Raw genomic sequence first — 144179 nt, 5'->3', positions numbered from 1 at the left:
AGAGTGAAGGGTGTCAGGAAGAGAAGATAAGAAGTTGTGAGCATTCTTGCTCTATTTATTGGGAAATTGTCTGTTCATCGACACAGGTGGTAAGAGAATTCATGCATATATGACATTTTTTTTATCAATCTGGTTGTAGTCGATGACTTGGGGGGTAGTTACACTGGCACGCTTGTATGCATGCATTTCTCAAGTGAAGGCAGGAGAATTTTGACTGGAATAATGGTGTTTTTAGAGGTAAGATGAGTTGTTTATGTGGTCGTTATGATGTGTGTTTATATGAGTAGGTTGAAACTCATGTTGCATAACTTATTATTTTTTTATGTTTGGATATGGTAGCACATTGACATCAAAAGGCCATGCTGATGTGATCTACAATTTAGGTTTATATGTATAGTAATGTGGGGTGAATCCACTGAGGAAGAGGAGGATGTGAAAGGAAGCCATCACCACAGGAAGAGGCAACCACAACGTGTGGATCATGGCATGGTATGAAAGGATGTATGCATGTGCTTCCATTTTTTTTGCATAGTATAAGTGAGTACATGTATTGTAAGAAAATCTTCAGTGTGTATTTGCTGCTATTTATTAAAAATTGTACATAATTGTTATTATTGCATTCCATAGGTTATATGGAGTCCCTATAGAGAAATGAAAATATAGAGCTGGATGTGGTTGCTCTTGCAAGACAACTCACCGCCGGATGTAGTTACTCTTGCAAGACAGCTTATCGAGGACATATAGATGCACAACATAAATGATGTTGAGAGAGAAATGGCAAGAGGGGTAGTGCTGCAGTTTGGGAAGGGTTAGCACCCAAATCCGCCTACTTAAGCGAGACAATTACCTGCAATGTAAAGGATCAGAGTAAGGATTATATGATATAGTTTGCATTGCAATTGCAGATTTGGTATGACAGTGGAGATGGCATTGCCTAGTACCATCAACCCGGTATCACGCCAGGGTACAGTTACACACTAGTTCCAACGTGTAGATGGAGACTGATAGGGTAATGCATAGTATACAATGTGATTGATCATTGAAAATTTTGTTGCGATATGACACTCATAGGCTATTTGTACAAATGATAGGAGACAAAGCAACCGAGGGCTTACTTGGGAGCTGCAGAAGATAAACTTAAAGTTGCAAGAGAGGAGGTTATAGTTCTAAAAGTGGAGTTGGCAGCTGTGATCATCCATCCATCTGCAGGTATGAGTGAAAAAGCGCAACTAATTTTGCATATGGAGGAACTCCTACCGGGCCAGAAATAGCTCGTAGATGCAAAGGACATCGAGATCCATGAACTGCGGGCACCCATGCACTGCAGCATCTCCAAGAGTCCCAGCCCATCAATGACATGGCACCATTTGATCCCTGATTTGTACATAAAACTGCAAATTGTAAACTTTTGTATAAGAGAAGGTTGATTGTAAATGTTGGCGTATATGATAATGTTACCATTTTTTGTAACAAGTTGACTTGGAATGTTAATATGATTGTGTACAGGTTATGAATATATTTTTGTTGACGGAGTATGTAAATGTAGTTGTAATTGGTTTTACTTGTAACCGTTGTTGTAATAGATGATTCTAGCTTATAATATATGTTGTTTAGATTGATTCTGAATTTGATTTGTAACAGGCTATGAATGATTTTTGTTGATGAAGTATGTAAATGTGATTGTAACAGGTTGACTTGTAACAAATGATTCTAGTTTACAATAGTTGTTTAGATCGACTATGAATTTGATTCCTAAGAGGTTGTAGATGTTTCTTTGTTGATGATGTAAATATGGTTGTAGCATGTTCATTTGTAATAGTTGCTATAAATTGAGGTGGTTCACAATTATTTTTCGCGAGCCTGAGAAGGTTCACAAACCTGAGGACGTTCGCAACTATTTTGTTCCAAGGACTTGTGGTTGTTCGCATTATAAAGTTGCGGACCAAATATTTTTTTGGCAAACCTCCAAAAAGTGACAAACAGGACCTGACTAAGTCTGCATCTAAAAGTGAAACATCTGCAAGTTCTCAAAAAAATAGTTACGGTCTTAGGAAGTTCCATCTAATTTTTCGCTAAAGGAGGTTAGCAACTATTTTGTTCTGAAGACTTGTGGACGTTCACATCATAAAGTCGTGAACCAATGATTTGCGAACTTCCTCAGGTTCGTGACAAAATGATAGCAAAACCCCTCAGGTTCACGACAAAACAATTGTGAACCTCCTTCAGTTCACGTCAAGAAGCGACAAACAAGACCGGACTAGGTCTGCAGCAAAAAGTAAAACAGCTGCAAGTTCTCGGAAAATTAGTTGCGGGTCAGAAAAGGTTCGCATCTAATTTTTCGTGAACCTGAGGATGTCAAAACTATTTTGTTCTAAGGACTTGTGGACATTTGCATCATAAAGTCGCAGACCAATTATTTTATCGCAAAGCTCATCAAGTTCGCAAAAAAATAATTGCGAACCTACTTAGGTTAGCGACAATAAGTGACAAACAGGACCTAACTAGATTTGCGGCAAAAAGTGAAACATTTGTAGGTTCTTGGAAAATTAGTTGCAAGTTTGGGGAAGTTCACATCTAATTTTTTGCGAACCTGAGGTTTGCAACTATTTTGTTCCGACTTATGGAGATTCACATCATAAAGTTGCAAACCTCAAGTTCGCAACAAAATGATGGAAAATCCCCCTAGGTTATTGTAAAAATAGTTGCAGGTTTGAGGAGGTTCACGTCTAATCTTTCGTGAACCCGAGGATGTTTGCAACTAGTTTGTTCTAAGGACTTGTGGACTTTTTGCATCATAAAGTCGCGGACCAATGATTTTTGAACCCCCTCAGGTTTGTGACAAAATAATTGTGAACTGCTGTCGGTTAGCGATAAGTGAAACAGGGCCTGGCAATCCAAAATTCGGAATGCAACTGCCCAATCTCTCTCTCTCTCTCTCTCTCTCTCTCATATCAGACCTCAACTCCGGATTCTAAATCCAGTTAAGAATTGTAGAACAGATCTGACATCACATTACGTCTAAAGATCATAGGTAATTAAATGCAACAAAGACTCAATCATCAGAATGAATTGGAAAGGGAAGGTCACCCTCGCACTAGATCATCTCAAAGTTTGCATGGAGTAGACCCAGTCGTACAACTGGATGACATCTGAATACGCCCAAAGAACATGATCATTTGCTTTCAACTAAATTAACTTGAGGGGTACATCTCAGATTGTATGAGATAAACCATCCTCGGGTGTGATTCTCCTTTTTCTGAGAAGTGTAGCAACTCAAGTGAGCCAAATCTGCTCTAGTTCTACAAGGTAACAGTTACACAGGACATTTACAAAGCCTGCAATGAAGATTAAGATCTTTCTGGCGATGATTGATCTTATTCACTTTGCAGTTTCTGGGAAGTGCAATTTAACAAGCGTTGGGAGAACTGACAGTTCAACTTTACTCTGACCCAAAAAAATGCTCCTCAATTTATCATCACAGTTAACCAAGTTTCTATTGCTCTGATCCTGCACAACCAGAAAACCCTGCTGTTAAGGAGAAACTGCAGAACAGAGAAAAAAATTCCATGAATGTTTTCAAAAGGTAAAGGCATGCACTAGGAAAGAAGCATAAATTGCTAAATTCATGTGAACACAAAGAACCATGTAGAATCTGTAAGGTGAAATTGGCACCAGAATATAAGAACCGTGATTGCGTTATTCAAATTGAGTCTGATAAATGGAGTTCTACAGAATATTAGACAAGTATAGGAAAAAATGAGAAAGAAATCTATCACATAAAACAAAAAGATATGATGTGGGTTTAGAAGAAAATTGCTGTTGAGAGCTCAGCAACTGATTGTGAACCGTATAGAATCTGCAAGGTGAGACAATCACCAGAATAATAGAACTATGACTGCATTACTCAAATTTAGCTTGGTACACGGACTACACAAAAAAACAGAAAAATATGAGATGCAATGCAGGAGAAAATTACTGTTTGAGAGCATAATAAATGATTGTTCAATGTGCTGCATTCCTTGCCGAATGGATAAAGATGAACTTGTTAAACCTGATTACAAGCCATCACCTAGTTGATATCATCCAGTCACTTACCCCACCTTTTGCTCTTAAGCAATCTCTTGCATCTCAGACTCTCAAACAAAATGCATGAAAATAACGAGATTACATAATGGGATCAGCCTTGACAGGTACACGAGTCTCACCTGATTCAGAAGATCACAAAATCATATGTCCATCCATAGAGATGAATGAATAAAATTGACACTATAATTTTTTTGGCAGGGGTGTGTTTCAAGACAATCTTTTTGGCTGATCAGAAGACCATAATTGATTCTCTTTAGAAACAAAAAAACTGCCACACTATATACGAGGGTTCAACTCTCCAAAATTCAACAAGCATTATTGAAAGCTTTTTAAAGAAAGCAGATTCACACACATTAGCATTTCCACTCAAAAGGCTCTTTGTCAATATAAATAGCCCAAATCATTCCTGCAAATCAAGATTAACCTCCTGGACTGAAGCAGAAGTGATGCAGTGCTGAGGCGATGTTCTCACGATAACGGGTGCCCTCGCTGTCGCTCCTTGATACAGCCACAGGAGACAGACCACAACGTAACAGGCCTGGCGCTGTTATAGTTCTTCCACGCACGATCAGGCGTGCGGCAGTAAATAACACAAACGAACAGCACTTGATGCAGCGAACAGGGGAAATCGCAATGGTCACACGAAGAGGGGCTGACGCTGATGGCTTCGTGCGATGCACAGTCGTGCAGCGTGAATAACGTAGAAACACGTGAAACAATGACAAAAAAAAATAAGAAACTGGGAACAAGGAACCCAGCACTACGTATCTGAAGGAAGAATCCACTAATAATGCCCACAGAATGGGTTTGCCAACAGGGAGTAATGAATAAAAACAACAAAAGATCACTAGGTCTGAGTAACGTGTTATTAAAAGACTGACATTGCTGACAGGAAAAGAGAAACTGCTGCAACAAAACAAAGAGTAAAATGTAAAACAAAGAACATTAACGTAAAAGCTGCTGTAGAAAACTGTGTAAACTGAACATGACAGAGGAATAATAAAAAAAATGCTGAAAAGGAAAAAAAAAGGAACTGTTGTTGAAAGAAAAGGGAAAGCTGCTGCTGCAATTCTCAAAGTATATCTTTCACGCAACCCTAGAATAGGGTATTTAAAAGGTTGTTAACGGATCTGGATCTCAGGTCCAATCCTTGGACCCGAGACAAACCCGATGCTGCTGACGTGCTGAAACGCTGTCAAGCTGGAACATTGTTGACGTGCGTGTGCATGCTTCAGATGAGTCTCTATCGTCCCATTGGTGTTGGCCTGGGTCATTCTGTAGAGACCGAACCCGGTTCTGCTCTGCATCAAGAAGGATGCCCCATAAGCTCCTTGTTTCCCCTGTTGTTTGATCACTGCACAAAGTTGCTACAAAATTATCCTCCCAAGCTCTGACTTTCATTCTACCACTCTCTTCATCCCACTTGCATCCCCCTTCTCTCATCTCTGTTGGGAATACTTATCCAAGATCCTTTAGAAACTCCCCATATTCCTGTCAAGACGTTTGCTTGCTCACTCGCACGTGCACACACACACACGGACATATATTTGCTGAAGTCATTTGTACATACATTTTAGTAAAAACTACTTTTATTCTCATATTTTTTCGAATTTTTTGAGGATCTAACCTTACAGATGTGATCTACATCATTTGTTGGTAAAAAATAGGTTTTGGATCATGTCTTTGCCACATGTAAGCAGGTTTTTCAAGAGCTTCAAAAATCAACAGCCAACAATGTACTAAAATTTCATGACAAGAAAAAACATATTTTTACATTGAAAAAATTATGATCTAAGGTGCAATTCCTAGCAAGCAAACCATGATGAACACATCTATGAGGTTAGATAGAGTGCACAACCTGCAACTATGATTTTTCAACTACATTGTACACATAGTAGACTACACCAAACATATATATATATATATATATATATATGTGTGTGTGTGTGTGTGTGTACATTGTTGTCATGAAATTTTATATATTGAGAGAGAGAGAGAGAGAGTCTAAAGGCATACAGTTTCCTACAACCCAATTAGGACAATGACATGGTTCTCGACAGACCATTGAAATCATTCTATATGATGAGAGAGACTGGTGACGGTCTTGAACTATATGCATGTGTATGATATTCTAAAACAACAAATATATCAGCGCTATTAAAAACACGACTCAAGGAGCAAAAGGCGCACCTTGCCTCAAGGCAAGGGGCCTTGTGCCTTGAGGTGCATGAAAATAGCGTGTTAGCCCCAAAGATTATGCCTTGTACGCCTTAAGGAGTATGCCTCAGGGCAAAGCGTGCCTCATCATGAGGCACACACTATGTTTAGCGTGGGTCAAATGGGAGTCAAAGTCCCAATTTGACCAAATAAAGGGAAAAAAGAGGGAGGTGCCTTCCTCTCTTTGCCCTTTATTGCTCTCTCTCTCCCTCTCCCTCTCCCTCTCCCTCTCGCCCTCTCGTCTCTCTCTCTCTCTCTCTCTCTCTCTCTCTCTCTCTCTCTCTCTCTTGCTTTTGCGTGTTTGCCGATCCTTTCAATGTGTGCATGCTCGGTCTATTACGTGTGCATGCAAAAATGTATGTGATGATACTTTTAATGTAGTGTTTGGTGAAGATAAATGGATCTTAGTGTTTTAAATTAGGGTTTTTTGTGTATTTGTTAATATTCTTGCTTTATTTTGTGTGTTTGTTAATTTTTTGGCATTCTATTGCGTATATACATGCAAAAATGTGTTTGTTAACCCTTTTGATATAGTGTTTGGTGAAGATAAATGGATTTTAGGGTTTTAAATTAGGGGCTTTTGTGTGTTTGTTACTATTCTTGCATTATTTTGTGTTTGTTAATTTTTTGGCATTCTATTGTATGTATACATGCAAAATTGTGTTGGCTGACCTTTTTGATATACTGTTAGGTGAAAATAAAGTTTTTTTTTAAGTTCAAAAATTTTTATTGAGGCTTTTGTGTTTTTAAAGTTTTTTTTTAGATATAAAAGCCTGAAAGCATGTTTGTGTGTTACTGTGTAATTATATATATTCTGTCAATTAATATGTATTTCAGTATATTATATATATTGCAATATAATATGTATTTTCAGGCTTTCAGCATCTACTTTTTTCTGTGAGACCTGATTTTTTTATTTTTAATTTATTTTTTGTTATCTACGTCCTTATTTGTGTTTTTATATGTAATTGTAATTTATTGTTCATTTGTTTGTCATCATAACTCTAAATTGTAATTGATTATTTTTTTAGTATTTTCTTATATGCAATTTTCGCAATTGAACAATGGGAATTGAAGAGACGTAGGATGGGATCATGAAACAAAAGTTTCAAATCCCACTAAAGATCCCAAATTCATTAGACATGTGCAAATATTGTTAAAAAGAGACTACAAGTGGCATAAGACTAAAACATCACTTAGTTAGCACAAAACATGGTGTAAGCACATGCCATAATGCTCCAGCTGAAATCATGACGTTTTTTCATAATCATCTAAGGGGTCAGAAGAAAAAGAGGAGAAGCAAAGCAAGTTAGAGATCAGGAGAAGTGTTTATTTTGGTTCGGCAACATCAACAGTTGAAAGTGTGAATGTGAGTAGAACAAATACTATGGCAAAAACATGCACCAATTTGTGAGCAAATAAGCACGACAAACCACAATTAATACGACATTTAAAAGGTACGAGAGAAAAGACATGTCATGCCATTGGAAGGTTTTTTTATGCCAATGCACTATCATTCAATCTTTGCAACAGTCCATATTTTGGTCCAATGGTATAAAGTATTGCAAATTATGGGCGAGGGTTCATCTTTTTACCACGAAATAAGAACGTGGATTTTGAAGGTTGAGGTAGAATCTACACATGAAATATTAAGAGTTCAAAAAATAATGGCCCAAAGTTGGTTGAATTTCAAACTTATTTGAGACGAAATGAAATTTGTCACCAAAGATCTTGTCCTAACACACCGCAACAAAATGGTCTTGCGGAAAGAAAACATAGGCACATTATGAAAACAACTAGAACTCTTCTCATTTCTAAAAATATTCCAAAATCTTTCTGGGTCAAAGCCGCTTTAACTTCAACATACCTTATTAATAGAATTCCTTCGTCATTTCTAAAAAATGTCTCCCCTTTCGAAAAGCTTTATAACATGTCTCAGGATTTCAAAAGGTTAAGAGTTTTTTGTTGTAAATGTTATGTACTTACACACAAAAATGACAAGCTTTCTCCAAAATCTATTGAATGTGTTTTCTTAGGATATGGTGAAAAACAAAAAGGATATTGATGCTTTGATCTAACAAATAATAAACTTTATATCTCTAAAAATGTTACTTTCCTTGAAGAAGAAGATGGTTTTGCAAATCTTGAGCCAAAAGAAAACAATGATTATGAATTTTTGTTTGATTTACTACCCCAACAAGATGAACCAAATTCAATTGAAAATATTGGACCTATTAATGAAATTGAAAATCAAAATGATCAAGTTTCTGACAATGAAAGAAATGAATCTCATGAAAGTGTAGATGAACATATGACAAACAACACTCAAGTTTATACTAGGAGAAGTGAAAACTCTCATCCATGGGCTTTTAATAAATTTTCTCAAAATATGTCTTTGGAAGAATCATCTCAAAGAAGGTCCAAATCGTATTTCTAAAGCACCAAATAGGTTTGTGTCTTATGAGTCTTTTTCGCTACATTTTATAACCTGTTTATTAGTCATTCACTCCTTTTATGAACCATCTCACTATAAATGATACTAAACAATATGCACATTGGAATGAAACAATGAAACATGAACTAAATGCTCTAAAGAAAGCTCAAACTTGGCAAGTTGTGGATCCTCCTCAGGGAAAGAAATACAAATGATGTAGATGGGTTTTTAAGGTAAAAACGAAAAGTGATGGATCGTTAGAAAGAAATAAAGTCAGATTGGTAGCTAAAGGGTATGCTCAAAAGTATGGGGTAGATTATGATGAGACATTCACCCTAGTTGCTCGAATGACAAGTGTCTGAACTCTTATTGTGATTGCTTCTATCAAAATATGGCATATTTATCAACTTGATGTTAATAATGCCTTTTTGAATGAAGATCTTAGTGAAAAGGTTTATATGGATCCTCCTCCGGGTATGAGTTTAAATTGAAAGGTTTTGAAACTAAAGAAAGCTTTGTATGGTCTTAAACAAGACCCCAAGGCTTGGTATGACAGGTTCAGTAATGTATTGATTAATTTGGGCTTGTTTCATGTTATACTGACACTGCTCTGTTTGTTAAGAAAAGAGGTGATTCTATTGTAATTCTACTTCTTTATGTTGATGATATAATCATCACTGAAAGTGACAAAGAAGGAGTAAATGTCATTAAATCTATGTTAAAGAAAACTTTTGATACGTCTGACATGGGTTTTCTGAGGTATTTTCTAGGTATTGAGGTGGCCTATTCACAGTGAGGATATATTATATCTCAAATGAAGCTGGCAGCAGATATTTGTGCTAAGTTAGGGATTTCAGATGATAAGAAAGTAAAGACTCCTAAAATTATAAATGCCAAATTAAGGCTTGAAGATGGTGTTCTACTTGATGATCTAACTCCTTATCGACAATTAATTGGATCACTTATTTATCTATCACCCGACCAGATATCGCGCAAGAAGTTCATTCAGTAAGCCAGTTTCAGCATGCCCCTACGACAGTTCATATGGCAGCTGTCATGAGAATCGTGCGATATATCAAGAATACCATCTCAAAAGGTCTTTTCCTATCCTCCTCTTCTTCTTTTGATCTAACTGCTTATACTGATGTAGATTAGGGAGGTAATCCCAATGATCGTATCTCAATACTGGTTTTTGCATTTTCTTAAGTGATTCGCTTATTTCATGAAGGTGCAAGAAGCAACAAAAAGTATCATTGTCATCAACAAAAGTTGAATATCGTGCCACGTCGACTACAACTATGGAGATTGTATGGCTTAGAAGTCTCATTTGTGATATGGGAATCGTCATTTCAACTCCTTCCAAGATGTATTGTGACAACAAAAGTGTGATCTACATTACAAACAATCATACATTCCATGAGCGCACCAAGTATATTGAAATGGATTGTCACTATGTTCGAGATGAATACCTCAAAGGGACTATTACATTGCCTTATATTACATCATAATATCAGCTAGCCGACTTCTTCACCAAAGCTCTTTCAACTCCTCCTTTTATGTTTCTTCTTAGCAAACTTTCGGCCTTTTCCCCGTAAAGTTTAAGGAGGGTGTTAATATATATATATATATATATATATATATATATATATATATATATATATATTATTCTGTGTATTTATACCAAAATACCCAATAAGGGTATTTTGGTCATTTTACATGTATTTTACTTTTTTAGGATCTTTTCTTCCTTTTTTATTTTTTACTTTTTTTTTCTTTTGGACCATTGGGGGCCCCACTTAGTGGGATGTTGGGGCTCCCCAACGTTCAATAAGGGGAGCCCCAATGGCCCCCCTTTATGCTTTTCCTCTTGTATAAATAGGGGTTTCCTCCTCTCTTATTTATAAGGAGTTCTCTCCTCTATTACCTCTTTGAATAATATTCTTTTGCCTTTCGGCTTTCATCCCATTGTGGGTTTTGAGTGATTTGCACATTAAGTGCTTGTGTTATTATTTGGTTCATTATTGAACCATTTTGTATTTCCGCATATCTCATTACACCCCCAAACGTTTCCCTCACTCAACGTGGGAAAAGGGTGAGGATAAACCTCACCCCCCACGACCAGTGATTGGAGTATCCTTGCCTACCATGCACGGTGTACCCTCCTGCACCCCCCCCCTTGATATACAGAGAGAGAGAGAGAGAGTCTGAAAAAAAAAAGAGAGAAAGTTGTAGAGAGTGAGAGAGAGAGAGAGAGAGAAAATACCTTGAGAGTGTCGAAAAGGAGGGAGGCAGTCGTCGGAGCTCCACCGAGAGGAACTGTCATAGGTACGCCTTTCTCTTCCCATACTGTGTCGTTTTGGAAGGTCGACGGCCATGGATGCCGGCATCGTTGCAGAGAGAGAGAGAGAGAGGCCCGACAACCTCTGCAGCAGAGGGGGAAGGAGGTCGGGAAGGGGTTGTGCCCCTTCCGCCCTATACCCAGCCTTGTCGAATCTTGGGTCAGTCTCGGTGCAACCCAGACCAAAGAAGAAGAAGAAGAAAAACCTCGGTCTCGACCGATTGAATCGGTCCGGACTGAACCAGACCGACTCAGTCGGACCGAACCGGTCTGGGTGTGAACCCAAACCGAGTCGGCTCTGACCAAGACCGACTCAGTCCGGTTCAGTCTAGTCTGAGTTTGGTCAACGGTTTCGAACTCAACTCAGTCCTGAGGCACATATATAGGGACTGACCGCTCAACAATCTGTCTATTTCTTTCTTTTGCAGTCTCTTCCATGGAACTCCTTCTGACTCCTAAGGGTGGTAATCGTTTGGGCCTGCTCTTAGTGTGTATCTGTCATATGCAAGTCATGCATCGGTTCCTTACCCCTAGGGTTGACCAAAGACTGGCTAGGTAATGTCCCCTCGCTTTGCCTGCTTAGCACCTCGGCAAGTTGTTTCATCATTGTTTCTAACTTTGCAATGGACTGGGTATGGGAATTCAGGTTTGCCTTGATGTCCGCAAAAGCCTGAAGCATTTTATCCTCAAAGGTGGGCTTGAGGAAAACTAGATCTCTGAAAGTTCAACTAGTAGCCACCTGGTCTGGGTTGGTTTTGGGAAGGGACAGGGTTGTGGATTTCTCCACGAGAAGTTGGTATGGTTTCGTCAACCTGGGTTATAGATATTTGAAAATGGGTTGAGTGCGTGCTTGGTGAAACCTTGCGTCACCTGAACTTGCTCTTGCACAGATTCAGGTTACTGTGACGCCACGGGACAATCAAAGACATGGTGTGTTGGGCTAGCACATAGCGTGCACACCTGCATGGTTAAAAATGGCATATTTATCAATTAGATGTTAAGAATGCATTCCTAAATGGTGAATTAAATGAAGAGGTTTACATGGATCCTCCACCGGGAATAATTCTCAAACTTAAAAAGGCATTATATGGTTTAAAGCAAGCCCCAAAGGCTTGGCATGATAGATTTAGCAATGCAATGACAAGTTTGAATTTTCGTTCATGCTATACAGACACTGCTTTGTTTGTGAAAAGTGCAGGGCCTTCAGTAGTTATTCTACTACTTTATGTTGATGATATGATCATCACTAGAAGTGACGAGCAAGGAATTAATGATATTAAGAAAGTTTTAAAAGAAAATTTTGACATAACTGACCTTGGTTTTTTAAGATATTTTTTAGGAATTAAAGTAGCGTACTCTCCTCGGGGGTACATTCTCTCTCAAATGAAACTTGTTGTTGACATTTGTTCCAAGTCTTGTATCTCCGATGATAAGAAGACAGAAACCCCTGAAGTTATCAATGCAAAGTTAAAGTTGGAAGATAGAACACACCTCGAGGATCATACTCCCTACCACCAACTTGTTGGGTCTCTGACCTACTTATCCGTCACTAGGCCTGACATACCTCATGTCGTGAACTCAGTCGGTCAGTTTCAACATGCACCTACAACTGTGCATATGAGTGCAGTGTTAGAAAGTATGTGAAAATGAATTGCAAGAATGCATAATGCATTCATAAGGTCCAACATTGGACAAACACAACCCCACAATAGAAAATAACAAAATGGTCCACTAAGAGACACCACAATAAGCCTACAAAGAAGCATAAGTTATATATGCTTTATTGAATGAGGGCCTAAAAGGCCATACCTTACATGGGAGAATACCCCTCTATTTATACACAAAGGAGTGAGAGAAAGAGTGAAAAAAGAGTGAGAGAGAGAGAGAACATTGGGAGGCCCAAAAGGGGACTCGTTGGGACCCCAACGGTCACATTTGTGACCGTTGGGGGTCCAACAACTTCTTTGGTTGGGACCCCCAATGCAATGCATTAAATGCATTTTACAATAAATGAAAAATAAAAAGAAAAAAGAAAATGTAAAATAAAATACATGTAAAAAGACTAAAATGCCCCTAATGGGCAGAATTACAAAAATACCCTTTATCGGGTATGATGAGATAAATACATATATATGTGTATATGATTACATATATTTTAACACCCCCCGCCAAACTTTGTGTGGGGATAACGAGAAGTTTGAAGATACAAAAGGAAGGTTTCAGTCTTCAAAAAAATCTTCAATGAAAGTCATCATCATTATAGCACATGAAAGAACTTTGCATCTGTCAGCCTTTAACTGTCTTTAATGATCATCCCCAAGCTCCTTTCACGATGTATCATAGATGCTTCATTCATCCCATCTTGAAGATCCTCTGAAACAAGCCAAAAGAACTCCAAGTAAAAAGTACCTTTGTATCTTAATCAAATAAGATATATCAAAAAATGGATAATAGACCATATTGATTAAGAAGGATAATGATTCAAAAGATAATTTATGCATTTTGATTGAGTATTTATGCAAAACATGAATTAACCTTAAACATTGATAAAACACACTAAGTTCTCGAAGAAAGATAAATGCACCAGTGTTTTAAAACTCGCCGAGTCAACTCGTTGACTCGGCTCGGTTCGCCCCTCCAGCGAGTCAACCCGGCAAGGCAAACTCGGTTTGCCAAAACTCGGGCTTGACTCGGGCTTGAATCGGCTTGACTCGGCTTGACTCGGCCTGACTCGGCTTGACTCGGGCGAGTTTTGGGATGTTAGACCATATTGATTAAGAAGGATAATGATTCAAAAGATAATTTATGCATTTTGATTGAGTATTTATGCAAAACATGAATTAACCTTAAACATTGATAAAACACACTAAGTTCTCGAAGAAAGATAAGTGCACCAGTGTTTTAAAACTCGCCGAGTCAACTCGTTGACTCGGCTGACTCGGCTCGGCTCGCCCCTCCAGCGAGTCAACCCGGCAAGGCAAACTCGGTTTGCCAAAACTCGGGCTTGAATCAGCTTGACTCGGCCTGACTCGGCTTGACTCGGGCGAGTTTTGGGATGTTTGAAATTTGTTTTTTGAGTTTCAAATTACAGTTTCGAAATATAAAAGTACATATATTTTAACAAGGGTTACCCCCAGATTTTGTATAAAAAAGAAAATAAAAATCATTTAAAGATAAAAAAGCATTTAAATCCATAGAATAAAATCGCCATGTTGTTCGAACTACTGTTCACCCTGTGTAATCAACTTATTCTAGCAAAATATTTTAAAGAAATGATTCTCACTATATATGGCGAGTCAATTGTGCTTATGGGAAGTCACATTTAGGTTTCATCATCCATTTGTTATGTGAACAAGCATTGTACATATTCAAATATTAGTAGTCTTTTTATAGTTGTGCCATTAATATATTTTCTGCATAGTTTTATACATTTGCTTATTTATGTTGATATTGGGCATTCTGTTCAATATGCACATATATCCCTGTTTCACATTTATGGATTTGTTAGAGAGGGAATTAAAACTTTTAAAACAAGCTAGCATATATGATTGGCCATTTTAGGAACCTTAGGTAGTAGCAGACTGAACTCATGGTGACCAAATCCTCTAATTAAAGTCATAAATTAGTCAAAGTGCTTGTATAGATATCAAATTCAATTATTCAAGCAAACCTCTATAGCTCTTTGCAGTTGTTTTTATATTCTTACAGACGTTTGGAGACTATGTTTACTCAAAAACATGGTTTCAGACAAATTATATATTGTTTTTCTTTTAAAATCAAAAGTTAACAAAACCCGGTCCGAGTCACCGAGTTAACCTGTCGAGTCACGAGTCAATAAAGAACGAGTCGAGTTCCGAGTCACGGGTTTTAAAACCTTAAAGTGCACAAAGGCCATACTAAGAACATTTGACCAAAAAATATCTCCAAGAACCATGTAAAAATGCCTTCAAAGATGTGCACTTCAAGCACCAACACCACAAAGGAATACGTGTGCAAAGACACACCAAGAACACTTGAATAAAAGTACCCAAAGGTACAAAGGGGACACCCACAAATGCAAAAGATTGAATTTCTTAGAATAGGTGAGCACTAAGTCTCCCAAAATCATTCTTACAAAGGGTTTTATCAATATTTGGAAGTAAGGAGTGTGTGGACCGAGAACACTCACAAGTGCACAAAGACACAAAATATGAGATTTCCATTAAGATCAAGTAAAAAAATTCATGTATTAAAAATATATCTAAGAAGACAATGTTCACATAAGAACAAATTGCTCCCAAGGGAATGTGTATAAGAGCATATGAAAGAAAGCATGTTTAACACACATAGATCACCAATAGGGAGGCATTTTATCAACAAAAGATGAGTTAATGATTTCTCTCACATCTTAGAGAAGAAATTCTATGTCAAACAAATGCCATATGTGAACTTGCAAGGACATGACCTAAAAAACATTCACCCAAGAGTCAAGAGCATAAAAGGAGTGTATAAAACACAAAAGTTCAAAAAGATTAAGTTCACTTAAGAGGCAAAATAATGATTGTTATTTTAGTAGAGAACCTTACACATTTAGGAACATCTCACTCAAATGATTGCAATTACAAAAACTCATGCATATCAAATACAAAGGTGGCCAAAACCATAAGCACTTAATACGTAGATTAAATGTCAAAAAGTCAATTTGATTTTAAAATATGCATATTAATGATATGATTCACTTAAATCTTTAAAAGACAAAATATAAATGAAATTTCACAAATTTCAACAATAGTTCATCCACTACAAGCAACTACCTCATTAGTCCTCCAAAACCCACAAATCAAGTGTATAAGCTATTAGAACAAGAACATAATCATAATGTCATTAAAGACCAAAAGATACACACAAAGGTGCGTATAAACACCTCTTGTCTACATGTAATAATACTTGAAATGAGTGTATCAACGACAAGAACAAGAGAATACACGCCAATATGGACCAAAAGCATCTCTTGTCTTCGTAAAAAGACACTCAAAATCAAGTATGTTCAGCTACTAGAACAAGAGTATCAAGTCAACCATGGGCTAAAACACAATACATCTCTTGTCTACATAAAATGGCACTTGAAATGAGTGAAAGAAGCCAACCATGGGCATACATCTCAACGACTAGAACAAGAACACAAATGCCAACATGGACTAAAATCACACACCATGGTGTGAATCAACGTGTCTTGTCTACATATAATAACACTCAAGACAAGTGTGTTAAGCTACTAGATCAAGAGAACAAAGCCAACAAAGGGCTACCAATACACAAAGGTGTAATAAAAATCTTGTCTACATATAATGACACTTAGATAAGAGTTAATAAAAGGAGAAGACTTTTGAGGCAATAACACTTGTAATGACAAACATATAACAAATAAAACATTGATTTTAATATATCTTAAAACATTTAAGGTTCAACCATCATATATCCATCACAGGTTCACATAATTAAGAGCATCCATAGGAACAATGGCAAAAAAAAAATAAGTAACACACTCATAATTAGAGATCACATAACAAGTCATTTTAGGGTCAAACTACAAGTTGACAACCTAAAATGACATAACACAAGGTGCACATAACTCACCTCAACAAACATCTCTAATATAACAATAATAAGGCCAAACAAATGATGCATTAAATAACATGTGATGGACAAATATAAATGCTACAAAAAGACAATAAACACTTAAAGGGAATCATTTTCCAAATAGAAGTTTTTACAAAGAGGACTGATTAAAAAATTGAATCAAAGGTCCAATATAATCAATCACAACAATATGTCTCATAACAACAATTTTGCATAAACACGAATTATGCTTAATCATGATCAATTCTTTAATTTATACCAAAAAAGACTTATCATGAAACACAAGCAAATAATGCATATGAATTTTTTATATCATGTAAGAAGAGGAAGCTCACGAAAGCTCTCATAATACAACATGCTCACAAAGGCATACATAAAATAGAGAAAATATCTCATTAAAGTGGGATAGAGCCCACACAAGAAGATGATTTTGAATGCAATAGGTTCAATAATGAACCAATAAACATGCACATAAAGTGCGAGTGCACACACACACTAAGAAATGAAGCCAAAAGAAGGTTATCAAATCATTTATCATAATGCAATCATATTTTAGAGAACATTGAGTTATCATGTAATGAAGCAAAAGGTGGTCTTCCACAAAAGTTCTTCCAACACTCAAAAGGAGGTGTCTAAAAAACACTTTAAGCAAAACCCATAAAAAGGGTAAAAGAGGAACAACACACATGAATAAACAATTTTATTTATGTAAGAGAATGCTTAACAAGCATTACAAAACGGTTATCAAAATGTATTCACGACAATCTAGAGATGAAAATTCTAGAACCATTCTCAATTGATAGCATTAAGATGTTCTCAAGAGAGTTTTAACAAGGAACCAAGGCATATGCATAGATAAAAGAAACAATATAAGAGACTAAGTGCATACATTCTCATAGAAAAAACACTCATGCAATAATTAAAGTCATATGTCTCATAAAATAAACATGCTTTTAATCAAGTTTAAGCATATATGCAAATGATTATATAAAATTTTACATTTTTAAGCATGTAACGAATCAAGAATTTCAAACATGAATATGCATGTCTATCAAAGATGAAATAGAAATTGTATTTTGACGATTATGATATATATATATGTGTGTGTGTGTGTGTGTGAAAAACAAGTTTATATTTTATAAAATAAGACATCATTATCAAATCATTAAGATAAGACAATGATTGACGAAACATTTAGAATAAATAATTCATGGTTAATAGGTTATATATATATATATATATATATATTAGAGTTATTTTGAAAAAAAAAAGGCTTCAAGATTCAAAACATACTACATATATCTAGTTTCCTTAAATAAGTTCAATGATGGTTAAAATACTATTTTAGAAAAAAAAAACATACATTTTCATATATTTCCTTTCAAAACATACTACATATGTATATATATGTTTACATATATATCTATATATATATATATATTCAATGGTAGAAAAAAAATAAGTGTTTTTCTCATGTGTAATGCATGGGCTAAATACTTGAAAAGTGTAAGAATACATGCCAAGTAATCCCAAGTAGAAGGAAGAGAGATAAGAGATAACAAACGCTTCATCAAAACATAGAGAAAGAAAATAGGTAACAAAAACTTCACCACTTTTTCGATTTTTTGAACATCACGCTTTCCGATGCACCGAAGGACTAGCTTGATTATAACAGAGCTCTGATACCATGTTAGAAAGTATGCGAAAATGAATTGCAAGAATGCATAATGCATTCATAAGGTCCAACATTGGACAAACACAACCCCACAATGGGGAATAACAAAATGGTCCACTAAGGGACACCACAATAAGCCTACGAAGAGGCATAAGTTACATATGCTTTATTGAATGAGGGCCTAAAAGGCCATACCTTACATGGGAGAATACCCCTCTATTTATACACAAAGGAGTGAGAGAAAGAGTGAGAAAAGAGTGAGAGAGAGAGAACATTGGGAGGCCCAAAAGGGGACTCGTTGGGCCCCCGACGGTCACATTTGTGACCGTTGGGGGTCCAACAACTCCTTTGGTTGGGACCCCCAATGCAATGCATTAAATGCATTTTACAATAAATGAAAAAGAAAAAAGAAAAAGAAAATGTAAAATAAAATACATGTAAAAAGACTAAAATGCCCCTAATGTGCAGAATTACAAAAATACCCTTTATAGGGTATGATGAGATAAATACATATATATGTATATATATACATATATATGTATATATGATTACATATATTTTAACATGCAGTCTTAAGAATCGTCAGATACATCAAAAACACCATAACTAAGGGAGTTTTTATTTCATCTTCTTCATCACTTGATTTAATTGTTTATACTGATGCTGATTGAGGAGGAAATCCCAATGATAGAGTCTCAACTACGGGTTCTTGTGTTTTCTTAGGTGACTCTATGATTTCTTGGAGATGCAAGAAGCAGCACAAAGTATCATTGTCCTCAACAGAAGCGGAATATCGTGCTATGGCCACTACAACCATGGAGCTTGTATGGCTAAGAAGTCTCCTTAGTGATATGGGCATTGTCATCTCTACTCCTTCGAAGATGTGTTGTGACAACAAAAGCGCAATCTATATCGCAAGTAATCACACATTTCATGAGCGTACTAAGCACATCGAGATGGACTGCCATTACGTGCGTGATGAATACCTAAGAGGAACCATAGCACTACCTTACGTCACATCCGAGTACCAGTTGGCGGACTTCTTCACTAAATCCCTTACCGCTCCTCGTTTTATGTTTCTCCTTAACAAGCTTTCGATTATATCCCCATAAAACTTGAGGGAGGGTGTTAAAATACATGTAATATATATAGTCTAATATACCCAATAGGGGTATTTTTGTCATTTCACAAGTACCCAATAGGGGTACTTGTTATTTTCTTCTTTTTTGTATTTATTTTTTTGCACTTTCTTTTTTCTTTTTTCTTTTTTATTTTGTTTTTTACCCACATAAGGGGCCCCACCATTGAGTCGATGGGGCCCCCAACGGTCACATTTGTGACCGTTAGGGGCTCCCAACGACTCCATGGGGAGCCCCCTTTGTGGCTCTTCTTTTAAGGCCATAAGGCCACCCCTCACTCTCTTTCTTTTTGTATATATAGGGGTGAACCCCTCTTGTATTCTTTACTCTTGAGAGCTCTCTCTTTCTTTTCAATAAGAGACATTTATATTTTTATGTTGTGTTGTCCCTTTGTGGATTTGGGTGTCATCTCTTTTGTTTGTCCATTGGTGGACATTGTAAGTGCTTATAGCACTCTTTGTTTTTCCGCATATCTCATTACATGTTGCTCTCCCTCGTGCTTCTTTTTCCAGCTACCCACCGCCGGCAGCGTCGCTACCATCCCCCTTCCCAAACATGCTCTCTCTCCCTCGACCTCCTCGGCTCGTTGGAGGACCCCCGAAGTCGGCAGCCTCCCTCTCCTCCGTGTTCCACGGCACCACCTCTGACCCACCTGCTGCCTGAATCAATCAGCTTCACCCCGACCCGATCCACTCCCCTTTGTCGTCACGCAGAAGCCCCCTGCGCCTCCATCCCTCTCAGGTGATCTCTTCCCCCCCCCTCTCCTTTGTCTTCTTCTTCTCCTTTTTTCGTAAGGGAGGGGCCAAGCCCCCGACCTGTTTCTTGGGTTGCGAGGGAGGGGCTCGGTCCCCTCCCGTTTCTCCTATTTCGTAAGGGAGGGGCCGAGCCCCCCTCCCTAGTGCTTGGGTTATGAGGGAGGGGTTCGGCCCCTCCCCCGTTCCTTCTTTCGTCAAGGAGGGGTCGAGCCCCCTCCTTGCCTCCCTGTTCCCTCTGTACACAAGGGAGGACCGGGTCAGGCCCCCTCCCTGCATCCTTTGTTTGCAGGGGAGGAGCAGAGCCCCTCCCTGCCTCCGTTAGTCTGGCAGGGGCATAGCCATGCCGCCTCTGTCCTTTTTCGGTAGGCCGGCAGGGGTTGAGCCCATGTCGCCTTCCTCTTTCCAGCAGGATGGCAGGGTTCTGTCGCCCTCTGCATTCTTGGCAGGTCAGCAAGGGGCGTGCCCCGGCCGCCTTTTGTTTTTCTCGGCAAGTCGGCAGGGGCCAAGCCTCTGCCTCTTTTTCGGGTTCAGGCAAAGTCGAACTTGGCCTGGCAGCTAAGTCCACCCCTACCTCCTAGATGCCTACGGGCAGGTCTGGATCCCCTTGCCTGCTTATATTTCTTTTAAACCTTAACTTGCATGCTGACATGTTTGTACTTTCGTAGCTTGCGCAACAGAGCCCGCACGCGCCCCACAGCCTGAGAACTTCACCTCGTACACTCGAGACGTGCGCACCCCCCCCCGAAACCTCCAAGGTAGGGGAAAGTTGCGCAAAGGACAATGGACGAACTTAAATTAAGTAATTAGAACTTAAAATGAGAAAAGAAAAGGACTAAGGACAATATGTATATGTATATCTATATGTGTACGCATTTAACTCAAGAGTGCGGTTTCGCGATCCTTGTCCTTTTACTTTTGTGTCTTTATTGCTTTCTGTTGCCGCCGCGCTTTATGTGCCCGGGTTTTTATTTTCGCATTTACTTTCTGTCTTTACTTTGCCGCGACGCTTTATGTGCCCAGGCATTTACTTTCGCTTTTATTTTGTCTTTTTTTTCCTGTCTTTACTTTGTCGTCGCGCTTAATGTGCCTAGGCTTTTCTTTCTGTCATTTCTTGCTTTTACTTTGTCGACGCTCTTCGTGCACTGCCTTGCGTATTCACTTGCTTGCACGGTTGTTTAGCCGAGGTACAGTTTTCTACCTTGTGCATTGCTTACGACGTTTTGGCGCACAACACGCAGTTTTGCACTCTGGGGATCGATTGCACCTTACCAACGCACTGTATTGTGCACGAGCTCGCTTTTTGCTGACTTGCACTTAAGCGTAGCTTTGAGGGTATTCTATTTCGTTTATTTGTTTTAAAAGACACGACTTACACTTATGCACTTTGGTCCTCCAAGAAAGATGATTTTTTTGGTGCAAACCCATTTTTGAAATGCATAGTTTTGCAAAGCAGATTTTAAAAGTCTTTTGCAAGATAGCGACTAGATCTCCCAAATCAATATATTTGAGAAAAGTGTTGTACAACTTCAGTTCGTGTATCTGATACAACTCGGATAATCCCAATCAGGGACACGAACTTGTGTTTTGGGGTGATTCTTGTGAAAAAATGTTATCATGTTTATCGAGACCAATATCGCAAGGTATGCATAGCATACGGGCACTGCGATAGACGAATGAGAGATCAGTGGCGATCTTGCCTCGTGCAAGTTGCCCAGCTATGCCACAGGGATTCGGCTAGCAGGGTGCCGCACCTGCGTCGATGCGACGCGGGTGCGGTCAACCCAACCCTTATTTTGGTCCAATTTTTCGAACTTAAAAAAAATTGCCAAGATTTTTTTTTTTAATATATGTCACAGAGATTCTCCAACTAGGTGCCGCACCCGCACCTGATGGGGTCAACCTGACCCTGGGTGCAATCAACGCACCCAGGGTCATTTATGTCCAAGTTTTGGACTTTATATATATATATATATGTTTTTTTTTTTTTGCCGCACCCCCGCACCCATGTTTTTTAGAAGTGACGCATCCCCGCACCCGCACCCATGTGACATAGTTGCCCAGTGTCGTACTCAGTTTGAAAGATAAACCATGTTCCAAAATAAGGCGTTTGGTTTAGCACATTCCAAGTATGCTCTTTTTCAACAGATACGGGTTTGCGCGTGAGCATTAAAATCCTCAAAAATGATTTCTTTTTGTGAGTCCAGCTTTCCAAATAAACAGTTTTGCAAAGTAAAGTTTTAGAGCCTTTTTTATTGTGAAATAATAGCCAAGTCTCCCAAATTGACGCATTTGGGAATAGGTTTTTTGCTACTTCAGTTTATGTTTCTGATACAACTCGGATACCCTTGTTTAGGGGCATGTGCATGGGTTGGGCGAGGGTTCTATTGACGAACCTGCACCATCGCTAGATTTTTGCTGCATCACTTCTGTTGCGAGAGCTTGTTGGGTTGTCTTATCGCTTTTGCGAAATTGTGTTGTTGGGTTTTCTTTTTTAGAAACCCATACCCCTCTCATCGTGGTTGTACTTTTACACAGGTATGTTGCGTACTACGATGAGAGGTATGTGGTCACCTCGAACGTGCAGTGACACGTTGTTGAAATCGCATAATGTTGATGTTCGCCTAACAGTCAAGAGGCACATGTCGGTCTAAAGGATGAGAGCATGTCAAATTTGAACTTGAATGATTACATCATGTATTTTTGCAAAACAATGTTATAGAGATTTCTTTTGAGAAATCCATACCCCTCTCATCGTGGTTGTACTTTTGGATAGGTACATTACCTACTACGATGAGTAGGATGAGAGGTCTATGTTTACCTCGAACGTGCAATGGCACGTGTTTGAGACTACAAAATGGTGATGTTTTCACCCTCACAATAAGTTGACCCCTCTCATCGTAGTTGTACTTTCGAACAGGTACGTTGCGTACTACAGTGAATAGGATGAGAGGTGTGTGGTTGTCTCGAACGTGCAATGGTGCGTTTAAATCACCTAATGGTGATGGTTTCGCCTTCACAAGCAAGATGCTCGAGTGGGTCGAAAGACCAGAGCATATAGAATGGGTCTTCAGTTAAGTAACACCTGACGTACCATTCGACACGTTGACTTCATCAAAAGAGAGGATGGATGGTACAAAAACTTCGATGGACAGACCATTAATGACTATTTTGGGCAAAAGACTCGGTTTTCCTAGTCATCGAAGTTAAAGAAAATGGGCTACAAAAAGGTAGTTGCAGGCACTTCTGCATAAGTTGGATGCATCCATAGGCCACTTATGTCGTTGGAGATTTACTCACTTGGCCACTGGCCGCCCCTTACAAGCGGACTCAGCTAACTACTCGGGGTATCTAAAATACATGGCATAATAAACCTCTAGATTAGTCTCAGTTGTTTCTACGTTTCGTGTTATGTGCGTACCCGCATAGCGGGTTAATATCAAAACAATAAATATCTTGTTCACAATACTTTTTGACTCATAAATAGAATTGTTACAGGTCGTAATCTACGAACCGTTTACATCTCATGACTAATGTAAGCCGCTTACATCTTGTGATTAATATAATTGTTGTCGTGTGATTGCTTACAGCTTACATCTGTGATTTATAAAACTATTTGTTGTACATCTTATGATTAATGTATATACTTGTCGTGAAACTGTGAATATCGTGTGATGAATGAACTCTTACCTTGTGATAGTTAATAGTTCACTTGATTTCAAAATTAATTGCTTACCTTTACTGGGTTACATAACACAATTGCTCGTATTAGAGATGATTGCTCAATTGCTTAACATAATTGCTCATATTAGAGATAATTGCTCAGTTGCTTAACACAATGGCTCATATTAGAAATACTTGTTCATTTGCATAATTTGTTGCTTATGCTAGAGGTGGCTTACTTGCTTAAGTGCTTAAGTAAATCATGTTTGTTACATAGTATTGCACATTGATTATTGCTTATTTTAGTTCCATATTGTCTCACTTGTGCATTTACCAGTTTTTTGTGAAACTGACTCATTTTATGGGCAAGTGTTATTTTGGACTGCGATGGCACAATGGTGTGATGAGATCAAGATGTGACTTTTTTCCTGACGTTTCGCTCCTGAGGACATTTCTGTAAATTTACATAAAGATTTTCTTGAAAATCTCTCATTTGTACAAGTCTTGAAGTATTAAAAATTACACTTCATAATCTATTTGATTTCTTAAATGTTTGGAGTTTCAAATCTATTTGTGAAGGAAAGTTTGCGCTATAATGCACCCAAGGTCCATTGACTTGCTATTTCAAACATCATTTTTTGTTGAATTACTATTTAAAAACTCTGATAAACAAATGATTATAAAGCTTTCAAACTTTTCATAAAGAGTTACAAGTCCTAGATTTTTGGAGCGTTAGATGTTTTTTAGTGAATAAGTAATGATAGACACATATACAAGTTTGGATTAAGCAAAAAATGCAATGCAAGTATGTTTTTCAAAGAGGTCTAAAACGGTCATAAAGATAAATGATATGGAAGCTACACATTACTATATATATATATATATATATATATATATGTGTGTGTGTGTGTGTGTGTGTGAGAGAGAGAGAGAGGGAATGCCTAGGACCATTTTCAAAGAGGAAAATCTCAATCTCATAGGGTTGAAAGTTTTTTCTCAGTTTGTAAAAGCTAGAAAAGTGGATCATCTAAGGTGAGCGAATCCATGGTTATCAAAAGCTGGGTCCCTTGGGTTCCTTCATTAAATGGGGGGAAATTTTAACATGCAATAAAAGCAAATAGAGAAATAACGCAAGTGAAGTTGGTCAAATGGCAATTTTGTAGAGTAAAAGAGTACAATTATTTCCAAATATCCACTACATTTAAAACATACAAGCCAGAAAAGAATACTGTATTTTTTGTACATTTGCAAGAACTCTCTCAGTGGTATTAATCAATGCAAAGTACCAAAATGGAATGTTAGATTTGCTGGGAGAAATAGCGGTTAGTGCTTGCAAGCATAACCAAAGGCTGTGTACACTAACACCACCTCATATGCACGACAAAGACTACCCATATATGACGCTATATCATTACGTAAAATCAACTGTTACAAAATATAAAAATATACTTCACAGCAATGTAAATATGCCAAAGAACTACATGCCTATGATAGTTGCCAAACAGAAACAAATTGTGAGAACAAATAAAATTTGCCCGGCTCAACTGATAAACATCAAAAGAAATAGCATTTTTTTAATGATAAATTCATAATCAATTTGGGGCAATGAAAATCTTGTTGTCACTCAAACTATAAAGTCACGAGCATACGACTTCATCAGAGTTGCTTCATCTTAATGCCCGTAAACAAGGCGACAACCAAGAATCAAAAGTAACATCTGATATATGCATACAAGACAGACTCTGGAGGGTTTTCAGTTATGACCATTGAAGATTTTCAAGTTAACCTAGTTAGGGTACACCGCTTAGACACACGCATTCAACGGTTAGGGTATACACAAAAGAAAAGGTTAGGATATGGATTTGTAAGACCTAGTTGTCCAAGCACAAAATCATTTGAAAATCTCATGACCAACAAGCGAAGAAACTCATGCTCATGAAACAGCACTAGAGAGAGAGAGAGGTGGAACCTGAAGGTTGTTGGCCTTGATGTGCGACCAGACGTGGAGGAAGCACTTGAGGCGTGACATCTGAGACAATCCCCCCATGAAGTCCCTGAGGTTGGACGGAAGGTTTATTGGGTCTATCAGATTCCCCAGTTTCTTTGGACTCACTTGGAACAATGACTTCTTCACCTGCGGAGGCAACATCATATCTCTTTGGTGTTGATCTTCTGCAGTTCAGCTCTGCAATTTCACCTTCAATTGAGTTGATCTTTTATATCACAGGGACTGTACCTGAAGAAAGCACAGGTTCACAGTCAAAAACATGAGCAAAATAGATGATGTGGGCATGCAAACCATTTGTAAAATCATGTGGGAAGGCAAACCATGCAAATTGCAAACCATGAGCAAACTGCATCCCAAGTAGTCCTATGTAAAACCACTTTAATATATATATATATATATATATATATATATATATATTGGACCCGGGTCAGATCCAGATCCGACCAGGACCCGTTAGGGTTAAACCCACGGGGGGGGGGGGCAGCAAGGGTCTCGATAAAACCCTTCTCCCCCCCCCAGCCGCACAGTCCCCTTTCCCACTTGCGAAAACAGGAAACCCCCTTCGGGGTTTCCCTGTTGGGCTCCCCCGATCCCCCTTTTAAAACCACGATGAGGGGAGGGAGGGCTCCCATCGCATGTGCCTCCCTCCTCCTCTCTCTCTCACTCCTTGCGTGTGACGCCGGCCGACGACCCCGACCTCTCTCCCAGGTACGCCTTTTCTTCTCTTCTTCTTCTTCTTGCTGTCAGAGGGCCGGCGGCCCGCATCCGCGCCCTCCCCCTCTCTTTCTGCGTTCGTCGGCAGGAGTCCGACGACCCCCTGCCACGCCCTCCCCCTCGCTCTCTGTGTTTGCCGGAAGGCCAACGAACCCCTATCGCGCCTTCCCCCTCTCCCTCTTCTTCACTATTTTTGTCAGGGGCCCATTCGATATGTCCATCAAGGAGGAGCCTTGGCCCCTGCCGTTCGATTTGTTCTGACAGGCAGGGAGGGCTCGACCCCTGACCATTGAGATATTATTTCGGCAGGGGCCTCGGCCCCTACCGATCGAGTTATTTGTCAGGCAGGGGCTATTCGAGGTCTGTGGGGCAGGGGCCTTGGCCCCTGCCGTTCGGTTGTTTTTGTCAGGTAGGGGCCTCGACCCCTGCCATTCATTGTTCTTGTCGGGCAGGGGCCGCCATCCCTGTCGTCTACTATGTTTGTCAAGCAGAGACCTTGGGCCCCTGTCGTTCGATATTTTCCGGCCCCTGCCACTCATGCTCTCCGCCGACAGGGGCCTCGGCCCCTGCCCCTTTTTGTTCTATATTATGGCTATAGCATTCTAAGTGTTCACACTTTTGCAGTTCACGCGACGGATCCCGCTCGTGCTCCGCGGCCCGAGTACTACATCACCTACACTCGTAGGCGCACGCAGCGACGCAACCTACCGAGGTAGGAGAAAGTTGCACGAGGACTTTGGATGAATTAAATAAAGTATTTAGATATTGAAATAATGACAAGTGATATTTACATACTTATGACTTTGTGATCTCATGTTATTTACTTGTCTTTATTTCTCTGAAATTTACATGTTTTATGTATTCTACATGCATAGGTTTGTTCTATAGTAAATTCCTGCTATTATTGTATTTGCCTTCTGTTGACGTCGCACCATAGATACTTAGTTTTGCTAGTATATGTTTGTTCTTTTACAAGCCTCGCAGGGTGTGCAGGTGCGCATACAACATTTCGCACCTTTCAAAAAGGGGTGCGAAATTGAGTACAGGCATTATAGTGTCGAGACGAGGGCCTTCTTGATGCAAGGCTCAACTTATCGAGCACGAAAGCTTACTTTTAAAGTTAGTGTTCTCTATGTGAGTTGCCGAGTCGATTACTCGAAAGATATACTCGGATCTACGGCGATCCTGAAACTTGTGTTCTTGTTTCGTAGAAACTAAGCTTGCTAACTTAAAATCACTTATACTATATCCTACGAAACACAGTGTTGGGGTTATCCTTCGAGAAACCTATGATCTACTATCATAGCCGGACCTTTAGACTGGTACGGTATGTACACTACGACGAGTAGTATAAGAGGTCGTGAGTATGTCGAACTGTGTAATGAGCACTCTATTGAAATAAATAAAGATAATGATGTTCGCCTTCATAGGCCAAATGCTCAAAGAGCAATGCATGTCAAGTTTGAACCAAATGAATTGCAACATACTAAATGTTACTCTCTCATCGTAGTCATACCTTTAGACAGGTACGACTGTACTTTTGAACAAGTACATAACGTTTGTGTTACGATGTTTGGATGATGAGGTTGTGGCAATCTCAAAGCGTGCATATAGCACAATGTTGAGATCACATAATTGGTGACAACTTGCCCTCATAGGCAAGATGCTCGAGTGGGTCTAGCAAACCAGATCATGTAGAATGAGGCGACGGTTAAGAAACCCTCGTCATGCCCATTCGATTCTCACGGTTCATCAAGGGAGAGGATGGATGGTACAAAAACTCTGATGGACAGGTTGTTAACAATCACCCCACGGGCAAAAGACTCGACTTCCCAAGTCATCGGAGTTAAGAGAAATGGGAGTACCATAAATTATCCTAAGTGGTAGCTCCCAGGTACTTCAGCAGAAGTTGGATACATCCATGGGCCACGAATGCCTTTGGGGATTTACTTGGCTTCGGGAAACCCAAAGATTCATTGAATCGGTTACTCTTACTATTCCTGAATGTGAAAAAAGAGATTCAAATTGTTGGGGATATATTACGTGATTAATTCATTAATTAATTTAGTACCTGAAATATATGATTAAATTAGGCAGGAGAGTAGAAAAAGAAATGGTTGAATCAAAATTACTCTCTTGATCACTAACCGTCCCTTTAGGAGCGAACTCAGTCAGTCATCCGGGTTAATGAAAAATACTTTACATAATAAACTCCTAGATCGGTCTCGGCTATTTCTACGTTTCACGTCTGTGCGTATATCAGAATTTAAAGAATAACTTATTCACAATAGTTATAGATTAATGAGATTCATATTGCTTACGATGTTGCGTATATCTTGTAATGAATATCTCTTTCAATACAGTAGCTCTTTGCATATGTTGCTTATGCTAGAATAGATTTACTTTCTCGCATTTCAATTACGCATTTTAGTTATTGCTTTTAATGTAATAAATTGATTATTTTATAAATGTCCTACTTTATTTATTCTTCTTTGTCTATTCGTACATCTACCAGTTTGTTATTAAACTAACACATTTCATGGGCAGGTGACGAGTAAGACCTTACAGATGGCCGATGGCGCGATGCAACTTGGCTCGAGATTTTCTTGTTGTTGGAGTCATGTCTTTGTGTCTTGGGTTTTCTTTAGATTTTTTTATTGTAGGAGAAATGTTTATTTTTGTAATAAACTGCAAATCCTATTAATAATCTATGGTTTTGTTCATCACTTTCCTTGAGTAGTTTTATGGATGATGATGATTTTAAAGCTAACCTACCCAGAATTTGTCAACTTGTTTTCCTTTCTAAATTGCTTTCGTTGATGGGTTTTTTTTAAATCAAAATTTTGAACTTTGAAAGGTTTCTATTAATGTTTTCAAAACCACAAGTTAAAATTTTAGAGCGTTACAACTTGGTATCAGAGTCAAGTTCAGAAAGAGGTCAATCTTGACCATTGAGTATCCCATCGCGTTGTAAGTCTTTGATATTTTATAGCATATTTAGATTAAATTTTATTTTTGTTTCTGTTTGTAGTACAGTTCGAAAGATGGATCCGTTCGCTGGTCCTAGTGATAGTCATGGTAGGGGCACGTGTAGGTTATGTGGTCGTGTTGTAAGGGAGAGAGGCTCCTTTAGAGAAAAGGGCGAACATAGGATGTCCGGGGCTGGTTCCTGGGCTAACCGCCCACCCCTACCCACCTTTATGGATGATCGGGGCTTTCCACTACCAACCGCATACTAAATACCCTTAGCTGCAACGTGGGGCTGAAGTTTATGCCAAATAAGGTGGATTCGAGCCTTCACATATTCTGGTGCACCAGCAGGCACCACAAGAGTCATCAGGAAAATACATTCCTCCTGATGTAATAGAGAAGTGTGTATTCTGCGGGAACTCAGAGCACACCATAGATGCTTGTCTCTTCAAGATGGAGTACGACGGCGAGATCGTAATTTCGACTGCAAGCGAGCAACCACCACCTCCAGTAGGCCCAACGGGTGGTGTATCACCCACATACACACCCGCAACTGATTTGTCAAATTATAGTTTCGGCTCACCAGAATATATATTGACGACGCCCCTCTATGGGCAGGAGGCCTCCTACGAGGAGTCACTTCCCTACACCCCTAAGCGCAGATTCAGACGCACGAGCAATTAAAGGGAATATCTCAGGCAGTACTTTACTCATCACCGAGGGAAGGTAGTACTTGCCAAGTTTTAATGGAGTCTGTGAACTCCTTTATCGTTGCTGAATAAAACATTTTTGCTTATGTACCAGCACTGTTGGATTTTGTATGAACGACTTTCTTAATAAAGACTTATGTTTTTCTTGTGTTCCCTCGGCATATTGACCTTTAATCTTGACTACTTTTCAAGGATGATGGGAAGTTTGAGTAACAACACGGCTAATGAGTGGTGCAAGCAGAGGGGATTCGTGATGGATTCCCTCAACACCCTAGCGGAGGCGATTCGAAGTCAGGTTCGCCCAGAGCGGGATCAGCTCCCCTTACTGAGACGATGTCGACCGCTACTTATAAAAAGTTCTTGAAGCTCAATCCTCCGACCTTCACGGGCAAGGTTGATCCAGACATGGCTGAAAGTTGGGTCAAGTAGGTAGAGCGAGTGTTTCAAGTTTTGTCCGTACCTGACGATAAGAAGACCATGTTTGGGTCCTTCCGACTGAAGGACAATGCATGTGAATGGTGGGACATGTAATGAAATGATGGTCTTCAACAAATGCACAAATAACTCACAAACAAGTGTCTATTGGAGACACTACAAGCATGACCCTTGAAAGGGTATAAAAGGAAGAACACTTGAAAAATAAATAATACTTTATTCATGAACAAAATGCTTAAGAAGCATGGTTATTTACATTGAAGGGGTTCACCCCTATATATACAAAAAAGTGGGAGAGGAGAGCTCATTTTGAGCTCTCCAAAAGAGACGTTGGATTCCAACGTCTCTTAATATAGCTGTTGGACTACAGTCCAACAACATTTATTATTATAGCTGTTGGACTATAGTCCAACAGCATTTATTATAGCTGTTGGACTACAGTCCAACAGCTATTTGCACAGTCAAGTTCCAACAGGAACTTGACTGGATCAAATATCTAGTTTCTATTGAACTAGATGCTAAAAAATAAAATAAAGAAAAATAATAAAAGAAAATAATAAAAGAAAATATAATAATATTAAATAATATATATATATATTACAGTTTACATTTTAACACTCCCCCTCAAACTTACGGTACAATGAGCGAAAGTTTGTCTAAGAGGAAGTGAAATCTGGGAGCAGCGAGAGGCTTGGTGAAGAAGTCTGCTAATTGATATTCTGATGTAACATATGGCAGATCAATGGTTCCATGTAAATATTCCTCTCTGACATAGTGACAATCCATCTCAATGTGTTTAGTGCGCTCATGGAATGTCCGGTTGCTTGCAATGTAGATCGCACTTTTGTTGTCACAGCACATCTTTGAAGCTTGTGTTGCTTTAGCTCCCATATCCGCTAGCAATCGTCTGAGCCAAACAACCTTCATAGTGGTGGTTGCCATGGCTCTGTATTCAGCTTCGGTGGAGGAAAGAGAGACTTTCTGTTGCTTCTTGCACCTCCACAAAATTAAGGTTTCACCTAGGAACACACAAAAACCAGTAGTTGAGTGTCTATTATTGGGATCACCTCCCCAGTCAGCATCAGTATATGCAATTAAATTTAATGAAGATGAAGCAGACAAGAAGAGTCCTCGTGAAAGAGAGGATTTTAAGTATCTAATAATGCGCAAAATCGCTCCCATGTGCACGGAGGTGGGAGCATGCTGAAACTGACTGACTGTATGAACCGCATGAGTTATATCTGGCCTAGTAATGGAAAGATAAGAAAGAGCTCCAACAAGCTGTCTATAAGGAGTAGGATCATCAAGAAGTTCTCCATCATCAATTTTCATTTTAACATTGACAACTTCTGGAGTGTCTACTTTCTTATCATCTGTAATTCCAGACCTGGAAACGATATCAAGAGCAAATTTAGATTGAGATATCAAATACCCCCGAGGGGAATAAGCAACTTCAATGCCTAAAAAATATCTTAATAAACCTAAGTCAGTCATTTCAAAGTGAGTTTTAAGAAGAGATTTGATATTTGCAACTCCCTGTTTGTCGCCTCCGGTGATGATCATATAGTCCACATAGAGAAGAAGAATAATGATGCCTGCATCAGATTTCTTAACAAACAAAGCAGTGTTAGTTAAACAAGGTTGAAAACCAATATCAAGCATAACATGACTAAATCGGTCATACCAGGCTTTTGGAGCCTGTTTAAGACCATAAAGAGCTTTTTCTAGACGAAGAGCTTTACCCTTAGGGATACTAATACCAAGTGGGGCTTCCATGTATACTTCTTCAACGAAATTCTCATTCAGGAAAGCATTTTTGACATCTAATTGAAAGATAGGCCATGTTCTAATGGAGGCCAAGGCTAGTAAAGTTCTAACAGTGGTCATACGGGCCACAGGAGCAAATGTTTCTTCATAATCGATGTCCTACTCTTGAGCATATCCTTTTGCTACTAAACGGGCCTTATATCTTTCCAGGGTCCCATCACTTTTGGTTTTGACTTTGTATATCCACCTACAACCTATAGGTTTCTTACCCGGAGGAATATCTTGTATCGTCCAAGCATTGGCCTTTTCTAGTGCATCCAATTCTATTTTCATGGCTTCTATCCATTCTATATGATTTTTTGCTTGAGAATAGGATGATGGTTCAACATATGATTGTATTAATGTAATGGCGGCCCTATACGTGGGTGAAAAAGATTCATAAGACACAAATTTTTCTGGAGGTTTAGAGATTCTAGACGTTCTTCTAGGTGAGACTTCAGAGTATTTTTGTAATGCACATGGAAGATTTTGCTCTCTACGTCTTGAATATTGTAGACTAACATCCCTATGGATTTGCTCTTCATTATCATCATTTTCAACAACAATAGGACTTTGATCATTGTCAAGGTCACATCCAACATCACATTCATTGGATTTTGAAGTTGGATCAATTAAAAACGAGTATTCAGTGACATCCTTGGATTTTTCAAATTCAAAGAAGCTTTCTTTTTCCAAAAAAGATATATTTCTTGACACATATAATTTGTCATTTTGAAAATCGAAACACCTGTAGCCTTTTTTATTATCAGCATATCCTAAAAAGGCACATGGGATTGCACGAGGAGAGAGTTTGTCATTTCTGTTGGTGAAAACAAAACATTTGCATCCAAAGACTCTTAATCTAGAATAATCTGGAGTTAAATTAACAAGCTTTTCTATTGGAGTTGTATTCTTTAATGAGGAAGATGGCATCCTATTAATGAGGTAGGTGGCAGTTAGGACCGCTTCAGCCCAAAAACTTTTTGGAACTTGATTTGCAATTAGCAATGTCCTAGTAGTTTCCATAATGTGCCGATGTTTGCGTTCGGCTAGGCCATTCTGTTGTGGAGTGTGTGGACATGATCTTTGATGTGTAATACCATGTAAATTGAGATAGTCTTTGAATTCGTTGGACATAAATTCTCTCCCTGAATTAGTGCGAAAAACAAAAATATCATTTTGAAACTTATTTTTAACCATTTTATGAAATATTTGAAAGTTAGCAAAGACATCAGATTTATGTTTAAGAAAATAAATCCAAGTATGTCTAGAAAAGTCATCAACAAAAATGACATAATATGTATAACCACCTTTGGAAATAACTGGTGCGGGGCCCCAAACATCCGAATGTATTAACTCAAGTGGTCGTGAGGAAACAAAAGTTCTACTAAGAAATGGTAATCTTTTCATTTTGCCAAGAATGCAGTCTTTACAAGAAAAATTTTCAGAATTACAAAATTTTTCCAAACTTGGAAAATATTGAATTTTAGACATATGAGGATGGCCAAGCCTTTTGTGCCATAAATCCAATTCTAATTTCTGAATATTATAACAAAATACATTCTTGGGTAATTCCAAAAAGTCCATGTAATAAAGTCCTCCTTCTCTATGGCCTTCCCCAATCAGCTTCACTGACTGGCGATCCTGTACCCAACAACCATGAGAAGAGAAGGAGATATTACATCCATAATGAGATATTTGCGAGACAGATAAGAGATTCAAATTAAGTTTAGGGATATATCTAACTTCTGGGATAAAAAATCTTTTGGATTTTTGAAGATTTTCAAAACATCCTATTCCTTTTACTTCGAGAGATGTGCCATCGGCTGTAAAAACCTTTGACACACTTGAGTTATTTTTAAGACATTCGGATAGACTATTAACATTTGGGTTCATATGAAAAGAAGCACCAGAATCTAAAAGCCAAGGAAAGTTACCTGGACCGGAAAAAGATGCAACTGCCGCTCCAGTTGAGGTTTCGGTTGAGAAGGATACCCCTTTGAGAAGAGGTTGAAGGATTTCCATCAGTTGAGTCATAGACACAGCCGGTCTAGATACAGCTAAAACGGAGTCATCATCAACTTTTGGAGTACTTTTTCTAAGTCTATTTTCCTCCATAGTGAGCTCTTCTATAGTATCAACAATAGAAGGAATTTTTCCACGATGTAAAAGGGCCGATTTGGTGGATTCAAACTCTGGCCTTAGACCATTCACAAATTGATAGAAATGTTCCATATCGAGTTGCTTTTGGCGAAGCTCGATGTCTTCGGCACAATGCCATTTGGGCTCAAGAAGAGCCAACTCTTCCCAAAGTTCGGACAACTCATTATAATATTCTCGAATAGTTTTATCTTTTTGAGTCATTGTCCGAACTTTATCTTGTAAATTGCATACATGTGCAATATCTTTAAGGGAATACATGTTTTTGAGGTATTCTCAAGCCTTATCGGCATGCTCAAACTTAGCTAGACTAGAGCATTTTTTAATGTCTATGCTATTGATGAGCCATGACATAATTTTTGCATGCCCTATTCTCCATTCTTTCCATTTCTTTTCATAAGTGGCTAACGCCTTACTCTTCTCTTCTTCTGTTAGAGGAACCTCTTTATCACCCTCTTTCTTGGTAAGAGATAGTTTAGGTTCCAAATCGGAACCATCCACTATACCCCATAAACCTTTTCCCCAAATGTGGCGCTTCATAATCGAAGCCCACATTACATAGTTAGTATCATTTAGCTTCATAGGAATGATGGTGATCTTATCATTGTCATCCATCTTTTACAAGGGTAAGAGAGGAATAAATACGAGGAGAGAGAGAGAGAGAGAAAATAAAAAGAAAAGAAAAAGAGTAGACAAAGGAATAAGAGAGGATACAAAACCAAAATTTTTTTAGCACAAGTTCGCCTTTCTTCAAACAAATCTTCTTGAGCCAAGAACAAGGTGATGAAACACCTTTTGTAAATGTGGCACGGAAATCGAGGCGGAAGCACTTCAAGATCTAAGGATTTCGTAGTTCTAATACCATGTAATGAAATGATGGTCTTCAACAAATGCACAAATAACTCACAAACAAGTGTCTATTGGAGACACTACAAGCATGACCCTTGAAAGGGTATAAAAGGAAGAACACTTGAAAAATAAATAATACTTTATTCATGAACAAAATGCTTAAGAAGCATGGTTATTTACATTGAAGGGGTTCACCCCTATATATACAAAAAAGTGGGAGAGAGGAGAGCTCATTTTGAGCTCTCCAAAAGAGACGTTGGATTCCAACGTCTCTTAATATAGCTGTTGGACTACAGTCCAACAGCTATTTGCACAGTCAAGTTCCAACAGGAACTTGACTGGATCAAATATCTAGTTTCTATTGAACTAGATGCTAAAAAATAAAATAAAGAAAAATAAAAAAAGAAAATATAATAATATTAAATAATATATATATATATATTACAGTTTACATTTTAACAGGACACGACTCAGGACGTGCAATTACCGAATGCCGAGGTGATTACTTGGGAGGCCTTCAAGAGGGCCTTCCTAGGAAACTTCTTACCTCCTCATGCGAGAGAAAAGGTGGAATTCCTGGAATTGTGTCAGGGCAGTTCGAGTCTGGGTGAGTACATCGCCAAATTCCAGCGGTTGGAGCGCTATTGTCCCAACCTGTTCGGGGATGACCGCGAGCGGGCTGGGAAGTTTATTCGTGGATTGAAGGAAGGATTCAGGCACCGGGTCCTCACCAACATGCCCGCGACTTTTCCTGCGATTGTGGCGGTAGCCACCCTACTGAACAAGAATTGGGAGCGTTCAAAGAGCGCTCAAGCAAAGAAGCCATCTGCGGTAGGTGGTGATCAAAAGAGGGCCCCCTCTGGCGACTAAGTGCAGCGGCCACCCTTACCTGTGAAGACCGAAAGAAAAAAGAAGCAGTTTCCTCCAGTAAAGTGTCAGCGACAACAGGGCCAACCACCGCCCAGGCAGCCTTCCAAAGATAGTTGCCCCAAGTGCAAGAGGCCCCATGGAGGACAACCCTGTCTGCGGGAGACTGGCGGATGCCTATATTATGTCAAGATGAGTCACTTCATCCGTGACTGCCACAAGAAAGCGGTTGACGACCTCAAGTGAACTGGCGGCGTACCCCAGCCCCTTTGACCACCTCAGCAGCAGGCACCGGGTCGAGTTTACGTAGCCACGATCGAGCAATTGACCAAAGGGGATCTCGTTCAAGGTACCATTTTAGTTGCTAGTCAAGCAGCTTTCGCACTTTTTGATTATGGTGTCACACACTCATTTGTTTCGTTAAGATTTGTAGAACAATTGCATATAACTATAAAACCACTTCACAATGTTTTAGACGTGTATAACCTTAAATGAGAAGAACGCGGTTTGTGCCACATACATACCAGAGTTGGGTGGCCGATCGACAATTGCCAGCTTGTGTCATCCTACTTGAGATGACAAAATTTGATGTCATCTTAGGTATGGATTGGTTGCACAAGTATCATGCCAAGATCTTTTGTCGTGACGGCAAGATCCTTTTATTCCCTTCAGGCCTTCCGATGGTAGAATTCAGAATTCTCAGACCTGTGCGAGCAAGTTGAATGATTTCAGCGCTGAAAGCGCAGAACCGCATACGGAAGGGATGCACTGCCTTCCTAGTTAGTGCCATCCAATCGGATCTGACGCATATTCCCCAACAGTGAGTTGGACGTGGTTCGCGATTTTCCCAACGTGTTTCTCAGGGAGCTACTAGGACTTTCGTCGCCTCATGAGGTAGAATTCAACATTTAATTGCTACCGGGTACAACGTCAACCGAACTCGAGGAGCTCAAAAAGCAGTTGCAGGAGTTGTTGGATCAAGGGTTCATTCGCCCCAACGTATCTCCCTGGGGAGCTCCTGTGCTATTCGTGAAGGACGTGTCCTTGCAGTTATGCATCAACTGTCAAATGCTCAACCAGGCGACGATAAAGTACAAGTACCCATTGTCGTGTATCGAGAATTTGTTTGATCAGTTACAGAAGGCCAAAGTTTTCTCAAAGATCGACCTTAGGTTTGGGTACCATCAACTCATAATTAAGGGAGATGATATTCTTAAGACGGCTTTTCGGACCAGATACGAGCATTATAAGTTCATGATCATGCCTTTCAGACTCACCAATGCCTCTGCAGCTTTCATGGACTTAATGAATAGGGTGTTCAAGCCATTTTTGGACACCTTCGTGATCGTGTTCATCGACATCTTGGTGTACTCAAAAAGTCATGAGCAGCATCGAGAACACCTAATTATCGTGTTTGACACCCTGTGAAAAGAATGCTTGTATGCCAAGCCCTCCAAATGTGAATTCTGGCTCGAAGAAGTTATGTTTTTTGGACACGTTATTTCTAAGAAAGGAATGTTTGTGGACCCTGCAAAGGTGGAGGTCGTGCTCAGTTGGCAGCAACCGAAGAACGGGCGTAATATCAAGAGTTTTTTCGGATTAGTTGGATACTACATAAGATTTTTCTAAGATTATGCTGCCAATGACGAAGTTGCTAAAGAAAGAGGCCAAATTCATTTGGGACGCGAAGTGCGAGGCTAGCTTCCAGTTGTTGAAGGAGCGACTTACCAATGCTCTGATTTTGGCCTTACCTTTGAGTAAAGGCGGAGGTGGAGGTCGTGCTCAGTTGGCAGCAGCCGAAGAACGCGCGTAATATCAAGAGTTTTTTCGGATTAGTTGGATACTACATAAGATTTTTCTAAGATTATGCTGCCAATGACGAAGTTGCTAAAGAAAAAGGCCAAATTCATTTGGGACGCGAAGTGCGAGGCTAGCTTCCAGTTGTTGAAGGAGCGACTTACAAGTGCTCTGATTTTGGCCTTACCTTTGAGTAAAGGCGGATTTGTGATTTATACTGATGCCTCTAGGTCAGGCTGAGGGGTCCTGCTAATGTAGAATGGGAAAGTAATTGCTTACGCCTCACAGCAACTCAAAATTCATGAGAACTACTCGACTCATGATTTAGAATTAGTCGCGGTCGTGTTCGCATTGAAGATATGGTGACACTACTTATATGGAGAGCAGTTCGAGGCATTCACTGATCATCAGATCCTCGAGTATTTATTTTCGCAGAAGGAATTAAACATGAGGCAACGTCGTTGGCTCGAATTCTTCAAGGATTACGATTTCACCCTCTCCTACCGGCCAGAAAAGGCGAATGTTGTGGCTGACGCCCTCAATCGCAAGGCACCCGAAGTTTCGATTAATGCTTTATTTGTTGGATGAAAGTTGATCAAAGACCTAGCCTCTTGAGAACCTTTCGCGATCACGCGAGGTTCAATCGGTTTATCCAATCTGGTAGCCTGAGCTACTGGATAGGATCATCAGTGGACAGAAGATGGATTCTTGCTACGAGAAGCTAAAGGCTCAAGTGCTGCTGATCCATACCCTTTTTCATCTGAAGAAGCGCCTTTGGGTTCCGGATGACCCGGTCTTGAGGGATAAAATTCTTGCAGAAGCCCACAAGTCCAGGTATACTATTCATCCTGGTGGCACAAAGATATTCAAGAACCTACAACAAAGTTATTGGTGGAGCGGGATGAAGCGAGACGTGACTGAGTATGTCTCGAAATGTCTGACGTGCCAGCAGATCAAGATCGAGCACCAGAGACCCAATGGGGTCATGCAGCAGATGAAGATTCCACTATGAAAGTGGGAAGATATCACCATGGACTTCATAGGCGGTCTACCAAGGACGCGAAGGAAGCATGACGCGATTTGGTTGATCGTCGATAGACTCAACAAATCTCCTCACTTTCTACCTATCTATCTCAACCAATCGCTAGACAATCTGGTAGATCTTTATGTTAGAGAGATTGTGAGACTGCATGGTATTTCGGTCTCGATTATCTTTGATCGTGAGCTGAGATTCACTTCGAGGTTTTGGAAGCAACTTCAGCTAGCTTTGGGCACAAAGTTGAAGTTCAATACTGCATTTCACCCTTAAACTGACGGGCAGTCTGAGGGTACGATTTAGACCTTAAAAGACATGCTTCGAGCCGGCATGATGGACTGAAAGGGAGAATGGGATTCCCACATCAGTCTGACAGAGTTCGCGTATAACAACAGTCACCACGCTAGCATCAGGATGGCTCCATACGAAGCTTTGTACAGGAGGCCTTGTCGATCACCTGTCTACTGGGACGAGGTCGGCGAACGTTGGTTGGATGCACCTATAGTTCTGCAACACTATACTCAACAAGTGCAAATGATTCAGGAACGACTTTGTACTGCTCAGAGTCAGCAGAAGAGCTATGCCAATAGACGCTTAAGAGAGCTTACTTTTGCAATTGGTGAGAAGGTTTTCGTTAAGGTATCCCCAATAAAGAGCGTATTTCGGTTCGAGAAAAAGGAAAAGCTAAGTCCTAGATATGTCGAACCGTTCAAGATCTTAGAACAAATTAGAGAAACAGCTTATTGTGTGGCGTTACCTCCTCAGTATGCTCAGATCTATAGTGTTTTTCACGTGTCCATGCTGAGGAAGTACGTTCACGATCCGTCGCACATCATTCATAGGATGTAAAACCACTTTAATATTTTTTTTCTAACTCGGATCGGATCCGGATCCAACCCAGACCCGTTAAAGTTAAAACCCACGGGGGCAAGGGTTTCGTTAAAACCCTCCCCCCCCCCCCTTGGTCCCCTTTCTGCCTTTCCCCTTGCGAAAACAGGAAACCCCCTTCGAAGTTTCCCTGTTGGGCTCCCGTGATCTCCCTTTTAAAACCACGATGAGGGGAGGGAGGGCTCCCATCGCCCGCGCTTCCCTCCTCCTCTCTCTCTCTCTCGCTCCCTGCGTGCGACGCTGGCCGACAACCACTCTCCCAGGTACGCCCTTCTTCTCTTTTTCTTCTTCTTCTTCCTTCCGGAGGGCCGGCAGGAGGATGGCGGCCCCCTGCCGCACCCTCCCCCTCTCTTTTTGCGTTCGTCGGCAAGAGGCCGACGGCCCCTGCCATGCCCTCCCCCTCGCTCTCTGTGTTTGTTGTTTTTGTCAGGCAGGGGCCTTGGCCCCTGCCATTCGATATGTCCATCAAGCAAGGGCCAAGGCCCCTGTCGTTCGATTTGTTCAGACAGGCAGGAGGGCCTCGGCCCCTGCCGATTGAGATATTAGTCTGGCAGGGCCTTGGCCCCTACCGATCGAGTTATTTGTAAGGCAGAGGGTGAGGCCCCTGCCATTCAAAGTTTGTCGGGCAGGGTCGTTCTTTCAGTTCTGTCAGGCAGGGGCCTTGGATCATTGTGCACTTTGTACGATACGAGATCGTCACGAATCTCTTATCCATCCAATTATCGTAGTACTAATATGTCGTGCATGTCTGATAGTACCGCTACGACAAGAGGAGTATAAGTTTCTCGAAAAAAAAACACCAATTTTATTTAGAAAATCTCAACGTCCCGTACCCTTGGTCGGGGATTTTCGAGTCATTATCAAATATCAAAATGAACGACTGTACCTAACTCTTAGGGTTATGCGGGGTTAAGGGAAAGACTTGGTTGCGAATGTGCAACCACCAAAAGTTTGATTTTTGCTTTTCGAAACAATGAATATTTCAAATATTTAAATCTTGCATGAAATCCCTTTTTTTAAAAGACTAGGCGAGCATGCGCAAATCTGCATGTTTAAGAGTAAGTATAAGCCTGTGCACATTTTAGTGTGGCGTCAAAGTAATTAACATAAAACGAGACTCGATGTGTGAAATCAAAGAACAAGCTAAATAAATTGTGTAAGCAATGCACGATGTACAAAAGCGTATATCAGCCAAATAAATTGCGTAAGCAATGTACGAAACCGTACATCGACCAAATAAACTGTGTAAGCAATGCACAATGTACGAAATCGTACATCGGCCAAATAAATTGCGTAAGCAATGCATAATTTACGAAACCATACATCGCCCAAATAAACTGTGTAAGCAATGCACAATTTACGAAACCGTACATCGGCCAAATAAATTGCATAAGCAATGCACGATGTACAAAACCGTACATCAGCTAAATAAACTGCGTAAGCAATGCACGATGTACGAAAATGTACATCGGCCAAATAAACTAAGCAATACACGATGTACGAAACCGTACATTGACCAAATAAATTGTATAAACAATAGCTTGTGCACGTAATAGTGCAGCGACAAAGTAAATGACATAAAGCGATACTCGACGTACAAAACCGCACATCGAGCTAAATAAATTGAGTAAGCAATGCTCGAGGTACAAAACTGTAGTCCAGCTAAATAAATGCAAATGGTAGCCTGTGCACTAAAGCACGGCGGCAAAGTAAATGACATATATATATATATATGACATAAAGGTACGATTAAATATTATATGCTTAATTTAGTTCATCTATTGTCCTTATTATCTGATCCGTTGCACTGATGGGGTAAGCTAAAAAGATATTTTATTAAGCTGCAAAAGAGAATGAATGCAATTAGTTAAAATAAAAGTAATAATCAACTCTTCTCTAGCAGGGGTGGAACCTAAACAGGATTAGATCCTACCCGCTTAGCCGGGTCCAGAGTCGGGGTAAGCCGAGCTAGGATCGGCGAGGACCAAGCTCACTGGGGCGAGTGAGCCGGTTAGGCCCTGACCGGGCCGGACTCGATTGGACCCCAACCGAGTCGGGCTCGGCAAACAGGGAAAACAGGGGAAACCGAGGGGGTGGGCTCTGTTCCGGCCGAGCCCGGCCCCAAGCTTGGACCCGGGTTGGGCTCGGTCTGGCTGCCGAGCCCGACCCGAACCATGGCAAGGGATCGAGCCTAGGCTCGGTCCATTCCCCCTGGTGGGCTAGACTCGGTTCAGACCGAGCCCAGCAACACAGGGGTAGGCTGACCGAGCCGGGCTCGGTTCCCTCACCAAGCAAGGGTCGAGCTGGGCTCGGTGTTGACCGAGCTCAACTGGGTCTTGTCGAGCTCACGGCAGCAGCAGCAATGCTGCGCAGAGGACCCGACCGGCACCGCTGTGAGGTGGAAACCAGGCCCCACTGCACCCCATGGTGGTATAGCAGGTGGCTGGGCCACGGCCACCGTGGGCAATCCATGCCGGAGATATATATATATATATATATATAGAGAGAGAGAGAGAGAGAGCAAGGAGGGGGCTGCGCCCCTCCCCCGACTCAGAGCGCAGGAGGAGGGGGTTGCGCCCCTCCCCCGACCTCTGAGAGAGAGAGAACAGGGAGAGGTGAGGGGGACGGCGCCCCTCCCAGCAATCTCGAGGAGACAGAAGGAGACGAAGAGAAGAGGAGAAAGAGACAGAGGTGCGTACCTGCAGGTTGTCGGCGCACGCAGGGGGGCTCCAGCTCCGACGAGGGTGAGACGCAGGGGGAGAGAGGGAGGAGTCGGGGAGAGAGAACGGGGGGTTCTCGCAGAGGTAGAGGTGGCCGGACCGGAGGGGTGTGGCCGGAAAAAGGGAGAGCGAGCGGGAGGAGAGAGAACAGTGTCGGGGGGTTTCCCTTTTACGCAAAAAGGGAAACCCTCTGCGTGCTTTACTTATAAGCATGGGGTAAGGACCGTAAGGTCGGTTCCGCATCCAGGTCTGGATCTGGGTTGAATCTGGATCCAATCCGGGTTCGAAAAAAAAAATTACGGGTTTTACAATATGAGTAGTGGTGTCAACGGGTCGGGTTTGGTTTAGACCCAAGTGGAAACTAACTTGGACCTGGTTTTCAGGTATGGTGTGGGGTCCAAACTCGGGTCTAATTAGGTCCACTATAAGAAAAAACATACTCAAACCCGATAAGAACTACATGAACTAGACCCGGACCATACCCGGTAAAACCATATTTTTTTATCATTTTTACATTGAAAAATTGTGGGTCTTAATCGAAACTCGGGCCTGGTATAAATTTTCATAAACTATACATGGGTCCATGTATTAACTGGACCTTCGAGTCCAAACCCGGGTCTTAATCGAGCCTTGTTATTTATCACCATACCAAGACCCTATAGGATTTGGTTCGGGTTGGGACGTTCTAGTAAACCTGACCCATTGACACCCTTATATACAAGACATCTCATTAACCTTTGAAAACTCTTCACATCTTGGACAAGATCACTTGTCCCTTTGTTGATCTTGTAGTTTATTTCAAGTGGAGTGTCAATAGGTTTCACATGGAGCATTCCAGTTTTCTTGACTAGGTCAATAGTATATTTCTTTTGGCACGTAAATATATCTTCTTTTGAGTGAGCGATTTGGATTTTGAGAAAGTATATGAGTTGTCCCGTGTCCTTGATTTCAAATTTATAATGAAGATAGTATTTCAGTTGCTTTATTAGAACATCATTGTCACCCATCACATTGATATCGTCAACATATACAAGAACGACCATGGTCCCAGAGATGTTGATGTTAGTGAACATGGAGTGGTCAGCAGAGCATCTTCAAACTCCAAACCCAGAGCCTCATTGAGCTTGGCGAACCATGCTCTCGACAATTGTTTAAGCTCATACAGGGTTTTCTTTAATCTACATCCAAGGCTCTTGTCCTACTCTTGTGGGTGACCTGGAGGTAGTTTCATATAAACCTCATCTTCTAATTCATCGTGAAGGAAGGTGTGCTTAATGTTAGGTTGATATGTGGGCCATTGCTTGTTGGCAGCTACTAAGAAGAATCAGTTGGGTCGGCTGGGGGTTTTTCGGTGAAGCCACTATCGGCATCCCATGTGTGGCGGTGGGCCTGCATAAAAGAACAGAAAAGCAGAGCGTACCTGAGGCGGCCATTATCGGAGGGCGGAGGACATTGCCGGAGAAGGGTTCTCTTCAACTCAGCCGGTCTGCAGCCACCACGAGCGCAGGCCTCCGTATGCAGACGGTGAGTCGACCTCTTCCCTCCTTAAACTTCTGTATTTTCACTCTATCAAAGGGTTGCTCATGAAACCCTTTTATAAGCTCAAAATGGGAACGATTGAGTAAATGTTCCCTCTGATTGCAGGTTTAACGGAAGGAACACATTCATGTGGGGAAGCGTTACCCACATCGTGGGTAACCACCACCAACGTGGTGGTTTAACCCAACATTCTCCCACTTGTTCCGACGATAAACCCTTTAACCAGAAAACCTTATGGGAATAGCTTGATGAATAGAATGACCTTTTTATTCTATTCTAAAGGTCCTTAGTTGAATCTCTAATCCTTAGGAGATTGACAACAACCATAATGAGAATCCAAAAACTGGAAGTGATCACTTTATTTATATGCATATGTCAAAAAGAGTTTAACAATCCCATCTTCATTACATGTTCGAAATGTAATCCCGGTGTTAGCCCTTTAGTAAGAGGATCAACGATCATTTCTTTGGTACTAATATTGACAATATGCACTAAATGATTCTCCGTCCTTTCTTTAACAACAAAATACTTCAATTTCATATGCTTGCATGACGTAGTACTTTTGTTGTTGTTCGAAAAGGACACTGCAACTTCATTATCACAGTAGACCTTCAGTGGCTTCCCAATGGAATTGACCACTTTTAACTGTGATATGAAGTTCTTTAACCATATAGCCTGCGATGTAGTCTCGTACAATGCTATGAATTCTGCCTCCATGGTGTGGGCAGCAGTGGTCGTCTGCTTTCCACTCCTCCAAGAGATCGCTCCCCCAGCAAGTAAGAAGACGTACCCAGTAGTAGACTTTCTACTATCAATGCATCCTCCTAAATCCGCATCTGAGTAACCAATGACCTCGAGGTGATCAACTTTATGATACGTTAACATATAGTCTTTTGTTCCTTGCAAATACCGCAAGACTTTCTTGGCAGCCTTCCAATGGGGTAAACCTGGGTTAGACTGAAATCTGCCAAGTACCCCTACTGCAAAAGAAATATCTGGTCGAGAACATGTTTGCGCGTACTGCAAACTGCCAACAACTGATGCATATGGATAAGCACTCATCTGTGCTTTGTCAATATCGTTCTGTGGACAATCCTTTAGGCTCAGCTTGTCACCTTTTGATATGGGTGTAAAAGTAGGAGAACAATTCTCCATCCTGTATCACTTTAACACCTTTTCTATATAGGATCTTTAAGAGAGACCTAGAACACCTTTTGTTTTGTCTCGACGAATCTCTATGCCAAGAACATAAGCAGCCTCACCCATATCTTTCATATCAAAATGTGATGCAAAAAACTGTTTTGTCTCTGAACGTAACTTTATATTGTTGTTTGTAAGTAAGATGTCATTCACATACAACATCAATATAATGAACTTACTACCACTTTCCTTAAGGTATATACATTGATCAATAATGTTTTCTGTAAACCCGAAAGTCACAATGACTTGGGAAAATTTAATATACCACTGTCGGGAGGCCTGTTTAAGTCCATATATTAATTTGTTAAGCTTACAAACCAAACGATCATTTTCAGAGAAACAAAAAGGTTGTTCCATGTATACCTCTTCATTCAGATCCCCGTTGAGGAACGTTGTTTTCACATCCATTTGATGTAGCTCTAAGTCATAATGAGCTACGAGTGCCAAAATTATCCTCATTGACTCCTTAGTTGAGACAGGAGAAAATGTCTCATTATACTCAATGCCCTCCATTTGGGTGAATCCTTTGGCAACCAATCTAGCTTTATGTCTCTCTATGTTACCTTTGGAGTCCTTCTTGTTCTTAAAGACCCATTTACACCTTACGAGCTTTACTCTTTTAGGTAACGTGACAAGATCCCACACTTGATTTTTAGCCATAGAGTCTAACTCTTCTTTCATGATTTCTATCCAGTGCGAAGATTGTTTGCTTTTAACAGCTTCCATAAAAGTCAACGGGTCATCATCCATATCTATGAAATCACCAGGCTCCTGAAGGTACACCACATAATCAGGATGTATGGCAGATCTCCTAATCCTTGTAGATCTCCAAACAGGTCATTCCTGAGTCTCAGATTGAACCTGATCATCCTGTTCGTACTCTTCCGCATTGTCCACAATAGGTTCACTTTGGATTTGTGTATTAACAATCGAATGATCAACCACACTATCATTAGGAATAACAATGTGGTATCTTTCGATGTTTTCCTTAACAGGTGATGAAACTGGATCCTGTATTTCCTCAAAACCAATGCTTTGAAGTGCACTTAATCCTATTGAACCATCTTTTAGGAATTTAGCCTTATCCGTTTCAACAATTTATGGTGAATGAGATGGGCAATAAAACCAATACCCTTTTGATCTTTCTAGATAACCAATGAAATATCCATTGGTTGTTCTTGGATCAAAGACTTTAATGTGGGGGTTATACAGTTTAGTATCTGCAGGACATCCCCATATGTGCATATAAGACAATGATGGTTTTCTACCTGTCCACAGCTCGTAAGGAGTTTTAGGCACAGATTTCGTAGGAACCTTATTCAAAATATGCACAGCGGTCCTTAAGGCTTCACCCCACAACTTTATGGGAAGTGTTGAATAATTCAACATGGCCCTGACCATTTCCTTAAGCGTACAATTTCTCCTTTCAGCTACACCATTCTGATAGGCACTACCAGGCATGGTATATTGAGGCACAATGTCTTCCTCTTTAAGAAATCGCGCTAATGGTCCTTCCCTTTGCCCCATCTCAGTAAACCTATCATAATATTCGCCACCTCTATCAGACCTAACTATTTTAATAACCTTATCGGTTTGTTTCTCTACTTCTTTCTTAAATTCCTTAAACATCTGAAAAACATCAGATTTTTCAAAAATCAAGTAGAGATACATATACCGAAAATAGTCATCAATAAAGATGACGAAATATTTTTCGCCTGTGTAACAGGGGGAAAATGGTCCACATACATCAGTATGGACTATTTCTAATATCTCACTACTGCGTTTGACACTCTCTTTATATGTGTTTGTATGCTTAGCGTTTATGCAATCAACACATTGACGCAATGCTTTCAAGTTAAAGGAGATAAAATAGTAGGAATGAGAGTGTATCAGCTTGATCAGATCCGATCAAGGATGCAGCTGAATCAAAATAGGGCCCGATTGCGTGATTAGATCACGTTGTGATCAAGAACGATAAATAGGGTATATTAATGACAGAATGAAGAAGGGAGAAAAAGGTATTTTCAACAAAGGATTTGGGGTCAAAAATCTGGGCTGAGTCACTCGATCCTCTTTGAGTTGACTCGGATTAGGTAGGAAGATAGTTTGATCAGATCTGATTAACGTCAGATCTGATCAAGTTCAAGGGACAAAAAAAGAAGGAAGACAGAAACTGTAGGGAGAAGAAGGAAGGCAGATTTGATTATCGTCAGATCTGAATGATGTCAGGTCTGATTGAGAAGAAAAGAATGGACTGGGTCAGTCGTAAACAGAAAAAAAAATTCAGACGAGATGGGGAGACAAAAAAAAAACATTTTCTTGACTTAGAAGAGGAAATCGAGAAAAGAAGGATCTTTCTGACATACCTTTGAGATCAATTCCAGTTCCAGCTGAAGCATGACTCTGATACCATGTTAGATTTTCAATCTTCAGGTCGTTCCACGCATGAGAGCTGAGAAACAGAGAGAGATAGTGAAAGGGAGAGAGAAGTTGGAGAAAAACCGATACCCTGTTACATTAGGGTCGACTGCTGTGTATACTCATTTATATTAACATGCTATTACAAAATTAAGGTACTAAAATACCCTCATTACAATAAATTATATTACATAATGCCATTAATGAGAAGTGAATGTCACGGGTCTGGATCTCCAGATCCATGACCCGTAACAAGAGAAAACACTTCTTTTTAGGGAATTGTGAGAGCCAGGATCAAGTGCCATCACATGTCAGTGTACCTCTGCACCAGGCAGACCATTATCCGCTTTTGGGCCCCACAACTTACAGACTGTCAGCCAAAGATGGAGGGCATCAGGTGCAGTGGCACACTTCAAAGTGTGCACCTGATCTTGGCTCGATCTAGTGAGGGCTCAGAACGCACTGACCCGCCCACGACGCTCTGCCACTGAATCCTGTTGACTCTATCCTTAGGGTCTGGGGCGCATGCCAACGCCATGCTCCATGCCAATCGAAGCCATCATCACATGCATCTTAGCACCAACTTAGCCATGCAGCTGGACCATGATGTCACATCCCAACCGTTTACTGATATACATTGTTGTTGCTTTGTTCATTTTTTTATATTTACTCTTATTGCTTTGGATCAGATATTTGTGTGCATTCTGATTCAAATGTAATACTCTATACCAATTTGGGCTCCAATTATTATTCAGATCCAACTTCTGCGACTAAACCGTTTCATCCAACCTGAATCCATATTGTTTACATACCTATTTGTAAATAATCCAGCATGCTGTAGATGTCGACTCTCCCACCACAATGCAAATTTTAAAATAGGACTTCCTCAGAGTTGGCCATGTTCTGGACTAGGATTAGAGACCCAATGGAACCTGGACCAGACCTTATGTCAGAAACTCAGACATGAGCACAACTAGGGTATTTCGAATATGGGTACATATCCAACCCCTTTCATACTTGAAGGGGGTTGGCTCGTAAAGGCTCTTGAAGTAACAAATGTTCAGTAGTAAGAAAAGGGCTGAAAAAGATAAACCATTATATAATCATTTACTGAAATTCAAAGCGGCCAATCGTACATACTATGGATTACATGATGGTGCGACGCGACGAAGCAGGTTATATGTTCCCCCCCGGAACACGCAGGTGCGTGTTCTCAGGTCTGAATGAGCGCCACATAAGTAAGCACGTGGAGCTCGTTTCCCCGTGTGTGTCAGCATCACTTAGCATCGGAGTCTGGTTTGTTTGAAAAGACTTAAGTACCCTTTCCCGCTATTAGCGCGATGAAACAACGTTTCAAGTAAAGGACAAAAATATCCTCTCGCCAAAAGAGAGAAAGGATTAAAATCATCATCGTTTTCGACCTAAGAAGTAAGCAATTCTGCTTTAACAGGAGCTCCTCTCAATATGTCGCCCTAAACGTTCTGGCTCACCCTTTGACAATGCACCATCTACTATAACAAGAGCTCCCTTTGACGACGCAGTGTGATCATCGCAAAATTTTTCCTCTCGTAATATTCCCTCTCTGCCTTCTCTTTTCCTTTTCTAACCTCTATTTTCTCCTTTTTGAAGGGAGAAAATAAAAGACGGAAAGAAAGAGAGAAAAGAAAAGAAAAAGGAGAGAAGATGAATTCTTTTGCGGGGTCTCACTTGACCTTAATTTTGAAAATATTTTGAAATAACTCGCCTCTGTTTTTGAAATATTTATGAGAAAACTGGGAGACAGGATCCGCTCGTCGGTACGAGATTCAACCGTTTCTGGTGTCTTTACCAGAGGTAATCGAACCAAGGGTCGAATTCATGCCTTTTGCTTTGCCAAGAAATTATCTAAGAATTTATCCTAAGTCTAAATGCACAAAGAATCATGCTTGTGCAAATGAAAAGATATATGCTCTTTTCGAAAAATGATTCGAAAAATTCCCAAGTATTTCTGAGATATATCTGATGATAGTAGTGAAGAAATGGTTTCTAACTTAGAACTTAAGATTTAAAGTTCTAAGTTTTTAGAATAATCAAGAGCCTTGGGAAAATAAATCTGGGTTTGAAAAATGATTTTGAAACTGAGATGAGAGAAAAAGAGAAGAAATGAAATTTCAAAGTCATAAATGGCCTTTGAATTAGAATTTTGAACTTGGATGAATATTTGCAATGGAATTGAATTCTAACTTTTGAAGTTTGAAGTCAGAATGAAAATATGGGAAATTTAAAATAGAATTTGATTTGTAAGTTGGAATTTCAAGATGAAATCCGAATCCAAGATCTGGATTCTGAATAGAGTTTAAAGTTGAATTTTGGATTTAGGATCTGAAATGGGAACTTGATTTGAAATCTAGAATGAAATGGAATTGGTTTTAAGAATTGGAATTAAAGTGGAATTTGGATCTGGAATTTTGAATGGAATTGGATTCAAGATTTGGAATCCAAGATGGTATTTGGATCTGAAATCTGAGATCCAAGATAGAGTTGGACTCTGAATCCTAAGATGGAATTGGATCTAAAGTCTGAGATCCAAAGTAAAGTTGGATTCTGGATCCTAAATGGATTTCGGATCTTCAATTTGAGATCCAAGATGAAGTTGGATTTTTGGATCCTAAAATGGAATTGGATCTGAAGTCTAAGATCTAAAGTAGAATGGGGATCTAGATCCTAAGTGAAATTTGGATCTGTAATCTGAGATCCAATGTAGAATTGGGTTCTGGATCCTAGTATAGATTTGGATCTGAAGTCTGAGATCTAAAGTAGAATTGGATCTTGAACCCTAAGTGGAATTTAGATCTGTAATCTGAGATCCAAAGTGAAACTGGGTTCTGGATCCTAAAATGGATTTTGGATCTGAAGTCTAAGATCCAAGATGAATTGTATTTAGAAAACTGGATCCAAGTTGATCTAACTTTGGATTTGGGTTTTGAAAGTCCAAATGGGACTTTTGAAGATGGATCTGGGTTTTGAAAACCCAGTTTAAAATTTTAAGAAGAGTCAAGATTCAAAATCAATCTCAAACTTATGATTTTTGAATTTGAAGATAAGAAGATAAACTTGATTTTTGAATTTGAAGATGAATCAGAAACTTCAAAGTTAAATTGAGCTTTGAAATTGAATTTTGAGCTGAGTTGGAAATTTGAAGTTTGAATATAAAATGATTTTGGAATTTCAAAGTCGAATTGGACTTTGAAATTGAATTTTTGAATCTTGAAATGAGATAGAATTGCATTTGAATAAGATTTGATCCGAGAAAGGAAGAAGAAGAATCACTTGGAATTTTGAAAAGGGAATTTTAAAAATATGATGCAATTTTATCCTATATGATGAATGAATTTGAATAAGTTTGAAATTGGATTTGAAAATCATATTGTATTCTTCAAATGAATTTAAATAAGATTAATGATATAATACACTCCTGACTATGGTCATTGAATGTATTATATAATAGTCATATCTAATTTCAAATGAAGGATAAAATACCCTTTTGGTGCTTTTATAGAATTTAAAATGAAATTAATTCTCAATATACCCTGACTATGGCCATTGGTATATATATTGAATTAATTTTAAATTAAATTCTGATAAAAGAAGAAAATATTTTGGGAAAATATGATGAATTTTGAAAATGGATCCAGTGTGGATCCAGTGTTATTTTGTAAAAGATAAAAATGTTAAGTTTTGTCCACACCCTGACTATGACCATTGATATGGATCATCAACTTAGTATTTATTATCTCTTACGAAATGGTGCATGTGCCATTCGTATTTCACCATTGTGAGAATTTTGGGAAATAAAGGCAAAAATGTATGAAAATAAATAATTCATGAAGTTTGCAATGCTCATTCATTCTACCTAAAACAGGGAATGTAAATTCTCATTTAAATCTAGCTATTACAACACATAAAATCAAATTTACACTTCTGAATGATAACTTTATCCACATATTTCTTGCAAAAGATAAAATTAGCACCAACAAAAGGATGTATATAGAAGGAAAGCATCACATTGTTTTTAAGATGCAAGATGATGGGAATGTTCATGCCTATACTCTAAGCCAATGAAATTTTAATATATCATAGACGAGAAAAACACATGTATTGGAATGAATTGAATGAAGAAATGAATGTCCAAAGATGCATATGTAATATGCTAAAAAATGGATGTTTGGGCTATATGCATAATGCCCTAAAAACTATTGTTTCAGTTTTGAAGATAATCACATGATATAACTATGGATATGCTAACTTAGTCTTACTCATAGGGGAACAAAACCTCATTCAACTTCATACATGGGTTATCAAGGAGAGTTCATATCACATAACATTTCAGAAATTGCGCTGGCTTGCCTTGCAATATAGACACTTGCTAACTTTTTTTTCAGCAGCACCTCAGCTTGTTGCACTAGAAGTCATGGGGCTGTAGATATGATACAACAGGTGGCTGTGAGAAGAGGTAAGATAGTGTACATATAACAGTGTATTTTGCAGGTGAGGAGATGAAAATGGAGGCAAATATGCTGTTGTCAGCGAGGCTACAGGTGACATGACATGGACTTAGTTCAATATCAACAGGATTCGCGAACTCATAGCTATTTTCTGGTACTTCTTCCTTCATTACCGAGCCTGGAGATGTAGATTCCAGGGACTGTTTCGATCCGTTGGCAAAAAGATTCTAGATTATTTTGATGAATATATGATGTTGCATTTGATATCATCACAATCTCTTTAGAAAGGACACTTAATGCTTTCAGCATAGCATCAACCTTTTGTAGATCATCTGAGAAATACATATTTGACTCTTACAGCTTCTTAATGGCTTTGTTGCTCTAAATCAAGGAAGAGACGTTACATTGCTTCATCAGAGAGTTGTATAATATGGAGAATCTAGAAGGCTACAAGCAACACATGTTAGAATTCCTGAATCAAAATACAGACCCAATGGTGCAAGGTAATCATCTAAATTCCCTTTACTAACTATTTTTTTTTTTTGCAGAACAACTGATACATTCTTCACACTCAAAAAGGATTTTCTTCACAGGAGGCTGATAAAGGAGGTCTTAAAGGGAAGTCAGTACACTCAGAGAGGTTAACTACCCCTACCTCAAAGCAAAAGTATAGAGATTATGTTAAAGCAATAGTGTTTGGACCAGGAGATACAGATACACAGTGTATTCGCGCGACATCCCCAGTGTGATAAACATTTTCTGTGTTAAGATGCGAGAACTACTGAATGTCTTCTAAGAGATTGTTTCATTTCCACCAAAACGTTTGGTTTCATGGTTTGCAAGGAGCATTTTCATTTCGGCCACATGACTACGCTCCAGGAGATGTCCAATCTATCATATGATATTTATACCTTAATCCATTTACATTAACCAGAATTACCTTCTGTTGTATGTAACTCTTCACCCAAATGTCTTTATAAGCAAATAAGAAAGACGTGAACCTAAGACTCCAAGAGGGGAATGGCATTTCATATTTTCAACAGAAGAAAATGGTAGCCTACAGAGGTGATGATGGATATCAAGCTGAGCATTGTGATCAATATGCAGGTATATGAATGGAGTGAATGTTAATGTACGAAACGCAACAGTGGTGAATAAATCACCATGGATAGAAACGATGTGTATCATGAGACCATATACGCAGGTGAAGTAAAAAGTAAAACAAACACATGATTCATATTAAATAATATAGCAATGAGCAGGAAACGAGTTGGATGAAAAATCCCTTAACACCATCGTAACATATACTGATACTAGCAAGAGTCTGGAGATCATCAAGACAGTCAATAACAGAACTGATCGACTATGAGGCTTTAGTGAGCTGTGATCTCTCCCTCGAATGGGAAGCATGAAACATAGAACAGAATGATGGTAATGTAAGAACTGCTAAATATTGGAATATACCCTTGGATCAGATGCATCCGAAAAAAAAAGAACATAGTTGAAATACTTGGAATCCAGCATGATGAGGGATGGAAGATGGAAAACCGAAACAGGGTAAACAAAATGCTATGGAATATTATTGAAATGAGAAATTAACCAAAATGAGATCAACAAAAAATTGTTGGATCGAAACAAAAGTAAATGAAATACCGATTTAAACGAAATGCTACAAACTAATACGTAAGTAGAAATCCACAGATGGTATGCATTACAAATAAAAGGAAGAAACAAAACAAAAATAATAACAAAAGAAAAAAAAGAGAAAGAAAGAGAAAAAGAAAAGGAAAGAAAAAAATGTGGGAGTGTATCCACTCCATTGATGTTGCAATATGCAGGCCGGTCCTGCTATATGCAGGTCGACCTTGCAAATAGTGCACTCAGTGAGCCGAAATTGAAAGCAGGATGAATAAAATGGATATTATATGAAGATCGACCTAAAAAAAAAAAGCTTGAAATGATGATTTTACAGAGGAAACAGAAGGGAAAGTAAGCACTCTTACCTTAGATCAACAGAGGTCGAAATCAGAGAGGTGAGTCCTCCAGACGTGTTGCAGGAGGATCGTTTGCTTGCTATTTACTTGATCGAGGGGTGGTATCTCCTCTGGAGAATATATCAGCCTCCTGATTTTGCAGTGATTTTGATAGAAGGATTCAATTCCTGTTTCGCCGAGCCAAGAGGGAGTTCTTCCCTTTTCTACTGTGGAAGCCCTTCTCCATTGAAGAAGAAGGGGATTTCGGGGGAGAGAAACACAATAAAGGGAATTGATCGATCGTGTATGCTCGAGAGAAAGAGAATGAATACTCGATATGAAGAAGTAGACGCGAGGGACAGAGAACGGATGCTTGATGAAAGGAAGTTGATGAAGGTGGATTACAATGGATATTCGCAAGGAGAAAGATCAATCCCCCACAGAAGATCGGGGTCTCTTCTTAAGGAGGGCTTGGAAGGCTCGAGAGAGGAGGCCGTTAAGGATTGAGGGTTGAGGGGAGGGGAGGCTGTTGGAAGATCAACGATCGTGAATCAAGAGAGAGGATACGCGGGAGGAGTTTGTTAGGAATTCTCCACTTTTTCCAAAAGGAGGTTTCCTTTTTAGGGAACTTTTTGAAAAATGGTTATGAAATGAGGTTTTCAGAAAAATTGTCTTAAAAAGATTTCAAAAGTTCAAAAATCACTCATTTTCTTGTAGCTTTTCTCAATTTTTTTAGTTTTTTTTTTGTGTTGTTTTTCAATTTTTTTTGTATTTTTAGAATAAAGTCCTAAAGCTTTACGAGAAACCAAATATTTAAAACTATTTTTTTTGTGTTTTTTGTAAAATATTTACAAAATGGAATTTTTTTGAGATATTTTGAGAAAATTTCTTCAGAAAATGGATTTGGGTCTGAATTTTTGAGAAATATTCGAGGTTTACAACCTCGAACTGAGAAATATAGGGTCGAGGATCCAACAGAGTGCCGGATGAGCCGCCCGAGCCTTTCAAAATCATTTTTTGGTATTTTTGTGATTTTATTTTGAAAATCGGACAACGGGGCTCATATTTGTATTTAAAATACTGAGTTCAAACCCGGAGTTGAATTTGAATATATCAATGTGGAATTTAATCCAGAAATTTGAAGAAAGACTGAAATTTAGCTTTGAAATCACTTTGAATTTCTAAAAAATAGAATCAGGGGCAAAAGGATCATTTTTACAAAACTTTGAAAAATTTGGGGTGTTCACACGCAGCCTTTGACGTCGTCTGCTGCCGTGGGATCACCCTTTGTCATCGTTTGCTGTCATCGTAGCACCCCTTTGTCGCCGTCTGTTGTCGCTGACGCACCCCTTTTCGTCGTCTATTGCCGTTAGAGCGTAGTCGGAGCACCGTTGCCACCATCGGCTGCATCTACCTTCTAGGTATTTTTCCTCCACTATCGGATTAGCAAAACTTGTGTCCTTTCAGTGAGTTTTGTATAAGGTTTCGTTATGTAAACAAATAGATTTGTTAATCTGAATGCTAAATCTTACAACTAGTTATATTATTCATGCTAAATAACACCTATTTTCATACTGAGACAAATCGATTTGTACCTATTCACCTTCTGGGCGTCGAAAAATAGTTGGCACGATTTGTTCTTATGAAGGCCAAATATTACAACGATATGAGGGCTAAATTTCTACAATGATTTGTAAGTTTGAATTGAACAATGATTTATACATTTAATACAGTAGCGATTTATTTGATATAGCAACGATTTATACGTTTCAAGCAGTAGCGATTTACGATTTATGATTCATGATTTATACATTTAAAGCAGCCACGATTTATACATTTAATGCAATAGCAATTTATGATTTACAATGATATGTACTTATGAAGGGTTCGATTTCTACAACGATTTATACATTTGAAGCAGCAATTTATATGTTCGATGCAGCAACGATTTATACGTTTGAAGCAGTAGACATGTGTATTTATGATTTATGAAGTTACCACAATTTGTACTTAAGTTTGCTAAATTGTACTACGATGCTTACTTACGAAGCCAAAACGTTACAACGATAAGTACTTATGAAGGGTGTGATTTGTACAATGATTTATATGTTTGAAGCAACAACGATTTATACGTTTGATGCAGTAGCGATGTGTAATTATGAAGTTACCTCGATTTATACTTAAATTTGTTAAATTATACTACGATGTTTACTTATGAAGCCAAATATTGCGACGACTTGTAATGTTGGTGATTGTGTAACGAATGTGATAATTTATTAAATTTATGTGTTTTGCAGGGTAGCAATGACTATAATTCGTAAGACAAGAGAGCCTTCGTCGTTGGAAGGGATGACTCTTAGAGAAATCATCTGCCGATCCGCAATCGTTTTCGAAATTAGCACGTACCAAATAAATGAGGGTAATGATGACACATAGCTGCCTCAGGTTCCCAAGTGCACTCCTCCAGCCCGTGATGTTGCCAACACACTTTCACAAACAAAATCGTCCTATTTCACAGCGTCTTTTCTTGACAGTCTACAATCTCCACTGGCCTTTCCTCCATAGTCAAGTCTGGCTGCACCTCGATCACCTCATAGTGAATCACATTTGAGGGGTCAGGTACATACTTTCTCAACATCGAGACATGAAATACATCATGGATCTGCGAAAATTGAGGAGGGAGCGCTACTCGATACACAATCTCCCCAATGCATCCAAGAACCTCGAAGGGTCCAACATACCGAGGACTCAGTTTCTCTTTCTTTCCAAACTGGAAGATACTTTTCGTAGGCGAAATCCGAACAAACACGTGATCGCCAACCTTAAAATTGAGCTCTTTATGGTGCCGATCAGCATAGCACTTCTGCCTACTTTGCGCTGCAATCAGCCTTTGTCAGATTAAACGCACCTGGTCCGCATAATGTTGGATGCTTTCGGGAGACTCCACTGCTCTCACTCCAACCTCATCCCAGCATACAGGGGATCTTCATGGTCGGTCATACAAAGCTTCATATGGGGCCATGCCAATACTAGCACGAAAATTGTTATTGTATGAAAACTCTGTCAGCTTCATATGTTTGTCCCAATCGCCTGCCCAATCTAAAGCACATGCTCTCAGCATATCCTCAAGCGTCTGGATCGTAGGCCCAAATTTGCAAATTTCAAAATATTTTTTTATATAAAAAAATATAATGGCAAAAACTTACGGTTTTTGCAGTACTGGCTCTGGCCTTGTTTGAACTCACAAATTGTGTTTCAATAGTACTTAAAAACTCTCTAACTGTCTTGCATTGTGGTATGGCACTACGAATATTCTTAGCCACCTTAGATTCCAAAGCAACAGACTAAGTCTATTCGAGCACTCCCACTTCTCAAAAACAGTCTTTTGATCAATAGTGCTTTGATCAGTTAGAGCAGCAGGTTCTTCTATCCTTAGGGCAAGATCCAAATCCTTATATCTTAATGTAAAAAGTACAGTCTTTTTTCAATCACTAAAATTTGATCCATCCAGAAAAGGTATATAGCTAGAGTCATCTAAAATCATAGGACTAGAAACTGCACGATAAAAGACATGTATCAAGAAGCATTCGTACGCGACTAAAACTTTAATGGAAAAAGCAAAAGAATAAAGGCCCTTAATATGCTTATTTCCAGTCTTGTGAAGGGGGTCATCAGAGTCCTACTTTGGTAAGAGCTCCGACACGCGAAACCACTTTGCCTATCGACCATATTCGGTAAAACTAAGGTTCTTGTGAAGTTAGACCATCGACACAAGGTACCTTTGGATACACATGTGTGATGTATCTCGACACATTTACCTTATTCTACCCTACTTAAATTCTGAACACGATAAAACTACCTTTCGGTCGTTTATCGTTTCACGAATTTAAGTATAATGTTAATATCGGCTTAAACTGTATGATAGTGTTGAAATTCTTTTACGACATACGTGTATTCAGTCACTTTGGTGGTGTGAATACACTAAGTCATCTAACTATCCTTAATGTCAATATTAAACAATCATTTACGCATGCATAATTTCAAATAAATGCATGAACAATAACAAAAACAAGCTTAAATGGGTAAAACCCTAGGTCCTCAGCCAGGAACCAGTCTAAAAGCACTTTAAGCCGGTCTGAAACAGCTCCGAACCGGTTATCCAAGGGTCTGAACCGGTTCTAAACCTTATGAATCAGTGTCAAGTATGAACAAAGGTTCATAAAAACCCTATAACCGTATGCTAAAATCCCTGTATTTTCTTATATTTATGCAAACATGATCTTAACATCTCGGAACCGGTGAGAAACTGGAAGGAACCGGTCAAAAACGACTTCGAACTGGTCCCAGAAGGGGCCGAATCAGTCCCTAATCCGGTTCATGCCAAATAGTGCTTGGACCCCACTGGATCCAGGTAAGAACCAATTCAAACTGGATCCGAGTCTGACCTGGCTTTAACTGGATCCGGGTCGAACCCATCTTGAACTGAATCCGGGTCGGACCCGACATATAACCGGATCCGAGTCTGACCCAAATTTAGCTTGATCCGGGTCAGACCCGGTTTATAACCAGATCCGGGTCAGACCCAGTATTTAACCGGATCCGGGTCTGACTCAGTTTTAACTTGATCAGAGTCGGACCCGGTTTTAACTTGATCCGGGTCAGACCCGGTATATAACTGGATCCGGGTCAGACACGGTATATAACCAAATCCGGGTCTGATCCGGTTTTAACTTGATTACGGTCGGACTCGGTTTATAATCGGATCCGGGTCTGACCCGGTATATAACCGGATCTAGATCTGACCCAGTTTTAACTTGATCCGGGTCAGACCCGGTTCCATCCGATTAAATTCTGTTTTCTGCAAAAGGGGGCTAGGGTTAACCCAAATCGCCGCCGACGACCCATGTCGCCTGCCGGCGACCTTCACGGAGCTCGGACCGACGGTACACCTCTCCTCACCCGACGGTAGAGGAAACAGGGGAAAAAAAGTTTTTTTTAACCCTTGTGCGTTGCCGGACAGATGCCGACCATTAGATCGGCGACAGTCCACGGCTTCCACCGGCGATGGCTGATGCTCCTGCAATCCAACGACCACAGGTAAAAACCCGAACCCCTTTTTTTTTGTTCTGTCGCCCTACGGTGACAGTCGCTGGTGCCGGCGACCCACTGCATCGTAGCCCCACGACGACCTGCACAACCAGACGATCAGGACACACCCCGCGCAGCAGATGCGATGGCTGCGGAAATCGGTCTTTTGCTGCTACTTGAGGAGAATCAGAGAAGAAGAGTGAAGACAATGAAAGGGGTGAAATGCGATCCACAGAAGGAATCAGGGGAAATGGTGGGCTGCTGCATCGTTCTTGATGATGTGGTGTGGAAGAGGGAGGAGGATGAGGAGAAGGAAGAAGGGAGCATGCAGAGGTGAAGAAGCGGTCGTCTGGAGATGGGATCCGTGGTTGTTTATGTAGGGTGGAGAAGAAGTGTCGAGAAAGAAGGATTCAGTTGGGGGATGGATGGAAGAGAGAGAGATAGTTGAAGATGGACGACAATTGGGAATCGACTGTTGGAGGGAGGTCGCACATGGCCATGGAGGGTTCGGGCGAGAGAGGTCGAGAGAAGAGGCAATGTCCCCTTTCTTCTCAAGGGTCTTCAAAAAAACCCTAAAAATAGGTTCAAAGGGGGGCCTTTTATTTTCAAGTTTTTGCAAAGAGGGGGCTCCCTAACAAATTTTTGCAAAAGAAGTTTTCTCAAAATCCCGATTTTTCAAAAGGGTGTTTTTCAAAAAGGTTTTTGCGAAAAAAATGGTTTTTTTTTTAAAAGTGTTTTTTCAAAACCAATTTTTTGTTTCTTTTCTATTTGTATTTTCCTCCCTTTTTTTGCATTTTTTGAAATAAAATCCTAAAGTTTTACGGGAAAACAAAGATTAAACACTATTTTTTTTGTATTTTTCTGAGAAATATTTACAAAAGTGTTTTTCCGAGAATTCCAGGCCATTTCGGGGAAATTTCTTCAGAAGGATGAGTTTGGACCCAAGTTTTGAGAAAATGTTCGAGTTTTAAACCTCGGATATCGGATGGACTGTCTGAGCCTGTTTAAAAGGTAACTTTGGTAATTTTGAGAATTTGATTCAAAAATCGGACAACGAAGCTTAGGTTTGGGTCTTTTATCTGGATCCGGATCCGAAATTGAGTCAGATATGTAAAATGAATTCAATTTCAGTAAAATTTGAGAAATAAAATGAAATTTAGATTTAAAACTGACTCAATTACCCAGAAAATGAAGATAAAGGGCAAAAAGGGAATATTTACAAACTTTTGAAAAATTTGGGGTGTTCACAGATGCCCCTCTTTGCTACTAAGCCGGTTGAAAGTCGAGCTTAGTGGCAAAGAAAACACTCCAAAATTTGAAAAATGCCCCAGTTAGCTGACCTGAACTGGGTGTGGAAGAATTATGGTTTTTCAGGCTTAAAGCCTTGTCCTGAATGGCTTGGGGGGACGAAATCCTCGACAATGATATGAATAAATGATAAAAATGAGGAAATCGTGATGGGATTTTTGGGTGAAGATCCCGAAGTGATGAAAGATAAGAATTTAGATCAAGTCTCGTGGGTGAGACAAGATCAACCTTGTGGAATGAATCAGGTTTAGCCCTTAACCTGGATGGGACGAAGATATATCAAAATAATTTGGATGGGGAAAGGAATATATAAGGACCTCGATGGGACATTTTTGAGAGAAAATGCCTCGCGAGATGACACTCAAGTATGATCCTTTCTTGGATGGATATACAAAGCATGAATTCCTTTGTGGGGAAAACCATGATGGGACTGGAAGAAAACACCTCGTCGAAATGAGGGAAACTCGTTGGAACGAGATTTAGGTTTAACCAAAACCTGCAAAAGGAAGATACCTCAAGGGGCGAGGTTCAGGCTTAACCCTTAACCTGAAGGGGACGACCAGATGGAATCTTCGAACGAAGAAACCATGATGGGACTTTCGGAGTTTGGACGAACAAATCCGAAAGGAGAAAAATGGTGTTCCCTAAAGCTTGAAAAATGGATGAACTTGGATGTCTCATTGCTGAGACTAGATCAGCTTTTGAATTTAATGACCTCTCGCAGAAAATACAGGTTTTGACCCTTAACCTGAGTGGGAACAACCATACGGATTTCTCGAAACCGTGATGGGACAGGAGAGATACTTCAACTGAATGGGGTAACTCTTCTGGAAAATATAAACAACGCTAGGTTGCATCAAAATGGATATTGAATATTTATTTCATTATTTAGAATATCTAAAAAATTTTGCCAATGGGATAAAATTGTAGTTGACTCAAACATTTGAAGAATGTACACGTGTGTGCAAAAGACATTTCCTCTTTTACCTAGAGTATTTCCTCCAACGAGGTTAACTCCTCGGTCTTTAAGAGTCAAATTCAAAATTTCAGTGCTGGTGATTTTCTTCAAGGAAGCTATTCATTTCCCTGACATGAGAAGAGAAGAAATATTCTTAATTTCATAAAAACAAGTAGTGAAGAAATATTGATAAAAGACATTTTTCATAAGAAAAGATGACTTCTGGCAATTTTGGGCAGTTTGATATCTGGGTGTTTTCCCATGATCTTCTTGCACTCTTTTTTTTTGAGTCATTGGGATTTTTCGGGCTTTTTACATCATCCTTCATTTGGATGTGTCCTGACTTTTCTCTCTTTCGGGGAAGGGTACGTCACAAACTCCTTCATCTTGGAGATGCTCCAATCCTTCATTTTCTCAGGGATTATACGTGATATTGGCTAAAAAAGGTCTTTAGGTGATAGCAGAAATCAAATATCTTTTAGGGTTTGTCGGTAGGCTCATCACACTTGCCTTCATCTCGACTGTGATTTGAACTTTCCTTTGAAGGATCCTTCACAAACTCCTTCATCTCGGAGATGATCCAAATCTTCTTTAGCCCCGGAGGTCTGCTCGCCTATTCGCCTTCATCTTGACGACAATTGAGAGATCCCCTTTGCAGATATTTGATTGCAGCTTTAAAATGAGAAGATATGAATTGAGTGGATTCTTTTTGTAGCTCAGGATATTTCCACTGTCTGATTGCCAGAAAATCATCTTTAAATACGCGCCATAGCTATGATCAATATCAATTCGTTTCTGGCTTTTCAACATTATTGAATATTTATTTCACTAATCATACCGAGGATATTTATTTCATCCTTTTGGTTAATCAACAGGAAAAAGATTTGAATTTTACCTTTTTTTCGCAAAAAGTTTCAATAGACACTGCTTATGAGACTCATGGCAACAAAAAAAAAAAGATAATTTATGTGTAAAGGCATAAAGGCCTAAAGTCCATACAAATATGCAACAAATAGATTGAATTCTATTTGTCCAAATATGCAACCACTTAGAAATCACTCCTTATTCCTGCATGATTGTGTTGTGTGTGGCTACCTCATATTTCATTAGTATTTATATGAAACATTAGGGTTCGATATGTTACCAGAATACCCTTAATACAAAGCACATCTTAGATTCTTACATAACATTTTACAGAATGGACCGGGTCTGTCCTGACCCGATCCAAAACATTTACATATATCAATTCTCTTACACCTTTAACATTGACAGATGTTAATGACTGCATAAAGTGGCACACATGGAGAAGAGGTACCATATCAAGTTCACATTGAGACTTTTCCCAACCAACATGGATCTTTCCAAAATTTCCTATTACTAGCAGCTACTGACACAGTTCTGTATTGTGATTTAGATGGCTTTGTTGCTTTTTGTAAGCATTGAACTCTGCTTTTACTGTTTCTACTATGAAGACTGTCACCGATAAATTATTGCTAGCCCTTCCAAACAAGAACCATGTTAGTCAAATGACAATGGTCACAAAGGTATCAACAAAAGAATTCCTTATCCTCCAAGACAGACTATTGTTGTAATCTTGGTTAATAGTAAGACACAAATTTTCTACACAAAATGGTAAGCATTCAAAAAGAGCTACAAGGATTTAGTTATCCTACAGTTGGAGATTATGTCAGTTCATTTAATCCTTTGTGTCAGTGTTGATCAGAGAGTATCCAAGAAAGAGCTATGGTAATTCTCATGAAAACCTCAATGCTGCCATCATTAATAGCCCTCGACCAATGAAGGAAATCATGGTCATGAACAAATCAAATGAAAATTAAATGAAATCACAACAAGCTACTGTAAGTGGTCCAACAAACAATAGATAATAATATTCAACAAGAACCACGAGGAAGTACTGACTAGTCAAAAGGAACCAGAAGGAAGCTGCAACAAGACTATCAAAGGACCATGAAAGCATCTGCTAGAAGGTGTTTTGTAATGTTTCCAGAAATGGAGAATTTGACTCAGAAGGTCACTTTAGTGGTGATAGACATCAATTCATGGAAGCCACTGTAGATTCATATCTTGATTTTTGTACAGAGATCAATGTAGTGGTTATAGTTCTCACAAAATACTTGAATGGATTGGTGGCAGTGATAACTGTTCAAATATGAAGAGGGATCCCTGATCTTACTGACTTGCTTTGTTTTGTTCACTTGAGGCATGTGAGCTTCCATTCACACTGCCCATGACTCTGCTAGAATGCAATCTTATGTTAGATCTATCAATCACAGGCCATCCATGACCACTTGATCCAACATCAGTCACTTCGTTAATAGCTGTAGTCGTAAACTTGACAGAACTCTAAACTGATGACATTCTCCTTAGAGGAAAGCACCCTTTTGCTTGAATAGATGCAGGAAACACTTGAGCTCTGGGAAACCTGAGTAGCACTTAAAAGCGGAATACTCATAGAAGATGGTGTATTTTGTGATGCAGACTTCTTGGCAGCACCCTCATTTACATCATCGACTCTAGATTTCATATCCATGGATTGAAAATTCTGAGCATTCTTGTTCAACAAAGATTTGGTAGGAAGGCCATGAGGGATAATTACTGTGTCCATAGAAGAAGAAGATGCTGGGAATGTTGCACTCACACCATCTAGTCTACTAGCACTTGAGATAGGAACATTAGGTAGTGAAGCATCCAGTAAGCTACTAGTGGGAGTGTCGGGTCTAGGCTGTATGACTACTGGGAAATAACTTGGGGAAGAAACTGTATGATTGTAATAGGGTTGAGATCCTACAAGCTGACCATCCATGCCAATGACAGCTCCAGGTATGTAGGGGTTGAACGGGTTGTAAATAGATTGTGAAGTTGATATACATAGAATATACACAAAGAACATGCATGCTACTATGTGGCAGGTGGGATAGTTTCAGACCATGACATAATGTAAAGCAGCTAATGAGCAACGCAAAGAGGAAATCCACACAAAATACCCATTAATGAAACCATGAAAGCAACCTAAAGACCGGTGCAGAACCTGTAGATTACATCATATAAATTCCTTTTGCCTCAGAAAGACATGCCCACAGACTCCATCCATCATCACCACAAAGTTTTCAACATGATCATAAAATTACTACATGAATTGATACCACCATAATGGAGATAACAAAATGCAAGTATTTTCAATGAAATGACTCGTATGCATATGCAAAATAAATAAAATAAAATAAAAAACTCGTACCTGGCAAGAAGGAAGAATGTCGGCGCGCTTGTGCCCCAGCAAAAAAAAAAATGATTCTCCTCCTGCAGAGCCAATTGCTTTGGCAAGTGACATTCACATCAGTGAGATTCCCTTTGCAGCTCCTCACGGGCAATGTCCAACTTTCCTTGCCGTGACATTATCAGATTATGCAAAAAAAATCACAAGAACTCCACAGGAAAGGTAGCGATCTCTACTTCATAGCATTCATGGGAACATCGGCCTTATCTTCTGATTAACTACTGCGATCCTGCAAGAGTCTTACTGCAGCGGGAGATCTCCCATTTAATAACCATTGATGATATACCTGCCTTGTGTGTTGAAAAGTTTCCAGAGTTGCTAGTATTTCTCAAATACAGCAACTACTCTTAGCAAAAGAGGGACTTCATAATAACATTCTCAAATGAACAGGATGGCCCCATCGACTGAGAGGTTCTCAGATTTTACCACCTATACATATACTTACCCATCTCGACGATACAGACTTTATAAAAATTCACCCATCCATTTCAATCGTCTTCCTTAAGAGCAGAGCGACCATGGAATTTCACAATCAATCTGCGATAATATCAGATTGGAGGGCACCGATGGAGATACACATATATAACAAAAATGATGCTGGAAATAAAACTAATAACATTATTGAAAGGGAAGAAGACGATTGTGTAGAAAAAAAATAATAAAAAAAATAAAAAAAATGAAACAAGGAATCGGGGCTTCATGAATGGTTATGATACCCAGATGCTGGATATGGCATGGTAGGTTATCAAGACAGAAAAATCCAGGTCTGTCGATGATCACAAACCCACATAGCACTCGAAATTCGATAGAAAATTAGAACATCGACTATTTATCAAAGTGAGATTGAAAATCAGATGCAACGTAGAAACTGCAATAGGAAAGAGGATCAGAAATAAAGTAGCATATAAACTGGATTTACGATATACAAAGCTGCTAAAAAAAAAAGAATGGAAAAAAAGGGATGATAACATCAAAGAAAAAAAAAATAGCAAGGAAAGAAAATGAGATGTCGGAATTGATTTATTCCGTTGTTGATGCACGGTGTTAACTGATTTGTTATATACAAATCAGTTTTACAAGGGGTGCGTTTACTGAAACAAAATAAGAAATCAAGAAAGAAAAAAAAATATTGGGATCAGAGAGGGGGTTCTTTGCAGGGAATCAAAAGAAGGAAGAACACGATTACTTACCTGCGATGGCTGCGGAAATTGGTCTTTTGCTGTTACTTGAGGAAAATCAGAGAAGAAGAGTGAAGACAATGAAAGGGGTGAAATGCAATCCACAGAAGGAATCAGGGGAAATGGTGGGCTGCTGCGTCGTTCTTGATGATGTGGTGTGGAAGAGGGAGGAGGATGAGGATAAGGAAGAAGGGAGCATGCGGGGGTGAAGAAGCGGTCGTCTGGAGATGGGATCCGTGGTTGTTTATGTAGGGAGGAGAAGAAGTGTCGAGAAAGAAGGATTCAGTTGGGGGATGGATGGAAGAGAGAGAGGTAGTTGAAGATGGACGACAATGGGGAATCGACTATTGGAGGGAGGTCGCACATGGCCATGGATGGTTCGGGCGAGAGAGGTCGAGAGAAGAGGCGATGTCCCCTTTCTTCTCAAGGGTCTTCAAAAAAACCCTAAAAACAGGTTCAAAGGGGGCCCTTTTATTTTCAAGTTTTTGTAAAGAGGGGGCTCCCTAACAAATTTTTGCAAAAGAAGTTTTCTCAAAAACCCGATTTTTCAAAAGGGTGTTTTTCAAAAAGGTTTTTGCAAAAAAATGGCTTTTTTTTTTAAAAGTGGTTTTTCAAAACCAATTTTTTGTTTCTTTTCTATTTGTATTTTCTTCCCTTTTTTTGCATTTTTTGAAATAAAATCCTAAAGTTTTACGGAAAAACAAAGATTAAACACTATTTTTTTTGTATTTTTCTGACAAATATTTACAAAAGTGTTTTTCCGAGAATTCCAGGCCATTTCGGGAAAATTTCTTCAGAAGGATGCGTTTGGACCCAAGTTTTGAGAAAATGTTCGAGTTTTAAACCTCGGATATCGGATGGACTGTCTGAGCCTGTTTAAAAGGTAACTTTGGTAATTTTGAGAATTTGATTCAAAAATTGGACAACGAAGCTCAGGTTTGGGTCTTTTATCTGGATCCAGATCCGAAATTGAGTCAGATATGTAAAATGAATTCAATTTCAGTAAAATTTGAGAAATAAAATGGAATTTAGATTTAAAACTGGCCCAATTACCCTGAAAATGAAGATAAAGGGCAAAGAGGGAATATTTACAAATTTTTGAAAAATTTGGGGTGTTCACAACACGACAAACACAAAGACTGTTACGTAAACAACAAAAGCACAGGGGAGGTGCTGCGTACCTGAGGCAGCCATTGACGGGCTGCTGTTGTCGGGAATCGGAGGTCGCTGGAGCAGAGAAAGACGAATCAGATTCTGATAATCGATCAGGCCAAGGGGATTTGTCTGCTCGGCCGGGCTGTAGCCACCACAAGCGCAGGCTTCCGAAAGCAACCGTTGAGTCGACCTTTTCCCGCTTTAGTTTGCACACAGGCACTTTTATGATAGCAGATGCTTCATAAAAAGGGTTGCTCATGACACCCTTATATAGTGCATAGGATGGGAACGGTTTGCGTAACTGTTCCCCCTTGATCCTATGCTGGTTTATCAGAAGAGATCATCCCAGATGTGGGAATGAATCCACATCGTGGATAACCACCACGTAAATCGTGGTGGTTAATCCAACAGTTTTTCTTTTTAGGTGCTTTGATTTGTGGGTTCTGTTTTTGGTTTGCGTTCCTCTGTTTTTTTGTTCACCCCTCCTGATCTTGTTTTGACTATTCACAGGATCTCTCTCTCTTTTTTTCTCTTTAAACTGTTGGGTTAGTTCTTCCCATTTCTTTGTTAGGATGAACGAATTTTGCTAAACTTTTCAGATCTGTTATTTATTCATTTCATTTTAGCTGATTGGCTTACCTCCTTTACCTTCATTCCTTCTATTGATATTTGAAAAGCAATAGGCAAATTTTACTAGATCTGGATAAGAACGGCCCTCTAATATAAGCCGAGTTCATTAATTATTGACTCTTCTGCTATCAAGTTGTATTGGTTTCTAGTAGATAACCATGTTTCTTGGCTACAGTTCGGCGATGATGAATTCGGGCTCATGTTAGTGGATATCTTAAAGGTTAATGGCGTGGATGGCAGTGCTGTCTGTTTCACAAACATGCTCGAACGGCGCTAGCTTTCGTCACCTTGAAGAAGAATGGTGAAAGGGAGTTCATGTTTTATAGAAATCCTAGTGCTGATATGCTGCTCAAGGAATCCGAGCTGAAACTAGATTGATCAAGAGTGGAAAGATCTTTCACTATGGTTGAATCAGTTTGATCTCTGAGCCATGCCGCTCGGCAAACCTTGATGCTATGAAGGCTGCTAGGGAAGCCGGCTTGTTGCTCTCCTATGATCCGAATGTAAGGCTGCCTCTGTGGCCTTCTGCTGAAGCTGCCCGTGAAGGTATCAAGAGCATATGGAATGAAGCAGACATCATCAAAGTAAGGAACCTGAATTCATTCCTGTTATCTTTATCATTCATTTTTAGGACACATTTGGAGTGTTCTTTTTTTCTTACATGGTATGAAAATTTTAAATGAATAATGCTGAAATTTTATTAGTTTTGGATAGTTTTGAAGCTTACGGACCTTAATAGTGGAAGTTAAAAAGGCATAATCGTAAACGTTTTGAATGGTCAATGACTGAGAAGAGCAGAGAGGCTCTCTGTGCGACAGAACGTTTACTGTGTACATTTATTTTGAGCCTTCTTTTATGGGAATCTTGCAGGTTGGTGATGATGAAGTTTCATTCTTGACAAACGGTGGGAATCCTATGAAGGAAGATGTGGTTCTTTCGTTGTGGCATGAAGGATTGAAGTTGATGGTAGTCACTGATGGGGAAAAGGGTTGCAGATATTTCACTAAGGTTTTTAATTTTGTAGACTTGTTTATTTTTTTTCTGGATGTCATGGTATTAGAACAGGGAAAGAGGTGAAACTTATTGATTAAAAGTCGCCTTCTGTTTTAGAACTTCAAAGGAAGGGTCAGTGGGTTCTCAGTCAGGACAATAGATACAACTGGAGCTGGCGATGCCTTTGTTGGTGCACTCCTGGTTCAACTCGGCAAGGATTTCAATCTCATTCAGGTCGTTATTGTTATACCATTTGTTTTACTTGGTTTAGCATTTTGTTATTACTGCTAGAATCAAATGAAAATAGTTTGCATTAAAACAAGAAAAAAAGGAATTTGTTATTACAGACATTTTTCCTTCTTTTTACTGGTTGTATTAACTTTGTTGGTGCAGGATGAAGAGAAACTGAGGGACGCACTGACGTTTGCAAATTCATGTGGAGCTATTCCGGCTCTTCCTGATACAAACGCTGCTCTGAAGCTAGTCGAGAGCTACAAAAACTCCAAGGCTTAGACAGATTTCCTTTTGTTGTCATTACTGGGGACCTGAGCAAGGCTTTAGTTTTTGGTTGCTGTTTTCTTTTGGCTTTTATTTCTTGTTTTTGCTTCATATTTTCTTCATAAGAGAATGTCTCTAGAGTTTTTTTCTTTGGCATTGAGTGCAACATGAACTACTTGGCGATTTGTATACCATTCATTTTGGCATTGAGAGCAACACCAACCATTCATTGAAGTTTAGTTACTTCCCTAAATGTGATCACTAAGAAGTGGAAAATCATCGTGTTGATTATTTTTTCCTGTTTTATAACCAACATCGAAAAGAATGCTCTCAGAAGTTTAGGGGGGCGGGCCATAATGTCCCATGTAACAGAATACTAGATTTTATTGCCCTTCGCTGAAGGTGGTGGGTGGGTCCTAATGTGATTTTTTGACCACCATTGGATCATGAGACAGGGTTGAAGGGTCTCTTGCTGCTGCTTGCCATGGATCTTTTTGGCAATTTGTAACTCCCTCCCTCCAGAAATCGCTTAGCAAAGCTGAGGCTGTTATGAGTTTCTGAGCTCATGGTCTGCCAAACTCTTATTTGTTTCATGCAACTTTCATAGAAAACTGTTGAGCTGACAATCATTTTCTTTTCCTTTCTCACCGTGAATGAAAAACATCAAATCATCAAGGTGGGAAAGTGTCATGCTGCCACAAGTGGGCTCCAGTTTTTTCCACCACCTGTCACTTTTAGTGTGTAAAAAATCCTTCTCATGTGTAGTTTACAAATCTGTGAGAATGAGGCAAACAGGCTTCAAGAAAAGGCATGACAAGTCCCTTGTCTACTTCTGTTCCAAATCCCATCATCTTCTCCAGCCAATATAATTGTTCTTTACATAAGGGGTGGTTGCTGAAGAGGATATACCGCACCATGTGGTAGGCTTTTATTTTCACTAGAATGATAAGCGGCCGTCCGTATGGCCAGGCTCTGGATAAGTGAAGTTTATATCAAAGTTTCATATGAGAACAAGTAAAATTAATGAATACATAAAAATAAGTCCACCTATAAAAGGAAATATTTTTTCTCAAACACGTGTACATGAAAAATAAAGCAAAATTTGCTCTTTAGTTTTGAAATGATCAACCAAGCATCTTATTAACAATTGAGCTGAAGTGTAAAGAATTGCATACCATTGATGAAACTGCATATATAAATTGGGAGGTATACGAGCCAAAGTAAGGTTCTGTTTGGGAACCTGTGTTGGAGGGAGTGGCAAGGAGTCGGGGGAAGTAGAATTACTGGAATTCAAGAGAAATGGATTTGGGAGGAGTTGTGAACTCCCTCTTTTGTTTGGAAGCATAAACAACTCCTTCAAGGATTCAGCCTTTCAACTATTCTTGATTCCTCAACATGTTTAGGAACCTGTAGCATGGTATTTGGGCTGAGCTAGGGCTTATAAATTAGGCCTAAGTTTGGCCCGTATGTAATATATTTTCTATAATATGCACACACACACACACACACACACATATATATATATATATATATATATATATATATATATATATATATATATATATATAGGATTTACTAAGGTAAAATCCTATTGTTTACTGAGGTAAAATAGGTGAACATAAGATTTGCTGAGGTAAATGGGATAAAAATTTTGAACCATCGAAAATTTAAGAACCCACCAGAGTCCTTGTGATTCAAGGAGTTGCAAATACTTTCGCTTTTTAACCCTCTGTTTAGGAACCCGTGTGGGAGGGAGTTGCAAGGAGCCGGAGAGAGTAGAACTACCGGAATTCAAGAAAAATGGATTTCAGAGGAGTTGTGGACTCCCTCTTTTGTTTGGAAGCATAAACAACTACAAAGATTTAAGCTTGTAACTACTACTGATTTCTCATCATGTTTGTGAACCTGTGGCATGGTATTTGGGCTGGGTTAGGGCTCATAAATTAGGCCTTAGCTCGCTCTGTAAGCATATATATTATGTATGTTTATATATCATGTTCATTCCCAGTCTAAAATGTCAACTCTCTCTGACTCCTCTCAAATGGCACATCAGATAACCGTCTCTAATAACATTACAAATACTATGATAACATGCTCTCCAACCGAGCTTAAGAGGAGTTCAAATGGGTATTGGAGTCTGGTTGATTCCCAACCAAAAATCTTGACTCCTTCCAACTTCTCCCAAACATCTGCCAATTACCCATAATCAGTGCCACATCATAGAACTATCTTCGGTTACATCACAACTCCGACGACATGCTCCCTTTGTGGATGTTCTGGACCACAATTTATTTTTTATGACGAAGCAGGTAACCTGCAAGTGGGGTCACCGACACCCAAGTCCTAATGGAGCCCACTAGTGAAACACACCTGCACACTCGGTGAGAGTTGAACCTGAGACAAATGGGTCAGCACCTTCTCCCTAAGCCCGCTACCACTTGGGAGACCCGGGCCGGTGTTCTGGACCACAATTTATTAAAATCAAAATTTGTTTACAGAATCTGTGAACAATGAGTTGGTAAGCCTTTCAACCAAAAAAAAAAATCAGACAGTTTGAAATTTGGTGGAGTCCCAAGAACCAGAGCGGACCTTCCTCTTTTTTGTTTTTTTGTCAAGTCTCCACTCGCCTGGTTCTTTTCACTTCTTCCATTTGACCCCTAACAAAGGTGTCTGAACCTTTTAAAGAATTAGGAGGTCAGGCCAGAGTGGAACTTCAAACTTTAACCCTGATCCATTCTCTTTTTGTTGACGGCCAATTTAGCAGTTGTTTGGTTAACACTGTTTGTGATCAACACCGTTATAAACAGTTTCCCGATGTCTACAATACGTTACGTGCGATAGCTGGATGACTACGCTGCAATATCACAAGGCAGGGGACTCAGGTTCGAATCCCACAGCTAGATTATTTAAAAAGAAGAAGAAAAAGAAAGAGAAACCAATAATTAGGTAACAATGACTGATGACCGCTTGATTCAATATTATCTTGGAGCAAATAGAAGCAAGCCAAACACGAGAGGAAAATATGCGCATCAAAGCACAACCGGAAAGAGCTCATATCTAAGAAAAAGGTTACGAATTGTGATTCCTCATGCACTGAATGGCTACTTTTCTTTCACCAAAATGCAACCGAAATCATATTGAAAAAAAACAAAAACACATGCACAGATTCTGACAACAAAGAATGAGGAACTCGTGACATTTATGGAATGTCAATATCTTAAATTAGCACGTTACATTTTCCATGGAAAAGATGGCTGCCCTACAAAGATGATTACATTACATTTGCATGCAATTATTCCGTTTGTACATTAGCCATATGGTATAAAGCTACATGCTCATCACTCTAGTAGAGAGCTCTGCCTCAACTTCCCCTTCACCCTCCGTTCCCTCGGCAGAAGCCTGCAACGTCACAACAGCAAAGCCTCAGAAAAGAAGTATCAGATTGAACTTTGAAACGTATCACTGACCAAGACAAAAGCCAACTTCAGGAAGCAAACTATAAATCTGCATACATTTGCTGGCACAAATTTTGGAATGGATAGTTATACAGCAAAGCAACTAGCGGTCTGATGACTAGGTCGGTCATATGTGGAGCAAAAATTTAGCTGCCAACATTTCAGAAGGCAGAAACAAAAAAGACCCAATCAACTAATCACCATTCTAACTGCTTTAGGCACAACAGCACATCATGTATGTATGTATTCTCATGCAATGTTTTAAAACTCGCCGAGTCAACTCGGTGACTCGGCTCGGCCCTCCAGCGAGTCAACCCGGTAAGCTTAACTCGGGCTGCGAAGACTCGGCTGCTGACTCGGCCTGACTCGGGCGAGTTCAGGGATGTTTGAAATTTGATTTTTTGGGTATTTCACACATATATTCACTCTTGTACTGAATAATACATCTTTCCCATAGACAGTCAGGAAAGATCTTTTTGAACAAATAACTGTTATAGTATATAAATCAAACAACAAAGCATTCTAGTCTATAAACTATAAACCCAATTAACAAAGAATTCTATGCATCTAAAAGCAGGGATTTCTTTCAAGACACATGGAGATTGGAGAGTTAGGACCTAAGGATTCCTTATCTGAATATCACATATTACTTTACATACAATTTCATAAAAAAACTCTGCCTCTATAACTAACATTGCCCCATCACCACCCTTTTGTGGACCACTAGAGGTCCAAGGCAACTTCTAGTTTTCCACTTTATGTTCTTGTAAATGATAGTTTATCTTATACAGTGATACTTTTCCCCAGTCTGTAGCATTTGGTGCAGCTTCTGGGCCATTTTACCACCATCATCTATCTCTGTTTCTGCCCTTTGTCTAATTGGAATCTCTTTTATTTAAGAGCTGGGCATCATGAATCTAAGGCCTGCAGCAATTTCACTTTTCCTAACCTCTAATCTTAGGCATTGGAAATTTTATTCTATCTTCTTTCGAGCTGCTAATAGCTCTTTGAATTCTTTCAAGGTGATGCATGGTGCAGAAAATCTGTCCAACTCCATTATGTGTTCTTTGTTTGTCCAAAATAATGAATCTCTTAACTCTGACCTTCCATTCTCTGTATATTGCATGATCCAAGTGACTGCAATCCATAATCACACAGGATACCAGTGCCATTGGGATCATGTAGTTCTCAAGGGCTATGAAGGTGTTTGCGTGATGAATCACTCTTGTACTGAATAATACATCTTTCCCATGGACTGACAATTTATATATTGTTTTTCTTTTAAAATCAAAAGTTAACAAAACCCGGTCCGAGTCACCGAGTTGACCCGCCGAGTCACGAGTCAATAAAGAACGAGTCGAGTCCCGAGTCACTGGGTTTTAAAACCTTGTTCTCATGTTCAATGTCAGGACTGCAGACTGCTAAATGAACCAAGCCACCATAGCTCAGCTTGGTAAGAAGTTCATACTGGCTAGTACAGAAGCTTGCATTCATCTTGATATGAGCTTGTTATGCTTAATGAGTTGAGCATGAACAAGGGCTGACCCGGCTCTGATAAACGCTGGTAAGCTCATAAGGATAAGAATGCGCATAACAATGTGTAACTAAATTGGTTGCTAGGAATGACCTGCTGGAAAACACCTTTTTCCAAATAAATCATCCAGAACTTTCCTCTCTTACATGATGAGTCAACTCGAGCTTGGAACAGTATGCGTTCAGATCTAAGCCACAGGGACTCGGCAAAGCAGGTGCCGCACCCGCGTCGACGCGACGCGGGTGCGGCACCGAGTGCGGTCAACACGACCCTGGGTGCGGTCAACACACCCATGGTCATTTAGGTCCAATTTTTAGACTGATTTTTTTTTCGCCCGATGAAAAGCGAGTGAGAGAAGGAGGATTAGGGAAAAATCCTCCTGAAGCCTGAAGTCGATGCCGACGATCTCCGACTCCTTCCAGCCGCTCCTCCTCAGTTCTCAGGTATGTCTCCTTCCGACTTGCTCTCTCTCTCACTCTCACTCGCTCTCCGTCACTCTCAGTGTCTCTCTTCTCTCTGTCACTCTCACTGTCTCTCTGTCACTCTCGTTGTCTCTCACTCTCACTCGCTCTTCGTCACTCTCACTGTCTCTCTTCTCTCTGATTGTATTATACGTGGGACATTAGCATCTAGGGTTTTTAACTTTTTATTAATAGGCTTTTTGGACATTTCGAAATTTTTTCAATAATATTATTTGGGGGTTTTGGGCATTCCGAAATTTTTTCAATAATGTTATTTTGGGGGTTTGGGCATTCCGAAATTTTTCAATGAATTGATGATGCTATAGAGGTATATAGTTAATGAAATTTATATTTATTTTTTGGGGATCTTTGACTATTTGATTGTGGGGCTTTTGATTCTATGCTAAAATGGGTTTTGTGGAGCTTCTTGATTTTTTATTTCGTTTACAATCTATTTTATTAGTTGCTTATGCTTGATGACTTAAGGTCAAATGTTACTTTTGTTAAGATTAATTGACCGTTTGAGGTTTTAAGCTTAAGTTTTCTTAAAAGTAGGTTATTTGATATTTCGTATATAAGGAGGGACTTGTATGTAAATTTTAATTTTGGCTTCCCTCTATTTAACTTAGAGGAGATTAGCCCTAATGTTATGTTAACGAGTTTTCTCCTCTCTCAGTCGACTTCTCTCTATCTCTCTCTCTGCCTCGGTTCCTGTGCAACTCATTGAAGTTTCCACATGGTATCAGAGCTAGAGCACGTGGATCTCGGGAGCGTGAGCACATGATCGATCTACACCAAAAAAAAAAAAAGGCTCGAAAAAAAAATTCGTAAACAGGTGTGCTTATTTTGTTCTCCTTCTAATTGCATAGATCTGATCACAGATATGATGTGTGACTAATGTCATGACACAGATCTATAATCAGATCTAAAGGTCACGGTGACAGCGTGTCAACTGGATCGGGTTGCGGCAGAGTTGGGTGTTACGAGTAGATAAAGGATTTAGATGTCGAAAAAAAAAAATTTGTTGTCTTGCCGTAAATCATGTTTCGTGGGAGCAATTGTTGATATTTTTTGAGGCTGGTGTGATTTCTGTGTCGTGGAAGTAGTTTTTTTTTTTTTTGAAGGTTGTAGTGGGATTTCTGTGTCGTGTGCAGTTGCTCATATTAGATCATGAACAAAATAATATTATCCTTGGATGTCGTGTTTGACGCTGTTCTGGTTTTCTCAGATCTACGTTTCTGATTTGATTTTTCCATTGTTTCTGATGTGGGTTGAATAACCTAATAAGTCGTGAAATAGGTTGTCGTGTGATCGTGAAACACGTTATTTTCTGCTCTGCTGGCGTGAATTTGTTTCTGATGTGGTGAAACAGTCTTGTGTGGTCGTGGAATTGACTGAAGCATGATCATAAAGCACGTTGTTCCTGTGTCAACTGGCGTGTGGTTGATGAACATCCCAGATTCAAAATCTGAGTGATTAAGAGAGTGAATCGAATTTTTTTTGTTCATTGCAGCTGTATTAGCATCAAATATCTCTCATATCTTGTTAGTACTATTCATCATGGGTGAAGCTTTGAAATTTGATTCCAAAAATGAGGCTACTGGGGAATATAAGGCATTTGCAAATTCCTTCTCGTATGGTTCTTCTGTGAGATTGAATGAAACAAACTATGCCAAGTGGCCCAGAACTTTTATGATGTCAGCATGTGGACATCGTAAAAAACATATTTTGTTGAAAACTGAACAAAATGAAAAGGTGGGAAAATATATTACTTGGGACGAAAATAATGACATCGTTATGTCATGGATCATGAATAGTGTCGAACCTCATATTGCAGATGGTCTAATTTACTATAATACAGTCAAACAGATGTGGGACAATCTTCGAGATACGTACTCTCAAGAGACCAATGTGAGTCGCATCCTGCAAGTCGAACAGGAGATATATAATTTGCAGCAAGGAGATCAGACCTTGGCCCAATATTTGTTAAAATGTATACTCAAAAACATTATTATAAGTATAAATATATATACATAGAGATACATATACATATTTTATATGTATACGTATCTCTATATATAAGTATATATATTTATATATTTTTTTCCTTTTTCTCTTTTACCCCAAAAGGGTATTTCTGTCATTTCACATTTTGCGCATATTCCATTTGGAATATGCTGTATTTCTTTTCTTATTTTTTTTGTAATCCTTTCTTTTTAATTTTTAATTTTAATTTTTTGTAAAAGGTTCATTGGGGGTCCCCCCAATAGAGTCGTTGGGGGCCCCCCAACGACTCCTTTGGGGAGCCCCCCTTTGCACCCCATTGCTCTTGTATAAATATGGGTGTTCCCCCTTGTTGTAAAATAAGCTTGAGAGTCTCAAGCATTTGCTTCCATTTTATGAAATACATGCATTATTGCATGTTTATTATTTATACGCTTTTTGCGTATTTTGTTCAAGTGTTGTGAGAGTGCTTTCGTGCACTTCTTTTATAAAGTATTTATGCTTGTATGCGTATTGTCTCTTCGTAGACAATTTCACAATATTATGCCTCCCTCAAAGCAGTGTTTGAAAGACTCAATGCCCACATGCCTCTTTGTTGTTCGCAACAAAAGGATCATCAAGAACAGACTATGGTTGCTCGGTTTCTCACAGGTTTATCTTCAGAATTCTCTGTTGCAAAAGTCCGAATGTTGACTGGATCCGATGTACCTACTCTTGCTGATGCATACAATCGTCTGAGTAGACTTGTGATTTCCCTTCCACAATCTCACCCTATGTCCCAGTCATCTGCTCTAGCTGTCTCATTTGGTTATGGACGTGGAAATATTCAGAATATTAGAAGACGAGGTCGTGGAAGAGGTATGAGAGGCAGAGGCAAACTTCAATATACTTTTTGTGAAAAATCTGGACATTTAGAAAATCGTTGCTGGGATAAGCATGGACGGCCAACCTCTTCTACATCAAAGCCTAATGTTTCAAAAGCTAATGTTACTACACTAGAGGTAGCAAATGCAAATGATAATACTTCTGCAAGTGACAATATCACCCTTAGTCGAGCAAAATATGATGAGCTGATAGCTCGTCGTCCTTCAAGCTCCTCTTCTCCTGTAGTTGGTGTGGCCTACTCAACAAGAGATCATCTTCATCTGAATGATAGTAAGTGGATTATTGACTCTGGTGCATCCAGACATCTGTGTGGGAATTTGTTTTTCTTTTCAGATCTAAAAGATATTACTGTTCATCGAGGAGTCTCATTGGCAGATGGAAGTTCCTCACCAGTTGTTGGTCAGGGAAATATTTCTATATCTTCTTCCTTGCAGTTGAAAAATGTTCTTCATACTCCTCCATTCTCTCAAAGTTTACTCTCTGTTAGTTATCTTACCAAAGAACTAAACTGTAGAGTGATATTTGACCCGTTGGGTTGTCATTTTCAGGATTTGCTGACGGGGAAGAAGATTGGTGGAGGCTATGAAGAAAATGGAGTCTACTACCTACATCATCCAGTGGGCAATGTTTATGCTGCAGTAGAACACTCATCCAATCCTGTTCAGTGGTATCGTCGTCTTGGTCATCCTTCATTGTCAAAGCTACGTTATGTCTTTCCTTAAATTTCGTCTACTACGTCATTTCAGTGTGAAGCAAGTCAGTTGGGCAAGCATCATCGGAGTTCGTTCCCTTCTAGTCAGAGCCAGTCCAGTCATAAGGTTTTTGAACTTCTTCATGCAGATGTATGGGGTCCTAGTAAGATTCCTACCAGGACTCAGTGTCGATATTATCTTGTTATTGTTGATGATTTTTCTAAGTTGTCGTGGGTGTTTTTAATAAAAAAAAGATCTGAAGTTCCAAGTATTATCAAATCCTTAATTCTTGAAATAAAAACTCAATTTGAATCTATTGTCAAGATTGTTCGCACTGATAATGCTCTTGAGTTCAAAACAAAAGCCTTGTTATAATTTTATCAAAACCATGACATTCAACCCCAAACCACTTGTGCCTATTCCTCTCAACAAAATGGTGTGGCGGAGCGAAAACACAGGCACCTCCTTGATGTAGCACGTACCCTTATGATTCAATCCAATGTTCCTGCGTTATATTGGGGTGATGCGGTTATCACAGATTGTTATCTGATCAACCGCATGCCTTCATCTTCCGTGGGAGATCAAATTCCGCTACATATCCTAAATCCTAATGCTCCACTCTTCTCTTTCTCACCCAAAATATTTGGGTGCGTTTGCTTTGTGCACAAACTTGGACCTGACCGTGATAAATTAGCTGCTCAAGCTACAAAATGTATGTTTATAGGTTATCCAAAAAATCAAAAGGGGTATCGATGTTATGATCCAATTTCTCGACGAGAGTATGTCAGTGCGGATGTATCTTTCTTGGAATCCATTCCATATTATTCTAGTACTGGTACTCAGATGCAAGTTGATCAAGCTAATTCTTTTCCACTTCCTGTTCCTCCTTTTCCTTTGGAATCTATGCCCCCATTACCGAACCAAACTCTATCTCCCTCACGGTTTCATAATCCTCCATTGGTATATGTGCGTAGAGCTCCACCTCCTCGAGTGCCTTCATCTTCTTCTTCTCCTGAGGTAAGTACTACTGACAACAGTGACCTTCATGATGATGATAACAGGCCAATCGCTCTACGGAAAGGGACACGACAATGTACCTTATATCCCATATCTCATTTTGTGTCTGATGCCAGAATTGGAAGTCAGATGAAAGCATTTATTTCAGCCTTATCTGCTGAAACTATTCCTCTGAACTATCAATAGGCAAAGCTCGACAACAGGTGGAAGCAGGCTATGCAAGAAGAAATGGATGCCTTATTGTCTCAACATACATGGGATCTAGTTGATTTCCCCGTGGATGCTGACATTGTTGGATGCAAATGGGTATATACCATAAAGTACAAATCAGATGGTTCTATTGAAAGATACAAGGCCAGATTAGTAGCCAAAGGGTATACTCAGACTTATGGTATTGATTTCTTTGAAACTTTTTCTCCTGTTGCACGGATGGGTACCATTCGTCTTGTTCTCTCCGTAGTTGTTCACCATGGATGGAGTTTGTGTCAATTAGATGTGAAAAATGCATTTCTATATGGGGATCTGTCTGAGACGGTATACATGCAACAACCTCCTGGATTCGAGGTTGAGGGGGAGTGTCAGAAGGTGTACAAATTAAGAAAGGTGATATATGGTTTGAAATAAAGTCCACGTGCATGGTTTCAAAAGTTGTTTGAAGTAATGTCAAGTTTTGGCTTTAATAGGTCGGCGACAGACCATACATTATTTATTAAGAAAACTAACTCAGGTCTTGTTGTTATGGTGGTATATGTGGATGACATCATTCTTACAGGAGATGATATGAAAGATATTGAAGCTACAAAGGCTCATCTTCAAAAACATTTTGTTACAAAAGACCTTGGTTCACTTAGATATTTTCTGGGTATAGAAGTTGCCAGGAGCCGTGAATGGGTGGTTTTGTCACAACGGAAGTACGTTCTTGACTTATTAAAAGAGACTGGAATGTTGAGAGCTAAACCAGTAAATATTTCCATAGACCATAAAGTTCAGTTGTTTGAAGAAGGGTCGAAACCTGTTGATAGCAAAAGCTATCACTCACTGGTAGGGAAGCTACTATATGTAATTGTGACCAGACCTGATATTGCTTTAGCTGTAAGCAAGGTTAGCCAATTTATGGACAAACCAACTGAGGTACACTGGAATGCAACAATAATGATACTCAGGTACTTAAAATCTTCTCCTGAAAAAGGGTTATTATTCAAGAAAGGTGGAACCCTGGAAATAGTGGCTTACTCTGATGCTGTAGTGGATAGAAAATCTACCACAGGATTCTGTGTGTTTATGGGAGATAACCTAATTTCATGGAGAAGTAAGAAGCAAAATGTGGTTGCTAGGTCGAGTGTAGAATCAGAATATAAGGCTATGGCCCAAACAACTGCTGAATTAATGTGAGTTCGCACTGTTCTAAATGATCTTCAGGTGAAGGTTTCATCTCCTATGATAATGATGTGTGATAACAAGGCAGCCACGTATATAGCGAACAATCCAGTTTTTCATGAGAGGACAAAACATATTGAGGTTGATTGCCACTACGTAAGAGATATGGTTCAAGCTGGTCATATCGCTACCAGATATCTAAAGTCGGAGGACCAAGTTGCAGATATGTTTACAAAGCCTCTTGCTAGACCTAGTTTCTCAAAATGTTGTGACAAGCTGAGCATGATTGATATCTATGCTCCAGCTTGAGGGGGAGTGTTAAAATTAATTGACTGTTTGAGGTTTTAAGCTTGAGTTTTCTTAAAAGTAGGTTATTTGATATTTCGTATAAAGGAGGGACTTGTATGTAAATTTTAATTTTGGCTTCCCTCTATTTAACTTACAGGAGATTAGCCCTAATGTTATGTTAACGAGTCTTCTCCTCTCTCAGCCGACTTCTCTCTCTCTCTCTGCCTCGGTTCTTGTGCAACTCATTGAAGTTTCCACAACTTTCATCTTTTTTGAAAAGTCGTTCTATCAACCATTGCTTAAAATTTGTTGCTATGTTATGGGCATGTAATGGGTTTAATTTATTTGTTTTGGGATTGATTCATTATCTAAGTTCAGTTCATAGGATTATAAGATCTACCAAGTTACAGAAGTTATTGATTTGTCAATATTTTAAGGTGCAGTTGCTCACTTTCCTGTTTCAAGAAACACAAGGTATTCTCTTCATTCAAGTTCTTTTGCTGGTTGCTCTTCGTACAGGTGTATGCTTATATGTGTTTGTACTCGATTTTAGTTTCTGTTGCGTGGTCATAATTCTACTGCAGTTCGTTTCATAACTCATTTAATGACACATGCTGCGGAAGGTTTAATGTTAGAAATATGGAGTTACATTGAATCACTCAAGCATGTATATGTTCATATAACCTGGTTAATGTACCCCTGTTTTGACCAGTCCAAGACATATAGTTGACTAAGAAAATGGTTATATATATATCTATATCTATATATATATGTATGTATATATATATATATATATATATATATATATATATATATATGTGTGTGTGTGTGTGTGTGTGTACATTTTTGCCCTGCCGCACCCCCGCACCCAAGGTTTTTGAAAGTGCCGCATCCCCGCACCCGCACCCATGTGACTTAGGTTCAGATGCAAGATTAAGCTCATATTGTGCCAAAATAAACCGAGCTTGAACAAGGAAAGCTCAGGTCATTCAGCTTGTTTATCAGCCATAATACTTGCTATGATTTGAAAAAGAAAAGGGTGTTCCTAAATGTACTGCAAATTCCAATTAATATTCAACCAATATGTTCAGTGTTGAGACTAAGATGTTTTTATGATGCTTTTAGTAAATAAGTTTTTCTAAAGTAGAGGTTATTTGAGTCTTATTCTTTAATGAGGGACCTGGGTGTAATTGTGTTCTTTGGACTATCTCTATTTAATATAGAGAGTAGCCCTAATTGAAATGTGTAAGTTAGATTATTCTCCAGCCGTCTCTCTCTCTTTCTCTACCTTGGTTGCTGTGCATCTCTCCTCACTATCAACATGGTATCAGAGCAGCGTCCCCTCCTGGGATACAGTTGCTGATCGTGGGTCGTGTAATGCTGCTGTGGCTCATCGTGAAAAACTGCAGCAAGCTGCATCATGTGTCGTGAAACGTGGAAAGTGGCTGATCGTGGAAGCACTCAGATCGTGGCTGATCGTGAAAGCACTCAGATCGTGGGTCGTGTGATGCCGCTGGTCTGATTTGATTCTTTGTGTTGTCGACACAGATTTTTACATAAAAAAAATCTGATCGTTGCAAATTGATTGGATGCTGCGGGCTTTAAAACAAATGATCTTTGACGTGTGGATGGTGGAGAAGTTCAGATCGAGTGAAGATCTGATGCAGAGAAGTCGCGAAATCAAATCAAGTGGGGGTCGGTTCTGTTAAAGGCTGTGAAGAATCAGATACAGCAGAGATCTGATCCATTGTCCTTGGGAGCGTGATCTCGTGCCCTGCTCCAAGTTCGAGTGACTCCAGTTTCTAGCATGAATCAGAGGCATATTCGTGGTGGATGTGCAGTCGAGGTATGCATCTCTATCTTAATTGTGATATGCATCTCTATAGTGGTGGATGTATAGTCGTAGTAGACAGCCTATTGTAGTCGTGGTATTAAGCCTGTCGAGGTCGTGGATGACGCAGTCGTGAAGGGTAAAGCAGGAGGGAACCTTCTGCACAGGTCGTGTGTGCTGGTGCTGTGACTGTATTGCGTTGAGGCTGCTGCTGATCAGAAAAAGCAGTCTTAAAACTGATCAGAAAAGCAGTCGTGAAATTGCACAGGGAAAATTATTTTGTTTCTGCTCATGTTATCGTTGGTTGTGCTCAGATTTTATTTAGCAAGCAGCTGGGTGCTGTGTCGTGATCCTTTTGACTCAGTTGATGTTTGAAAACAGCATGTGGAAAAATATTCTGTTCGTGGGAACCTTGTCTTTTGAAGTGAGATTCTGTGTTGGGTGCTGCTACTGTTTGTCGTAGTGGCAGATGTGTGATGGTAACACATTCTAAGTCGCGTTGGATGTGTGATCTTGATTTACAACCTATAGTCATCCTTGGTTGAGGTGGAAAGTTTTGGTCAAGTTTCTTTAAAATTATATTTAAAGTTTGGATCTGAACAGTCGAAGGTCGTGTTTCTCAGATTTCATTGGTGAAGTCAAAACTTGATATAGTCGGGCTTGTTGTTGATTGTGGGTATGCGTGTGTGGTTGCTCCTGCATTTTGTGAATCAAGCCCATTAGTTTATATTATGGCTCAAGTGGTTAAATCAGATGCAGATTCCTCCAATGATTGTGTAACTCTTAGCAGGGCTGAATATGACGAGCTCCTTGCTTTACGATCATCCAATTTGAAGCCTTCTGTTGCGGAGGTTGTGTGCTCGGCAGGTGATGGCCTATCTGCTCAAGGTGGTAGGTGGGTCATTGATTCTGGAGCCTCTGGTCACTTATGCGGAAACTCGAGCAACTTTGTGAGTTTAAAACCTGTGACAAGTCAAAAAGGGGTACGTCTTACTGATGGTAGCTCTTCCCCAATTGTAGGGCAAGGAAACATGTCTATTACCCCTACTCTTCAATTGTCGCATGTTCTTCATGCTCCTTCGTTTCCACAGAATTTATTATCCGTCAGTCGATTGACAAAAGAGTTGAATTGTAGAGTGATTTTTGATCCTATGGGCTGCACCTTTCAGGACTTGCTGACAGAGAGAAGGATTGGTGGTGGCTATGAGGAAGGTGGTCTGTATTACCTACACCAACCAGAGGTTTCGGCCAATTCTGCTGTTACATCATCCTCAAGTCCTCTTTTGTGGCATCATCGTTTGGGTCACCTTCCAGTGACAAAACTTCGTCGTGTCATTCCTCATATACCTCTCTCAGTTTCTCTTCAGTGTGAAACATGTCAATTGGGAAAACATTGTCGAAGTTCTTTTCCCTCCAGTCAGAGTCCATCAAGTCAAGGATTGTTTGATCTTCTTCATGCAGATGTGTGAGGTCCGAGTAGGATTCCGAATAGGTCTCAATGTCGTTATTATCTAGTTATTGTTGATGACTTCTCGAGACTATCGTGGGTGTTCCTGTTAAAAGATCGGTCTCAAGGTCCTGTCATTCTTAAATCTTTAATTACAGAGATAAAAACTCAATTTGACATATGTGTTAAAATTGTTTGCACTGATAACGCGCTTGAGTTCAAATCCAAAGACTTACTTCAATTCTACTCTGTTAATGGGATTCAACCTCAATTTACATGTCCCCATACCTCCCAGCAAAATGGGGTGGCTGAGAGGAAACATAGACAAATCCTTAATGTTGCTCGGTGCCTTATGATTCAATCCAATATGCCTGCTACATACTGGGGCGATGCGGTTTTGACAACCGGGTTTCTTATAAATCACATGCCGTCAAGTTCTGTAGAAGACCAGATCCCAATTCAAATTCTTCATCCAGAGGCTCCTCTCTTTCCTATCCCCCCTAAAGTCTTTGGATGTGTGTGTTTTGTGCATAAGCTGGGTCCTGATCGAGATAAACTTGTTGCTCAGTCTATTAAATGTGTTTTCCTTGGGTATCCTAAGAACCAAAAAGGATATCGTTGCTATGACCCTATATCTCATAAAGAGTATGTCAGTGCGGATGTTACATTTTTTTAGTCTATTTATTATTTTTCGAGTACTACTCCAAGGTTACAAGATAGTCAGGGTGATGTTTTTCCTCTGCCAATTCCTCCTTTTCCTTTAGAGTCGTTCACTCCAAAGCCTGTGGCTCCATCCTCTGGGGAGTCTCGATACAGAAACCCTCCTATAGTGTATACTCACAGGTTACCACCTACCTCCATGCCCCCATTATCTCCTTCTCCTGAAGTTAGTATCTCTGAGCATACTGAAGTTTCTGCTGTTGATGAGGATCTTCCTATTGCTCTGTGAAAAGGGAAAAGACAGTGCACCCTTCATCCCATTTCTCAGTTTGTTTCTGAAGTTAATCTTGGGGCTTCTATGAAGAATTTTATCTCGGCTTTGTCTGCCTCCTCTGTTCCGCTTCATCACAGTCAGGCTCTATTCGACCCCAAATGGATGCAGGCTATGAAGGATGAGATGGATGCCCTATGTTCTAGAGGCACTTGGGATTTGGTGGATCTCCCAACTGATGCAGATATTGTTGGCTGCAAGTGGGTATATACAATTAAATATAACTCGGATGGGTCAATTGAACGATACAAAGCCCGGTTGGTTGCAAAAGGGTATACTCAGACTTATGGTGTTGACTTTTTTGAAACTTTCTCCCCAATTGCTCGTCTTGGCACTATTCGTCTTGTTCTTTCTGTTGTTGTGCACCATGGATGGCCCTTGTTTCAGTTGGATGTCAAGAATGCCTTTTTGTATGAGGATTTGCATGAAACTGTCTACATGCAACAACCCCCAGGCTTCGAGGTTCAGGGGGAGTGTAAGAAGGTGTGCAAGTTGAAGAAGGCAATTTAGGGCCTGAAGCAGAGTCGAAGGGCATGGTTTCACAAATTATTTGAAGTAATGTCGAGTTTTGGCTTTGTCAGGTCCGCTTCAGATCACTCCTTGTTCATCAAGAAAACCAGTGCTGGAATTGTTGTTATGGTGGTATATGTCGATGACATCATATTAACAGGGAGCAGTGCCCAAGATATTTCTGCCACAAAAGATCATCTTCAGAAACACTTTGTTACTAAAGATCTTGGTCACCTACGATATTTTCTGGGTATCGAAGTTGCAAGAAACAAAGAGGGCTTAGTGTTGTCTCAAAGAAAGTATGTGTTGGACTTATTAAAAGAGACTGGAATGTTAGGAGCTAAGCCAGCTAATATTCTAATGGATCCCAAAACTCACATGTTCGATGAGAAGTCTGAGTATGTGGACAGTGCCAGCTTTAGATCCTTGGTGGGTAAGTTACTATATGTGACTGTTACTAGACCTGACATTTCATTAGCTGTGAGTAAAATCAGTCAGTTCATGGACAAACCTACAAAAGTTCACTGGGATGCAGCTATGATGGTTATTCGGTACTTAAAGGCATCTCCTGGTAAAGGTCTGTTGTTTAAACGAAATCCATCTTTGGACGTTGTTGCTTACACTGACGCGGATTATGCAGGATCTGTTGAAGATAGGAAGTTAACATATGGGTTTTGTGTGTTTGTGGGAGGAAATCTTGTTACCTGGAGGAGTAAGAAATAAACCGTTGTAGCCAGGTCGAGTGCTGAATCTGAATACCGAGCAATGGCCCAGACTGCAGCTGAGATTATGTGGGTAAAATCAGTCTTGACCGAGCTTCAGGAGAAAGTATCCCTACCTATATGTTGATGATGTGTGACAATAGGGCTGCTACATATATTGCCAACAATCCAGTATTTCATGAAAGGACTAAACATATTGAAGTTGATTGTCACTATATCCGCGACTTGGTTCAGGCTGGGTATATCTGCACCGATCATGTATCTTCCGAAGATCAAATAGCTGATGTTTTTACCAAAGCCCTGGCGAGACCAAATTTCTCAAAGTGTTGTGACAAGCTGAGCATGATTGATATCTATGCTCCAGCTTGAGGGGGAGTGTTGAGACTAAGATGTTTTTATGATGCTTTTAGTAAATAAGTTTTTCTAAAGTAGAGGTTATTTGAGTCTTATTCTTTAATGAGGGACCTGGGTGTAATTGTGTTCTTTGGACTATCTCTATTTAATATAGAGAGTAGCCCTAATTGAAATGTGTAAGTTAGATTATTCTCCAGCCGTCTCTCTCTCTCTTTCTCTATCTTTCTCTCTCTCTCTCTCTCTACCTTGGTTGCTGTGCATCTCTCCTCACTATCAACATTCAGCAAAGCATCACTGACAATATGAATCATAACCTCTTACATATGCCTAAGCCACTCTCCTGTTATTTGACAGATCATAGTGTACAGCAAAGCATCACTGACAATAAGTTTACTCGTTGACAAATTGTAACGTAAAAGAAAGTTCCACTTACCATAGAACCCTTCTCTTTCTGTTTCCGTTGTGCAAGGTAGTGTTCCAACGCACCATCTCCATGCAGAATTTTGGCACCACATCCTGGAGAATCTATTGATCCAACAGCCTCCTCATCAACAACCACTGCATCGACTCTGTCATTTCCAGTTTTGACATCTGGAATCTGAGAAAATAAATGAAAAACATCACTTGGACACTGCTTACCAGGTTGAAGTATCAATATGATTCTAAAACAGACATTTCTGTCATCTATGGTATGGAAGGAAATAGAACCAATCTTTTTTCCAATGAGCTCTGAAAAGATAAAAGACAAGATGACATGACCAATGGCACCAACAGAAAGCATCAACGCAAGCATCCAGACCTCATACATAGATTCAGTCAAAAGGTTCTCCAATATAGACCGCAAACCTCGAGCACCAGTATTTTTGGCAAATGCTTTCTTTGCAATAAGCCTTAGTGATTCATCTGTGAAATGTAGCTTAGCCTGAAGGATTGATGTGACATAAAGTCGTGACTTCTTTTAGAATCTGGACCAGAACTAATGATAAACATTGACATGAAACAACAAGAGACTTTCTAAAGCATAATCTTAGCCAAAAATTCAGTAGAATTGAAGTGCTTACATCATTCATGCTAAACATTTTCTTGTATTGCTTCCCAAGAGCGTTCCTTGGCTCAGTAAGAACCTAAAATAGAGGACAATAGTACTAGCATGTATTAATTTCAAGAAATGAAAGGCCACAATAAAGCCAAGGTCCAACAAGCACCACAACATAAACAGTAAAATGTATCACGTTCAGTCATGTCCACACAGATTGTTAAAATGTAACATATATATAATAATATATATATATATATATATATATATATATATATATATATTATATTCCTAGTTTTTTATTTTATTTTTTTTTATTTTATTTTTTATTTTTAATGTAATTTATATTATCTAGTTCATATTGAACTAGATAATATAGTTTGGTTAAGTTCCAACCGGAACTTAACCAAACAATCTAGTCGTTGGAACTAGTCCAACGGCTAGATGTCCAACGATTAGAAGGGAGAGCTCCTTATGAGCTCTCCACTTTGCTCTTGTATAAATAGGGGTGTAGCCCCCTCTTGTAAAGACACTCTTTGGTAATGTTTTTTAAGCATTTTTCTACATAAATAAAAATATTTATTTATGTGTGTGTTGTTCCTCTTTTACCCTTTTAAGGGCTTTGCTTAAAGTGTCTTTTAGACACTTCCCTTTGAGTGTTCCAAGGGCATTCGTGGAAGACCACCATTTCATTACATGGTATCAGAGCTACGGGATTATTAGATCTTGGAAAAAGGTCGCCTCAGTTTCCGTGCCTCTTGTGCAAAAGTGTTTCGTCATTTGGAGAGAAGTGTTTTATCACTTCATTGAAAGGGCTTCTACATCTTTGTATTGTATCTCTTTCTCTTTTCACATTCTTTTTCGTTTCTTTTCTTCTATCTTTTTTTCTTTTCTCTCCTTGGAATCGATGAATGACAATGATAAAGTCACCATCATCCCTATGAAATTGAGCGACACAAATTATGTAACATGGGCTTCAATCATGAAGCACCATATATGGGGGAAAGGCTTATGGGGGATTGTAGATGGTTTCGATTCGGAACCTAAACTATCTCTTACTAAAAAAGAGGGAGATAAAGAGGTTCCATTATTATAAGAGAAAATCAAGGCTCTAACATCTTATGAAAAAAGCTGGAAAGAGTGGAGAATGGGACATGCGAAAATAATGTCATGGCTTATCAATAGCGTTGACATTAAAAAATGTTTCAGTCTTGCCAAATTCAAACATGCCGATAAGGCATGGGAATACCTTAAAAATATGTATTCCCTAAAAGACATTGCACATGTGTGTAATCTTCAAGAGAAGGTTCGAATAATGATCCAAGGAGATAAATCAATTCGCGAATATTAGAATGAGTTGTCTGAACTCTGAGAAGAGCTCTCCCTCTTGGAACCTAAATGGCATTGCGCCGAAGACATCGAGCTTCGTCAAAAGCAACTCGATGCTGAACACTTCTACCAGTTTATAACTGGGTTAAAGCCGAAATTTGAGTCCACCAAATCAGCCCTTCTTCATCGGGAAAAAAATCCTTCTATTGTTGAAACTATTGAAGAATTAACAATGGAGGAAAATCGTCTTCGAAAGATTTCCTCTAAAGTTGATAATGATTCCGTCCTAGCAGTATCTAGGCCTAGGAATCACACTCACACCTACAGGCCACCTCATTTTGGGAGGCAAAATAGCGAGTTTGACAAAAGAAAAGTTATTTGTCATCACTGTCATGAACCGAGGCACTACAGGCCTTAATGTCCAAAGTTAAAGAGAAGAGATGAAAAGAAGGTTGCATCAGTTGAAGCTGAGTCAAAAGATCAAGATGCACCAGTTTCTATGGCTCACTTATGAAGATTCTTCAGCCTCTTCTTCAAGGGGTCTCCTTATCCGCTGAAGCCTCAACTGGAGCAACAATTGCATCTGTATCCAGTTCAGGTAACCTTCCTTGGCTTTTAGATTCTGGTGCCTCATTTCATATGACCCCAAATTATAAATGTTTATCCGAATGTCTTAAAAATAACTCAAATATTTCAAAAGTCTTTACAACAGATGGAATATCTCTTGAAATAAAAGAAATTGGGTGTTTTGAAAAATCCAAAACTTTTTGTATTCCAGAAATTAGATATATCCCAAAATTAAATTTAAATATCTTGTTTGTTTCTCAAATTTCTGATTATGGATGTAATATATCATTCTCTTCTGATGGTTGCTTGGTAAATGATCGTCAGTCAAGGAAGCTGATTGGGGAAGGGCATAGAGAAGGAGGGTTATATTACATGGACTTTTTGGAACTACCAAAGAATGTTTTTTGCTTAAATGTTCAAAAATTGAAAACGGACATGTGGCACAAAAGGCTTGGCCATCCTCATATGTCTAAAATCCAATTTTTCCAAGTTTGGAAAAATTTTGTAAATATGAAAATTTTGCTTGTAAAGACTGCATTTTTGGTAAAATGAAAAGATTATCGTTTTCTAGTAAAACTTTTGTCTCTACAAAACCTCTTGAGTTAATACATTCGGATGTTTGGGGACCCGCACCAGTTATTTCTAAAGGTGGTTTTGCATATTATGTCATCTTTATTGATGATTTTTCTAGATATACTTGGATTTATTTTCTTAAACATAAATCCAAAGTTTTTGCTCACTTTCAAATATTTCATAAAATGGTCATAAACAAATTTCAAAACAATATCTCCATTTTTCGCAATGAATCAGGGGGATAATTTATGTTTGGAGACTTTAAAAATTATCTTAACTCATATGGCACTATTCATCAACGATCTTGTCCAAATACCCCTCAACAGAATGGTCTTGCTAAACGCAAACATCACCACATTATGGAGACCACTCGGACTTTGCTAATAGCAAGTCAAGTGTCAAAAGGGTTTTGGGCTGAAGTAGCTTTAACTACCACTTATCTCATAAATAGAATGCCATCTTCTTTAGAAAACATATCTCCGATTGAAAAACTTTATGATTTAACTCCAGACTAAGAGTGTTTGGATGCAAATGTTTTGTATTTACAGACAAGAACGGTAAATTCTCTCCTCGTGCAATCTCATGTGCCTTTTTAGGATATGTTGAAAATCAAAAAAGGTACAGATGCTACGATCTTTAAAATAGCAAATTGTATGTGTCAAAAAATGTGACCTTTCTTGAAAAAGATTTTTTTTTTAAAGTAAAAAATCCAAGGATATTACTGAATATTCTTTTTTAATTGATTTAACTTCAAAATCCAATGAAGAGGATTTTGAATGTAACTTTGACAATGATCAAAGTCCTACTATCTATGAAAATAATAGTGAAGACCAAACCAGTAGGGATGTTAGCTTACAGTATTCAAGACGAAGAATTAGAGAGCAACGACCCCCATGTGCGCTAGAAAGATTTTCTGAAGTTCCTCATCGCAGGACTTCTAGAATCTCTAGACCTCCCAAAAAATTTGTCTCCTATGAATCTTTTCCATCCTTGTATAGGGCAGCCCTTGCATTAATTCAATCCTATGTTGAACCTTCCTCGTACTTTGAAGCCAAAAATCATGAAGAATGGATTCAAGCTATGAAAATAGAGTTAAATGCATTAGAAAAGGCCAACACTTGGTCCATCCAAGACTTGCCTCTTGGAAAGAAACCTATAGGCTGTAGATGGGTCTATAAAGTCAAAATCAAAAGCGATGGGACCCTTGAAAGATATAAGGCACGACTTGTAGCCAAAGGCTATGCTCAATAGTATGACATTGACTACAATGAAACCTTTGCTCCTGTGGCCCAAATGACCACAGTTCAAACTTTAATTGCTTTAGCCTCTATTAAAAAATGGCCTATATTTCAAATGGACGTCAAAAATGCTTTTTTAAATGGGAGTCTTGTTGAAAAAGTATAAATGGAAGCTCCGCCTGGTATCAGTCTTCTTAAGGGTAAAATTCTTCATCTTGAGAAAGCGCTTTATGGTCTCAAACAGGCACCAAAAGCCTGGTACGACAGGTTTAGTCATGTTATGACTGATATTGGTTTTCATTCTTGTTTGATTGACACTGCCTTGTTTATTAAGCAATCTGATGCAGGTATCATCATTCTTCTTCTTTATATGGATGATATGATCATCACTGGAGGTGACAAACATGGAGTTGTCAATATCAAAACTCTTCTTAAAACTCATTTTGAAATGTCTGATCTAGGACTATTACGATATTTCCTAAGAATAGAAGTTGCTTATTTCCCTAGAGGGTACTTGATATCTCAATCTAAATTTGCTTCTGATATTGTTTGCAGGTCTGAAGGGAAAGTTTTATAGGACGACTATTAGGCCCGCTTTACTATATGGTACAGAATGTTGGGTTGCCAAGAGACATCATATTCAAAAAATGAGTGTAGCTGAGATGCGTATGCTTAGATAGATGTGTGTAAATATAATAAAAGATAAGATTCAGAACGAGGAGATACGTAAGGTAGGCGTTGCACCCATTGAAAATAAGATGAGAGAGAATCGTTTACGGTGGTTTAGACATATTCGGCGAAGGCCTAATGATGCTCAAGTTAGAAGGATGGAGAAATGGAAAAATATATTAGTTAAAATAGGTCGGGGTAGGCCTAAGAAGACTTGGATGGAGATGATAGGAAAGGATATGAAGGCTTTGAACCTCACCGAGGACATGGTATTGGATAGAAATGATTGGAGGAGAAGGATTCATGTGGAAGACTCAGAATGATTTTCTTTGTTGGTTCATATCGCCGACCCCAATTGTTTTGGGATGAAGGCGTAGTTGTTGTTGTTATATTGTTTGCAGGTCTGACATTATAATGAAAAGAAAGTAGATACTCCAGAAGTAGTTAATGTTAAGATGAAAATTGATGATGAAGAACGACTGGAGGATCCTACTCCATTCAGACAACTTATTGGAGCACTTTCCTATCTTTCCATCACTTGACCAAACATCGCACATGCTGTACAGACAACTAGCCAATTTCAACATACTCCCACCTCTGTTCACATGGGAGCAGTTTTACGTATTATTAGATATTTAAAGAGTTCTCTTTCACGTAGACTCTTCTTGTCAGCATCATCATCTTTAGATTTAATTGCTTATACTGATGCTGACTGGGGAGGTGATCATAATAATATGCACTCAACCACTGATTTTTTTGTATTTTTAAGTGAATCTCTCATATTGTGGAGGTGCATGAAGCAACAAAAGGTTTCTCTTTCCTCTACTGAAGCTGAATATAAAGCCATAGCGACCACTGCAATGGAAGTTGTTTGGCTCAGGCGACTACTAGCTGATATAAGAGTTGAAGCAACACAAGTCTCGCGCATGTGCTGTGACAACAAGAGTGCAATCTACATCGCAAGCAACCGGACTTTTCACGAAGGCACCAAACACATAGAGATGGATTGTCACTATGTCAAAGAGGAGTACCTGCACGGCACCATTGATCTGTCATATGTTACATCAGAATACCAATTAGCATATTTCTTCACCAAACCTCTTGCAGCTCCTAGATTCCACTTCCTTTTAGATAAACTTTCGCTCATTGTACCGTAAGTTTGAGGGGAGTGTTAAAATGTAACATATATATATAATATTATTATTATTATATTATATATATATATTCCTATTTTTTATTTTATTTTTTAATGTAATTTATATTATCTAGTTCATATTGAACTAGATAATATAGTTTGGTTAAGTTCCAACCGGAACTTAACCAAACAATCTAGTCATTGGAACTAGTCCAACGGCTAGATTTCTAGCCGTTGGACTAGTCCAACGACTAGAAGGGAGAGGTCCTTGTGAGCTCTCCCCTTTGCTCTTGTATAAATAGGGGTGCATCCCCCTCTTGTAAAGACACTCTTTGGTAATGCTTTTTAAGCATTTTTCTACATAAATAAAAATATTTATTTATGTGTGTGTTGTTCCCCTTTTACCCTTTTAAGGGCTTTGCTTAAAGTGTCTTTTAGACACTTCCCCCTTGAGTGTTCCAAGGGCATTCGTGGAAGACCACCATTTCATTACACAGATAACAGGATTATTTCTGGCTATTAAATTTGTCATGCAATTCCACAACAAATGCACAGCATGAACAGTAAAATGTATCATGTTCGGTCATATCCAAACAAATAACAGAACTATGTGCTGCCATTCAATCTTTAAGCCTGTCAACAAATATATAAGCATAAACAAAGCAACCTATCATAATACACTAGAATATGTCAAACAGTTCTTTGTGATAGAGAAAACAAGAAAATACATGCTATTTATTACATTCTGCACACACCAATTCCTTACTACTAACAATTATGCAAACTATATGCATAAATCAAAACTAGATTTAACTGAAAAACATATTTTGATAATAAAGGACAATTGAATAAAGAAAATAGACGGAGAAACAGAAAAACGATTAGTAGAAGCTACCTGAACAAGTTGGTCCTCGTTCAGAGCTGATAAGCTAACAAGAATTGGAAAACGCCCGATAAATTCTGGTATAAGACCATATGCAATGAGATCACCACTTTCAACCTGCGCATGGTAGCTATGAGCTTCAGGGTGACTTCAAAAGTTTGGATTCAAACCAAAACTAGAAAATAAGTGATTGCCCAAGAAGCTAGCAATTTAACTTCAACAGCTTTGGCAGCAAACTGTAAGAAGATGAGTTCTTGGATCATCACCAATCGATACTTCAAATAGTTCCAACCAACCAAAATGCCGAAAAAGATCATTCACAAGAACCACAAAGGTTAATACAAAATACCCAGAAAAGGGTATACAATAATAAGAAAGAAAAATATATTATTGAATGGAAAATACCCTTGAGAAAAACATATAATGAAAGAGGGAAAAGCCCCATATTTATACACATAATGGGAGGCTTAGAAGAGGGAGTCGTTGGGCTCCCAACGGCTCTAAATAGAGCCATTGGGAGTCCAACGACTCTTTGCCTTTTTTATTTTAGTCAAAAGGCTAAAAAAGTAAAAAATAAAAAAGATAAAAGTCCTATTCTAACTAACCTATTCTAACTAAACTAAAGAAAAGGTAATTCCTAGTTAGCTATGTCACAGGGACTCGACAAAACAGATGCCGCACCCGCGTCGACGTGACGCGACGCGGGTGCGCGTGCGGCACCGGGTGCGGTCAACACGACCCTGGGTGCGGTCAACGCACCCAGGGTCATTTTGATACATCTTTTTGATTTTTTTTTAAATTTTGCCCTATGAAATGGTACAAGGGTGATTCTTTGGACAAATCACAGGTGCCGGAAAAATGCAAAGGGTGTTTTGGAAGGGGTGTTGTTTTAGAGTTGATACCTGGGGATTTGAAGGCAATAGGAAAAGGTTGCAGAGTCCTTGTTGCAGTAGCTCCTGCTGCAACTGCACCACAGGGGACATCGTATAGATCGTTCGACCTGCCCTCACTGTTATAAAAGGTGGGGTTGTTGTCACAATGGGAGAAGGGAGGCATCCTAAAGGGGAACACATCAGTGCGAGACAACTTTTGAGGCGCCGGACTAATACCTTCCCTCTCTTCACCGGAATCATTCACGGTCAAGGCTGCTGCTGCGCCTGCAAAGCTCCCTGCTGTGTCTGCACTACTACTGCCCCGGTCTCTGATGCGCAACCAATCTCCCCCTTTCATCCTTCGCTGCTTCCCATGCTTCCAACATTCGGCCTTTGGGACAAATTAGTAAAGCTAACGATGCTGCCCCTTATTACTTCAAATCACATCACACTAACCCTTTACATGTCTCGAGTGTTGCACCCAACCAGGGTTGGGGACTCTAACCAAAGTTCCTTCACGTGATGCACTAACTAATTGCCCCCAACTAGTCTCACCTCCACTTCCAGAAGGAAAAAGCGCAAAACACAAAATCTCCAAATATCTTATTATATGTCATAAAGAAATCTAAAAATGTAAAGGTAGAAAAGATGGCTGGAGGCGGTACGGTCACGGAAACAGAGGTCAAAACTAATAAAATATTGACTGGTGATTTTAAAGCCCGAGTAATTACATACTAACCAAGGAGATACAATGATATTCTACTTAAATTAAACTAATGGGTCTTGGTTTGATCTTCTTTATAACCATTACAATAAAAAAAATGACGTGAGCACTTGATGTGGTGAAATGAGGTTTGTGGGTCAGAGGGGAAAGGGCCGGCAACTAAGGTCAAGGCCGTGCCCGGCCAGTTAATTATTTTGCTAGAAAGTGACATGAGCGTTGCTGGTGGTGGTATTGATTAGGCCTTGCCCGGAACAGAACGGCCTTGCCCAGGACCCGCGTTGGGGGAACCCGGACCCCTTTTAAATATATATATATATATATATATATATATATTTTTTTTTTTTAAAAAAATTTTTTGCCGCACCCCCGCACCCGGGTTTTTTGGAAGTGCCGAATCCCCGCACCTGCACCAGCACCCGCACCCATGTGACTTAGCTAGTTAGCCTAGGTTATTACATATTATTTAACACTCCCCTCAAACTTACGGTTGAATAACTGAAAGTTTGTCCAAGAGAAAGTGAAATCGATGAGCCACGAGAGGTTTGGTAAAGAAATCTGTTAGTTGATATTCTGAAGAAACATAAAGAAGATAAATGGTGCCGTGTAGAAATTTCTCTCGTATATAGTGTCAATCCATTTTGATATGCTTGGTTTGTTCGTGGAATGTCTGATTGCAAACAATGTAAATAGAATTTTTGTTATCGCAACATAGCCGTGATGCTCCTGTACTCTGAACACCCATAAGCGCCTTATCCAGACTACTTTCATAGTGGTTGTAGCAATAACTCTGTATTCGACTTCAGTTGATGAGAGAGAGACTTTCTGTTGCTTCTTGCACCTCCAAGAGATCAATGATTTACCTAAAAATACACAAAAACCAATAGTTGAGTGTCGATTAATGGGATCGCCTCCCCAATTTGCATCAGTATAAACAATTAAATCTGAAGAGGAAGAAGCAGATAAGAAAAGTCCTTAAAAAATGAAGGTTTTAATATATCTAATAATATGTAAAACCACTCCCATATGAACAATGGTAGGAGCATACAAAAATTAGCTTGTCATGTGGACGACATGCGCAATGTCAGGTCTTGTAATGAAGAGATAAGACATTGCTCCGACAAGTTGTCTATAAGGTGTTGGATTTTCAAGTGGTTCTCGAACATCAATCTTCATCTTGATATTTACAACTTCGGGAGTGCCAACCTGTTTTTCATTTGAGACACCAGACCTGTCAACAATATTTAGAGCAAATTTAGATTGAGTTAGCAAATAGCCTCTAGAGGAATAAGCAACTTCTATACCAAGAAAGAATTTTAAAAAACCCAAATCACTCATTTCAAAGTTTGTTTTAAGAAATTTTTTAATGATGTCAACTCCTTATTTATCAGTTCCAGTGATGATCATGTCGTCCACATAGAAGAGAAGGATAATAATACCTATATCAGAATTCTTAACAAACAAAGTTGTGTCAGTAAGACAAGATTGAAAAACAAAATCAAGCATAACTTGACTAAATTTGTATTTAAATGAAGAGTCTTTCCTTTAGGAATATTAATGTCAAGTGGTGGTTTTATATACACTTCTCCGGCTAAGCTTGCATTGAAAAATGAATTCTTAACATCCATTTGATCTATATGCAATTTCTTTACAGAGGCAAGAGCTACTAAGGTCCTAACTGTGGTCATTCTAGCGATTGACGCAAAGGTCTTTTCATAGTCTATTTCATACTCTTGAGAATAACCTTTGGCAACTAATCGAGCCTTAAACCCCTCAAGAGTTCTGTCACTCTTGGTTTTAACTTTATACACCCATCGACAGCCTACAGGCTTTTTGCCTGACAGAACATCTTGAATAGTCTAGGTATTCGCCTTTTCTAAGGCATTTAATTTTGCTATTATTGCTTCGACACATTCAGACGATTCCTTTGCTGCAGCATAGTTAGAAGACTCTATGTAGGAGTGTATTAAGGCAATATAGGCTTGATACTTCGGTGAAAAAGACTCATAGAACACAAATTTTTCAAAAACTTTTGACACTCTGATGATCTTCTTGTTGGTATTTGTTCATGCTCTTTAGTATATTTTTCGAGAGCATATGGTTGTTCTAAATTACCCCGCCTAGAGTATTGAATACAATCATGAATATCACGAAATAATTCAGTATTTATCATGTCATTTTGATCTTCTCGACTTTCATCAATATCACCTTCATCAATCTTTGGAACTAAGTCAATAAAAAAGAATAATCATCTAGATCCTTAGAGTTCTCATTCTCAAAAAAACTTTCCTTTTCCAAAAATGATACATTTCTTTACACATATAACTTTTTAGTTTTAAGATCAAAACATCTATAGCCTTTTTTGATGATTTGCATATCCTAAAAAAGCACAAGGAATAGCACAAGGAGAGAGTTTGTCATTTTTGTCAGAAAAAACAAAACACTTGCACCCAAAAACCCTTAACCTAGAACAATCTAGAATTTGTTTGAAAAGTTTTTTAACAGGAGATATATTGTTTAATGAAGAGGATGACATTCTGTTAATAAGATAAATTACAGTTAGAGTGGCTTCAGCCCAAAAGCTCTTTGGTACTTGGTGTGTAATAAGGTTCTTGCTGTTTGTATAATGTCTATGTTTTTTTTATGCTAAACCATTTTTTTGAGGGGTATAGGGACATGATCTTTGACGTGCAATACCGTATAGATTCAAATAATCTTTAAATTCTTTTGATAAAAATTCTCTCCTTGAATCAGTGCGAAAGATTGAAATATCATATTTAAATTATTTTTTACTAGATTATGAAATATTTGAAAGTGCGAGAAAACTTCATATTTATGTTTAATAAAATAGATCCAAGTATATTTTATAAAATCATCTACAAAATTTACATAATACATAAAACCACCTTTTGATATAACAGGTGCGGGTCCCCGCACATCCGAATGTATTAACTCAAGTGGTCTAGAAAAAACAAAGGTTCTATCTTGAAAAGGTAATCTCTTTATTTTACCAAGAATACATTTTTCACAGGTAAAGATATCTAAATTACAAAAAATTTTCATCTTTGGAAAAAATTGGATCTTGGATAAACTAGGATGGCCAAGTCTTTTGTGACATAGATCCAAATCCATTTTCTAAACATTAGAATATAATGTATTCTTGGGTATTTCCAAAAAATCCATGTAATATAAGTCTTCTTCTCTATGGCCTTCCCCAATCAGCTTCCCTGACTGGTGATCCTGCACTCGACAACCACGAGAAGAAAAGAAAACATTACATCCATGATAAGATAATTGAGAGACAAATAAAAATTTAGGTTAAGTTTAAGAATATATCTAATTTATGGAATACAAAATCCTTTTGAGTTTTGAGAAATATTTTCAAAATTTTTTATTCCGTTGATTTCAAGAGATGTTCTATTGGCGGTAAAAACATTCGATCCACTTGAGTTATGACATTCGGATAACATATCAATGTTTGGTGTCATATGAAAAGAGACACCTGAGTCAAGGATCCAAAGAGATTTACCGAGATCAGAGATGCCGACGGAGGAGACTGCGACTCTAGTGGATAAATATGCTCTTTTGAGTAGAGGTTGAAGTGCCTCCACTAATTGTGTTAAGGACATGCTTCCAATGAATGATTCGCTTTATTCTTGTGGAGATCCAAGAGAAGCAACCTTCTTCTCATAGGGTTTCTTCAATTTCGGACAATAAGTTTTCACATGTCGGAGTTCACGGCAACAATAACATATGACTTTCTTTTTTCAAATTTATTTCCTTATTTCTCATCATTTGTCCTCTCATAGTGTGGAGGTTTGTAAGAACGAACATAGTTTCCCGGTCTAGATACGGCTAGAACCGAGTCATCATCACACTTGAGATTCTCTTCTTAAGCCTATTCTCTTCCATGCTTAATTCTTCTATTGAAGGAACCTTACCTCAATAAAGAAGAACGGATTTGGTGTATTCAAATTTCAATCTTAATCCACTAATAAATTGGAAAAAGTGCTCAACATTTATTTGGTTTTGGCTGAGTTCTATGTCTTTTGGACAATGCCACTTCGGTTCAAGAAGAGCAAACTCTTCCTATAATTCGGACAAGCTATTATAGTACTCTCTAATGCTCTTGTCCCCTTGAACCATATTTCGAACTTTGTCTTGTAAATTGCATACATGTGCAATGTCCTTAAGAAAATACATTATCTTAAGATAATCTCATGCATCGTTTGCATGTTCAAATTTTGCAAGACTATAATATTTTTTGATATCTACACTACTAATGAGCCAAGACATAATCTTGGCATGTCCCATTCTCCATTACTTCCACTTTTTTCGTAAGTGGTAATGGCTTTGGTTTTTTATCATGCATAAATTCTGCATTTTATACCATATATTTCTATGCATGATCCATAAAAAAATTGCATTAAAAAATTCATTCTTATCAACGTTTTCGAGAAACTGTTTTGAAATTCAAAGTAAAGGAAAATCGCATATTTATAACCTTCCCTGTTTTTTTTTTTAGTGTTTTAGTTAGTTTAGAATTTTCCAATTGTAGTTTAATTAGTTTAGAAATTCCAATTAATATTTTTTACTTTGTTTATAATTGCCTTTTTATGAAACACGTTTTTCTAGAAGTACTCATTTGAAATTCTTGAAAATTAATCAGAGTTTTTCAGAAAATCATGTAACCTAAATTTTTAGTATAAAAACCTATTTTTCAACAGGGCGGGGAGTCTTTCCTCTAGAGATTCATGCCCCCCTCTGCCTTCCTCTCTTCTCTTCTTCCCCCATCTCGCTCTTAGCCAATTCCTCCCTCAGTTCTTCTTTATCCTTCTTTGTTTCATTTTATTTCTAACCCTTGCTATCGCCGACTTCTTCTTGTCCCCATCGTCGGAGGCACATGCAGTTCGAAGGCAATATCACTTCTTCTTCCCAACCCCTCCGTCGGAAGCGGATCATGAGGTTTGCTTCTTCTCTCCCGTCTCTCCATAGCTTTGCATGTAGTTTAGTTTTTTTTACCGAAATTTTAGAACATATAAAAACATAATTATTTTTTTGGCTTTGCATTTAGAGTAGAATAGAATTTACTTTTTCTGCAATAGTTAGTTATTTTGCTTCATCATTTAATTGATTTTTCAATTCTGTTTTGATCACGCATAGTGTGGAAACGTCATCAGCAAGAACACAATCTGTGTGATTCCTAAATCACGCAGAGTCGCTGGACATGTGTGTATAGCTGTGGACGTGATTGGTGCATCACAGGCTACAGCCTGCAATCGATCTGATCAGATTGATAGTGCAAGCTCTAGCAATCTTTAGATCACGCAGATTGGTGCAGATTTTCGATCATACATCAGTGCAGATCCACGTTAGTTGTGGTTTTTGCTAGATACAACATTCCAGCATTTGATCGTCGATCTTAGCGTGATTGACGCTGATCACCTCTTAGGCCTGCACAGTTTAATGTCTGATGTGTTATTTAGCGTGCTCATTTTAACTAATTAAGCAATCTATTTGAAGTTTTCGTAGTTCATTAGCTTATTCAAGTTCCAGCATTAGTTAATTAGAGTTAATTTGCTACCTACTTTTAGATTAATTAGAATAACTTAGATTAGCTTTAACGTTTCATGTCATAGGTTAGTCACAAAAATTTTGACGTGTTTCATAGTTAGATTGAATTAATTTGTTTTCTTTCATCTTATTTTTATAGGCCATTTGACCCCAAACCTTTCGTTGAATTAGATTGCTTTAGACTTCTAAATTTCTTTAGTTTAGGTAGTTCATAATAGAAAGTGTTAGTTTTATATTTAACCAGCTCTTGAGTTCACGTTTTGATTACTCATTAGTTAATTTAAGTCTGCATTAGTTCATTATTCAATTTAGTTTGTAGTTTGAATAATCAGATTAGATTCTGTTTTATTTCATGGCATTCCACGTTTTTATTGATTTGTACTCGGTTAGTGGGTGTAGTTAAGTTTCATAGTGAATTTCTTAATCTGTTAATTAGTTGTTAAGTCGTTATTTGATTATTTCATGTTATTAGATTGTTAAAAAGTAATTAGTTTTAGATTTCACATTTTTTTTTGTTAAGTGGGTAATTAGTTTAATAGTTTGTTATTTGATTGTTTAAGATTAGTTAGTTTGTTTTAATTTGTTTCAAGAATTAGTTTGCTACAAGTTTTAGTTAGTTTGTTACATTAGTTAGTTTATTTGTTACAAGTTGTTACAAGTTTGTTAGATTAGTTGCTAGATTCTTGTTTTTTGTTTGGATTTAACCAACATTAGATTTTGATATAGTTTTTCTTGTTTTGTCTTTTTGTGTTGTAGGGAAGCGTTTGCCCATTGCGATAAGCCCTCAAAAGTACCCTCGAAGAGCCCTCAAAGGTCTTCTTAAGACCCCTCAGAGAGCCCTCAGAAGAGCCAAGACATTTAAATAGGAATACAATACTAGTGGCTATTAAATTCAAGGGAAACAATGAAGATCAAAAGGGACTAGAGCTCAAGCAAGAAGACCCTTTTCTTTATTCTTTTTTTTCTTTTCTTCTAGCTTTAGGTTTATTTATTTTTAATTTAGGTTTGTAATAAGGCCAATTATTATTTTTGAGTCATCTGCAAGAGGGTAACTCATTGTAATTAGTTAGTTACTTTTATTTATTTATTTTTACTTTTAAAGGCAATAAAGCTTGTAATTTCTATGAAATATGAAGTTTATTCTCTCGTTCCTTGAGTTCGACCCGGATTTCACCACTTGTGTGAGCCGGTTTTATCATTTGGTGTCTGGCTTTCACAAATAATTTTTTTATTAAAAATATATTTTTAAAAATTCATTTCATAAAACTTACACCAGTTTTCTCAACCTCCATAAGAGGTATTTCTTTCTCACCTTCAATCTTTGTAAGAATTAGCTTAGGTTCCAAATCAGTCTCTTCCACTAATCCCCACAACTCCTTTCTCCATATAAGGTGTTTCATAATTGAAGCCCATGTAACATAGTTTGAATCGTTGAGCTTAATGGGTTTAACGGTGACATTATCATTGTCATCCATTTTAAAAGGTTTGAAAAGAGAAATAAAGAAGAGAAGAAAGAAGAAGAACAGAGAAGAAGAAGAGGAGAGATGAAAATGAGGATAATAGGTACTCCACCACGGATAATGAGTACGAGTGCTCCTCCAAGCTTTCAAGCTTTTACACTACCACAATTTCACATACACTTGAAAAGAACTTCACTTCTTTTCCAAACTTTGAATGACACATTTTCCAATGCACCAAAAAAGAACTTAACGTGATCACCAAGCTCTGATACCATGTAGGAAGATGAGTTCTTAGATCATCACCAATCCAAACTTCAAATAGTTCCAACCAAAATGCCGAGAAAGATCATTCACAAGAACCACAAAGGTTCATACAAAATACCCAAAAAAGGGTATACAATAATAAGAAAGAAAAATATATTATTGAATGGAAAATACCCTTGAAAAAACATACAATGAAAGGGGGGCAAAGCCCCATATTTATACACATAATGGGAGGCTTAGAGGAGGGAGTTGTTGGGCTCCCAACGGCTGGGAGCCCAACGACTCTTTGTCTTTGCCTTTTTTTCTTTAGTCAAAAAGTTGACTAGTCAAAAGGCTAAAAAAACTAAAAAATAAAAAAGATAAAAGTCCTATTCTAACTAAGCTATTCTAACTAAACTAAAGAAAAGGTAATTCCTAGTTAGCCTAGGTTATTATATATTATTTAACACAAACAAGTTATGCTTACCGATTCTAGCAACGATGATGTCACTGCAGCATTTGTGAGCCCACCTGTCCTCATGTTTGCACGTACTGGGACTCCAAAGCCAATGGAAGAATCTTGCCGTCTTGAGAGAGAGTAAAGGAAACTAAAGTTAAAATGATGGAAGTTGCATCATAGTAAGATGTCGACTTGCTACTTCCCCACCTTTCTGAAATGGTTTTCTCCAAGTCGACAAAAGCTCCTCCACATATGAAGAGTATGTCCTTAGTATCGATCTGTTATGCAATGCAAGTTAGTGAGTTAAAAATATAAAACTACATAAGCTCTGCATACTAATGATACTTTTTAAAATAGGACAACATAACCATTTAGAAAAGATAGTAACAGGGTTTGACACAGTAATTTTGGGTACACACATGCGGACACAGAAACAAATACATATAACACTCAGAAAATTACAGAGTATTTTTGGGTAGACACACGTAAGCACTCACACACACACACCCGAGGACATATGTATCTGTTGTCACTATTGTCTTTGAGGCACTAGCTTGCCCTCATACTTTTTTTTTTTTTACTCTGAAGTCTCATTTTATGGTCATAATACTGATAGAATATAACACAGAAAATTACAGTGAAAAACGTAACTGCTCCTATCTCTTGCTACTAAGAACACACAAATAAGATCTAGGGCATGCCTGAATGCTGTCACCGCGAGGATGTTTCCGAGCCCCTTTTTCTGGAACATTCACAACCTGGTGAAAAATAGGCAGAAGATTTTAAAATATAGTACTGCATATTGAAGTTAGGATTCTTTTCAAGTCTTCTCCCATAAATGGGCAAACAGAAGAAGTTTCATACACAGCTATAAGCCAAATGAAAAGTTGATGGGAGTATAATGTAGCATTGAACAAACACGTTTCTTTAGCCAAATACAGGCAGTCGCCCATGCGATGTTCCCATGCTAAGAAACATATACTTGCCAACAACAGACAGAGCTCATCAAATCCAACACATGAGCAGTTGGCTTTACATGTAACAAAGTATAAATGATTCTCTATTCAGCATGAAAAACAAAAAAATCTCATCATACAAAAACTCATATCATAAGGACACTTAATAGCTACTTGCTAAATAATTCTACCCATAAGTTTCACATGCCTATATACACAAGCGTCTAACCTATGCTACATTAAAACAGATATAAGTAGACTGGGTAAAATATGGACATTTCATAAAAGAAGGAAGTTTTTTTTGGAAATTGGTCCCTGCTTTATTGGCCATTTGCAAAATAGTCCTTGCCTTATGCCATTTTGCAAATCGGTCCCCGCGTTTTCATTAACCTTTGCAAATTAGTCCCTGAGGTTAACAGGCATTAGTTTCCATGACAGTAACTGTTAAAGGCAGTTGAATTGACAATTTTTCCCTTATAGGAGGACCAATTTGCAAAATGCAAACAAGGTAAGGACTAATTTGCAAGGTTAAATAATCAGCTGAATGTTATATTTTTGCATTCTTGGGACTTTCCTTTGCTTTTCCCTTTTAAATCTCCACAATCCATCTTCTGTACCACCATGGTCCAAAATATCAGCATTATTTTAAAAATATCTTGAAAATAAACATGATATTTTGATTGACATTTTACACAAGCCAAAATATTACGACATTAACATTTATTTTACCACAATATCAGCTGTTTAACAAGGAAAAACAACAATTTTTATTTTCTAAATATTTTAAATTTAATGCAAATTTCTATGATTTATTTATTTACTTATTTATTCTATTATTTTCAGCGATTTTTGTTGATAAAAACATGAGAAAAAGAGAACATTTTCAAGTTTTCATGAGATTTTTTGGCTGCGATACAAACTTAAAAGAAAATCATAGATCCATTTAGAGTTCTTCAATTCAATAAAACTCGAATTTACATCCATAAAGACAATGAGAGAGACTTCTAAAATCCCAAAACCTTCATGTTTGCAAACGCTCTTTCCTTCCAAGCATAAACCCACAAACGGAGAACACATAAACCCTAATCTCTATCTCCCTAAACACTCAATTTACATCACCACCAGAAGATGGATGAACCAGAGTTACCGGAAGCGCCTAGGCAAAAGGGGAAGCGCGCTTCGGAAGCGCGAAACGTCGCGCTTTCGAAGCGTGAGGGGGAAGCGTCCCCCTTTTTTGGGAAGCGCTTCCCCCTCGCTTCCCCATTTTTTTCATTTTTTCGCTTCCCCTCGCTTCCGGTTTGCTTCCTAGGTCGCTTCCGGTTCGCTTCCTAGGTCGCTTCTGAGACGGTTCAGAATTTTCTTCTAAGTGGTCCCACGCTTCCCCGCTTCCTGAATTTTTGAAAATGCCTCGCTTCCCGCTCCCGCTCCCGCTTCCTCGACTGGTAACTCTGGGATGAACCCCTAAAACCCATCAATTTTACATAACCCAATAAACCAAAAACTCCTAAAACTCAAACAACAGAGAACCCCAAAACCTTACTCCCCAAGAAAAACATGACTAGCATCAAATGGAGTTCTTGATTGACCATGGTCTGCTGATATTTTGGACCATTGATGTCTGTCATAATGCCACTCCCTTCAACAGTTTTATAGTTAAATTTGGGCAGCATGCTGTGGCAATTTTCTTAGGATTCCATGGCATAAAGGCATTTTTCCTTTTGTAAAGTGCTAGAATAATTTTGCCATTATCCCTTCTGCTTGGCCACACAACTGTATCAAGATTTGAAGTTTTGAACTTTCAATTTGCATCTGTCAATATTGGGTCTAGCGTGTGCTATGCCTATGCACTACCGGATTCACAAGAAGTGTTCATTGAAGCAGGAGTTTTTCAGCAGCAGTCATATTTCCTAAGGTCGAAATTGCATTACCTCAACGTCTACCTATGCCATCTGAGCCTACCACCCAAATCAATGGCACTTCCACTCCCATTCACTGTAACCTTTTCGTTGAGTAGCACTCTGTTGTGAGAGAGAGGGTTAGGAGAACGAAAAGTTAGGGAAAACTTGGGTGTAAGAGAGGGGTAGGGAAAACTTAAGTGTAGAACGAAGGGATGGGGTATTTTATGCCAACAGTGAAAAAGGCAGGGACTGATTTGCAAATTGGCATAAGGCAGGGACTGATTTGCAAATCACCAGTAAGGCGGGGACCAATTTGCAAAAAACCCAAGAAAGAAACAGCTAAGAGAGAGAGATAGAATTAGGGTTTGCCATTGGCATAGACTGAGAAAGGCTTGGCTTGGACCTGCAAGGGCCCATCAGCGTTGAGGAAAAGCCATGGTTAAGACCAGTCCTACTGGGTTTGAGCCTGGACTTGATTAAATCAGAGAGCACTCTGAAAGCACGCTCTGTACAATTTTCAGGATGGGCCTATTATTGAAAAAAATAGCATCCCAGCCTTAGACAGTAATGAATGGAAAAGTCAAGACTTCTATAGTAAAACCCATCTAGATCTCATAAGGTCTAATGGTTTTGTGTATGTTTTTGTGGACAATGCAAAATTCATCTTATTATTCTGATACATAAAAAATCAAGACCACTGGCCCTTCTATGTACAAGGTTCTTGTGTTATTCCAACCACAACCTTGTCAAGGTCCACATGACATTGCACAAGTAGATGTCCAAGTTTGTGTTTGCCTCATAAGGAACTTATGTAGAAAAAATTCCACAACAAACAAGAGCTTCAACCACATTGCAATATGGAAGATCTGGACCTTCAGAAACAAAATCTGCCATGAGGGTTGCGCCTACTCCTTTGGCAAACTCGAACAGGAAATTTGGTTAGCTTATCAAGAGAACTATCTGAAACTGAATTGGGATGAGGAATCTCAGTTTACAGTTCAATGTTGGGTGCGATATGGCATAATTCCTGAAGCTTGTAAACTGGTTGGCATCACGAGAATTGATATTCAGTTTGCATTAGTGTCAATTAATTCAGCATTTGGATTGCATAAACTGTTTGACAGATTTCAAGATGGTATGTGGTTACCGGTGTTAGGTAGGCCTTTTATTTTCTGCTGCCAGAAACCAGAGTTCTTGATGACATTGTATCTTATGTAGAACCAGATTTTACTTGGATATTTGTGTTCACTAGTAGTCACATTTGGGTGAAGTGGATGGTCACAGTTTGAAGGTCACAAGAGGCCCTTCCAAGGCTGTTCTAGACTATTGGCCATGTTGGATAGGTGTAAATTCACTGTTAGGAAACCTAGTTCAGGGTCTTTTTGTTGCATTCACGACCAACAAGAAACAACACCAGTGTTTGGTGTTGAACCTGCATTTGGGTCCATTCTTCTGTTAAAATGTAAATTGTAACATATATATATAATAATATTATTGTATTATTGATATATATATACATTTTTTCCTTTTATTATTGTTCATTTTTCTTTATTTCCTTTTTTTGTATCTAGTTTGGTTTGAACTAGATTTATAATATAGTCAAGTTCCTAGTTGGAACTTGACTAAGGAATAGTCGTTGGACTAGAGTCCAACGACTCTTTTTGTGAGAGCTCTCTGCTCTCCTCACTCTCTCTTTTGTATAAATAGAGGTGAACCCCTTCAACATTTGTACTCAATTCTTCTTAAGCATTTTTGTCATAAATAAAGATTTATTTATTTTTATTGTGCTCTTCCATTTATACCCTTTTATGTATTTTGTTTGAAGTGTCTTTAATAAACATTCTTTTGAGAGATTCGCGTGCTTTGTGGAAGATCATCATTTCATTACATGGTATTAGAGCTCGGTTGTGATCAAGCTATTCTTTTAGTGCATCAAGAAGCGTGTCATTCAAAATTTGAGAAGGTGGTGAAGTAGTCATTACCTCTCCTTTCTTCTCTTCTCCTTGGATTTACTCGGTATGAATTTTACATTTCTTAAGTATTTATTGGGTTATTTAGCTCATGCATTATGCATGAGAAAAACATTTATTTTCTTTATATATAATCATGTTTTATTGACCTTAGATGATTCATCAATCATGTTCATATCTTAAAATAATAATATTGCATTTCACAAAGTATAATCTTACTTGAACTTGTGTGTATAACAATAACAATGACTTTAGGTGTTTTGAACTTATGATTATGTTGTTGACCTCACGCCTTGCATGTGATTTAAATATTGTATTGCATCCTTGATGGACATACGTGTTCATGTTTAAAACTCTTGACTCATTGTATACTTAAAATATAAAATTTTATACTTTAAATCTATCACTTACATATATGCTTAAATTTGTTTGTAAGCATGTCTTTTGTATGAGATATGTGGCTCTAATTATTGCATATACATGAGTCTTTTTAATCTCTTTATGAGAATGTATACACTTGGTTTTTCATATGGTTCTTTTGGTATCTATACATATGCTTTGGTTCTCTTTAATGACATTGATTGTCTCATAGTCAACTTGTGAATTAAATCTAAATAATCCTTTTCGAAATCATATATTGTTTTTATCGTCTATTTGAGAGTCATTGGATTCTTTGCATGTAATATACCTTATTAGACTTATTTCTTGATTGATGTATTCATGAACTCTCTTTGAAGAATTGCTTATAATAAGCATGATTCTTATTTACTTATTAAAAATTGTAAAAATTGTCATAGGACATATGATTGCAGTTAATTCTACGATTTCATCGTATTTATTGAAGTTTTAAATTTGGAACTTTATATGTTCAAATTGATTTCTTTTATGAACTAGATCAAGTTAGCTCGTTATATAACTTGCTTATGTTAACAATGCCTATAATTACACGAGCATATGAGTCCAAGTTTTCCATCTATCATTATTGAATTTGATTTGAAACTTTGCTTTTCAAATCAGTATTTTAACTCATTTTGTTTGAAAAATGACTTCCGTGAATATTCATTGCCTTCTTATGGCATTTGTGTTGTCCATCACAGACATTTTATGCATCAATCTTTTTTGCCTTGTTATTATTAAATCGAAGATGTTTGTTGGGGTGAGTTATGTGCACCTCGTGTTATGTCATTTTAGATTGTCAACTTGTAGTTTGACTCTAACTGACACTTATGTGATCTCTGAGTGTGTTGTATCACTCATTTGTTCTTTGACCTTTGATTTTATTATGGATGCTTTTAATTATGTGTATCTGTGATGGCTATCTGTTTTTCTTTAAACCATGGTGTTTCGAAATGTGGTTAAAATTGATAATGATTGCATTAATGTGTTTCCATTACAAGCTTTTTTATCTCGGTTGTCTTTTCCTTTTTTATGCCTCTTATCTAAGTGTCATTATATGTAGACAAAAGATGTTTATTCACACCTTCGTGTGTGATTTTTAGCCCATTGTTGGCTTTGTACTCTTGCTCCAGTAGCTGATACACCTGATTTTATGTGTCATTATACATAGACAAGAGACATTTATTCACACTTTCGTGTATGATTTTTAACCCATTGTTGACTTTGTACACTTGTTCTAGTCGTTGATACACTCATTTCAAGTGTCATTATATGTAGACAAGAGGTGTTTTTACACACATTCGTGTGTGTCTTTGGCCCTTTAGTGGCATGTTTATGCTCTTGGTCTAGTCACTGATACACTTGATATTTGAGGTTTGGAGGATTAGGAGGTGATTGATTGTGATCGTTAAACCGATGCTCTAATTTACTCATTCAAATGTTTGAGAATTTTTAATCTATTCAAAATTGTCTAACTCATCTTCTCTTGTATGAGAAATGATTGATTGAAATAATTTCATGCATGTTGCATTACATTATTAAAGTTTGCAAAATATCACTCATTGATATTTATGAGAATGTAATTTTTCACAACTTGGTGTTGATTTAAAATTTTCATTTATCCTTATATAAGTTTTTAAAATCTCTCTTTGCAAAATACCATTTCTTGATATTTATGGGATTTTTAAATTTGTCATCTTCTGCAAATTGGTTTTGGCTTGCTTATATCATTCCCTTTGTCATGTGGGATCTTTTAATTCTTTAATGAATCTCTTAAAAATCTTTACTACTTGTTCCTTCCTTGTATGAAAAATATTTATCGATAAAAATTCATGCATTTCATTGATAACATATATATATATATATGTATATTTGGTCCTCTATACTTAAAATCACTCTAGGATGGGTGAGTGAATTGTGATTTAATTGATTATCGTATCCACATTGTGGTATGCATAAATTTAATTAACTCATCTTTTATTGATAAAAATTGTTATCTTTTCATTGTTATTTCATGTGCATTAAATATGTTTTAACTGCATGATGCATAAATGTGTGTATTAGCATGGTTCACATAATTGCATGCATGAAGTTAATTAACACTTTCTAAAGATTTTGAGTTCTTTAAGTGAAGATTTTTTTCATGCCTTTGTGCATTTGTACTCCTTTGTGAGTATTTCATTGTGCCTTTGTGCACTTAGCCTCTTTGTGATTCTTGTGGGTTAATCAAGTCATCTTTGAACTTGATCATATTGAAGATATTTTCACATTGAAGTCATTTTTCGGACTTGATTCCTTTTTAAAGACATTTTCACATGGTGCTTGCTTGATTGAAATGCTTAAGATATTTTTTTATAATTGTTTATCTCTTCTTAATGAATCATATGTCCTTTAAATAATCAAATCTTCTTATGATCAATGTTATGGTTTCTTATGATTATGATTTAATTTCATCTTTGAGGCTCTTGTCTTTCTTAATATCTAATTATTCGAAAAATTATTACTATTTTGTTTCCATCACTCTATTCTTTCTTTAAAATATCTTGTTAAAATTTTGCAACTCTTGGGCTAACATATTTTTCTTGTGTACTTGGAGTCTTCTTTTGGTTTGTTATTTCTCAACAGGTTCTTAAGGATTGATACCTTCGATACATCATGGAGATAGCCAATGGAGCTTGCTTGGGAGATGATCACCAATGAAGGCATTGAAAGACTTACATTTGCAAAATTTTCTGATATGCTGTAAAGATGGCGATTTCCATTAAAGAATCTTGAAGACTTGGAGTCCTTCCCTTCGTTTCTCCAAACTTTCCGTCCTCCCCCCGTAAAGTTTGAGGGGGTGTTAAAATGTAAATTGTAACATATTTATATTTATATTTATATTTATATTTATATTTATATTTATATTTATATTTATATTATTATATATATATTTTTTCCTTTTATTATTTTTTTTTGTATCTAGTTCGGTTTGAACTAGATTTATAATATAGTCAAGTTCCTAGTTGGAACTTGACTAAGGAATAGTCGTTGGACTCTAGTCCAACGGCTATAATAAGAGTCGTTGGACTCGACTAGAGTCCAACGACTCTTTTTGTGAGAGCTCAAAGTGAGCTCTCCTCACTCTCTCTTTTTTGTATAAATAGGGGTGCCTTCAACATTTGTACTCAATGCTTCTTAAGCATTTTTGTTATAAATAAAGATTTATTTATTTTTATTGTGCTCTTCCATTTATACCCTTTTTATGGGTTTTGTTTAAAGTGTCTTTAATAGACATTCTTTTGAGAGATTTGCGTGCTTTGTGGAAGATCACCATTTCATTACATCTTCTTCCTTTCCTTGGGCTTTTCATAAATGGAAATGGCAATGGCAATGCAACTATAAGAGCAGCATCGTTTATGTTATGCAGCATTCACCTGTATAGATATATTCTACAAGCCTATCCAAGTATGCCTTAACACAAGAGATTTTCATGAAACACAACATGAAATATGGTATGCACTTCAGCATAGTTTGCTGAATGAATTCACCCCTATACACCATAGTTTATTCTTCAGTCATATCTGTGTTCCAACAGTGGCAGCACTGCACCAATTTGAATAGCCAAGTAATTCTTTAAAATTAAGCAGGCAAATTATGAGTCTTCACCAATAAAGCTTATACAAGAAAGATGCACAACGGTAAGATCAGAGAATAAGCATAAGGCACAAAATTGTTCATGACAGCCTTCAATGACCAAATTTGAGCTAATATATAATTGCGAAAGTAAGAAACACTAAAAACACTCACAGTTCCTTCCAGCATCTTAAGCAATGCCTGTTGAACTCCCTCACCAGAAACATCTCTGCTAATATTTAGGCTTTCAGCCTACATACATTGAGCATGAGAAAAAGCAATCAAGAAGATGATTATATTGTTAAATATATATATACATATATACATTTATATATATTATGTAGGTATTAGAGCTAATAGGCTCTTGATCTTAGTGACCTTTGTCAAGAATCAAGACCACGCCGCTTCTTGGAAGATGTGCCAAAGCCTCAAGTGATCCTATCTCTTCATTGCTCGTGCATTATAGAGGAGTCCATGTTCGTCGTGCCCATCAAGTTGAATGGCTCCAACTACCACACTTGGGCCTCTCCTATGGAGAACCACTTCCTATCTGTTAAAATGTAAAACTGTACATATATGTATATATAATAATATTATATTATTATATATATATAAATACATTTTTAATTTCTTTCTTTTCTGTATTTTTTTCCTTTATTTTTATTTTTTGTCTTTATGTCATCTAGTTCAGTTTGAACTAGAATGACTGTTGCTAGTCAAGTCCTGTCCAGACTTGACTAGCAATAGAGCTGTTGGACTGACACATTCCAACAGCTCTAAATAGAGCTGTTGGACTGTGCCCAACAGCTCTATTGAGTCCTCTTTCAGCTGTGTATATAAAGGGGTGCAGCCCCTCTTGTATTTTACTTCAATGCTTCTTAAGCAATTGGTTTTTCATATCAATAAAGAATACATTTTTATTTTTATTTTGTTTCCAGTTATACCCTTTTTAAGGGTTATGCTTTAGTGTCATTCTTGACACTTGCTCTTGTTAATCAAAGCTCGTGTTTCGAAGATCCCCATTTCATTTCACTATCCAAAGGACTCATCAAGTACATTGAGGGTGATTGTCCACAACCCCAACTCTCATTCACAAAATTTGATAATAGGAACATTAAATTTCTAGATGAAGAAGAGAAGGAGGCCGCCACCTTTGAGTTTGAGAAAAATCACATGGAGTGGCGGATGGACAATGCCAAAATATTGGCATAGATCATGAGTAGTGTAGATGCTTCTATTCTTGATAGTGTGACACAATTCAAAGTTTCCAAGGAAGCATGGGAGTTCCTAAGAAACATGAACTGCATGAAGGGCATAGCTCATTGGTGGAATCTACACAAAAGAATGATGTTCTTGAGGCAAGGTGATAAATCAATCCAGGATTACTACAACGAGATGATCCTTCTTTGGCGAGAGCTTGCTGCCTTGGAACCCAAATGGGAAACAAATGGATATCAGCGCCTAAGACAAGAACAACTCAAGACGGAACAATTCTTCATGTTCCTTAATGGCTTAAGGTCCGAGTTTGAGGGAGTAAGAATAATGTTACTCCACAAATCAAAGGTTTCTTCTCTCTATAAGACTCTTACCGAGTTGAGCATGGAGGAAGGAAGATTGAAAAAGGTCAAGGAAGAAAAGACCAATGACGTTGTTCCCGCCACCTTTAAACCTAGTGCCACCACCAAGACTTATAAACCACCGCACTTTAGAAAGCAAAATAGAGGTCAAAGAAAAATTATGTCACTTTTGCAGGGCATATCAAGCCGGCTTTCCCAAAATTGAAGACTAACACTTCATTCAAAACTAGTAGTGAAGTCGATAACAAAAGTGGTAATGGACTTAAGGATCTATTTATTACACAATTGGCGGAGGCTCTTCAACAATTCTTGAAGACGTCTACATCTATTCCGGGAGCTGCCATGTCTTCTACTTCTCCGAGCATGACATCTTGGATCCTTGACTTAGGAGTTTTTTTTTTTCACATGACACCTAATGGATCCATATTATCTAATTGTCGCATCAATAAAAACCTTTCAAGTGTTTCTACCGATGATGGCACTACTTTAGAAATCACTAGCATTGAGGATTTAGAAAATAATTATAAACATTTTCTTGTTCCAGAAGTTAGAGTTATTCCAAAATTAAATTTAAATTTACTTTCAGTTTCTCAAATTTTCATAGGTATGAAATCTCCTTCTCACCTAAGGATTGTTTGGTGCAAGATCGCCAGTTGTGAAAGTTGATTGGAGAAGGCCATAGAATGGGAGATTTATACTAATGTGGACATTTTGTGAATTCCAAGAAACTCTTTTTGTAACTTTACCCAAGAGAAAAATATTGAAACTTGGTATAGAAGACTAGGTCATCCAAGTAAAAAGGAAAAATTTTGTAATGAGAAAGAATTTGTTTATGAAGATTATATACTTGAAAAAGGGAAAACTCTTTCATTTCCTTCTAGAACTTATGAGACCAAGAAACCTTTTGAATTGGTGCACTCGAATTTGTGGGGACCCACCCCGGTCATGTTAAAAGAAGGATTCTCCTACTATGTTACATTTATTGATGATTATACTATATATATTTGGATATATTTTCTTAGGCAAAAACCAAAAACTTTCTCTTGGTTTAAAAATTTTCATAATTTGATTAAAAATCAATTTCATACCAACATTCTTATCTTTTGTTCAGGTTCGGTTGGTGAACTTTTGTCAAATGAATTCAAAATTTATTTCAAAGATAATGGCGTTTTGCATCAAATATCTTGCCTAAAACTCCCTCAACAAAATGGTCTTGCCGAAAGAAACCATAGACATATTATAGAGATTACTAGAACATTGCTTATTTCAAAAAATGTTCTCCAAAATTTTTAGCCTAAGTTGCACTTATCGCCGTTTATTTAATAAACAGAATGTCATCTTCCGCTTTGAAAAAAATCTCTCCCATGAAAAGCTTTTTAACATTAAACCGGATTTTAAAAGATTAATTTTTTTTGTTGTAAATGCTTTGCTCTTTGTGAAAATAATGAACAAGCTTTCGCCAAAAGTCATTGAATGTGTTTTTCTTGGTTATGAGGAAAATCAAAAGGGTTATAGGTGTTATGACTTAAAAAATGAGAAACTTTATATTTCTAGAAATGTTATTTTTCTAGGAAATGAAAATGGATTTGAGAAAATGATGACTAAGATATTGAGTATTCTTTTATTTATTTATTGCCTAAGGAAAAGAATGAATCATCTAACTCTAATGATGTTTGTGAGAATTATTGTATTATTAGTGACTTTATTGATGATTCTCATAATGATGTGAATGTTGATACTCACAACCTCCTTAGAAATGAAGATAATGATGTTCAAGAATTTAATGTATACTCTAGGCGTAACAATGAAGAACATCCAATATGCACTTGATAAGTTCTTGCAAAACCAATCTATAGGTGAAACCAATGTTAGATCGGATTGAATATCTAGGCCCTTTAGAAGATTTGTGTCCTATGAGTTTTTTCCCCTTAAATATAGAGTGTGTCTTTTAGCTATACATGTCTTTCATAAACCTTCTTCATACAAAGAAGCCAAGGAGCATCCTCATTGGGTAGAAGCTATGCAGGCGGAGTTGGATGGCCTCCATAGTGCCAAAACTTGAGAACCTGTGAATCTTCTTTTAGGTAAGAAAACGATAGGATGTAGGCGGGTATTCAAAGTTAAAACTAAGAATAATGGAACTTTAGAAAGATAAAAGGCTAGGTTAGTAGCCAAAGGGTATGATCAGGAATACAAGATTGATTATAAGGAAACCTTTGCACCTGTAGCTAAAATGACAAGTGTTATTGTAACGCCCCAAAATTTCGAACCTTATAAATTCCTTGAAATAGTTGGAAAATGCCTTTTCTTTACAGAGTTTATTTCTAAATCAGCGGAAACGATTTCTTTTAAAAGAAAAAAAAAAAAAAGATGGGTTTGACAACCTTGGGCACGTTAGCGAGAAAACAAAGATTTACCATGGACGATCTGCAATAATACTTAGGAAACCATTCCTTCTATTTGAAGAGAGTATTAAGTTTGTACAAAATTTGGGTTTCCTCAAGGGAAAACCGTATCAAAAACCAAAAATGTCCAGGAGAAACACTACGAGCAGAAACAGTGGATCCTTAAATCATCTCGCAGTCGCGCCATCGCCTGATGCACCTAATCGTCACCTGTGCCCATGAAATGGGTTAGTTTTGCGAAAAACTAGCAGGAGAGTACAAAGACAGAAAGAACTAAATTAGGCATAGATAATTTATGCAGCAGGTAGTAACGAGCAAACTAAGCAGATAGACTGGAGGAATAAGCTAAGTACAACAAACTGAAAAGGGTGTGCATGCTCAATTTAGTTATTACTTGATAACCGACCATGCGGGTACATACATGGCACGTGAGTCGAAACAGTCGAGTCCAAGCCGAGTGTTCATTATGTTAAGTATTTTAATATACCTCGGTTGTCTGACTGAATCCTATTCCTATGGAGACGACCGATGGTCGAGAGAGTAAGTCCCCAAGGCCTGATAGGGATGCATCCAACTTCTGCAGAAGTGTTAGGCTAACTTATGTAGCCCCTATCCCTCCCCCTAACCTCCGATGACTGGGGAAAAACGGGTCTTTTGCCCTTTTTGAAAGCCATAAATGGACTGTCTATCGGAGTTGGTACCCTTCGTCCTCTCTCTTGACGAAGCAAGGTTGAATTGAGCGCGACGGGGTTTCTTAGCCGTTGCCTCATTCTACATGCTCTGGTCCATTAGACCGAAACGAGCATCTTGCCTATGAAGGCGATCCCACTCTTATATGTGTTTCCAACAGCCTGCACTAAGCATTAATCGAAGTCATAAGACTCTCTCATCCAATCGTCGTAGTACTAACATGTCTCGCATGTTTAAGAAGTATACTTACGAGAAAAGGGATACAGGTCCTTAATAGGAGCCTCGGGAGTGTGTTTCGCAAAGATATAATGTTTTTTTTAAAAAAAAACTATTTTAACATATCAAATCTTTCGAAACCACACACAATCTTGCCAACATAAGGCATGTGATTTTCTCGAATCTGACATCCGATGACGTAGTGTCTGGGTGCTTTGTAAGTCACGACACTGGTTTTGGTAAATGGGTTTCACAAAGGAACCTATCACCCAACAACTTGGTCTTGCCCCAGATCAAGGGTTTTCCCAAAACATATCGGGTGGAAAGAGGAATAGGTATTCCTCTCGAATACACTGAGTCTATGGCAAGGAAAAGAAACAAAAGATAATAATGCGAAAAGGAAGTGCCTGGGCGCGAAGCGCGACGGCAAACAGGAACTGCGAAAGCAAGGGACAAGGATCGCGAAACCGCGTCCTTGAATTAAAAGACAGTAAGTAGTAACTTATGAAAGCAAAGGCCTGGGCGCAAAGCGCGACGGCAACAGAAACAGAAAGTGCGTAAGCAAAGGACAAGGACCGCGAAACCGCGTCCTTGAATTAAAAGACAATAAGCAGTAAATACGAAAGTAAAAGCCTGGGCGCAAAGCGCGACGGCAAACTGAAATGCGAAAGCAAAGGACAAGGATCGCGAAACCGCGTCCTTGATTTAAAAGTGTACTTATATACATATAAGTATATAAATATATCATTAAGTCCTTTCGATTATCAATTATTTAAGCTTGATTTAATTATTTAAGTCCTTGTGCATCTTCTCCTACCTTGGAGTATTGCGAGAATGAAGCCGTCTACGAACGTAAGTGATTGTCGGTTTAGTTCGCGGGGCGCGAACGGGCTCCGTTGCGTAAACTGCAAAAATACGTAGTTTAGCATGCATAAAATGAATATAGGTAGGGAGAAAGCTCGGTTTCTCCGCAACTCAATGCATGGGTCATCGGCCCCTACCGTTGCGAAAGAGAACGGGGTAGGGTCCAATGACCCATGCCGTTAAAGGAGATGGGTGCAGGGGCCTTCTTAAAAGAAAGGGGCAGGGGCCGATGGCCCCTGCCAATGGAACGAGTAGGGAAGAGGGAGCGCAGGGGCCAAAGGCCCCCCTGCGGCTCAAAAGGAGAGGAGGTAGGGGAGTGCAGGGGCCAAAGGCCCCTGCCGAGCCCTTGCTCGACAGAAAAGAGACAGGGGCCTCTGGCCCCTGTCGGTTTAAAAGAGGGGCAGGGGCCAAATGGCCCCTGCTTGGTTTCCGAGGGGTGGGGCAGGAGCCTTCGGCTCCTGCCCCCCTCTCTTAAGGGGAAGGGTAGGGGCCATCGGCCCCTACGTGGAAAGGGAAGGGTAGGGGCCATGGCCCCTGCCGGAAAATTAAAAGGGCAGGGGGCTCCGCCCCCTGCCTGCTAAGAAGAGGAAAGCAAGGGGGGTGGAGCCCCCTTGCTTGTCGAAAAAGAGGAAGGCAAGGGGGCGGAGCCCCTTGCCTGTCGAGATAAGAGGAAGGCAAGGGGGCGGAGCCCCTTGCCTGTCGTGAAAAAAGAGGAGGAAGGCTCGGCAGGGGCCGCCGGCCACCTGCCGGCCTTCCGGCGAATCAGGGGGAGGAAAAAAAAAGGGGGAAAAAGAGGGGGAAAAGGAGGAGGCTACCTGGGCTGCCGTGAAGGGGGTTCGCCGGAGAGGGTGGCGCCGTGAAGAGGGGGGGGGGGGGGGTTGTCCTGCGTCGGCAAAAAGGGAGAGGGAGGTGGAGTCGGGGGAAGAGAGAGCAGAGGGGAGAGAGACGAGAGATGAGAGAGAGAGTCGGGGGGTCGGGGGAGGCTCGTAGGCCCTCCCCTCTCCCCTCTCGTCTTTTAGTAGGGAGGGGGCGCACACAGGGCTCGCCCCCTGTGTCGCCGGAGGCTCCCCTCCCCTTGTGGGCTGCCAGTCCCCTCGAAAAGGGTTTTCGAGGGGCTGGCACAGGTTGGATCCGGGTCGGGTCTGGACCCGACCCGGGTCCGATCTTAAATTTTTTTTTTTTTAACTGGTATTACAGTTATCAGAAGTGGTTGATTTACCACTTAGATGTCAAAAATGTCTTCCTAAATGAGAATCTTAGTGAAGAAGTGTACATGGACCCTCCGTCCGGGCTTGAGGTTGAGCAAGGTAAAGTTCTTAGACTTAAAAAGGTTTTATATAGTCTTAAACATGCCCCTAAGGCCTGGTATGACCGCTTTAGTAAAGTCATGATTGATTTTGGTTTTATATTTTGTTATATTGACACTGCTCTCTTTGTTAAGAATGCAAGAACATGCATCATCATTTTAGTTTTGTATGTAAATGATATGATTATTACTAGTAGTGATAGAAAAGGAGTTGAAGTTATTAAAAATACTCTTAAAGAGAATTTTGATATATCTTACCTTGGTTTTCTAAGATATTTTTTAGATATTGAAGTTGCTTACTCTCCTCAAAGATATGTTTTGTCTCAAATGAAATTAGCATATGAGATTATTTCTGGTTGATAGATGAAAAGGTTGTGGATACTCTTGAAGTCATCAACGCTAAAATGAGGGCCAACGGTGGAACTCCTTTAGATGATCCCACACCTTATAGACAACTGATTGGATCTCTTACATACTTGTTTATCACTTGACCCGACATCACACATGTTGTACACAACGCCAACCAGTTTCAACATGCACCTTCTTCAGTTCACATGAGTGCAATCATGCCGATCATTCAATATATTAAGGGCACCATAACTAAAGGATTATTCCTCTCATTTTCTTGTCTAAATTTAATTGCTTACACTGATTCTAATTGGAGAGACAATCCTAATCGCATTTCTACTACAGGTTACTGTATATTTTTTGGAACTCCCTTATATCGTGAAGGTGTAAGAAACAACAAAAGGTGTCGCTTTTTTCTACCGAAGCTGAGGCAATGGCAACTACCACCAACGAAATTGTTTAGCTAAGAAGTTTGTTGAAGGACATAGGTGTTTACATCTCTACTCCTACGAAGATGTGTTGTGACAACAAAAGCGTCATATACATTGCAAGTAATCACACCTTCAATAAACGAACCAAGGACATAAAGATAGATTGTCAATTGTTAAAGAAGAATATCTATGTTCAAGAAGAATATCTCAAAGGAACCATCGAGCTACCTTATGTATCATCGAAATATCAATTGACAGACTTCTTCACCAAAGCCTTGCCATCGCCTTGTTTCTCATTTTTTCTTAGCAAACTGCCTCTGATCTCCTCGTCAGTTTGAGGGGGGTGTTATATATATATATATATATATATATATATATATATATTATGTATTAGGTAATATATACATTCACAAGTATATATGCATTTTTTTATTTTTAAAATGTATTCTAGGGGTAAAAGTATATTTTTTTATTTTTTATTTTTTATTTTTATCTTTTTATTATTTTTGTTCTTTAGGACAAAAATGTCTTCAAGGGAATTTTTGTTCATTTTGGTTAGCCATTAGGCTAGTCCAACGGCTAGCTCAACTAGTCTTTGGGCTAGTCTTGAGTTAGTCCAACAACTAGCTCAACTAGTCGTTGGACTAACCCAACAGCCAGTTAAGCTCATCACTTTCCCCTCCTTGTGTATATATGTAGGGATTACTCCCCATTCTAATGCATGCTTTTCTTAAGCATTTGAGAGTTAATAAAATTATATTTTTTATTTTTGTGCTTAGCCTTTAGTGGCTTGTGTTGTGAGCTATATTGTTTTCTTGTGCTTGCCCATAGTGGCTCTTGTACTTTGCCCATTAGTGGCCTTGTGATTGTGCTCCTTCTCTTGTGCTCTCATTACATATATAATTGTATTTTTCATTGCAATGCATCATTTTTTTGTATCAATTGATGCCAAATAGATACCTTCTTAGTTATCTTATCAACTTCATCAATGTAAATCATGCCTTGTTGAGCTGCTGCAACATTGAAGTCAGCAACCTATTGAATAATAACATAAGGTAGAAAACATCAGTATAAATCAAGAATAGTAACATGAAAAAGAGAAAAAAAAAAGACTAAATAGCTTCAGCTTTCAAAGTGAATGTGCAACAAAAAGATATCCAAAGAAGGGTAACTAGCACAGGAAATACGTAGGACACTAAAATAGAGAACAAGGTTATGGTAGCAAATAATAATTTAAACTTTCACAAAACATGCCTCTCCTACTATTCTCTTGCTTCTTTCCCCTCCATCGTATGGAAGAAGAGAAAGTGCCACCTTTCCTCCATATGGTAGTTATCTTACCCAGTGCAACAGAAGTTCCATGTTGCCTCCTTGAACAAGAAAAAGGAAAAAGGAAAAGCATCCCCCTTCACTTCCCTTTCATTTCCCACTCGCTTCCTCTTTTTTTTTTGTGTTTTTCATGTTAATATTTTTTTTTCGCTTCCCCCCACTTCCCCCTCGCTTCCGCTTTTTTTTTTATGTTTTTCATGTTAATATTTATTTTTTTCGCTTCCCCGTCGTTTCCCACTCATTTCCCCCTTGTTTCCTTTTTCGCTTCCAAAACAAATCCTACTTCCTGCTTTACACTACTTTTTAACACTTGCTTTCCCGCTTCCGCTTCACGCATCCTTCCCGTATCCATTTCACTTCCTGGTAACTATGTTTTAAACATCTAGAAATTTGTTTGGATCTTTGTTTCGATATTTTATAAAATCATTTCTATTTATTATTTACAAATATGTTAATATATCCATACATGGACATATACTACAACTGATGCGAATAAAAATTAAAAAGGACTAAGTTTTGCCAAAAGTTTATCCATCGGTACCCATGAGATGAGCATAAATACATGAAATTAGCCAAAGCAATCACAATCAGTTAGTATAAATCACATGCATACACACACAATTGTGCATATGGGCTCAAATCAAATTATTTTGATGAAAAAACCTGATCTTTTCATTTTAAAGTATTGGTCATAAGAAATTCCTTATCTAATAGATGTTTTCCACTAAATAAACCATAAAGATTCACATTTGTAGGGTTTGATGTACAAAACATGTGATAAAACATCAAAATAATATGTTCCACACACACACACACACACACATATATAGTCTAAGTTGAGTATCTGTGTAAATGATGTAATGATCATGAACTGTACCATAAGTAACTTGTACAATATTGATTCTACATCCTCCCCAACATAGCCTGCCTGCAAGTAATGGTATTTGCATGTTAGAAAAGTCTCAAGTGTAGCAAGCAGAAAAAATCAATTCATTTAAAAATGGAAATTAGCTTGCTGAATATCAGAAGATACAGCTGATCAGCAATCAAGCTTAACAGTTTTTCTTCCTTTTTATTTTTATTTTTTTTTGAAGCAAAAGCTTGTTAATGATTAAAATCAAATTTGAGTATGACACAAGGCTTTCAGGGCTTCTAGTCAACATATGACCACCCAATGTTTTGTCAGACAAATATAGGCTCGTAGTGACAAAAAACTGCATACCAAATACAGCAAAAAGAAAAAGTTACTGACATTAGGCTAGGAGCAAGAAAAAGAACATGATAACAACATTATCATCATTACTCGTCCTAAAAAGGAAAAACAACAATATCATGATCATAAAAATAACAGCAAGACAAGCACAATTATTTCCTTCAGGCACCACACATTCACCCACATGCAGTTAAAGCTACAGCCATGACATTGACAATTTATGAAGAATACAAGTTGCAGATGCGAAAAGAATATGTTGATTGTGTAACCAAACCAAGACTAGAAACAGAAACTTAAAATGCCCTTCAAAAACAAAGTCAGCACGAAAACCCTTCAAAAATTCATAAGGAATGACACTAGGGTCCTACTGCAAGAATTAGAGCTTTGGACACATGATGACCTCTCTGGTGGAATAAATGGAATCCAGAGAGGAGGATAGCTAGCTGTTTGACTAAATGGATTCTAAGAGAGAGGGTAGGATCACATGTTTGCACAAAACATCAGTTTCCGGCAAACATAACAAAATTTTTACACAAAGCTGAAGTACAAAAAAAGAAGAAAGGAAGGAAAAGAAGAAAAGGAGAGAGAGATCACTAGCAAAATCAGCACATAAATATGCTTGAAAGTACAGACTCAGTGATAGCAAGAGATCAAGTTACATGATCAAAGGAGTTAAATATGGATTCTGCATCTTTTTACATAGAGACTCATGCAAACGAAGGTAAGGAAAATATTATCTAGAAGAAGAAAGGTTCTCAGTGTTTATGATGCAAACTGTAAAAACCTGAAAAAAAAAATTGGATCCAGGTTGGATCCGACCGGATCCAATCCAGATCCGGGTCCAACACCCCCACCCCCCGTGTTTTTATTTAAACACGCAGGGGGTGGGTTTCTCCTTTACGAAAAAGGGAAAACCCTCTCCCCCTGCGCTGCTCTCTCTCTCTCTCTCTCTCCCCGCTCGCTCCCCTTTTTTCTGACCACCCGACGCCGGTGACCCCCATCCGGCCACCTCTCCCCCTGCGAGACCCCCCGAGTTCTAACTCTCGCCGCTAATTCTCTCCCCCCCCCCCCCACGGAGCCACTCAATGTCGGTGGCCCCGCTTTTTTTTTTTTCCTCTCATTTCGCGTCCCTCTCTTTCCTCATCGGACACCCTGCAGAGGTACGTCTCTCTCTCTCTCTCTCTCTCTCTCTCTCTCTCTCTCTCTCTCTCTCTCTCTCTCTCTCTGACGACGCCAATGGCAGGGAAGGTGGCTGCGCCCCTTCCCCTTGCTCTACGACGTCGGGGAAGGGGCACAACCTCCTCCCTGTTCTCCCTTTGTCCTAGTTCGCAAGGAGGGGTTCTACCCCCACCCTCTTCTCTTTCTCGTTTTTCCTCAGATCGGCCAGCAGGAGGGCATGCCCTCCTGCTGTCACCTGGATTTTTCCTGGCTGGCTGGTTGGGGAAACGCCCCTGCCGCCTCCTCTTTTCGGCCGGTGGGCAGGGGCGCGGCCCCTGCCGCCTCTTCTGTTGTCAAGCTGGTGGGCAGAGGACCGGCCCATGCCGCATCCTTGTCTTGTCAAGCTAGCGGGCAGGGGCTGCGCCCCTTGCCCCTTCCTTTCCTTCTGTTAGGAAGGCATGCAGGGGTTGTGCCCTTGCCCCTTCTGTCTGGGCGACGGGCAAGGGCTGCGCCCCTGCCCCTTCCTCTCTTTCAATCAGTACAACGAACAGAGGTTGCGCCTCTGCCCCTTTTTCTTTTCTCTGTTAGGTCGGCAGGTAGGGACACGGCTCCCTGCTCCCTCCCTCTATCATTGGGCAAGCAGGGCAGGACACGAATCTTGTCCCCTCCCTCGCGTTAGTCAACATTTTTTTTTGGGAGAAATCACTCTTTGACTTTTTATTATACGCAACTCACGCAACGGATCCCGCTCGCACCACGAGGCCTGAGCCTTTTGTCACCTACACCCGGAGACGTCAGCAATCCTGACACTTCCCAAGGTAGGGAAAAGTTGCGCAAAGGATAATGGACGAACTAAATTAAGCAATTAACAAATATATATATATATATATATATATATATATATATATATATATATATATATACACACACACACACACACGCTTTTAACTCAATGACGCAGTTTTTTGATCCTTGTCCTTTCCTTTCTGTCATTTACTGCTTTCTGTCTTTACTTTGCCGCCGCGCTTTAGTGCACAGGCTTTTACTTTCGTATTTACTGATTTTTGTCTTTACTTTGCCACCGCGCTTTAGTGCATAGGCTTTTGCTTTCGTATTTACTGCTTTCTGTCTTTACTTTGTCGTCGGGCTTTAGTGCAAAGGCTTTTGCTTTCGCATTTACTACTTTATGTTTTTTCTTTGCCACCGCACTTTAGTGCACAGGCTTTTTACTTTCGCATTTACCGTTTTTTGTCTTTTCTATACCGTCGCGCTATATGCACAGGCTTGCATGTTGATAAATGTGATTACATAAATGCAACATCGCGGGACGCGCAAGAGCATATACTTTTTTCGCTATTTTTGAAAAGACACGAGTTTGCATATATTCTTAAGAGGGGGATTCCTTGCATGAATCCAGCTTCTCGAACACGCAATCTTGCAAAGCAAAGTTTGAAAACCTTGTAAGTTGCGAAATAGCAACTAAGTTTCCCCAAGTCAGGGCATTTGAGAGAAGTGATTCAGATCCATGGCGATCTTATATCATGCAAGTTGTACTTCTGTTTTAAAAGACTAAACATGTCAAAATAAGTTATTTGATTAGATCATGTCTTTGCGAAACATTGAGTTGGGTTTTCTTTTGAGAAACCCGTACCCCTCTCATCGTAGTCGTACTTTTAGACAGGTATAGTATGTTTTTACTACGATGATTGGATGAGAAGTTCGTGTAACATCGAAGCATGTGAATGGCACGTTGTGAAAATCATTTACATGGTGATGATTCGCCTTCACAGGCAAGATGCTCGGGTTGGTTTGAAAGACCAGAGCATGTCAAGTCAAACTAAATATTTATTGCATCATTTTTTTCAGAATACATTAAAGCTGGGGCTTCTTTCTAAGAAACCTATACCCCTCTCATCGTAGGGGTACTTTCAGACATGCACGGCATGTTAGTACTACGATGATTGGATGAGAGGTTTATGATAACATCGTAATGTGCAAAGACACAATGATGAAATGGAAATCACATAAATGGTGATGATTCGCCTTCACAAGCAAGATGCTTAGTTGATTTGAAATACCAGAGCATGCAGAATGAGTCTTTAGTTAAATAAAACCTGACACACCCATTCGCCCCGTTGTTTTCCGTAAAAGGAGAGGATAGGATGATGGTACAAAAACTCCGATGGACAGGTTGTTAACAACCGCCCCTAGGGCAAATGACTAGATGTCCCCAGTCATCAAAGTTAGAGGATGAAACTACCAAAAATTATCCTAGGTGGTAGATCTCATAGACTTCTGCAGAAGCTGGATGCATCCCTTGAACGAGTGGCCTTTGAAAAATTATCTCTCGGTCATTGGCCGTCCATTTAGGAACGAACTCAGCTAGCTACCCGGGGTATAAAAAATGCATGGTATAATAAACCCTCGGATTAGTCTCAGTTGTTTCTATGATTCGCGCCTGTGCATACCCGCAGACCAGCTAATATCGAAACAAAGTTATGCATGTTCACATTATTTGTTGAATTGAGTATCATGTTTGAATTAAATGCACGTGCTAGATATGTTCACATTACTTGTTGAATTGAGTATCATGTTTGAATTAAATGCATATACTAAATATATTCACATTACTTGTTGAATGGTGTATCACGTTTGTATTAAATGCATAAGCTAGATATGTTCACATTTTTTGTTGAATTGCGTATCTTGTATGAATTAAATGCATATGCCAGATTTATTCTCTATTGTCACACTTGTGCACCTACCAGTTTTTCATGAAACTGACCCGTCTTATGGGTACAGGTGATGTTTAGGTCAGTACGACAAAAGATGGCATGATGACGTGATGGTATCAAGATAAGACTTTTTTCTGACGTTTCACTCCTGAGGACATTTCTATAATTTTGCATAAGGGTTTCCTTGAAAATTCCTCTTTTGTATTAACTCTAAATTATTAAAACTGCATTTCATTTTAATCTATTTGGTTTTGAATGTAAGGAGTTTTCAAATCCGTTGTGTACGGTAAAGGTTTTGCAAGTAATGTATCTATGGTTTGTTGACTTGTTATTTTAAAAATACAATTTTTCGCTAAATTACTATTTAAAACTCTGATAAAAGAATGATTACATGGTTTTCAAAATTTTCCTAAAAAGTTACAAGTCCGAGATTTTGGAGCGTTACAACTTGGTATAAGAGCGACAGAGAAAACAATAATTCTTGATCATCTGTATCGCATTGTAAGTATTTATTGATTAAATTGTTTCGTATCTATTCTGATTAAAGAAATATGTTTTGGTTTAGATGTCATACAATGAAATGATCGAGTCAATAGGTGCATTGACCGCAACAATTAAACAACTCCAATCGATGGTCCAAAAGCTGAATTATAAGGTGGATGGGTTGGCTTGCGAAAGCACCAACCTAAGACGACGTGACAACCGGATGGTATACCATCAAACTCTCTCGAGACAAATGTACCCCCGAGATCCTTATGATTGTGATGCTTATGTTAGCGTATAGGTGAATGACACATCACGCCTACAAATGACTAGTTTTGACTTATTAGGTGAATGATACATCATGCCTACATAGTTTTATTGTAAATGATTGTCTGATTTGAATATATCACACCTATGTATCATTATTGATGTGTATCAGAAATATCTAACTGAATTACCTAGAGGTATGTATGTGTGTTTCACTCTAGAATGGTCAAATGTGATTTTACTTATTGTCTATAAAAATTATGAATGCATATGAAAATGATACAATGATCTGAATGTCTTAGATGCATATATAACCTGAATCCTATGTACATAACTCGAATTACGTAGAAGTTACATATGTTGAGATTTAGTTGCTTTGTATTATGAAATGTGTATGTTCACGTATGCATGCATGGGACTCATGCTTTGTTTACGCATGATTCGAGGTTCAATTTACAAAATGCAATGTTCCTTGTGACGATCATATGATGCATACGATAATATGCTTTTGTATGATATGATTTAAATGTCACGTAACATGAAATTATGAATGCATGCGATAAATGTTTAAGTTCAATAGTAAACTATGGTTCATGAAACCTTATTGGTTAAATGTGTGATTTTATGATTTAAGTGTCATCTTAAGTGATGTATGATGTGATGCATATTGATTGTATACATGTTTGTCCTCGTATTGGTGACTATCGACCCTAAGAGTGGTCAATTGTATTGATGCATGTATCACAATAGTTTTCACCGGATATGGTACATGTCAAGGAATTATTCTCAAAGGATTCTCAGTGAGGGTGTGTATGACCAGATCAGGTAATCCGACTAGATCGGTCAGTCTATGTAAAGAAGTACATTGTTCAAGAGCGAGTAGCCGCAAAGACGGTATATTCCTATGAGGAAGTGCATTGGCCAAGACGAGGTAGACCATCTAGAGCGGTAACCCCTTGTGAAGTTGTACATTTCCCAGACCAGGTGATCTGGCGTGGATCTTATAAATTTTTTTAAATGAAGTGTTATGATGAGTTATGATTATCTTCTGAGTTGATTAATATAGCCAGTTATGAATCTATAGTTTTGGCTTTTATGTTGCATCATGATTATATATTGAACTCAGATTAGATAATCAAATCCTTATTGACTTTAGATCTTGATATGAGGTTATGTTTGTCTTCTGTGGAAGGGTGGGTCATTCTGTGAAAGAATGACACCTTAAGTAAAGTCACGACAAAAGACAGTTGGTCACGCAAGGCCTTGAGAAATGGAAGCAAGTTAAGGTTATTTAAAATAAAGAGTTTGTCAGAAATAGTGAGGGCAACAAACGACGACCTGATAATGATAAAATACAAAGATCTCCATTAAAAAAACAAAAACAAGCTAGAGGAAATGAGCCACAACAACTGTCAAACTAGTTATGCCCGAACTGCGACTATGTTTATCATAGATAGCCATGCCCTCGAGACATTGAAGGCTTTCTATACTGCGGGAAGATGGGACATTACGTTCGAAATTGTCGCAAGAAAGCAGCAGATTGGCAGAGACGAACCACAGTTGAAGGTCAACAGCAACAATAACAACAACCTCAACAGCAACCACAAAGAGAAGTGTCTGTCCGTGTTTATGCCACCATGACAGATCAAGTAGAAAATAGTGAATAGACACTTTAATAGTCTTAGGTTAAGACTTTTTGTATTTCAGTACAAATTTTTGTCAGGACAAAAGTTTATCAATGAAATCGCGCATATATTTTGTTCAACCAAGTAATTGGCTCAAAACTTCTCTCAGAAACTCATTATGAGTTGTCCTGATCGCTTTAAAAAACTTATATGTTTGGAGATCAAATACACATGTGTGCATCCTCCTTAACATCGATTAACTTAGACTATGATTTTTGCATATAACCTCTAAAGGTAATTTCAAAGATGAAATTCTTTTAAGGGGGGTAGGATGTAAAAACCCGAAAAAAAAAAGTGTTTTGGATCCAACTCGGATCTGGGTCCAACACCCCCCTTGTTTTTATTTAAACAGGCAGGGGGTGGGTTTCCCTTTTACGAAAAAGGGGAAACCCTCTCCCCTTGCGTTGCTTCGTCTCTCCCCGCTCGCTCCCCCTTTTTTCGGCCACCCAATGCCGAGGACCTCCGTCTGGCCACCTCTCCCCCTATGAGACCCCCTGAGTTCTCACTCTCGCCGCTCGTTCTCTCCGTGTCTCACTGGCAGCCACCCCCTCGTCGAAGCCCGACGCGGGAGCCACCTAGCACCGATGGCCCCGTTTTTTTTTTCCTCTCATTTCGCGTCCATCTCCTTCCTAGTCGGACCCCCTGCAGAGGTACGCATCTCTCTCTCTCTCTCTCTCTCTCTCTCTCTCTCTCTCTCTCTCTCTCTCTCTCTCTCTCTGACGATGGGGAAGGGGTTGCACCCCTTCCCTCTTCTCTCCAATGGCAGTGAAGGGAGTTGTGCCCCTTCCTTCTGCTCTCTAATGTCGGGGAAGGGGTTGCACCCCTTCCCTGTCTCCTTTGCCTCTTCGGTACGCAGGGAGGGGCACCGCCCCCTCCCTGTTCTCCCTTTGTCCCAGTTCGCAGGGAGGGGCGCTGCCCCCTCCCTCTTCTCTTTCTCGTTTTTCCTTAGATCAGTCGGCAGGAGGGCATGCCCTCTTGCCATCACCTGGGTTTTTCTACGCTGGCTGGCAGGGGCAACGCCCCTGCCGCCTCCTCTTTCCGGCTGTTGGGCAAGGGCGCAGCCCCTGCCGCCTCTTCTCTTGCTAGGACGGTGGGTAGCGGCGCGGCCCCTGCCGCCTCTTCTGTTGTCAAGCTGGTGGGCAGGGGCGTGGCCCCTGCTGCCTCTTCTGTTGTCAAGTTGGTGGGCAAGGGAGCGGCCCCTGCCGCCTCTTTGTCTTGTCAAGCTGGCAGGCAGGGGCTGCGCCCCCTGCCCCTTCCTTTCCTTCTGTTAGGAAGGCAAGCAGGGGTTGTTCCTTTGCCCCTTCTATCTGAGTGACCATGCCCCTTCCTCTCTTTCTGTCAGTACAACGGGCAGGGGTTGCGCCCCTTCCTCTTCTTTTTGCAGAACGACGGGCAGGAGTTGCGCCCCTGCCCCTTTTTCTTTTCTCTGTCAGGTTGGCAGGCAGGGGCACGACCCCCTACCCCTCCCTCTATCATCAGGCCGACAGGGCAGGGCACGAACTGTGTCCCCTCCCTCGCACTAGTCGACATTTTTTTTTAGAAAATCACTCTTTGACTTTTTATTGTTCGCAGCTCGCGCAACGGATCCCGCTCGCGCCCCGAGGCCCAAGCCTTTTGTCACCTACACTCAGAGACGTCAGCAATCCCGAGACTCTCCGAGATAGGAGAAAGTTGAGCAAAGGACAAAAAACCAACTAAATTAAACAATTAACACTAAAATAGAAAAAATGACAAATATATATATATATACATGCTTTTAACTTAAGGGCGCAGTTTTTCGATCATTATCCTTTGTCATTTACTGTTTTTTGTCTTTACTTTGTCGTCGTGCTTTAGTGCACATGCTTTTACTTTCGCATTTATTACTTTATGTCTTTACTTTGCCATCGCGCTTTAGTGCACAGGCTTTTTTCTTTCGCATTTACTGTTTTCTGTCTTTTCTTTGTTGTCGCGCTATGTGCACAAGCTTGCATGTTGATAAATGTGATTACATAAATACAACCTCGCAGAACGCGCAAAATAATATACTATTTTCGCTCTTTTTGAAAAGATGTGAGTTTGTGTATGTTATTAAGAGGCGGATTCCCTTCACGGATCCAGCTTCTTGAACACGCAGTCTTGCAAAGCAAAGTTTGAAAACCTTGTAAGTTGTGAAATAACAACTAAGTTTCCCCAAGTTGACGCATTTGAAAGAAGTGTTTCAGATTCGTGGCGATCTTATATCATGCAAGTTGTACTTCTGTTTCAAAAGACTAAACATGTCAAAATAAGTTATTTAATTACATCATGTCTTTGCGAAACATTAAGTTGGGTTTTCTTTTGAGAAACCCATACCCCTCTCATCATAGTCATACTTTTAGACAGGTACAATATGTTTTTACTACAATGATTGGATGAGAGGTTCATGTAATCTCGAAGCGTGCGAATGACGTATTATGAAAATCATTTACATGGTGATGATTCGCCTTCACAGGCAAGATGCTCGAGTTGGTTTGAAAAAACAGAGCATGTCAAGTCAAACTAAATATTTATTGCATCATTTCTTTCACAACACATTAAAGTTGGGGTTTCTTTCTAAGAAACCTATACCCCTCGCATCGTAGCGATACTTTCAGGCATGCATGACATGCTAGTACTACGATGATTAGATGAGAGGTTTATGGTAACCTCGCAACGTGCAACGACACAATGATGAAATAGAAATCACATAAATGGTGATGATTTGCCTTCATAGGCAAGATGTTCGAGTTGGTTTGAAATACCAGAGCATGCAGAATGGGTCTTCAGTTAAATAAAATCTGATGCACCGATTCACCCCGTTGTTTTCCATCAAGGGAGAGGATGAGATGATGGTACAAAAACTCCGATGGACAAGTTGTTAACAACCGCCCCTAGGGCAAATGACTCGATGTCCCCAGTCATCGAAGTTAGAGAATGAAACTACCAAAAATTATCTTAGGTGGTAGATCTCATAAACTTCAGAAGAAGTTGGATGCATCCCTTGAACGAGTGGCCTTTGAAAAATTATCTCTCGGTCATTGGCCGTCCCTTTAGGAACGGACTCAGCTAGCTACTCAGGGTATACAAAATGCATGACATAATAAATCCTCGGATTAGTCTCAGTTGTTTCTACGATTCGCGCATGTGCATACCCGCAGGCCAGCTAATATTGAAATAAAGCTATGCATGTTCACATTACTTGTTGAATTGAGTATCATGTTTGAATTAAATGCACGTGCTAGATATGTTCACATTACTTGTTGAATTGAGTATCATGTTTGAATTAAATGCACGTGCTAGATATGTTCACATTACTTGTTGAATTGAGTATCATGTTTGAATTAAATGCATATACTAGATATGTTCACATTACTTGTTGAATTGTGTATCACGTTTGAATTAAATGCATAAGCTAGATATGTTCACATTTCTTGTTGAATTGCGTATATTGTATAAATTAAATGCATATGCCAGATTTATTCTCTATTGTCACACTTGTGTACCTACCAAATTTTCATGAAACTGACACATCTTATAGGTACAGGTGATGATTAGGTCAGTACGACAAAAGATGGCATGATGACGTGATGGTATCAAGATGAGACTTTTTTCTGACGTTTCACTCCTGAGGACATTTCTAGAATTTTGCATAAAGGTTTCCTAGAAAATTCCTCTTTTGTATTAACTCTAAATTATTAAAACTGCATTTCATTTTAATCTATTTGGTTTTGAATGTCCGGAGTTTTCAAATCCGTTGTGTACAGTAAAGGTTTCGCAAGTAATGTATCTATGGTCCGTTGACTTGTTATTTCAAAAATACCATTTTTCGCTAAATTACTATTTAAAACTCTGATAAAAGAATGATTACATGGTTTTCAAAATTTCCCTAAAAGTTAAGTCTGAAATTTTGGGGCGTTACACAAACTATACCCACATAGAACAAGTCAACCCAAGAAATGTATTCATGAAAAATGATGGTAAGTTATTCTCGACAAAAAAAACAAAGATAGTTATTTTTTCCTTTTCTATCAAGAAAAAGTAAAACAAAAGGAAATCTGTTTGTGAAAGATGGCTAATGTACAGGGTAAAAGTGGTAGAATTCCCAATGCCTCAAGAATATAGCTCAGAGTCCGAGACATCACGTGAGCAAGAAATATTAGAATGACCTCTACAAAGAGGATGACACTATCTAAAAGAATAAGAACATAAGACTAAGGGCAGTTCGAACATAGAATATTCTTATGTCTAAAACACATTTCAATGATCAGTAAGAAGATACTTGAGTAAACAAATTAAAATAAATGTGGTCTCTTCTTCAAAAAAGAAAAAAAATAAACAGACGCAGACTTGCCTGTGTTAATGTTGTTGCATCTGCAATAACAAAGGGCACATTTACAAATCTGGCCAATGTTTTTGCCAGCAATGTCTTCCCTGTCCTCAAAACAAATATGACAGCATGTAAGACAAGCCAACTAGCATTAACATCACCAAAAAAATAAATAAACAGTTAATCCACAATGAAAATAACCAGCATCAAGCAATATTCAAGCAAATGTAATATGGATTGTCACGAAGTTAAGGAAAAATATTTCCCTCATCCAGTACAACAAAATAAGAAATAAAAATAAACTTTAGCCTTTTATATAAGACAAGAATGCATGGTACCTGATCCTGTGGGACCCATCAAAAGTACGTTGCTTTTCTCAAGCTCCACTGAATCAGAATCATCAACTTCAGCATCAGGATTTGCAGAATCTATTCCCCCACTAGGATTACAAATTCATAATTCATATATATCAGAGGCTGGATGAAGGAACCAATAGATAATGTGGCGCATATTTATGCACACATGAACAGGTACTGATTTTTTGCATTTCAAGGAACAAAAGCATTAAAAAATCAATGAGTCTCAATAGAGAAATAAAGCAACTGATCAACCCTTTCAGCAATATGAATTGTTTGAATCATGTGAATTGAAGGTGGGATAGTTTCACTAACCCTTTCTGCAATGACGAATGGTATATCCTCTTATAGTGATTATAGACAGCCACCGAAAGCACCTGTTCACAAGGAAGAGAAGTGTCATCTACACCTATTTGCCTTTCCAGCATTAAGATGCTCTCAAGAAGCATTTACGCCATAACTGTAAGCATGTCATATGCGAGATAGTAACATAGTATCGATAATATAAAGATAGGTCAAAAGCTATACTAAGAGATGCCTAAACATGAGAGATGCTAATAGCCAATGATACGAGATCTACTAGTTAAACCAGTGTCACACATCTCATTCTTGGGATATTCTCTGCGAGAATATATTAGATTTTCTTTTTTCTTTGGTACATGGTGAATTAAGAAAAAGTTAAAACCAACTAAAAACTTGCAGAAAAAGGAAAATGAAAAGTGAAAGAAACTTGATATGTTCACATTAAAATTGTCATATAATTAAAACGAAAAGTGACAAATTGAATATTGCATTTTTTGTTTTTTACACTTATTTAACTTTCAACCAATATGCTGCAATAAAATCAATTTATCACGGACATATGTGACATAGATTTAAAGTTTTAAACTAACAAAAGGTGAACCCAGTCATCAAAAGCACTCATTGGGACTTACATATCCAACATGATGTTATCAAACATTAATAATTAATGAACAGCAAAAATGAAGTCCAATTAATTGTTCACTTGGCACATGGAACAATAAGTCCATTCCATGGATTCAAGAATATTGCTTTGTGAAAACATCAAATACAAAATCCATGTTCCACATAAAACTAAGAAAGGATAAGCATTGGTATCACAAAGGAACAAGCATTCCTTATTTCCGTGGTCTGCACATGCACCATATATAAAAGCTGAATGTCCATTTCATTGGCTTTTAATTCTACAAATCAGAAGGAATAACAAAAATTTGATTGTGCCGGAAACCTAGCTCAGTGTAATGCTAACACTATTGATGAAATCAGTGACAAGTTCCATACCTGCACAAACTGCACCTTCCCCCTTCAAGCCTAAATTATATGAGATGTGTGTTCATACAGCATGAATGTAGTTTATGTTCTGTTTTTTCCCAAGAAAAGACATAGCATTTCCTCATGCCGTGTACTTATGTGCATTTTCATGTGAACATGAACATGTCATGCTTCAAAATGCATATGCTCGTGCAAGTGCTTTTGTGCATTTCACACATATGCTCGTCCAAGTCTTTGTACTTGTGTGCATTTTCATGAAAAAATTAATATGTATTTTTTGAAAGAAGCAAACACGAATATGTTAACGCTTCCACATACGTATGCTCGTGCAAGTGTTTCATATCTATACAGTTGTACATCCACATTCTTATAGACCTGCAAATATCCGCAATTGCGACTATGCATGGATGAACAACTTTTACAGCATTGCTTGTTTCTATTTTTCCAATGAAAAAGCAAGGCAAAACGATGAAAAAGTCAATAGCGATTTACACAACACCGAGGTAGTCGATGTAGAGTAAACTCATCAGGCATGAAGTGTCCGTTGTCAGATCAAAATTAATCATCTTTGACAGCAAGAGAGATCATAGAAAGCCAACAACGCATAAAGACCTCACCTTTTTGGCACGCTCCTGGCCAATCACAAACTTGTCGAGATCCTTACAGATCTCCTTTGGCGTGGGCAGATCCTTCCCCAAATTCGAGCCGCCCCACCCATCCTTTGATCCGAGCGATCCGCCGGACGTGCCGCCTCCACCGCCGTTCCCAGGTGCCCGCACCACATTGACTCCCGGAGGGAAAGGAGGGCCCGGTGGCATCTGGACAGCGATACCGTTGCCGGGGGGCTGCCAATTTTCCGGTGGATCTCCACTGAAGGATCTGAAAGACTCCCAGAAGGAGATCCTCAGCTTCTTCCTGTACTCGTCGTCCACCTTATCCTCTCCATCTTCCTCCCTGGTACCAGCGGACGCCGCAGAGGTCGAGTCGGGATCGGGATTGGGATCCCGCTTCCTTTCAGGATCCTTGCCTCTGACCCTCCCGATTTCGATGAAGCTCCCCTGGAGAGGAACCAACTTGAAGGGGCGGAAGTAGTAGGCGGTCTTGCAATTGGGGCAGAGATTGACGGCCTGGTAACCCCGATCCCGGTTGTGGAAGAGGACGTCCATCTGCTTGGAGCATCGCGGGCAGCTGGTCTCGGCCGTGATCCTGCTGCCGTCCCACTTGCTGCGCTCCTGCTGCAAACCCAGCGACGCCTCCTTCCGCCGGTACGACCCTATGTGCAGGTAATTCAGCCTGGTGGACACGTGGCACCTCTGCGACTGCCGGCAGAAGAGGAGGTAGGGAGGCAATTCATACGAGTAAGCAGAAGAGGAGGACGATGACTGGTGCGTTCTGGGCCTCGTCAGGGACACGGCCACGAATTGGAACGATTTCGTGGTATCTCTCAGCCTTCTCCATCGGAGGAAACCAGACATGGTATGGTTAGGCACGGGAAGAGCGGGATTCCAATTTTTCTTCCTTCTTCTTCTTCTTCTGTATTTATAAGATAAAAAGGATAGGGACAAAGCTGGGGCTAAGCAGACCCCACTGCCAATATTTTTTTTTTCGACGGACAAAACTGGGGCTAAGCAGACCCCTACCAGTTATACAACCATACCATTTGGGTTCGATCTTGCAACGTCCCAACATAAGCCACTAACTGCTCCTGCCACACAAGCGGACACCCCGTTGGTCCCCACTACCAATATTGGAGATTCTTGACGTCACTCGTGTCGTGTCTTCCACCACCAGTCCACTCAATCGTACTCTGATGCATGTAGTGTATATGAATCGGTTAAAGCGTCTCGCGCACGATCCGAATCGTCTGGTGATCAGTCTCGAGCTCCAACCAATCGTCCAGGCTCCTGTAGGTCGGGTTTGTCTCGAGTATCTGATCCAGTAACCCGAGCCAAGCAACACGTGGGCTATGATTTTTGCTAGTTATTCAACCGACCCAAATAATATGAGTGGTTTTTCTTTATACTTTTTATGCCAAAATTATATTTTAAACGCCCTCTAAATTACGTAGGTTGGGTTTGTGATTTTATTTTCTCGACTGGTTATAAGCCGAACCTTAGTGCTTGTAATTTTGAGCGTACCGTGAAGAGTCAGATACCCGACCCGTTCAGACGCTAGAAAGCCCGACCGAGTCTATGAACCACCCAAGACTATGACGATTATGACCCGTTTTTCCCTCGTAGGGGAAGAAGAAAAGTACCCTCGAGTTGCTGAGCAAACTGTATGGTATGGACCCACGACCTTTCATCTAAAATTCGTGGTTTCGATAGTTTCTCTCCCCACTTCATCCTCACGTAATTTTATGACAGGGACATGGTGGAGGCCGCTTGTAACTCGGGATCGATGGCGAATTAATGGATTAGACAGGCTTTGTATAAACAAGACATTATTGTTCCCGGATCATGTTCATATGACCCGGTCAATCACTTATTCCCTTCTTAAAGCAACTGTGAGCAGGTCAGACCTCAGGCCCGTTAGTAATATCGGTCGGGTTTCGAAGCAAGTTATATGTTCCCCCGGTGCTTGTTCTCGGGTTTGAATGAGCGCCATGTATGTAAGCACGTGGGGCTCGTTTCCCTGTGTGTGTCGGCATCAATTAGCATCGGAGTCTGATGCGTTTGCAAAGACTTAAGTACCCTTTCCCGCCATTATCGTCATAAAACAACATTTTGAGTAAAAAACAAAAATATCCTTCCGCCAGAAAAAGTTAAAATCATCATCATTTTCGCCCTAAAGAGTAAACTCTTATGCTTTAACATGTGCTCCTCGCAATATGTCGCCCTAAATGTTCTCGATCACCCTTTGACGACACACCATCTGTTGTAACAAGAGCTCCTTTTGACGACGCAGCCTTTGACATCGTCTGCTGTCGTGGGAGCACCATTTGCCGTCATCTGCTACCGTCGGAGCACCCCTTTTTGTCGTCTATTGGCGTCAGAGCATAGTCGGAGCACCGTTGCCACCATCGGCTGCATCTACCTTCTAGGTGTTTCTCCTCCACTGTAAGATTAGCAAAACTTGTGTCCTTTCGGTGAGTTTTGTGTAAGGATTCATTATATAAACAAATCGATTTGTAAATCTGAATGCTAAATCTTACAAGTGGTTGTACTATTCATGCTAAATAACACCTATTTTCATACTGAAACAAATCGATTTGTATCTATCCACCTTCTGGGCATCGAAAAACAGTTAGCACGATTTGTTCTTATGAAGACCAAACATTACAACGATATGTACTTATGAAGGCTAAATTTCTACAATGATTTGTAAGTTTGAATTTAACAATGATTTATACATTTAATGCAGTAGCAATTTGTTCGATACAACAACGATTTATATGTTTGAAGCAATAGCGATTTATGATTCATGATTTATACATTTACGATTTACAACGATATGTACTTATGAAGGGTGTGATTTGTACAATGATTTGTATGTTTGAAGCAACAACGATTTATACGTTTGATACAATAGCGATGTGTAATTATAAAGTTACCTTGATTTGTACTTAATTTTGCTAAATCGTACTACGATGTTTACTTATGAAGCCAAATATTGCGACAACTTGTAATGTTGGTGATTGTGTAACGAATGTGATAATTTATAATAATATATACTTGGGGAGGCAGTTAAATTTATGTGTTGTGCAGGTTAGCAATGACTACAATTCGTAAGATAAGAAAGCTTTCGTCGTTAAAAGAGATGACCCTTGGAGAAATCATTCGCCAATCCGATATATATGAGGGTTATGTAAAGTACCAAAATATAATGAACATTGAGAATGAAAAAGACATGAACAAATTGTTGGATATTTATTATGTGGAGCCTAATCCATCAAATATTAAAGATGAAAAGCAAACGAAGAAAGATGAGGAAGAACTAAAGACGAAGAAGAAGAAGGACGACGAAGAGAAGAAAAAGCAAAAGAAGGAGGAGAATGAAAACTATGCGCACTTATGAGGCAAAAGGATTTCTTCCTGTCGACCATGCAAAATTAAATCTACATGCACATCATCCTTCATGTTATATGTCATGATCGTCAGTTGCATCGCACTATACTATGCATCGAGTTGTTATTTACCGTGCCAATAAAAGAAATGACTTATCGTATATGTGTATTGACGATAGCAATTCACGTGACAGCGATTTAATGACAACTACAACGTTGTGAAGCGATTTCAATTTTAATCGCTAAACGAACAATGATTTGAATACGCAAATCGCCACCGCAATTGCGCAACAATGTAAATGCCATACACACACATTTCAATATCATAATATAAATATCTTACAAATTGACACTAGCAAACACATAATATGTTATAAATCGATATATATATCGCATAATATATTATAAATCGATACGAAAATTCAGCATAATAGCTTATAAATTGATATTAACAAATAAAATAATATCTCGCAAATCGATAGTATGCTACTACAACCATGATTTGCGTTATACTATTTCAATATTTTATATACAAAGGCAAATCGTTGTGGCCGACATAGACGTCTTTGCGTAAATCGCATAAATCGTCAACCTGAATTCAGGTCTCACAAGGCATATTGATTTTTTACAACGAGCGGGATGTGAAACAATATTTTTTTATAAATGAATGACACATATTTTCATAACAAAGACAAATCATTGAGGCGACTTATGATTTATGATTTATACATTTAAAGCAACAACGATTTATACATTTAATGCAATAACAATTTATGATTTATAAAGTTACCAAAATTTGTACTCAAGTTTGCTAAATCGTACAACGATGTTTACTGTTGAAGCTCAAACGTTACAATGATATGTACTTATGAAGGGTGTGATTTCTATATCGATTTATACGTTTGAAGCAACTATTTGAATGTTTAAAGCAGGAACAATTTATACGTTTGATGCAATAAAGATTTATGCTTGTTGACGATAGCAATTCACGTGACAGCTATTTAATTATAGGTACGACGCTTTGAAGTGATTTTCATAGAAATTGCTAAATGAGCAAGGATTTGAACACGTAAATGGTCATCTCATGTTGCTATAATGTAAATTCCTCACGCACATGTTTCAATTACATACTACAAATATCTAACAAATCGATAATAGAAAGCACTTAATATTTTATAAATCGGTACAAATATCGCATAATATATTACTATACCTAACCCTATACCCTAAACCCTTAATATCTTACTAAACCCTAACCCTAAACCCTAAACCTCTAAACCCTAAACCTAAACCCTTAATATCTTACTAAACCCTAACCCTAAACCCTAAACCCCTAATATCTTACTAAACCCTAACGCTAAACCCTAAACCCTTAATATATTACTAAACTATAAACCCTTAATATATTACTAAACCCTAATCCTTAAACCTTAAACCCTAAACCCTAAACCCTAACCATAAACCCTAAAGCTTTTAACCCTAAACTCTAAACTAAACCTAAACCCTAAACTCTAAACCCTAAACCTAAATCCTAACCTTAACCCTAACCCTAACCCTAATCCTAACCCTAATCCTAACCCTAAAACTCAACTGTAAACCCTAAACCTTAAACTTAAACCCTAACCCTAAACCTAAACCTAAACCTAAACCCTAAACCCTTGACTTGTATGCTGATTGTGTATATCGATTTATAAGCTATCAACATGAATTTTATATCGATTTGTATGACATTTAATCATCAATTTGTGTTATACTATGACAATATTTTCGTAACAAAGGCAAATCGTTGTGGCCGACAAAGATGTCATTGTGTAAATCGCCTAAAACGTAAAACGCTTAAAGGTATATGTTATTTTATTATAAAATCTTTGGTGGGTCCCATAAGCATTAAACTCCTCAACTATAAAATGAGCTCCTCACAATATTTCCCCCTAAACGTTTCATAAAAAATGTTAGTGTTGTCTGTTTTCGTCGGAGCACCCTTTGTCGTCTCGGTGAGTTTCGTGTAACCATGTATTTTTATGATTTCTGAAGTTACCATGATTTGTACTTAGGTTTACTAAATCTTACAACGATGTTTTTGTGTTGTGCAGGTTACCAATGACTTACATTCGTAAGAGAAGAAACACTTTGACGTTAGAGGAGATGACTCTTCACGAAATCATCGAACAATATGCTTTATATAAGCAATTAGAAGCGTACTACAAAATAATGACAATTGAGAATGATAAAGAAAGGAAGCAATTACTGGTAAAGTATAGAGCGAAGCCTAATCCATCAGATACTAAAGATGATAATCCAACAAAGAATGATGAGGAAGAAGTAAAGATGAAAAAGAAGAAGAAGGATGACGAAGAGAAGCAAAAGCAAAGGAAGGAGGAGGATAATGAAAAAAGCAAAGGAAATCAAGGCAAAATAAGGAGGAAGAGGATAGGAAAAAGCAAAGGAAGAATAAGGAGAAGGAGGAAGAGAATCGAAGGCAAAAGGAGGAGAATGAGGAGAGAGAAAAGCAAAGGAAGAATAAGGAAAAGAAGGAGGAGAGGAAAAAGCAAAGGAAGAATAAGGAGAAGGAGGAAGAGAAGCGAAGGCAATTGAAGAAGAAGACGGAGGAGGAGGAAGAAAAACAAAGACAATTGAAAAAAGAGGAGGAGGAAGAAGAGAAGCAAAGACAATTAAAGAAGAAAGAAGAGGAAAGACAAATGAAGCAGATTAATGATAAGGAAGAGAAGGAAAGGCAAAGAAAGGAGAAGAAGGACGAGAAAGAGAAGGAAAGACAAAGGAAGGAGAAGGAGAACGGGGAAGAGAAGAAAATGCATAGAAAGGAGAAGGAGGACGAGGAAGAGAAGGAAAGGCAAAGAAAAGAAAATGAGGACGAGAAAGAGAAGAAAAGACAAAAGAAGGAGAAGGAGGACAAGAAAGAGAAGAAAAAAAAAAAGAAGAAGCATGAAGAGGAAGAGAAGGAAAGAGAAAGAAAAAAGTAGATGATGGACGCGAATGAAGGAAGAAGTACAAAAGCAGAGGAAGGGAGCGGATGAAGAGAAGAAAAGTGTGACCAAGGTACATTAATCGCTATTGTATATTGTGATGTATTGTTTTAGGTATTATTATGTATAGCGATTACTATGTATAGTTATTACTATGAATAACGATTACTCTGTATAGCGATTACTGTGATAGTGAAAACTATGTATAGCGATTATTATGTATAGCGATTACTCTATATAGTGATTACTGCGATAGCGATTACTTTGTATAACAATTACTATGTATAGTGATTACTCTATATAACGATTACTGTGATAGCGATTACTATGATAACAATTACTATGATAGTGATTACTATGACAACGATTACTATGATAGCGAATACTATGTATAGCGATTATGAGGTTACCACGATTTATACTTAAGTTTGCTAAATCGTATAGCAATGATACGAGCAAATGAAATGATGTTTGTTAAGAGTGATTTGATACACAAATCGCTCCAGTCGGCCACAATTTACTGTGATAGGTATCATTATGTATAGCGATTACTATATATAATGGGATTAATTGTGATTTGATATTTTATGTTACAACAGGTCAGAAGAAAAGCAGAGCAGTAGGTGAAAAGTTGAAAGGTCGGTGTCAGTGGCCTATAGTTCTGTCGTGGTACAGAAAGCTGAGTGAATATCAGAAAGACCAATTACGAAAGATGCACTTCGGCGACCTTGTGGACCAACAATATTTTGAAAATTGCTGGAACACCGTGACCCACCTGGTCAATAAGTGGAACAATAAGACAAATACATTCCAGTTTGGGGGTTTTGAGATTACCATGACCCTAAAAGATGTGACACGAATTACGGGTCTTAAGTGTCATGAAAGTGTTGTCCTAACACAGGATTCAAACTATAACCCACGGGACAATTGCACGACCCTTCTAGGAATATTGATGAAGGAATGGCGTGAGTGTATTTCTGATGGAAGCAATTTCGCATGGATGAAAGTTCATTTTTTCTGTAATAAATGAGAAGGTCGGTCTGCTGCATGTGCATGTGAAGCGGCTGACCAAGAGTTGCGTGGCTTCCTTCTTTATTGTTTTGGACTTACTTTATTTTCCGATTATTCTGCTTCGAGAATAAGTTACTTGTGGCTGCAGTTCCTGGAAGACTTAGATGAAGTCGATAATTCGACATGGAGTGTTGTTATACTCGCACACTTGTACAGTCAACTTTATGGTGCGAGTAAGGGTACAAAAACCGTTGGGGGTTTTGGTCATTTGTTTAGGTATTTGTTTATTACATATTTAGTACTTGTAGACCAAGCTCGTTGAAGGTTGTAGTCTTACTAATATATTGTTTTTGTAGACCTGAATGTGAAAGCATATTATCTCCTTGCATCCTCAATGTAGCTCTGCGGTTTGTGGTTTTCTCAAGATCGGTCAATGGGCTACAATAAATGTCAAGAAGAAAAATGCTCAGTTCATTTTAGATGGTCTGCAATTAAATGAGATAAATGGTTTAAAATCATTGTAATGTTTCGCATTCTTAAGTAATCATCACATTAGAATTTTGTCTTCCTTAGTACAAATCGTTATCTCCTTAGCATCTAACTTTCATTAGCGTAAATTATTATAATGTTTAGCATTCTTAAGTAATCATCGCTTTATGATTTTGTCTTTCTTACTAGAAATCACTATCGTATTTGCATCTAACTTTCATTAGCGTAAATTATTGTAATGTT

General features: G+C 38.8%; 2 protein-coding genes and 1 pseudogene across 4 annotated transcripts; 1 reads left to right on the top strand and 2 right to left on the bottom strand.

The window, feature by feature from the left end:
- Positions 1–3175: 3175 nt before the first annotated feature.
- LOC149817417 (SWIB/MDM2 domain superfamily protein) lies at positions 3176–42984 on the bottom strand. Its single transcript, XM_089987282.1, has 3 exons — positions 42863–42984; positions 25893–26159; positions 3176–3507 (listed from the first exon to the last, which is right to left on the bottom strand). The coding sequence occupies exons 2-3, from the start codon at positions 26073–26075 to the stop codon at positions 3379–3381; spliced, it is 312 nt and encodes a 103-aa protein (XP_089843408.1). The 5' UTR covers positions 26076–26159; positions 42863–42984; the 3' UTR covers positions 3176–3378.
- Positions 42985–66646: 23662 nt separating this feature from the next.
- On the top strand, positions 66647–70067 carry LOC149817416 (putative fructokinase-5; annotated as a pseudogene).
- A 2705-nt stretch (positions 70068–72772) lies between these two features.
- On the bottom strand, positions 72773–136959 carry LOC149817415 (CLP protease regulatory subunit CLPX1, mitochondrial-like). 3 transcript variants are annotated; one of them, XM_089988077.1, is made up of 15 exons: positions 136064–136959; positions 134469–134530; positions 134136–134236; positions 133818–133901; positions 122807–122853; positions 121561–121635; positions 112938–113015; positions 104630–104686; positions 104136–104206; positions 103956–104055; positions 94611–94715; positions 88230–88292; positions 87968–88090; positions 87602–87766; positions 72773–72999 (listed from the first exon to the last, which is right to left on the bottom strand). In XM_089988077.1, the coding sequence occupies exons 1-15, from the start codon at positions 136919–136921 to the stop codon at positions 72928–72930; spliced, it is 2061 nt and encodes a 686-aa protein (XP_089844203.1). In that variant the 5' UTR covers positions 136922–136959; the 3' UTR covers positions 72773–72927. The 3 variants fall into 3 exon arrangements, with proteins under 3 accessions (XP_089844203.1, XP_089844205.1, XP_089844204.1); XM_089988079.1 differs by lacking the exon at positions 94611–94715; XM_089988078.1 differs by lacking the exon at positions 112938–113015.
- Between the last annotated feature and the right edge of the window lie 7220 nt (positions 136960–144179).

Source organism: Nuphar pumila, chromosome 14 (assembly GCF_984573655.1).
Source record: "Nuphar pumila chromosome 14, dmNupPumi1.hap1.1, whole genome shotgun sequence".
Taxonomy (NCBI): domain Eukaryota; kingdom Viridiplantae; phylum Streptophyta; class Magnoliopsida; order Nymphaeales; family Nymphaeaceae; genus Nuphar; species Nuphar pumila.
This window is presented reverse-complemented; position numbering and strand designations above follow the sequence as displayed.

Excerpts from the sequence above, each read along its gene's own strand:
- LOC149817417 (XM_089987282.1), bottom strand. The coding sequence starts at position 26,075 with ATGATGTTGCCTCCGCAGGTGAAGAAGTCATTGTTCCAAGTGAGTCCA. Across the intron at positions 3,508-25,892 it reads TCAAGGCCAACAACCTTCAG|GATCAGAGCAATAGAAACTT; the intron begins GTTCCACCTCTC and ends CTGGTTGTGCAG.
- LOC149817415 (XM_089988077.1), bottom strand. The coding sequence starts at position 136,921 with ATGTCTGGTTTCCTCCGATGGAGAAGGCTGAGAGATACCACGAAATCG. Across the intron at positions 113,016-121,560 it reads TTGATAAGATAACTAAGAAG|GCTGAAAGCCTAAATATTAG; the intron begins GTATCTATTTGG and ends CAATGTATGTAG. Across the intron at positions 88,293-94,610 it reads ACGAGGACCAACTTGTTCAG|GTTCTTACTGAGCCAAGGAA; the intron begins GTAGCTTCTACT and ends CCTCTATTTTAG.